The following is a 128,656-nucleotide window of genomic DNA, read 5'->3' as shown; positions in this document are numbered from 1 at the left end:
AGTCCTGTATCTTAGGAGTTGTTAGGACTGCATTTCATTAACCACAAGAAACCAACATGCAGTGTTTACCGGAATAACAACGCATTGTACAGGCGGAGATAAGCTCCTGTCAGGAAGTATCTATAAAGCACAAGCAATTCCAGTGCTTGTTCTTTATGTTTCTGACATTGTTGGTGGAATTTCAATTTCGTACGCTGCAAACGTGAGCAGTGCTTGTGATAGTTTTGTGCTACTGAGATAGCACCTGGGGACGTGTGGGTGGAGCCGCATCCTTCTTTGTGTTCTGTTGTCTGTAAGAGCAGCAGGCAGGGAGGACAGTGCTGTACAAAATAATCCAGTGCCATGCAGAACTCGGAGTTAAAAAAAGCTACAGCAAGGTGTGATGGTGGAATAACCAAAAGGAAAGGAATAGCTTAGAGAAGGGGCTGAAACAGCTAAACTGATGGCAGCAGGTGGTGAACAAATCATGTTCGTAGTGAGAGTAATTAATCTTTTTCAGTAGAGATTCATCCTGCAACGAGCACAAAATCGCTTTTGAGATTTAGAAACAGGAAAAGCGTTCGGCAGCACTTAAATTCAGGGGCAACATACTCTGTACGTGAGTATTGAAAGTGAGTTGTACAAATTGAACGTAGAGTCACACAAGTTACGGCGTGTTTCTGTTTCAGTTTGCTTTGGGTGAAGAGGACTCTAATCCTGCTAGATTATCATCTGGAGTAAGTTTCACTTCAATAGGGGGTTCTCATTACTTAGTGTGCCAGTCGCTGGGCAAAAAGAGAGCGAGAACGTAATTGTTGCCTCAAAGCATTTTTATGTCACTTCTCCTGTAGTCCTCCCTCAAAACATAGATATTTAACTTGGGCCATGGGACCATTTGATAATTTAACACAACTTCTTCAAATCTCAGAAATACCCGTTATCAAATTAACATGTTGCTACTGCTCCCGTGACTCAGAATATGTTACTTTCTCTCATCTTTGAGATTAGCGTATGGGTAGGGAGGATATGAATTAATTCCTTTATTTGCCACAGAAATAATGAAGCAAGTCTTACATTTTCCTTGGAGCCTGGAAGATTTGATGAGGTTTAGGGGATCTTCAGCAGCTGATAGAGACAGATGATGCCTTTTCACCTATTGTTGCGGAACTGGAGTTTTCTGGGTGCTTGTCCACTCCTTCTGGTCTGTCTCAAATGTCACATGAATCACTGGTGGAAAGCACATGGCAGATCAGGACTGGTTGACACTTTGCGTAAGACACTTCTATCAAGGGGATGAAAATATAAAATGTCTCCGAGATTTGCTGTTGCTTTCTCCTGACTCGCTTTTCTTTCTTTCATATTCCAGTTGTGTAATCAGCTGGAGTTCTGCTTCAAAGGAGAAAACTACGCAAGTATCAGCTGGTTTCTTTGCTGCCAGCCCCTTGCTATCAGGATATTTTATGCTGTTTGCCAGCATGGTTTCTGAACACCTGTGTCCTTAGACTTTGAAGGAGTCCAGCTCCTCCTAAAATTGCTCGTGCTTCTTGTGGTATAGTTTGGATAATTTGTGCAGTGGGCGTTTCCTTTGGAGAGACATAAGTGATTCAAATGTAAGGGGACTTCCAGCTTTAACCTCCTCCTTTCTTCGTCAGCATGCCATTTATAGAGGCAAAGCATTTCTCCATCAATCTACCTTACAGCTCCCCCTTGCTTTGCTCTTTGGACCATACCCTTGGGCATAAAATAGCGTGGAGTTACATATTTTGTGTGCTAATAAGCAGAAGGAAAACTGAAAAAATCAGAACCAACCTGTGCAGTGATTTGTTCCAGCGTGTGCTGCAACATTATTAGCTGATTCCTTTGGAAAATTACGACCAGTACAGCTTTGCTGACTTGCACATGTATAATGTATAAATGGAGCCATCAAAGTTTAATGCACCCTTAGCAATGCGCTTCCTTACTCTGCCTGTGACACAGGTTTCATTTTTTGGTCTCAACAGTTTGTCACACTCCGCGTGACACCAGAGCTGTATAATGAAGTGCAACTCAGCTATGCCATTCACAGAGGTAATTTTTCCCCTTTTGTTCACTTTTCCACTATGAAATGCAATACTCATCGATGGGTGTTTTTACAGCCTTCTGTGCTCAGGCGGCCTCTCTGGATTTATCCTTTGTACTCCGGTAGAGCCCACAAGGTCCAGGTTTCTTCTCTCTTAAGCCTTCATAATTACGTACACACACACAATGTGGTCTTGGCCCTAAGGAAATTGTAATTCAAACAGACTGAACTAAGGAGTGCAAAGATGAAGTTATTATACACAGCAGCAATAGATGAACAAAATAAAGCCTGGGTATGATGTTACTGGAGTCTTCTGTGACCACTAGATCACGATTTGTCCGAATTTTTCTTAGTGTAAAAATAAGAGAGAATGAATCTGAATTGATAATATGTGGGGAGGAGGAAGAGATTAACAGCAAAATCTAAAGTCGCCTAGGTGAGGGAAATACAAGGCTGAGCCATCTTCCTGAAACACGATGTATGTGTTAACTCATAGGGTTGGGTCAATATTTTCTTATTTTTAGGCTCACATATCCAATGGGAAACCCAGGCATTGTGATATTTCTATTGAGATTTTGGGCCATGTATTTTTGGACTAAACTAATCACTGACCTCATCCATTTCCTTATTTTCTTCCCCCTTGCAAAGAATTGCATTCTGCTGCAGCTCAAAAGCTTTTTCCGTAATGTCAAGCGCTCTGTTGATCAGGAGACGTTAAGAGAGGAAACGAGGATGAAGTTCTTCCCTTTTGTAAGCAGATCCACCGGGAGGCCTGAATCTGGTTTGGAGGCCACCACCCAAGGGGAGGCAGCTCTGTAGGCTGCAAAAGTGCTAGAGGTGCAAGGAAACAGCAGCACGTCCATGCTGTGTGAGTTCAGAGAAAGGCGAGCTGGAAAAACCTTCCTTTCTCCTCTTCCCCGCTACCCATTATTCATTTTAAACATTAACCTTTTAGGGAAGTAGAAAACAATCACATCCACTGGAAAGAAAAATTGCTTTGGTCTTTTCTGTAATGGCTTTCTCAGCTCCAAGAAAACATAAAAGTTAATTTTTAAAACAAAGCCAGAACAAAGAAAGGCTGAGACTTCAGAGGAGCACACAATGGGTTTTTTTCTTTCCTTTAACACTTACTGGGCTACGGAAGGATCAGAAAGATCAGCTCAAACTCAGAAGCCCAAAGTGCTTGATAACTGTGGGAAGCAGAGTAAACTTTTCCCTGTGGGAAGGAGAGTAAACTAAACCAATAAGGTGACAGAAAACAGTTATTTCATTTTCAGATTCCTTTTTATTGAGGTAAGTAATGGATATACTCTTTCCTCTTGGTGTTGTCTCCACTCATCTCTTGCATATTTAGTAGCAGAAAGGAGAAGAAGAAAGAGGTGAAATTTATAGAACATGCCGTTAATTACTGCTTACCCTTCTGTTTTGATGCCAGCAAGTGATGTATTTCTAATAGGCATCCACCACAGGCACGATAAACAGGCAACAAGCCTGAAACAGTCTCAGTGCCGGCACAGAAATTGTCAGCTAAACGAAACCTCAACAAACCTGTCGGAAGAAGTTTTATCAGAAGTCAAATAAATTCAGTTTATGACCTTTGTTTATGTCTTTGTCCGGTTTCATTGATACAGTCACAGGTTCTACTTTAGTCCGGGGAGGCTGTGGCGTTCATGTCTTGGGAGATGCGGAGCACAAGCTGTAGCTGAGTAATGCCTGGTAAATACCATTAGAGAAGTGATTAAGGAGAGAAAGAAAAATAGAGACAGTCAGAATCTGTACCGTATGTCTTACAAGAGATAGAAACTTAAATTTAAAATGGGTGGCGTGGTTTGAAATGAAATGCTGAGCACCTGGCAATGCTCCTTGAGGTTAGGGAGCAGAAATCAGGGCACTTATTTAGAATTTAACCGCAGTGATTGGTGCTTGGTTTTGAAAGGCTGGGCTTTGAGGTGCTGTCGAGGAGACCCAGTGTCACGGGACAGAGCCAGGTCAGTGCAAAGGAGACCTAGAACAAGTGCATTTTCCTCAAAAAGCTCTTAAATTCCTCAGGTACCTAACACTACCGTTTTTGGAAGCACTTGAGAGTTAGTCACATGTTTTCAGAATGCTATTTGAGTGATTTACACAGCAGACCAGTAAACCTGAAAGAGGTTCCGTATTTGCATTTTGTTTACTTATCCTATGCTGTTATAAATTTGAGCTGACAACATCCAGGTGGAAAAACAGGCCGGTTTCTTCAGGGATTTTCTCTCTCCCAGAAATCCATGAAGAGCAATCCTACTGTGATACACTCAAGCGTTTGGAAGGCTAATAAATGGAATGGGTGGGTATGGGAGGCGAGCTCTGTTTCGCTCATCAAAACTCATTTATTTATAGTGTCACCTGTGAGAAGTACCTCTGTTCGTCATGGATCTTCTTGCTACAAGTCTCTCTACAGTGTAAGTATTAATATTTTGTTATCTTGGGAGTCAGATGCAGGAGATCCCCTACAAAGAGATGCTCATTTGCTGTTTGATACACAGGTAGAAGTTATCCTGGCACTCTCTTGCATCTCCCAGCGTGTTTCACAGGTACACAGATTTCAGGAAGTGGGTAGGAACATTGTTCTACCAGGAAAGCTGAAAGAGTGCAGAAAGGTTTGTACCTTTTCATTTTTCAAACTTCACCAGACGTTTTCTGTTCTGACAAGTAGAGAAAGCTTCCCATTTAGAGTGATGAGCAGCTTTTCCCTTTTAAGGCCAGCTCCAGTTCCAGAATTAGGAAAGGAAGAAAAGAGTTATAAGTCACACATTCAGCCAACAGTATAATTAAGCCAGTAAGACTTAAATGAATAACTAAATTGATGGGTATGACTAAGCGTCAAAAGATTTTTTGTATTGTAGGCACTAGACGTTATTTGCCTCAGCTTTTCAGTGTCCTGTCCCCTGTAAAAGGTATCACTGGTAATTCTTTGTCTTGGCAATACACAGGAGGCTTCTTCACCACCCTCTTTTGAAGGAGGAATTTGTTGTGTGTTCTCACGAGTCAAGGAGAATTGGATGAACTAGAATTGCTTATGCCACAAGTGATGGCAGGAGCTGTGGCTCGATAGCCTGTGTAACACTAAATACACCTGAGAGGGGGATAGTTGGCTGAGGCTCAGCTCTAGGATCTGGGTTAAGCTCCAGCTATGATCTGGGTTAAACTCCAGGTATTACTGCCACAGTAGCAGGTGCTCAGCGGGCCGGCTCCCCACAGATTCGCTAAGTGCTGGAGATAAATACCTTCCTTGCCAAGTGTAGCTGACTGGAGATCATCCTGTCTATTGTGACAGCACAGTCGGCGCCACTTCTCCAAGGCAGCTTGCAGCTATTACAGGCAAGTAATACCAGTACAGCTCCTTTGCAGGGCCTGGTTTCACTGGGATCTTTGGCAGAAGAAGATAAGCGTGTCGGTGCGTTGCTGTTAATTGTGTGCAACTTGTAGTTGACAGCTCCCTCATTGTCTAGATGAGCATTTCCGCTACCACTTGTTCGTGTTCTATGAATGTTGTTAAGTATTTAGTAGAGATACCACATCCTTTTACACACATTCTCTAATTATATTTTTACTTCAGTTACGCACCAGGAGGTGGTGCAGTGTCATACAGGCTGGAGTCACACAGAAATGTAGAGCAAGGCTTCTTTTAGATGAGACACTTGATTAGCTCCTGTTGTTCTTTTCTCCTGAATCCCACAAGCACAAGAAGCTGTTTTGCCAACACCGTCGCAGCAGAGCAAATCTTTGCTTAGGAAGTTTGCCTGTTCTGTTTGCAGTCACGAGTCGCAAGGGCTGCAGTGAGAACTCGATGGTTGTTTTATTGATTAAGAAGCACAACAGAAGCCAAGTCCTGCCAAAAGGATAGTGAGGAACTTAATGACCCCTCTCGTCTGCCTATGTGCTTAATATTAAGGGCCTCACATAACTGCAGAGTTTGTAATTTATCTGTGAGTATTCAGTGTCTGAGGTATTGCTGCAGACACACACAGACCTGGCCAGTTACTGAGCTTCCTCTAGAGTGACTTGTTAATGTTAAACCAGAAGAGCAGGGCAAGCTCCTTTACCAGTAATAGTCAGGTAGGGCCACAGCCTGAAAGCAGAATTTCTCATAAAGGCAAAGGGAATCAATTAAAATTTATGTTTCAGGCATCATAAGAAGATGTTTATTGATGGATGAGTGCCAGAGAGTTTATTCACTGAGCTTGTAGTGCGGAGTTCCAGTTTCTGCACTTCATTCTTAGCTTATTCTCGCATTGTATAAAATCTAGTATTGCTCTTGCACTCTCACAGACCAATTTATAAAGCCTGTGTTGTGCCTGGCTGGCTGAGCCAAAGGTCCCTGATGGACCAGGACCTTGAGCAGAGCCAGGCACAGACTCTAAGCATGAGAAGCTAGGTGAAATAAATGGCCTTTTGTGTTTCCCTGCAGGTTTTCTCCTTGCCAAATTGTAGACCTATGCAGCAAGTTACTTTGTGTAGTTGGCTGGTGTAGCTATGAAAATCTGTTAGAGAATGGAAGCATGTGTTTTGCTTAGTGCTTTAGAAACTCCACATTAGCTGTACTTTGGGATAAGCTTCACTGCTTTTTCATAATATAAAACTGTCTTTTGCCTAGCAGTTAGCTTTTAGGAGACTTATGATGTTAGTTTTCTGTGGAATTCTGGGTTTGAGCAGTGTCCTGTGCCAGATCTTTCTGGCAGTTGGTATCTATGCTCCGGCAAACCAAAATTGCCTGGGCTTTTCCCTCTCGCTTCTTGGCCCATCATTTTTCACATTCTTGGTTCTGTGCCCTCTGCAACGAGCTCACTGTTCTATTATTTCTGTTCAGTGGTGGCTGCTTCAGCCTCTTGCCCTTTAGGTTTCTCAGCAATGCTGATTCCTTTCTTCTTGCAAAGATTTCTTCCCATTTTTTGGTTCTATCAGAAGAAAGCCAGGAAAATCCCACTGCTCATTCTTCCAAGTGCCAGCATATGCCGGCTAATTGAAAGGGAAAAAAAGAAGCACTTTGCAGCGGCACTATAGCAGATCTCAGTTAAACAGATATGTGGTGTTCATAACTATTAGCTTTTTACAGTCACCATCGTGCTGATTTACCGCATTTCTAAAACATTTCTGGTTTAAGCAGGCAGCAGCAGTAATTGGATTTTTTAAGAAGTCTTTTCTCAGAGATTCCGTTCACCAAGCAACAAGATGGTATCTTGTGCTACAAGCTCACGCAGAAGAGAAGTGTCATGCTGGGTCCTCTTTCTGTCAGACCATTTCCATACAGTTAGCAGGTGAATGTTGAAAAGTTTAATATCTTCAGCGGTTAGGCAGGACAAATGCACGCAGGCTGCTAAGGTGGCTCTTGTGCCGTAAATGCAGTTTCTGTATTACTAACAAGTTGAAGGGGTGGTGCCTGTTCGCAGGAATGGGGTCCTGTGGAACAGCTCTTCAGCCTCCAGCAGCTTGGGATTAACATGTATTATGTTTTCTGCAGCTATACAGTGGCCTTGCTTTTCTTCTACTCTGCTAATGCTAAAAATAAAATAAATGCTGATGTGTATTTTGACCCAGATTGTAGCAAAGAGTCTCCTTCAACACAACTGGGTTTTTTTATTGTCCGCATGAAGATGCGGGTGAATGCAAGAGGTTCAAACACATGAAAGAGAGCACTCACATTGTTAGCTTCAGGTCATTTGAGGTGTCAACACACAGAGAACAAATCTATGTGAGGTTATTTGCCCTACACTAAAAGGCTAAAACATTTGCCTCAGACCTACTTGCGGTGCTATGATATTTGCTAGTGAATTGATTAAAGCTTATTTGCTGTGATTTCCCAAGGAAAGAAGTAATAACGTTATCTTTCTATAAGCTGAAACATGTGGCAGATAACAGATTTTAAATTGATTTACCAAGGCCTTAAGTTTTAGGTTTTCACTGGTGTGCTGGAATCAAAGCTTTTCCCTTTTGCCAGGGAGCTAAAACAGAGAGTGCCCCCATTTATAACCCTCCTTTTCCAAATGGATCTCTACAGGAAGCACTAAGCACTGCAGCAAATACCTGTGTTCTAATGCATTGCCTTAAAAGTAAAGAATCAACCTATACTTCAAGAACTGACAAACAAGTAACTACAGGAAATGCCCCTCTCATAAAGGAAGAAGAAGAAAAAGCACAAATGTTTTCGTAACAGCAAAGAGGGAAAGCTGTTTAACACTCCTCAATTCTGCATAAAAGCCTTTGCAACGTCAGGCTGCTCTCAAACAGAGCTTGCGACCCACCCTGAGCAGCTTTGCCACCTCCTCACAGTGAGTTCCACCTAATAATTTTTTCGCTATATGCTGTTTAACGTATCCAGAGCTGCAGCACTGAACTGCTGCCTTGAATTGTGCAGTGAGATTGCTTGTGAAGACTTTCAGTTTAAAGCCACGTTTTCAAAAGTACCCCGGTGCAGGGAAATGTAGCATCCTAGTGAAGCAGAGCAATAATCCTGCCACAGACTGTTCCACTCTGTGTGTAATTTTATATGTGAAATTAATGCATTCTACTACCCGCTGAATTCAGAGCTGCTTACACTGAGCACACCCCATTACTGTGAGCAGGGTAAGGTGTAGATGGGCAGATTATTTAAAAGCTGGGAGGGAAACACAAAAAGGGTTTGACTTGGGCTCACAGTGCAGATCAGTGACAGGAGAACAAACAGGACCGTGTCCCATATCCAGTTCACACCATCACTGGCTGTTGCTACCAAATTGTGATAGTGAAATAGGACATGGCACTTCAGGAAGGTAAAAACCTCTCAAGGTTTTGTCTTAAAATGAAATCCTAGGGTAGTATTAAGGTAACCTGTTAACCGGATTTAAACAGAGTTCCTTACTTGATAATGGGGGCAATCACAGGCTGTTATGTGATCTCCTTTGCTCAGGTATGTGCTGAATATTGAAGCATATTTGCAAATTGAAAACAAGGTTTCCTCCTAATGGATGAACACAGAGGGTTATCAGTTGTGCTCAAGAGTGGCACAAAGAAGTGGGATGAAAGTTGCTCTGCTAGGAGAATCCTCTGCTTGACAGCAGCACGTCCAGCTCAGAAATAACAGCTCAGCGCTTCATCTCTTTCCGCACGCAGAAAGCGTGAGCTGGTTTATTTCCCTAACTCTCAAATTCCTTGTGGTTCAGTGCTCCCTTGGTCGGGGACCAAACAACCAAAAAACCCACACAAAACCAAATTAATCACTATATGGAACCTGCCTTAAAAAAAACGACACCCCTGTGCTGTGTTACAAAGAAAGAGAAAGACACGTCACTGCATTTAAAAATACAAGATACTTAACAATATGTGGAACCTGCTTTAATCAATGTATGTGACTTGTGTTACTGCATTAAAACAAATAGACCTCCATACCTTAATAAAAAATAAAGCCCATCAAAATAAATACATGTAACCTGATTTTAAAAAACAAAATGTCACCTGATCAGCATATGGAAACTGCCTTTAAATATATATTTTTATATATATTTATATATACTTCTGGGCTTTAAGAAGACACCCTCTCTTTGTCTTAAAACAAGAAGCCTGTTCACTATATGGCACATGTATTGAAAGAAGGAAAAAATAAAGAGGGGGGGGAAAAGGACACCTCCCTGAGTTAAAAGAAGAAGACGGAATCAATAACATGTGGCACCCCCCTGTAATAAAAACACACTTGTGCTTTGGAAAATAAAGTAAAAGACATCTCCCTGCCTTAAAAGAAAAAAACAACAACACACAAAGTAATATATGGAACCTGCATTTAAAGAAAAATAAAGCTACCTGTGTGCTGAAATGGGGGGAAATTACTTGGGGGGGTGATTTTGTGATTTCCACCCCCCAGAAACTGTGGTGTCGGGCTGTGGTGTCACCGTGAGCATCGTTCCTGCAAGTGACAGTGACTTCGTGTCCAGGTGTCCCCGTGGGACAGGGATCAGAGCATGTTTGGGGATGTTGGTGTGTCCATCCCAATCCCAGCCCCACCGCCCAGTTCAGCACTCGTCAGGATGCTCGTGACTAATCTGATACCTACAGTAACAAATATGCTCGTGTTTTGGGAGGGGGTGTCTGAGCTTTAAAAACTCCCTGTGATGTTTTTTGGGGGACCTGGAGGTTGAGTTAAGCAAATGTCATCCTCCTAGGCCATCAGCAGCCCAGGGATTCCTTTTGCATGAAGGAGGCAGCGCAGCAGATGGTGCTTCTGAGCACACGCTGGAAACCAGCTGCTCTCCTGCTTATTTATTTCTGCACTTGCACAGCCAACCACTTTTGATTAAGGTAGGGGTGTAGAAAGAGAAATGCTGTAACTCGGTTTTTTCTTGTTTAATTCTATTGCAAGGGAAGCGCTAAGGTGCACCCCAAGCTTGTTGTGTTGGCAGCTTGTTGCTGCCCCAACCACCTTCCACAAGTTGTGGATGCACCATCCAGATAAGAAGCATCAGACAGAATGCTAAACTGGGGCTTCTGTAAGCTGGAGGAGGACAAGACTGGAGAATTTCCTCCGCCCATTCATTATGATCTGGCTGGAAATGGGTGAAATCTCCCCAGCGCCCCAAAGCAGAGCTTTTATCAGCAGCGAGGGGCAGGTTGTGGTTGGGAGCTGCAGAGCTACCATGGGCAGCTCGGAGAAGCCGCCAGCGAGTTTCCCAGCACAGGCTGTTGGCTCATTAGCTTTCCTGGCAGATCTGCTCACCCTCCCAGCTTCTCCAAGCAGGCTGGGATTCTCTAATAAGCTGGGATGCCTCTCAGCCCACACCTCGGCTTTGCCTACAAGTCAGCTCCCCATCTTTTTCAGCTCCCAGATGAGTTTTGGTTCTGGGCTGGTTTCTTTAGTAGGTTCAGCATTCTGAAGCGCCTTTCCCCTTCATTAGCACATGTGCTTAGGTCATTTCCAAGACATCAATAGGAGCCACATAGCTACAGTAATCAAATTAAAGGCCTTTCTACAGCTTCGGTTACTTATCTTTGTACTTCATTTCCCTCTCTCTTCTGCTGGGAGCCCCCCAAGTTCTCAGTAGCTTTCTCTGCAGCTCCAGTAGGTAGTGGCAGCCCATTCCCCTTTCTCCCTTATTCCCCTTGCAGCTGTACTCAATGCTTCATTTGAGGCAATTAAACTAACTTTTATTGACTTACAAATACAAAAATATACACAAAGCAATTAATTTGAATAACAAAACAAGAGCCCCTTGTTTACCAGCCTTCCCACACAACACCCACTATTACCATTATGCATTTATACACATCTAGTGGTTTTATAATGTGTTTATTTAGTTTGATAATAGTAATGCACTTATCTTGGGCCATCAGGCAGAACAAGTTATTAAAAGCAGGGGAAAGGAAGTCAAGTAACAGTAGGAAGCACTAGGAAGAGGCAAATTTCTACACAGCACCTTTGCAGAGTTTCAAAAGGGAAACTATTACAGATGAACCCCCAATGAGCAGCAGAAAAAGACAAACCCAATATACACCTCACAAGTTGCTTGCTAAGGGAACAGAGACATTTAACCTCCCCTTTTCCACCACTTCCAGAGGAAATGCCCTCTGTACTCCACCTGGGACTGTAAGCCAGAACTATATAGTAGGCATACTGTTTAAAGATGACAAAAAATAGTTTTCTTTTACTATACACAAGTCATACTTATCAGTCTCTTTTTTGAGGGTACAGAACAGGGCACTACAGTCCTTTTGCAGTCCACAGGAAGCCTCATTCTTTGCTAGTGTTTGCCTTGGGCTTGACTTGAGCTTTTTCTGCAGGGGACCTGAGTTTCTTCAGCCACCTGCAGACAGGGCTTGGCTTGCACCTGGTTCTCCTGCGTGCCACCGAGGCGATTTCCACTGCCGCCTGCTCAGTCACCGCATCTTCTGCGTCTCCAGCTCCTGTCGGGGTCTGCAGAGGCAAGTCAACTGTTATCAGTCCTGTGGCTCCTTCAGCTTGCTGAGCTGCTGCAGGGCTTTCCTGAGCTGGAGTACAAGTCTGTGTGTCCGGACTCGGTGTAACGGGCTTGTTTTCAGTCTCTGACTGTTCTGCAGAAGGCTGGATCTCACCGAGGTCTTGCAGCTCTGTGATTCTCACCATGATCTGTGCCACAGGCAGAGAGGACGAGGCTATTTCATTTTCTCTTTCTACATCTTCATTCTGCATCCCTGTAGCAGCATCTTGTGATTTCTCCTCTGGGGGGTGATTCTCACTGCTCCACAACGCAGCCCCCGGGGCTGCCTGGGCAACAGGGGGATCAGCCACTGGGGTTCTTTGCTCCGTTGTCAGCCTTTCAAAGTTGCCAGACTCTCCACGGCAATACCTCTGGTGACTGATTTCATTCCCCATGATCAAGATGTACAGCAATAATCCTGCTGGCAGGCTTCTCCAGGGAACCTTGAGGCTTTGGGATAGTGAATGACTCTGGCACAGACAGAGCCTTTGCTTATAAGCAGCCATGGAGCCACGTTTTGTCCTCATTATTGAGCTGATAGACCACACCTGTGCCAGTCACCACACCTGTGAGAAATTCATTAGGACTAACACCCTGGCCCTGTGTAAGAGCAGATGTGCTGCTCTAGCCCTGTTTTAGGCAGAGCATATAGATTTAAAAAAAAATAGTTTAATATTTGATGCGAACATTTCTTTCAATTTTCCCAGACTGTTAGGAAGCTTCAATATGTGGATTCGTTGTTATCTACATCCGGAGCAAGAACGGGAATGTGGCTTTGGGTCCTCCTATGTCTAAGCACTGTTACCATCTTATTTTTATTTTGACCAGAAAAGTGCCCCCATAAAATGAAGATCAGATTCCCATTGCATCTCAGAGGGGGTTGGACATGAGTTGCAGGGTGTATTGGTTTTCAGTCAGTCTTGGTTCAAGGGACAGGCTTTTCCAGTCTTCTGATATCACTAAGAGCACTTAGGACATCAGTTACTCACCATGACTCTCAGCCAATACTGCACTTTGCAGTTATTAGTTTATATTACCAAAGCAAATACGTTTAGGTCTCCTCTTATTTCCTAGACCATTTATTAATTGTAGAAAGAAGTTCACATTTAGCCAGGGTTCACATTTAGCACAGACCTGGTAGGATGTGGGAGGAGGAGAAAGGAAAGGCAAATTGGCTGCTCTTTAGGAGATGAGAAATGTGTGGTTTCAGGCCCTTAGGTCATCATTTTACTTAGTTTTTAGAAACCACAGCAATGCCATCGCTTGAAACTCAAATAACACTAAGATTCAGTATATTTCGAGTGCAGAGAAAGTTTTACCTCATGTTATGTTTATAGAGTGCCATTTTAAAACTGCAGCATTTTAGGAAGCGTTAAGTTCTTTGCAGAGAAAGAGAAGAAAACTGTGTCGAAAAGGGAGAGACCCACATACAGATCTGTTCATTTATTTTGCAATCTATGTCAGGCAGATTAACTGTCATTGCTAGAAAGAGGCAAACATAAGTTAAACTCACGATTAAATAGCAACAGAAGAGCCGTGTGTCTGGCAGAGAAACTCCAAAGTAAGTGTTACTTAAACCATTTCCAGCATCACGACTTCTCAGCCTTTATTTCCTATGCGGGGTGATAAGGCATCACTCTCAAGCAGTGTAGCCAGCGACACCAAACCATTTCCCCGCAAGTCCCAGATCATTAGTTCCCTTAAATTGCTGCTCCTCTACAAATCTTGTGCCACTTTTTATAGCTAAATATTTAAAGTAAAATAGAACTGCCACACAACATGATACGATTATGGATGGCTCTGCAGAAACCTTCGCCAGCATAGCGTAGAATGAGAGGAACGACAGAAAAACAGATCTATAATTTAGGGATTACAGTTTTTAAAGTGAAGCTAATGGATCCAGAGCAGTTTTGCTGCGCTGTTTGAGCTGCTTTTATGGGTAGAATCTGTAAAATGTGTGATTCCATGCTGGTTAGACACTCGCTTACAAGACTGCATGAACTTAATCACTTAAAACTACATAGTTGGATGTAGTTGTAAGGATGGAAAAGCAGGAAAAACTAACCCAGCCACCTCTGCTGTGGGAGAAAAAACACAATATGAAAGGATAAAGAAAGTTGCTCTTTGATACTAAAGCTAGCAAGAAAACAGCTTACAAATAAATGAAGGTTTTGTCAGGTTGACTTCTCAGAGTAAGCAATTGCTGGATCAGCAGCACTGATGTTGTGTAAATGAGTATAGCATGTGGTTGTGGTAGGGCAGCGTAGTGCTAGGAGAGGAAAATAACAGTTTATTCTCTGGTATATTTACATTTGTTCCATGTTGTCATCACTACAGAAGTGGTTCAAAATATGACAATTGACAGAGTCTACTGCTGTTGTCTGAAGAGAGGTTTTATTTCTAGAGCTAGGGATAAATTACCCTAAGTACAACTACACCAGTTATTTTTCATATGTAGGAAAATAGTTTCTCCTTACTCATTTCGTACTGTGAAATACAAACATCTGATGGAGAGAGAATCATGTAAGAAAACAAGGAAAGTATTTTGTTTCTGAAAACTAGGAAGGGATGCATCATCTAAAGTGTATATAGTGTGGTCAGCAGGACAAGGGCAGTGATCCTGCCCCTGTGCTCTGCACTGGGGAGGCCACACCTGGAGTGTTGTGTTCAGTTCTGGACCCCTCAGCTCAGGAAAGAGATTGAAGTGCTGGAGCGGGTCCAGAGAAGAGCAGCAAGACTGGGGAAGGGACTTGAGCACAAGAGCTATGGGGAGAGGCTGAGGGAGCTGGGCTTGTTCAGTCTGGAGCAGAGGAGGCTTAGAGCTGAGCTCAGCACTCTCTAGAACGACCTGAAGGGCAGTTCTAGCCAGGGGGGGATTGGGCTCTTCTCCCAGGCACTCAGCAACAGGACAAGGGGGCAGGGGCTTCAACTCTGCCAGGGGAAATTGAGGCTGGAGATTAGAAAGCAATTCTGTGCAGAGAGAGTGGTCAGCACTGGAATGGCTGCCCAGGGAGGTGCTGGACTCACCGGCCCTGGAGGGTTTTAAACTGAGATTGGCCATGGCACTTAGTGCCATGATCTGGTAATGGACTGGAGTTGGACCAAGGGTTGGACTGGATGATCTCTGAGGGCTTTTCCAACCCAGTCCATTCTGGGATTCTGTGAAATGTTTTGTGTTGAACAAAAATATTGAGCAACAGTTGCAGCCTTGGATAAGGGAAGTGTTTATTTTTTGACCAGATGTTTTCAGAACTTTTTATTAAGTTTAGTAAGCGGTTTAAACAGTTCAGGAGAAACAGACTTAGTGACTAAGATAACAGTGACTTTTTACAAAGGTCCTTCAACAGGAAGAGTAACATAGACCAGACTTGCTTATAGCACAAGCAGATAGCAGATGGATTCTAAAGAATTCCTGGGTTTTTACTTTCTCAAGTGTGGTCAGGTTGTGGTTTCCTGCTGAAAGACAGAAAACCTTATTTACAACAGTTAAATGCAAAGATTCCCAGCATCAGGAGCTAAGATTTTCAGAAAGCCAAAAATTACATTACAATCTACACCATCTGCAAGACAGTTAAGTGAATTGGGAATGTTACTTTATGCTTATTTGCGGTGATTCATAGCCAATTTACTAGTCAAAGACGTTGCTGCTTATCATCTTAAGAGGGCAGCCTAGAGCCTGGGAACAGAGCTGAGTTATATTCACACCGCTGCATTATTAATAAATTCTCCAATTAGAACTTGCCTGAAAAGACAAGACAAACAGCAGTAAAAGGTATTAAAGCATTAAAGTGCTTTCATAACTTAAATCCTGTTCATCTCACAGGAGTCACATTGGAAAGTTTCGCCTTGTATCTTGATTTTCAGCAGAGTTTGAATACAGTGAGCCCAGTTAGTGTGAATAGAGTTGCAAAGAAGTAATCAGGAGACAAGTAGATATCATTCTGAGGCGATATCAATATTCTGCATTTTACCCAAATGCTTTACAAGATGAAAAGGGCAAAAACATTAGTTTTGACATTAGATTCAGTGTGAATATCGGAAATGAGGTAGAGTCTCTTTAACATATGCAATTAAAGCCATTAGAATTGCCAAAGCAAAATCTTCCCTGAGTGTAATTTCGGGTAGGGAAAACCAAATCAATGCAAACCAGGGCATCTGGAGAGTAAAGCTGGGCTTTGCAGTACCTGGGGCACATCTAAAAAAACCAGAAGATTACAATGAAGGAAACAATCAGAACTGGAATTGATACGTTACAAGCAGAACTGCAGCTGTTGTTCTCATTTACCAAGAGGCGTCTTACACTGCAAACACTCAGGGCATGGCAATAACTTCCGTCCCCAATTTCCTGCAGCGTTACAGCTGATAGGAGATTATTCCCTTCTGCCGCGCTTTTTCCCAGATTTGCTAATTGGAGTTAAATACTGAAATTCAAGTAAAACTGAAGTGCGACACCGTGCCACATTTGTTCGTATAACGCACATGATTCTGACCAACGCACTAAGAGCTGCACAGCAGTTGCTCTGAACTGGGCTTGGATTTAGGGATGATGATTGTGAAACTACAGCCTGCAGTGTTATTCTGCATGATACCATTTGGGGTGAAGACTGATCCCTGTGACCCATTTGAGTGACAGCAACAGTGTCACATAATTATACATTTTATTGGGACTTTAGACTGATACCTTTCTCCCTTAGTCTGTCCCTGTTAACTCCTTCCCTTCTGGCATTTCGCACTTCCCCAGCATGAGCACAATGTGTGTCCCTTTCTCTCCCCTTTGGCTGTGATTCTCGAATATTTCATTCTTTCTGCCACCTTGTCAAAGCACCATTGGTTTTCCCAGGAACTGCAAAACAGAGAGCAGATGATAGCACCAACCTTTTGAGCCAATCTGAATGTCTTAGAGAGGGAGAATGATGCACTGAAACTTGTGTTGTTCTTTCCCAGTGATGTTTCTTTTTCTGCTATTTCCTCAGGCCTCTGAGTTCTCCTGGTATTGGTAAGGAGGAGACCACCCACCCAGTAATTGGTACATGGAATTTATGTGTAAGGAGGGCATAGATACTCTACCAGGCTTTGCTAGAGGCAACCAAGCTCAGGACAGCTTGTCAACATCATCAACTCATGGAGGTGCCTTCTGGATTTCGAGTAAGAGCCAAGGGGAAGGAACATCTTCTGTAAGTGATGGGGGACAAGACATTTCTATGATCAGAGTCTCCATTCAGATTTGGTTGTAAGGGAAAAATATATTAAGGAATTGCAGTTTAAGTGGATGGGCTTGCAGTGTGGCAGCCTGGTTCTTTGATTCAAAGGAAATCATTTGGAGGGTACCATCTTCCTGATGTGATTAAGCACATCAAGACAGTAAAACCAATCATCCTTTAAATAGATACATAGCTATCAAAATCCTCATATCCTGACTTGCCTTTAACTATATTTTTGCCTCCTGTGAATGCTGTTATTATAGGAAGCATGCAAAAACACAAGAGCTGGAAATTGTTTCCTTAGGGAGGATCTTACTCTCCTTTGCATTGCAGTTTTCCAGCTGTCTAGTACAAGTCATTATTTCTCTTCTAAATCCCCATGAGCTATAGCAGAATAGTTTGGTGTTAAACCTTTCTTGGGTTGAAACACAGGGAAAGGAATTAGGCTCTGTTATTTTTCCCCGTTCCCTTCAGCATCATGTCACTTACAAATTCAGTGACAGTTGCTCAACAAGTCAGGTTTGACAGGAACACCCCCCCCCTCTAAGCTGTCTAAGTAGAGCCCAGCATTGCACGTGTAGCAGCCTGAAACTTATTTATTACTTGCAGCAAATCAACCACCAGAAGTTTCTCTTGCTGGTTAGAGTCTGGGGACAGCTCTTCCCATAGGCCTCCTGTCTGAGCTGGTTCACCTCTCTTAAAGAAGCACAAACCATAAAGCAGATGGACATTAATAAAACAACATTTCATAGTAACGGGTGTTAAAATGCACAAATTTATTGATTCCAGTTGCAACACAGACTCCACTGTGCACCGAGCATTTCAACACGGTTGGTTTCAAACAGTAGTGACAGTCAGAGTGGGGTGTACAGACAAGTGTAATTAATATATCTGGCTTGTTTGTCAGAGAAAGCTTAACCCTGTACAGTCTCACATAAGGAGATAATTCTGAAGTGCATAGCCCTAGCCAGGGTATATGTGCATGTGGAGGAAAAGAAGATGAGTCATCCACAAAAATACACTTTTTGTACTGAGATAGACTTAGTTCATGTCCATACGCCCTGCCCCAGGACAGAAGGAAGGAAGTTGGTGTCACTTGCAGAAGACAATAGACCAGCTTTACGTTTAGTATCACTTTTTAAAGCAGACTTTACTGACACCGTGCCTTGTGGTCCTTTAGAGTACAGGCACCATTGGCATCTTAGTCCCTTGCAGAATGAAGGCAGCAGATTCATTTTGATTCTTTTGATGTCTGCCCATCATCACAAACCTCAGCCAATGCTTCAGCTTGCTCTGGTTCAAAAGCATTTCCTTCCATATCTTCAGTATTAGGAGCCTCTGTATCTGGTTCCAGCTGGAGATCAGGTGGGGCTTTAGCAGCACAGCATACTTGCTCTTCCCCCAATTTCTGCACACTTGTGGTGTCCTCTCTTGTCTCTGTAGGCTTTAAAGGCAGCTCTGACTCCTCCACGGCACACGAAGGAGCTGGGGAGTCAGCTGACTTCTGCACAGGTGCTTCCTGATGAGTTTTCTCAACACAAGTTTCCTCTGCAGCAGACACAACTCCAGCCTCTTGCTCTGTACCAGCCGGCATCTCAGACTCAACTGTATCAGAATGAACCTTGCCAGGTCCGCCTTGGACGTCTGCAGACACGTGCACTTCAGCCTTTACTGTAGTCTGTGTAAGGAGTGTCACTTGATGATCCTCAGAGCCCAGTTGCTCATTGGGTGCCCAGCTGCCCGATGGATGCAGGACAGCTTCACTCTGCCTGCCCTCCTGGCCTTGCGGTGCCCTCCGCTCCGCGAGCTCCTGGTGCTGTTTCACGTCCACAGTAGGTTTGGCTTCAGGCTCCTCTGACACCTCAACGTTTTGTGCGTCTCCAGCAGTCACAGCGATCGGGGCCTCGGTTTGTTGTGCACGCAGAGATGCAGCCTGCTTTCCTCTCTCCCTTTCAGCCTGGGCAGCAGATTTGCTTTCAGGAGCATCCAACACCAGTTTTGCAGCAGAAAGTTCAGGGCCTTTTGGAGTCCTTCCGATACGTGCTGAATGAACATGGTTCTCCCCAGTCCACGTTGAGGCATCGCAGAACATACGCACAGTCTCTGAAGTCTTCTTTGCCTTAGCCTTATAAAGAGCAACCCTCTTTGGAAACACACTGAGCCGCTTGTTCTTGCCAAAAATACCTCCCATTGCCAGAGATGAAAGGAGCAGCTCAACCAACTGCCTCCTTCTGGAGAAGTTGCCGCCCTGCTAGGAGCTGCACGGTGCTTGAAGAGGAGTAGGGAGCTGTCTCTTAAGAAGTGGCTTCACACCTGCAAGACATGGATATTTATTAGCTCATATCCATTTGGGGGAGTCAGGTGTTCAGTTTTCACATAGTAGTAGCTATAGAGCATTGTCAGAGGTCACAGAAATGAACTAAAACGTAGGTGGAATTGCACATGGGTGCAGAGAGACCTTTTAAGAAATAATAGTCTGAGGCAGAGGGGAAAAAAAGAGACTACCTATCAGTCACACCAGGCCACTCCGGCAAACAACTGCAGCTTTAGGAGCCAAACAGACACTGCCATTCACTGACTTCCAGCAGGATGGCTGCAGTGCCAATAAGATTCATTACACTACAGACTTGGGTAGCAAAGCTGCCAAGTTTGTTCATCTCTAGTCATTCCAGTTAAAGAAGCGTTTAGACTACTGGTAATAGATAAATGCCGGAGGGAGGAGAAGCAAGGCAGGTTGAAAATAGTTACACATGAGTTTAAAACTCATAAGACACAGAATGGTTTATTCCTTGATAAGACCGTTAAGAAAAGACTGAAAGCAAACCAAAAAGAACATCTCCCAGCACACAATAACTCCTCAAAACCGAGTAGCAAGGTCTGCTTTAAACACACAAGTTAACAACAAGAAAATTACTTGTACTCCAAGACAGCCAGGTTCTAAAACCCCACACCATAAAAATCAAACAGTAATACAGCTGATAGACTCACAGACAACACCAGACCACACCGTTATCACCCAGAGACCCGTATCCCACTCTTACCAGCACAGCTCCACAGTCCCCAGTGAACACCAGACACCTGTGGGACAAAGCCCCCAGTCTGGGGTTAAATAGCAGGAGGGGGTCACACACAATCTCTTCCCCCTTTGACTCCCAACCTTAGTTCCAGCAGATTGTGAAGTTCCCTCACACTGTATTTCCTATTTTTCCCAGCCATTTCATAGCCATTGAAAACAGCACATGGCTGTACTTCCTAAAGGCAGTTGATACATGATTAGCTCCATTGTGGTTGTTTGATATTTGGCAGTGACTACTTAAAATAAAGGTAAAGACTAATATGGTGCAGTCATGGACAAGGAAAACTGACCACTATTTATAACTCACAATGGCAAGCAGCAGAATAACAGCCGTACTGCAGGCGATGTATGAGCAGTCCTTTAATTTACAAATGACGTGACTGAAATTATAGTTTATTGTATTATTTTCTGTTGAGCAGTTAGGGGTAAAAAATTATCCCCCTTTTCCACTCGTGTGCTGTCTGGAGCTGGTTGAGTCGTGCAGTTCGCTATTTTACAGTGCTTGCAGATTATTTTAAGGTTCCCAGCCACAGCTGATCACCCTCTGTAGGCATTAACATTCCCTGGTTATGGTTACTGACTGGAAGCGAGTTGTGATGTTAAATAGGTCATATGGGCAAAACACAAAAGCAAATATCCATTAAAAACACACTAATCCCCGAGCCATCAGCGTAAAGGCATATCCAAAATATCCACTGCCAAGAGCAATGGATCTGAACAAGACTGAAAGGATCAAAATAGCTGGATTCCAGCCTTCTCTATTTTCTTGCATAAAACTCCCTCAAACCTACATTTTTTGATGCCAATTGTGGTTCTGAATCCTATACCTTGCCTAGCTGCTATGATTCCCTAATGCAGGCAACGCAGGAGTGTTTGGCGACCAGAACACGACAGCATCCGCATCTTGCCTTTTAATGTGGTCCAACATCTGTTCTGGGTGATAATAAACGGGTCTCTGCATCTCGGTGCCTGCACCCATCGCGTATTTACACTGGCTGGAAGGGCTTCCATTCATGTCTGGGTTTTTTTTTACAAGAGCTTTTCAAAACCTCTCTTGTATACCTCACATTGGGCTTCAGTGGAACTGAAATGCAGAGACAGTTCATGATTTCTCTGACTGTTGGGAACTTCTTTGAAGTTTGTCCATGATCTTGGTGACAATATGTAGAGACTGTCACAGATCAGTGGCTGAAAAACTCCGGTGGCTTTAGGGACATGAGTGCTTTGCAAAACAACATAACTGGAAGGAAATGGTGCATCCGTAGCCCACCGCTCGCTTGTGCGAGATTTTTGAGACCCTACCTGTGTTAAAAGTGCGCAGCTTAGTTTTGAAAATGTTACAAGAACTTCTGAGTTAATCTGTTGATAAGTGGGGACAGAAATCACGATTGTAAACCTGGTGATATTTATTTCAGCGGTCAGTACAATGGGAAGATGCTTTGTCATCAGCTCATCACTAGGTGGTTGGAATATTTCTGAGCTTCAGAGTGTAAAATTTCTTACCCTCATTTAATTGTGAAAAATTGAGACATTCTAATAACAAAGTCCAACTTACGCCCATTTGAAACAATCTGGAAACCTCTTGCACATGAGACACTACAAAAGATGAGAATGTATCACAGAGGAGTGAAGGAAGGAAAATCTTACTGCCAGAGCAATTGCATCTCTCTTGACTGGGTTTAGTATTTGTTACAGAAGCATTTTCTGATCTCTGCTACTGTGATGTATTTAAAAGCACCGTTCTAAAAAACCCATTCACTTTATTTTTTCACAAAAGTAAGAAAACCCCATGGACCTTAGAAAGAGCTCGGCTGAGCTGGCAGCTCAGAGTTGTGTTGCGTGATTGAATGCTGTATAACAGGACCATTACGAAGCCATTTAGATGGCACCATTGCTTGCAAGGAGCACATTGCAGTCACTTCAGAACATCAGTCTGTATTTTTCTTTTATTGCCCAGAGTTCAAGCTGCTCCCTCTTACCAGAACGGTCACTTCCAGTTCACAGGGCAGGGCCCCTCGGAACATGGAATGTGGCACCTGGATACAGGGGATGAGCTGCCCAGGGGCTGCTCTGGGTGACCCTGCAAGCTGCGCTTGAAACATCTCCTCTTCAAAGAATCAGAAGGGCTTTCTGACACCGAGTTCTGCAGCACAACTTGGATGCCAACACTTCGCTTTTCCAGATGGTACGCAACACGAACTTTAAAGTTTTTACCTTCTTCCCCTTGTTTCCAGGCTAAGGAACCACCCGCCCACGACTTCAAATGGTTCAGAAAAATTTTCTGTAGCACTCTTCCTTCTTTCAAGCCTGCTTAATAGAATTACCTTATCAGCACACAGGCAGGCAATGCGATTGAGTCCGATTTCTCTTAGGGCTGCTTGCTGAAGCCTCTCGCCTGCCTGCAGTGACGTTTTGTTACTGGGGAGACCGGGAGAAAGAAAAGCGGTTAACTCACCCAGTTCCCTGCAAGGCAGCCCTTACAGCATTAACAGTGAGGGCCGTGTGGCTTTTGGCAGAACAAATCAAGCCAGATGAGCAAGTTTAATAAGATGAGTCCTCGGTAAGCTTTCAGAAATGTTTTTATTTAACAGCTTCCCCTCTTTAAGGCCCAAGAAGCCCATTGTTTAATATCAGCATTTCTCCTTTGACATGAATAGGCACAGAATAGTTTCAGTCACGTTCTCTGCTCTTGTTAACACTCCACAATTAAAACTATTCAGAACATGGGGTTTGCCATGATTTTAAAATATTTTATTGGTAGTACAAAGTTAGGAACATTAAAAGTCAGTAGATTTAAGCTACAATACACTGACCTATGCATTCTGATCAAGATTACATTTCTTTAACTTCTGCATAAGCAGTACAGATTACATGAATGCTTCCACTGTTACAAGAGCTACAAAGAACAAACCACAATTAGTATTTCATCGCCTTCCTGTGAAAATATTTGTTCAATAGTAATAATAAACCAGGGACTACCACATGTACAAGAGAAGTATGCAGGGAGGTAGTTCAAACACTTGATTGTTTTGAGGTAGCAAGGAAGCGGCTGTAACCTCACAGAAAACACCCGACTGTGGTAGGTTAGAGGAGCATTTGTCTGCTCCATTCCCAGACTCTTAGGACTAAGAGATGAAACTCACATCACCATACCACACCGGGGAAGGCAGAGCCCAACCTTAGTTCAGTGAAATCACAGTTAAAGTCAATCAGTTCTCTTCAAAGCATGATCTCCCAGAAAAAAAACAGGTACTGGAAATAAGAAACACAACTATGACTCAAGTGTAAGTCAGGAGAATATCTGGGAAGTTCTACTGCATATTTCACATCTGTTTGGCAAGACTGCTCTCTGAAATCCAGGACACGCTTTGAAAAATCCCAAGTTAAACAGCTTGAGTTCATCACTTCCTGTAGCTGAAATTCCTAAAAGCAGATACATTGACCTTGCCACTGAAACCAACATTAGTCACCAAGCCATCTGATCCTCAGGTCTCTCAAGCTTCAGCATCTTCAGCCTCTATTTCTCCGCTACTCCAAAGCACTTCAGACAGCAAGGGTGCCAGATCTAGGAACTCAGCTTCTTGCTTTACGGCTACCCCATCACAAGCTGGTGGTTCCTCTGGAGGCTCTGCTGTTTGTTCCATGATCCCAGGCTGCAGCTCTGCCTCACTTGCTGCAGTTTCTGCATCACCTTCCCTGCTCTCCTCCTGCTCCAGTTCACAGGGGCCTCCATCACTTGGCTGGTATAGAACCGCACTGGGTTCCGCAGGCTCTGCACAGCACCCACTCTCCATCTCCTGCACGGCTGGCACACCGGACTGGGTCTCTTGCTCTAAGAAGTCAAGCAGCAGGTTTGCTGGCTCTAGAGATTCCCCTTCTGGATAGAGGGAATTCCAAGGCATTGCACCAGTAGAGTACACCTCAACCATACCATCTGCTGTGACTTCCGAAGGATCCACTGTCTCGCTGGCCTTCTGTGCGGCCTGCACGCTCACTAGAAATGCTGTCTCAGCCAGAGATGTAAGCTCAGTACTCTTAGCAGGTTGAGGGCTCATTTCAGCAAGATCAGCCCTGTTCATCTCCACATGCTCAGCAGAAAGGGAGGTCTCGGTCTCCTCTGGCATCTGCAGAGAACATAGCAGCAAGTTGCTTCCAGCGAGACTCTCTTGGGTCTCTGCAGGAGCCTTGATCTCACAGTCTTGGCCAGCTGCAGTTTCACTCACGATATCTATGAAGCTGAGAGTATGTCTGTCTTGGAGAGCGATTCCAGCACAGGCGCTGCCCTCGCTGCCAGCTGCTGCTTGGTCATCACGCTGCCCTTTGTCTGCACAAAGCGTAGCACCCTGAGCTGCATGTCCAGCAGGCTGGACCTCAGAAACAGCTGTTATTTTCTCTTCCATGTTACCCACGTTCTCTTTCTCTTGCCGGTTGTCTACTTGAGTTAAGGCTTTAACTTCTCCTTTGTTCTCACCATCTGCAGGGGTCACCAAGTCCATGGAGTCCCAGGCTGCCTCCCATCCCTCGGTCGTTCCCATGGGACCTGCAGCAGAGCAAGTCCCTGCGTTCACCTCCTCAGCGTCAGCCAATGGCCATCGGTCCTGGCTCAGCGACTGCACCTCTTCAAAGCCTTGTTTAGAGGCTTCCAGGGCTGGTTTGGAAGGCTGCTTATCGATGCACATCGGTGTTTTCCCCAAGGTCTGCAAAATCGGCTTGGTCTCACTGATCTCTTCGTTTGTTTCCCCCGCCGCCTCTGTATTACATCTCCCGCAAGTCACGCAGCAGATGCCCTTGCTGAAATCGCTCCCCATGTTGCCACTCAACCTGCAAGAAAGAACAATTTATTATAACTTGCACAGTAATGTTTCTTTGTACACCAGAGGTTTGTTGGCTTTGCTCCTACAGAGCTCTGTGCGCTCACAGACAGACTGCAGGGTCCTGCACAAGAGAACAAGCCACCCCTTAAACCAGAAGTTGTGCTGAGTTTCATCCACCAGAGAATACGTTCTTACCACATCTTGGGTGACTGTCGTTAAGGTAGAAGTGACAAAAGAAACACTGTACAATCAAGCAGATTAACAGTAGATTTGCAGCACTAAAGCAGTTCAGTGTTCTGAACTCCACACTTAATCACAGATTCACATGTCACCCAAGTATGTTTATTAATTAGCAAGGTGGCTGTTAACACCAAGGAGTAGCTGGTGTTAATTCTATCGTGTAACACAGGTAGAGGTGCAGCGTGTTTACAAGGGCAGCTCCTTCAACTTGAAGAGGAAATCAAGTTTTCACTTTTAGCTAGAGTCCCTAGAAAATAATGACAAAACCAACCAAGCAAAGAGTCTTTGTTAATTAGGATGAAAGACTTCAACTGCCCACAGTTGTTCTCTACAGAGGAAAAATATTTCCTTTGAGTTGAAGCCACATGGGCTTGTTTTCTTTCCACAAGAAGTTTGTTTCAGACTATGGGCTAATCAAGACAAACCCAGCCACACTATAATCTGTTAATTATACCATGCACCCAGGCCCAAGTGTTTTGGAGCACCATGTTTTCTAGCTTAAAAACAAGCACTCAACCTGTCCACCAGGAGCATTATATTTATGAGAGCTGTTAGAAACACAAAAAGCTCGAGGCATTAAGTTAAGCAAAGTGCCCCGGAGTACTAAAATGTTTCAGAAGTTTAAGCTTATTTTCTGCCTTGCTATTGAACCACAACAGACCACTTTGTAGAAGAACCAGCATTCCCACTACTTAGTTTCTTCCAAGTTTCTATGTTTCCACTTTAAAAGAGGCAAGAGAAAGCAGATCATACAGCTCTCTTAACATGCAACACTTAATAGAAATTTAAACCCATAGGCATACTTTTAGTAGAAGAAACATCACATTTGAATGACACTAGCAGCATTTAGAAAAAAGCCCCACATGCTACAATTTTAGGACCAAAAGAGAGCTAAAAACCACACAAAACGATCCCAACCTCTTCAAATTTATACATGTTCCAAATACACTTATTTTAACAAGAAACACCAGAGTTAACTTACTGAAAAGTAGAGGGCTGGATTGAAGAGCTTAAACCAGAACAGCTACTTACCAGCCTATAGCAAATAAAAACCACCAGAACACAACAGAAACCTCCCAGATAGCTCTTGGACCTCAAGCTCAACTTAAATAGTACTGGGAGCAACAGAAAAACACTTCCCCCAGCTCCTTGAACATCAGTTCCCTGAATCTTTAGTTCCTCCCATTCCCTTCTGGGAGCAGCTGTTATGGGTTACATCCTTTGTTTTACAGGCTTGGGTGTTTTTATTGGCCATTTCATGTTGCTTTTTATCAGAGAGCAAAGTAAAAATAAAATGCAGCTTCTGTTTATTGCAAATGAGTGATCACTAGCAATATAAACACGCTGTTGTAAAGCAAGACAGGCAGAGGCACATGCCAGAGAGTGGTTTTCAAGGCTGTGTTGGGCACTTTGGGATTTTCCTTTGTTTCATCTGCAGAGGGAGCGACTTCTGAGGTGTTGGTGGCTTTGTGGCAGTGGAAACAGGGTGAGCTGCCTGTAGCACCCATCTCACATCGTTAGTAGGCTCTGAAATATTAGGACAAGGCTCATGCATGTATGAAATTGAAGAGCCAACACTTGTGCAGCAGATACAGACACAGGAGCAGTGACAGCCCTCCGGGTACCCAAGGCCCAGCGGCTGATGCAGGAAGAACAAATAAAGTTTTCCTTCTGGACATCTGTATTTTCTAAACAGGTCCCTGCACTTTGTGGTCCTGAGCGCTGTGACTGCAGACAAATATAAATCTTTTGAGGGCTTCTCTTCACCTCAGCGCTCAGGTTGAAATCGAGGTTACGGCTGCATTTCCAGCCCACGTGGAATTTTTCCTCTGTAACATCTCTCGCCTGCCAAGCAAAGACCAGATCTGCGTCCTCAGTGTTAGTCCTGTCCTGGGAGATCCCACCTGAACAACGCATCCTTAAGAGGGCACCCTGGAGGCTCTTATATAACTGTACTTTTGAGCATTTTCATAGTTCTTTTGCGTGGTAAAGAACACAGAAACCCCGAGAGTGACCCGGATTGGGCTTTGCAAAGTGCTGAGTTGATCCTCCCTCCCCTCTTGTTCTTCACACATTTGTCAGACCATGGCTCATAAACTGACAGAGGTGTCCTCCAGGTGGGCAGAAATTCTGCATCTTCTCATAATGCACTATTTTTACCTCCACAGGGTGATACTTTTCTGGAAGAGCAGGTGGTATTTGGTTCAAAGCCAGAGCAGGGTGCACAGCAGCACTGGCAATACACACATTGCTGGTGCCCGTGAAGTCAGGGTGTTGATCCATTAACACTGAACAGATCCATTCCCTTAATGCTAAATAATAGTGCTAAGGTAATAGACAGGGAAAAAATGGCTTGTTAGTCATTGCTCACCCTCAATCATGGTTAATAGGGGAAGGTTTTCAGTGGGGCAACATGCACTTCCAAATAAAACCCCTGCTTACTGCACATCTCCCAACATTGAGCAGCGATGCTGCGTGTTGGGTGTAGGGATAATTCTGCATATCTAAGTAAAGAGAAAACAGACACACCACACTTGTTTTAATATCAGAGTCACAGCTGAAGTGTAACAATGATGTAATTATGTTGTATAAATAAACAGTAAGAAAACTTTATTACAGGATTGGGAAAAAACTTCTCCTTTGGGAACAAGAACTGATCCACAATTAAGAGTTCCTCGCCTTCAAGGAGACAGAGCACACAAACCACCTAGAACCAAGGGCAAATGAACTGTTTGTGAACAGAATCGTCCACAGAACATACACACTGTATATGCAACACAGCCAAGCATATTTAAATACAAAACACAGTTACATATTTATTAACCTGGAAATACTCACATCCTACAACTGCACATCCAAGGAGGCAGAGCTACAATGTCATCCCATGGGAGAATCTAGGTGTAGTTACAGTTTTATTACAACCATTTCATTTTATTGTTGACTGCTGAAATCCATGACATTTTGCACATCTACTAGTACTCCAACCACTTATTTCTACAGTACAAGGGACACATTTTTTATGACAGTCTGCCAAATTTTATGCTGCTATAATGCAGGGTAAGGGTCAAGGCTCTCACTGATCACACTGGAGTCCTTCCCAGCACTCTCTTCACTCCGGCTGCGCACCATCATTCTCTTCCTCAGGCAGGAGGGTCACTGCAAAAGCTCCTGCCATATTTTCACATTTCTCTGTGTCTCCCTGCAGCATCCCAGACTCTTGGAGCCTCCTCTTTGCTCTCCATCTCAAGCTCTGCTTCACATTTTCTAATTCAATGTAGTCTCAGGTTCAGAGGGGGGAACTGTTTATTGCAAGAGAACAATACAGCAGTTTTACAAATGTTTTATTTCTGACAGAACAGTAAAAATCTTCCTTGCGCTATATTTGTTGCCCACAGTTTCGGTATGGGAGCAGCAACACACCTGAATGTTCAATCAACTATAAAAATATCTTAACTGCACTCAACACAGAAGAGAGGACTCTCAGCTGAAGAAAAGCAGCTTCTGGTGACCAGAGCAAGAACTATTGCTCATCCAGACAAGTTGCAAACCCCACACCCCAAGCTCAGCCCGCTAGTTCTCGTGTGTCTGAACACGTGCTCAATGCCCTTTAAAAGTGTTTTTACATTTATGTGTTTGTGACTTGTATTTAAATATTGTAACTGCTTTATGAGTTTTGACATGTTGAAAGACTAAATAAGTGGTCATTTTATGCATTTCCTTAGCCTTTATGCATACTTTTGCATTTGCAGCACTGGAGAAGGGAACACTCTGTCTGGTAAAGGCTAAAGCTCTTGTTTGCATATACTCACATAGAATATAAATGGTTATTTAAAAAACCCTGGTTTTCCCAAATATTTCATTTATGACAATAGAATACACATTAGTTCTAGACATGTATAGAGTGTAAAGATATTGAAAAATACATAATTAAAGCAACTAAAAAAAGAGAAAATATCTTACATAGCATCTAGAGAAGCATAAAAATAAGGCACTACAAAGCATTATTAGCTTATAGCACAGAGCCAGACCACAAATGTAACTACAACGGTGTTAACTTCAGGAAAAGGCACCATTATAACCTCTTTCAGCAAATATAACTTCTGTTGCTGGCCACCGAGACCTACAGCCCCCAAACATTAAAAAAGCGTATTTTTAAGGCCAAAATACAAAACGATCCGGATCACAGTTCCCCCAACGACGCCCACCTTGCCCAGCGGCACTTCCGCCCCGAGAACCCGCGAAACCAAGCCAGCCAATCCCCGGCCGTATTTGCAGGCGCGCGGGGCCCGGGAGGGGAGGGGCCACTTCTGAGAGCCCCCGGAACCGTCTGGGAGGTGGGCGGGGCGGCGCACGCGCGTGGCGGGCGCCTTAAGAGCCGCGCGTGCGGTGGCATTGAGGGGAGCGGCGCGAGCCTTGAGCGAGAAACTATTGAATGTGGCTAGAATCTGCTGCAAAAGCGAGGCTTTTGAGGCTTCGTTTTAAACGCACGAATTTTTGTTAAGTTTTGTTAAGTTTTCCTTTTAATTGTATGTTTTCTGCTCTTTGTTTGAGGGGTTTTAGGTAACGGAAGAGAAGGTAACAAGTTGTTAGGTGGCTGGGAGCACCTAGGAGGGCGGTGGGATCTGTGGTGAAATTTGGTCCAGCTGCGCTCATTTTGCTACAGAGTGGAGCAAAGAGAAGCTCACTTAAATTCCAAAGGTAGTAAGCTATATCTGTTGCGATAAATACCTCTGCACGTTGTGTGAGTGATTCTGTTTCTATTATTTGAACTTTGTTGGTTTTATCTTGCAGTTGTTAGATAGGGTTTTTTTATATATATATATATAAAAGAAATTTTTGGTTTGGAGGCAGCTCAGTGTTGCACGTTAATCACCTGAGCAAGCAGGTGGATAAGGAAATTAGTTGTATATGAAACTGGTACTGTTTATTTAGTCACTGTAAAACTCTAATGGTGGCTTTTTATGTAGCTGAAATTTGCACTCATGGATGGTAGTATGTGTAATAACTGAAGCAGTTCTGATAGGGGAGAAGAAAGCATGTTTAAAGGTCAGCTGAAGCCAGTATAGGGAAGAAGAACATAGGTGTTGATGTTAATAATTATGCACTGGGGTTTACTGATGATATTAAGAATGCCCAGTCAGGCAGAAGACTTAAAGAAATAATATTTATTGTCCAGGAAGTGAAACAAGCGATATGTTACTGGTTTAGCTGCATCAGATAAAAGCTGGGTTCTGTTCGTTGTCCTTACAGGTGGTTTTTCTCCATTTCAGCCCAATGTGGGGAAGAAAAACAATCTTAATTTGACATAAATACAGAGAGAGGATGCAACAGTGAAAAAGAATACTTAATAGTTCTTTTACTTCTAGAACTGCTGGAGATGGATTTAAAACCTGGGAGAGGGGGTTGGAGAGAGTGCAAGTGCACTGAAAAGAAACCTTGGAGTAAGGAAGTTGAGTGACTGTCTCTCTTCTTTAGAAGCTGATAAGTTGGATGGTAGGTGTGAGAGCACTGTTCAAAGACTGGAGGTTGGTTTATAACAAACCTTAGCTGAAACATGAGGTGGGATACTAAAGTTGGCAAATGCCAGGATATGGGTGGTGAAGAAAGTGTCTTCCAAGAATTCATAGGGATGGTAGCTATTCTGAACTTGTTTAATGCACTTCTGTGAGCTTAATAAGCTTGGTTCATGCCTGTTGAAGCCTGGCTTTATCTTCTGCTTCTGTGAAGGAGTAGAATGTGTAAGATGACTTAATTTATTTTGGTTTTTCAAGTCTCAAGGTTATGGAGTCTTTTTGTGGAATAGCTTATGAAGTGGGATTTTTGTGTGTGCTTTTAAGATGTAATTAGGCAGTTAGGCCTGGAACTGAGATCAAAGGTTTTGCCATGACAGTATCTCTCCCTGCACTCTATGTAGGCCGTAATTGAGGCTTAGGTGGTGAAAGTTGAAAGTCTCTTTTGTTCTGATTTTGAAACATGCATTAAAATAAATTATGTATACATGTCAGAAACTTAATGCTTGTATAAGCCCCATGTACTTGTGCAAAGCAACTGGCCTGTGTACAGACTAACAGAGCATTATGCACTGTAAACGGTTCTTCTGTTGGAGAAGAGGCCACTCACATCCTAAAAATGGACCTTGCATTTAATTAACATATGCTAGTCAAGCCATACATCAAGTTGTGAAATCAATACAGCTTGTAGGACAAAAAGCGAGTGCTTTTTGAGCCAGCAAGGAAAATCAAGTTTTATCTTAAAGCGTTGCTTATTGCATGTAATTAACATAATGCAAATAAATCTGCAAAATATTGCTTGCTTTTTTAGCCAGAAACTCCTTTAACTGGAAGATACGCTGTCAGCTGTAGGCCTTGAAAAGCGCACTAAACCAGCAGGCTTGAACAGATAAACCTCTTGTGTTACTGAGAGATCATTTTCTGCTAAATAAATGAGTTCTGTGCTGATTTGTCCCCCGTCTTTTTGCAGCTGTCACTGCAGGGTGTGAGGTTTGTTGGAAATTTTGTCCCCTGGCTTCTTGAGCTGCTCTTCATTTGTCCTGAGATGCTGCTTTTAGAGCTGCAAGAGGAGCAACTGTCAAAGAGAACTTCTGTTCCTTGGAATGAAGTATGATAAATGCTGGGGATGGTGAGGGATGGATAAGAAATGGCGCATGAGGTGCTCTGCAGGTTGTTTTAGTTTACTAGCAGTGAATTCCTGTTAACCAGCTAAATGCTAAGGGTATGCTACAGTGTATGTTTATGTATGTAAATATATACAAGAAACCTTTCAGTCTTGTCAGAAGTTTTATCTCATGTGTAGGGAGTTGATGGAGGTGAAGGAAGCACAACATCCTGAGCTGAGTATTCAATAAAAGTCTAGTCAAAAATAGCGAGGCTGTTCTTGTAGCTTTCCAGAGTACCTGCCTTGTCTTCAGAAGTTATAAATTGGGAAATTTCCAAATGCTTGACTTAACAATGTATACCTGTGTGTGATAAGCTTATGTCCTTGTTCTTCGTTTTGCAGTTTGAATACAGATTAGTCAGTTTTGCAGAGCTTTTAATGGAGCTTTTTAATGAAGTCCTGGTCCTGCAGAGAACTTGAGGCATTCTGCATGTAATTTTCTGCTCCCTGTGTGACTGAAACTGCAACAAATACATCAAGGCCTTTACAGAGATTCAGGAAACAAGCTGGAATTGCCAATAGAATGGCTTTTTCCTTTGGACTGCCTTGATGCAGTGAGGGAATTCAGGTTTTGTCACCAAAAAATGGGTGAAGTGCTTGCTAGATCTATGTTTCTTGCTTGAGAGTTGAGTCCCTTTCTGGGACACAGCTGTTATGTGTTGCTTTTTGTGCTGCAGACTGTGGAGCAATGATTGAATGCTAGAACTTGCTCTTAGTTCAGTGTTTTTAAATGCATGAATGGACAACATTGTGTCTCTAGTACTAAATATTTGGGGACCAGGTAAGGTATTATACAAATGATTTGATGTTTATCTTGCTACACATGATCATTTAATAGGGCAATTACTGGGCAAAGTATACACTGGAGAGCAGCTGCAACTATCTAGAAACCTTTTCATAATATACACTCCTTTTCATTGATGCTTGCGGAGACGAGAACCAGTCTGCTGTGAAACTTTGTAATGTATTGCAAGCCTAAGTGCTAGAGAGGTTGAGCTCTTTGCAGTTCATGACAATGTTTATCTCCATGTTAGGAGCTTTAATTATGAATATCATACAGTGTTGGAAGATAGGCACCAATGAAACATGAGAAATACTGGCTATGATAATAAAAGACCATTAAGTTCAAGTTGATTTATTTTCTCATACAGACTGTGTACTTGGAGTTGTAGGGCTTGCTGCTTTTCCCTTTTTACTGGTTTGAATCAGAGTGGTCTCTCAGGGATTTTCTAGTAAGGTGATGATGTTTCTCTCTTAGTAGATTAAGACGTAGGCTGGAACGGAGGCTTTCAAAAGCAGGATGTAAATGGTACATGGAAGACATACAGTTGATAGCTCAGAATCATCTGTCATACTGAAAGCATTAACATTCTGTGCACATACAGCTGTGGAAGCTCTTGCTGGGAAGGCAAGCCCTCAGAGGATACCTTCAGAAGGCTCCAAACAAGACTTCTGTTTTTTTTGACCTTTCAGGTGCCCCTTAGGAGCCAGAATTTAAGTGCTTGATTTAAGACACCAAAATTTGATTAAAGTACTTTAAACAATGGTAAAGAACAGTGTGTTCATATTACAGAATAGCGGCTATGAATGAAACTACTTCATTGAGGTGAATGTTCCATACAAGTGTGGCATTTATTGACAAACTTTAATTTGCTTTTGAAGGACACGATTATAGGTGTTGACCTACATTTGCTCCTTCAAGGCACTTCATAAGTAAATGCACATAACTGCAAAGGCTCTATACCTCAAGCAGCCATAGTTTCAGTAAATGCACTATATATTTTGTTCATCTGTGAATAGTAATTGAGTCCTGGACTGCATTTATAGTGCTGAGAGAGTAATACAACTACCATGATGTATAATAATGCTCAAGAGCTCCAGGGAGGCTCATTTACATGATAGTGAGGGAAATGGTCTTGCCAGGAATAAGAATTAAGAGGCTGATATTGTGTGAATTACAAAATGATTTTCAGGTGGGCAAAGTCTGAGTGAACTGGAGTTATGGAAAAAAGCAGTATAAAAAGGCATTTAAAATGCTTATGAGAAAGATGGGTTGGCTTCTATTTCTCCTGTGACTTAAAATAAGGAGGTTCTCTTCCTCTGTAGCTGCTTGGAAGAGACATTAAATTAACCATTGGATAACTGGGTGCTGCTTTTATTTCTGAAGATCCTAACTAGCTACTTTTACTCAAGAGAAACCCAGGTGCACGACTCCACTGGGAAATGCGGAGTCTTTTCAAGACTTGATGTGGGAAGGAGGAATTTTTGTGTAATGAGTTTGCATTCTCTAGGCACAACTTGGTTTTTACTTATTCGCTGTCAGCTGTACGTCTGATTTCTTTTGTTTTGCTTTGATCATCTCTGTTTGTCTTGTCCAAGTTCAGACTTGTTGATAAAGGGCTTGAGAGTTCACAGGCTTGGTGAATTGGATTGGTAGTGGCTCCTCCTCAAGCAGGAATGATACCTTGTGGAATGAGGGACAGCATCAAGATGGCTATGTCAGTTTCTCTGGAAATGAGGGTGTTTCTTTCTGGTGATTTCATGGGTATATTACAAAATGAATTTAATGAGTCTGGGCATTAGCCTACTGACCAGACCACGATGTTACTGACACTACCATTGAGATACTTTAAACTTAAAACCTCTTGTCACCTAAAATGTTGAGGTAAGAGTGCAGAGGGTGAGAGCTGTTTTTTTCCAAGTGCTCCCAAGCTTCCTTTAAAATTGGAAGTCTAAGGGTGGGTGTTTACAAATGCCAGTTTTCCAAGGCTCCTTGTGTAGTTGGTGACAAGCTCCTATAGGAAATGATTTGCAGCAGTCCTGGCTTAGCTTCAGTTTCTGACTGCAGAGTTGGCAACAATTGGCTTCCTTAGCTGAAGTTGGCCTCTGTGAATGCTCCCAGGGGGGTGCTGAGCAGCTCTGGGTGTCTGGTCCATCATATTCATAAAGCATACTGAGATTTTGTGTAAAAGATGCTACTGGAAAGCTAAGTATTACTATTGTCATAAAATTGATGTTAGTACATCTGTGTGTCCTTGGGGAATGCACCGTGTGAGCATAAAGTGACTTGGTGGTTTTCCCACCCTTAAAATATTGCAGCTTTTACAGCTGCTCCATCCTTGTTTATAAAATATATTGATCCAGCAACATCATAATCTTGAGATATTACTTGTCTCATTAGCTACAAGTAGAAGTTGCTGTAGCAATCTAGTAAATTAGTGTGGGTACAGAGGAAAGAGTTGCTATTTGGCCTGGCAAGTGGCTGACTCAAAGGTTTATGTGGATGTGTCATGATAGGATACTGGCTGCTTTAGTCAGGGCTGCTTGCCCATGCGTGTTGAAACTTTCATGTGTTTTGAGCATGTTTTATGTGGAAGAACCACTTAATTTTTCATTCTCAGTATGTATTTGTTGCTGAAGGGCATCAGTTTTAGGAAAGAGCTGTTACTTAAAGGTTCTTGCAAATGAAAGACCATTAGGAAAAGGAGGCTTGAGTTGACAAGTTGTGGGGCAAAGCAGTAACTAAGAAATACTAGGTAGATATTTAAAGCCTTCCCAGAATGTTGTTGAGCTTTTTGATGCTTCTTTTATGCTATACTTCCACAGTGAGACCTTGATTGGGTGAGGGCTTCCAATATCATCTGCCATTTACTTCCTTGCTCTCGTCTGGCCCTTGAGACTGTTCCAAGAGATAAATTGTTATTTCATATTGTGCAGTTTGGATGCTTAAAGTGAGGGGTTACTTTCTAATGCATGTTGTCACGAAACTATTTGCTCTTGCTCTCCCCTAATTGCAAGGGGAAAAGAGAGCACGCTTAGGCTCCTGGCTTGCCAAGGTGTTTAGCCTTGCAGCAGCTCTAAGCTTGTTTGGGAGCATCATGTTTTCATGTGCTTTAATATCAGCAAGATCACATGAACTTTGTAGCTGAGTCTTGGGGTTTTCATCTCATCTGCATGTCTACAAGAGCACTATGCCAATCAAAGCAGAAAGGTTTCTGGGTTGAATTAGTTTTGTCATTATAAAAAAAAAAAGGTGTCCTAGCTAGAGCTGTCAACAGTGCCGAAGTCAACGCAGGTCGAAAGCTAACAGGGTTGCAGAGAATACTTCTGCAGTCTGTACTCTGCATGAACAGCATTAATGGCTGCTTGCCAGCTGTGACACCCTGCCAGGCAACTTGCATTTCTGGTCCTGATATGTGCTATGACATACTAATGCTGTTAATGTTGCCTACAAAGGGCAGCAGGCGGGGTAAAGGAGGTGGGAAGGTGGAAGGTCTGCCAGGCAGAACGCACTGCTGACAGCTCTGAACTGGCTGCTGAGGTGAATAAAACAACCCAGGTAATGTAATGCAGAAATGGCTGGCCTTGAGTTCAACTTGGGTTGCTGTGTAGGTAGAGGGACACAGGTTAAAATGGTGCAGTTTCTGCATCAGCTTTGTGCTACTGTGAGTTTGGATACAAATTTTAAGATGGAGTAGAAATGATGCTAGATGCCTTACAGAAAAAGCTCAACTATTGCATCTTAATACTTTTCTGGCAGGGAGACTGCTGGCCTCCTGTAGGTTTCTTCTTGGGATTTATGGCATATTGTAAAGTTGGCTGGGAGACCTAGTGCTGCTGTGGTGGCCGGTGGCTGAAGCAGGGTTCTGGTGTCAGGCTGGCGCAGTGCCTGTGGTAGATGGGGGTGCTAAAATGAAATATCTCCTAGCTGACAAGTGCCTGAATAAGCCAGTCACCTGACCAGTGAACAGCAGAGTCATCAACTTTGCCTTCCTAATGTACTTTCTAATTAGATTGTGCAAACATCCCATAATTTGCAAGGTCTTTTTTTTCTTTTTTTTTTTTTTTGAGTTCTTTGACTTACAACTCCCTTCTGTGTTTTTCTTTTGTGGAGCTGTAATACGCTGTGGTAATAGAGATCTCTTGTTTTGACCTGTTCTCATAATGACTAACTTATGACAGGGATTTGCATAACATAAAACTGAAATTATATCTTTCTATATTAACATGGCCATTTCTCAATTGTAACTAATTCATGGTTAAGGCTACAAGAGAATAACCGTTTTCTGGTAATGTTAAGGGGTAGACAGCTTTGTATGAGCATATCCTGCAATTATTTATGAGCATTATAGGAGGTTTTGCACACTTAACATGGGGTTGAGAAGTAACACCTAACTGTGTAGTCTTTTTTGAATTTTTTTAATTGCACTGGTGCTTATGTGTGTGGAAAAATTGCCTGTTTAAAATAGATGTTTGTGGAGGTATGGTGGAAGTTGGGCAAAATGGTGGTTTCTTCTTAGAGCACTTTGTTCAACACTGAGAATCTACTGTGCGACAATAAACCTGTTGCAAAAACAGTGACAAGACTTACTGGGATCTAAGCAGCCTGTGCCAGATGGTACAGTTTATCTTTGCCTGCTAGCAGCCTGGAGGATTGTTGCATGAGACATAGGTGAGTTTTACAGCTGTGTGAGCGGTGCCTCTACCTTGTCTTGATTGGTTTTGTTAACCAAATCCATTCTTTGTGCAAGTTTTAAGTCTGATTCTGGGTTTTATTGATGTCATGGCGTGGCTTGCTTTACTGCAGCTGCGTGTATCACAGCACAGTCTAGACACTGTTTGGATTATTGTTGCTGATTTAAAGTTTAAGTCCTCTGAAATAGATCGCTAGAGTAAAGTTTTCTGTGCACTGTGTATCATCCCAATATTTGTGTGGTGATTTTTCACTGCCTTTGGAGGATCACAACAGCAAATGGGAGTAAAAAAGGTGAGGGCTTCCCTGGTTTTGAGGAAGTGTTCATTCCCTGCTGTGCTGGAGCAGAACTGACTTAAGCTAAAGGTTCTTTTGGGAACATTGTATCTGCTACTCTTATATGTGTATGAATTCATGAACTACTTGCTGGAGGTAGAGAGTGGTCTTGCAGCAAATAATCAGCATTGCACACTATGTGCTGAAATACTTTCTCTCAATGTTATGAGAAGAAAAAATGCCAATGTCCTTGTTAGCTAGGTCAAGTGATCACAAGTAGTTTCTAGACATAAATGGGAAACTGCAGATGCTACAGCTTGATTATTATTCACAGAAACCTGTCTTTCCTTCTGCTTGACACTTACTGGTCCAGTAAGCAGGACAGTAGCATCCTAGAAAGAAGATAGTGTCATGCCAGCCTTCCATTCTTCATGCTCGGGTGAAGAGTTCCTATTAATAGACAGGCCAAGGGCTCCTGTCCCAGGCGCTGGCTCTCATTAGCATGCTTTTAGTTGTTCAACAGAGCTGACTGACGTGCTCACTGGACCTTGAAGGATTTGTTCCATGTCAGATGCAAGATGCGAGCATAAACGCAGGATGTGCCTTAAACTTAGAGAACTGTTATCACAGGGATGATGGTGAGAAACAGTTAAGAACTGTTGGTGTTGCTGCCTTGCATACTGGAGGGATAGCCAGCTGAGGAACCAAATGCAATATTATCTTAGGTCTATGGAGAGTAGTACTGGTGATATTGCTGGCTTTGAAGTGAGTCTAAGGACTAGCTGGCTATGTAAGAGTAATCTGGTCTTGTGTAATACTTGCCTTGTATTTGCTATTGGTCAAAGCATTTAAGCACTTAAGACAAAAAATTGGCTTCGATAAGGGCTAGCAGGTCTCTTAATATTTGTAAGGTTCTGTTTGGGAACAGCATTTGTTTGTGGTGATTGGTTAAAACAGATGGATAACTGAGATAAAAGGAGTAACTGCAGCAGAGTTAGCTTTTATTTAGACTATAGAAAGGAACATTTCTCAGGTAAGCTAGTGATTTCCTATGTGGACCACGCTTTCAGGTAACAGCAGACCTTAAAAGATCTGTTTCTGGTCCATAGCTGCCAAATGGAGTTGATATGTGGATATGGATATGGATATATCCAGACTTTGCGTAATATTTGATTCTACAAGCAACCTCCTTGAAACTGTTGTGATAAGCCACAGATGAAAGCTCTGCTCTTCAGCAATCCTGCTTCTTTGGGAAGATTTTGTGACAAAGTGTGAGTTCTGGGATGAACAGACAAAATACATACGAAGCTGGTCTATTTTCCCACTGCTTTGTATGTCTTATAATAGCCTTTAGAAAGTTAGAGCCAGTTGAAACATTTCTGCTGGCCTTGTTGCTCATTGTCCAGTTGTTGCACTTAACAAATTAAAAAGACAACTCATTTTATTGCTGGGCCTTTTTGTTTGCACCTGGAAGTGAAACAGCTGGAGGAAGCTCAGTCTAAGCTTTTTTGGCAGTGTTTCCATGGAAACTGCCAGCTCTCCAGCAGGTTCTGCAAAGGGCACAAGCTGTGGGTGCTTCTGAGTAATTGTTATGTTCACATGATTGTGAACCTTATCCCTGGACACCAGCAGATCTCCAAAATGGTTTCCTAGGTGACTGTTTTCCATGCTGGGGACAGTAATAGTCATGTTAGTGAGGCTGCCAAACAGTGCTTTCTGCACCTCTTCTGTTTGTGGAGTATCTGCTGAAATCTTGTAGCCATAGGTCCCTGTCTGGAGTACTTTCCTCCCAAATGAAGTCTGGAAGTTTTGAATGTCTGCAGAATTCTTTTGGAGGATACATTTGTTCAAAAAGTTCTCATTACAAGTGAGGACTTAAATTCAAGAATTAGGTGCTTATTGGCTTTTTACTAAATGTTTTGAGCATGTTTGAAAGTGACACCACTTCTTGCTGCACAACATCCACTATTTTAATGCTGTTATTGTTTGGGTATGGCCTGAGAGGGTACAAAGCATGTCAGCTGCTGAACTGGCAAACAGTTTCTTTAGAGGTTTGCCAACAACATGTACAAAAGCAGCTGAATGTTTTTATTTATAGATATCCCCACATGACAGAGTTCCCATGACTTCCCTAATCGGTTACTGAGTGTTTGGAGGTAGGAGGGAGAGAAACAGAAGCTGCAATGAGGGAGGATGAAGACAGCATGTCTTATTACCTCATGAAAGACTCAGGCTTTTGTCCAGGCAGCCTCAGGAGGTCTGTAGTAACTCATGCAAACCTTGTCTTTTATCTGGTTGAAGGGCCTGAGGGCAGTTTGATCAGGATGATGTTTCCTTCCCTCCAAAGAGCACCAGAGCGTTCCAGTCTGTCATTTCTGTTTGCGAGGGCATGCTGAAATGCTGCATGTGTGTGGTCTGGTGCTGAACAGAGCAGTTTCCTGGCCAGATGAATCTGACAACAAAAATAGAGATGGCTATAACGTATGTTGCAGGATTGCCAAATGACTGTGGGCAGTCTGTATAGACCCTGTATTCAGGAATACTTCTCCCACTGCTGCTGCAGTGAAATGTGCAAACTATGGCACTGTAAGCGAAGTGGTGTACTGCTCCAGTAATTATTTCTACTTTTTGAAATTATTGATCAAATTGGACTTGAGTTAGACTTATGAGATTATAGGGCTTTGGAGTGGGAATTGTAAGAGGTTGGGATGCTTTTAAAAAGGTAGTTATGGAAAAGACTGAGTTCATTTCTGAAAAGTTAGGTACAGAATTACGTAGAAATGCAAGTTTCCTAGATTCAATGGATGAGCTTTAAAATGGATCACAGTTCTATTAACAGATATTGTTTCGTATCAGTCAGTGTGCAATCCTATTGAATTATCTTTTGGCTTCTTGTCTAGGGATCTGTGGGGACCTTTTGATAGAAGGTGTAAGGTGACAAAATTATATGCTCCTTGTAGCTTCTGTATGGAATTGCAGTGAAGAGAGCCTTTGGACAAGTATGTAAATGCTAGGAGTGGAGGTTATTCACCAGCTAGTAGAAAATGCTGTTTGGCCCACCCCCTTAGTAGCTATAAATACTTGTCATATGGGTCACATATGTGGTATTACTAGTGTTAATAAGTAAGGGTGCATACTTCTCAGCTGAGAGGTCATGTAGCTTTACAGCTACTGTGGATTGGACTGGGGTATGGGTTTGTAACTTCTGTGAATTTACAGAGGCTACCTCAGTGCCAAACAGCCTTTTTTTCTACTCTATATTGAGGAAAAAACGAATTATCTGTGGGACCCAAGAGGCAGCTTCTCTATTTTATGCTAACTGGCAGCCTGTAGGAATTGTCTCATCAAATTCTTCCTGATGGCAATATCTCCCTCCTGTTCTCCCCTGCTGAGGGCCAGGTGGCAGAATATGTTTGGGTAGTGGCTGTGAATACCAAGTGCCCAAATCCAAGGGGAGCCTCTTGCTCATGTTGTGCTCGTGCAGGGGAAGAAAGTTAACCTTTTCAAAAGTGAGCATCTTCAAGTTCGAAAATTCCTTTTGAATGCCCTGCTGCTGCTTATGCTATTCTACCCCTAACCAATAATTGCTAGGACAGAACAGTCTGAGGAATATATTTGAGGGTATTGTGAATATGGGCCTTTCTTCAAAACCTCATTGGGGGCCGACTCAAAGTGTGGTTTTAAGATGACTTTCTGATGCTCATTAAGAGCTGCAGGAGATATTGAAAGGGCTCCTGTTCTGCACTGAAGGACTTTGTCAGCAGTGTTAGACAAGGTGCTTAACCTGGTGTCACATCTTACCTCAAAGCCCTCAGAAGTGGTGCCTGTAAAATGGTGCTGTAACTAGACACTTTGCCCTTGGATGCGGTTGTTAATGATGACCCTTACTGACAAATCGGAAAACTCAGTCTCTGATGCTGAGTTTATTCCTATAGAGTTCCACAAGACTTGTATTAATCCAACCATGCTTGCTCCTTGCATCCCTTGATGTCATTGTGCAGTTCGTCCTTTGCACAGGTAAAATGAACATGTGAGTGCACTGCAGCAAGGAGTTGCTGGTTAAACCTAGGACAGGGAAGGGTGTGTTTGTTGGTTTTGTATACGCAGGACACTCATGTGGAGGGTGGACTGTCCTTCTGCTGTTTCCTAGCTCTGAGAAAGCTTAGTACCGGCAGGGCCCATTAATTTTTAATTTGGTCTTCTCTATGCTGCACTGCTATTGTGTTTTATGAGGACATTATACTGAAATGAAGGCCTGTAAAACAGAATTTTAAAGCTTGAGTCACTATACATAATGCGCATACTGAAGTAGAAATGGGTGGGTATTTATAGTGCAGCTGATATAATTGTTATTGTGATGTCATCCTTACAGGTCAACTGAAAAGATACAGTGGAAGCCTGGAATCCCCAGACATTAATGTTATTATGAAATGTTAATACATGCTTAACTTTTACTGCTGGTTTTGGGTTTAAAATTATTTCTTGTATTGCATTGTTGATACAGTTTTATATATTGTTATAAGGAAGGATATCATTCAGTACCACTACCATGGAAGGCCATGTACTTTGTCAAAGTTGGAGCTAGGAGGCTCAGCTCTGTCAAAATGACTAATCTACTAGAAAATAACTTTTTTTGCAGCATGGCTGTTAGTCCATGAAGTTACTCTGGGTTTGTGCAGATACATACAAAAAACTGCTAGTAGTTGGTACCCTTTCCCTGCCCTAGACTGGGCCATAAGCTGGCAGGGCTTTGGGGACGGCAAGGGAGATGAGTGGCAGCCCCTGCGGTTTCAGGACGGAAGTAATTCTGGGCTGTAAATACTGTATTAGATTAGGTAGCTCAGATTCAGGCCTGTGGCTTAAATTGTGCTGTACCACAGGGAGAAGTGAAATGAATTTTGATCTAAAGCATGGCTGGGCTGTGGGAAGCATGGGAGCAAACTGCTTCTTGGAATCTTGCTAGAGATAATACGATGCCTTTGAGCTATTCTGATCCTGTACAGATGGAATTGCAGAAGCTTTTTTGAAGTGTCGGTGAGCCGGGTGAAAGGAAGCAGTGGTGTGGGGAAGAAGCTTTAGTATTTTTACTTGGTGAGAATGTGATGTTTTAACTTGATTGGATTAGGATTGTAGCAGGGTAATTCAGGCTGGAAGGGACCCTCAGGAAGTCTGTAGTCGAAGCTCTTCCTTAAGGCTTTGTAGAGACTTCAGGGTTTACCTTAATTGTTGGAGGCGAAACCTTGAACAGGAATTGACTGAGAAACTGCTTTGCGACTTCCCATCATGCTGCTTATTCTTTTTCAAGGTTCTTGACAATACCACAATCTTCCTGTTGTCTTCTAATCTTCATATAGCACATATTTTTGAAAGGTATATGTGACTTCCCTTGCTTCATTAAAAACTGAGGGGAAACTGAAAGGTGAGTACTTCCTCAGATTCTATGAAGCTTTGGGGAAGAAAGCTTTAAGATCAGGAGAGAGACTCCAGTCCTTGGAGCGGTTTTGTACCTGTCATGAGCCTGCTTCCTGTAGTGTGCATGAGATGGGGACTTGTGCCTTAGCAGACATGTTCCAATGAATTAATATAATAAGACAGACAAATTGATCTAAAATTCTGATATTACTCTACAGTGGACCCCCTCAGATGCCTCTGCTGTGCACAGTGAAACACAATACAGGCCAGGAGTGTTGGCAAGGAACAGACAGTTATTTGCTTGTTGCAACTTTGCCTGCCCTAGATGTTTCGCCTAGAGCTATGTTTGAGCTGTTTGCATGGAAGTAGAGGCTCGACTGTTTCTTAAATGACCAGGTAATAACTATGCTTTGATTTGCTGAGGAGAAGAGCTAATGGATTAATTTTTTTTAATTATCTGCAGTTTGTGAGCCTAGAAACTCACAAGGTGCAATTCTGGTGGATTTGGAGCTGGTGACATTTTTCAGGGCTTCATCTTTTTGTGCAGAATGTGCAGGCTGAGCAACAGTTTGTATTGAAATTTACTACTGAGCAACTCCATTCTCTTAATCTGATACAAACTCAGGATCTCCATACAAAGCACAAGGTTGGGATGTGTTTTCCCTGTTTCAAAATGAGAAAATATTTGTGTGGCAATAAGGAGCATGGGGAACAATGCTTTGGCTTGTGTGTTTGTAGGCAGACTAAAAACAAGTAAATAAACTGTAGCAAGGCTTGGGCTGTCCTGTTCACTACCTGAACAGCTCAGCATTAGAACCAGCTCTAGCTGACTTGCTCTTGTTTTTGAAAATGTTGCAGCCAGAGAGATGGCTGATTTGGAAGGATCCTGCAGCCTGAAAATTGCAGCATCTTAAATCCCTGAAGCTTCTATTCCTCAAAACCACGGAAAGATAATGAAAAGTTGATGAAGCACAGGAGGAAGTTTCTAGTCAGCAGACTGCAGTGGTGGTGAAACGGTTTTTCACAGCTCACTAACCTCTTAAGTGTCTAGTAAATCCAAGAGATCCATTCCAAGGATAAGGTGGCCCTGGTATCTAACCAGACAGGCTCTACCTGCTGTCATCTTTCTTAAAACTGACCCTGAACAACAGGACCAATTACCCAGCTAACAAAGTGGAGACAAGTGTCTGCCTTTGTGCCATCCTGTCAGCTGAGCTAAAGGTATCATGGTTGCCATGGAGATGTTGCTTCAGATGCTGATAGCAGGAGTGGCTGTGATTAAGTGACTGAAGTGGGTAAGTTTTTCTCCTCCTTTTTGTATAGATTTTCTTGGTTAATCATGTGACCTTGCACTGATGGGCTGAGGAACAGGCTTCTCTAAGCAGTCTCAGATGCTGTGATTACTTGCTCTAGTAAATTGGCAAGTTCAAAATGTAGTAGATTCTAAAGACACATTGGAAAATAAATTGCTGTGCTGAATGAGACAGCTGAAGCAAAACCCCCTCTTTTCCAGGCTGCAGTGCAGGGGATAAACATACTGGGTTTTCCTATAAGCTTGCTGTTTAAGCTGTTGTATTATCTCTGTGCAGGTGACACTGTTGTTCTGTGTTCAGTGTAAGGACTTAGGCATTTAGCTTCCCTCAGCTGCTCTGTGTGCAATTGCTACAGGCCATGAGGCCATAGATCTAGGCAAATGAAGAGTTACAAAGCTTGAGATCCTTGCCAGGAAAAGGGTAACTGGGGAGCTGATACAATCAGACAACTCATGTCCTAATCAGCCATCTGGTGGCAGGAGGCCAAGTTGGCACCTCAGAAGTGATCTTGAGGTTGAGCTACTTGTTTTCCAGTGTGGAGACTCCCTGTGGAGCGTGTGAGTCCCTGTGGAGTGTTTGTGTGCTTTGTTTTTGGAGAAGCTGTCTGCTTGGCCCTTTGGCTGGTGCCCAGTGTTTAAAGATCTGAGTCCTGCTTCAGCTTGGTAAGTGAAACATATTGGACTAAAGTTACCCAGCTGTCTATGTGCAACTGTGGAAAGTCTGTAAACTTACTTTCTGTGAAATTGGCTTGTGTATGTGAACAGTTCAGTAGAATTTGAGATGAGTGGAAACAGCTTAGAAGTGAGGCCTTGATGCAGGAGCCGACAGCCAACCAGCTTTATTGATACTAACTTGTTTAGGGATGTTGAGAAGATGGTGTTCCAGCTGTTTGCCTTGGTTTGCTTATTCAGTGTTAAAAATACTGACCTTGAATCACCTAAGTCTTTTTGATATGTTACAAGTTAGGATGAATTAAAAATACTGTGTCTTTTTCTCATTGTCCTGATGTCACACATAATTACTTTGTCCTAAAAAAAGATTGTTTCCTCTCTGCAGAACAGTGTCTTTTCTGTAGTTTTGTTCTTTGCCCTGTCAGAGCAGTGATAAATGCCCATCACTGTTGAAGCCTGTTTCCTGTGGCTCAGCAGTCATGACAGTAGTTATGGATCACAACGAAGTTATCTGAGCTCCCATGTTCTGGCCAAGCTCCAGGTGAATTCTGAAAACAGACTCTAGCCCTGGAAGGCTGGATCCAAAGCGATATATTAAGCTCTGTGGGAAATGGCATTTCTGCCCTTCAGAGGTGTGGAATGTAGCTCAGCATAGCTGTGTGAGGGTGTGCACCTTGAATGACAGCTGCACAATACTGATTTGCACACAGAAGGCAAAAGCTTTTACCAGTGCAGATAATGCACTTTGTAAAACAGTTGCAATAACATTCACTGCAGCCATGAAAACAATTTTACAGCAGATTAAACACGCTTAGAAAAAGTGAAAAGATGAGCAAGAAAGCAATACCAACACTAAATTAGGGTTTAGTCAGCAGCAGAAAGAGAACATAAGCAAAATGTTCCAACTGTCCTACTGCTTAGTTTTTTCCAGGCCAGCTCTATTCTGCTTTAATCTGTTTTGTTGGGCTGCTGTTGGAATTGAGAAGCTTTAGTGCTTTCCAAGATCATGCCTGTTACTGAAAAATGCTAGAACTGAGATGAGCATTAATCTAAATAGTGCTTAGAGGGCAAGTCGGTTGTGTTGTTGTTAGACAAATAGTTGTTCAGTGGATTAGGTATCTGTTCTTCTGTCAAATAACCTGTGAGTACCTGAGAGTCTTGGAATCTGCTGAGCAAATTGCCCTGTTAAGACATATTCCAGTGGATCATTTAGACTATCAGTGGTAGCGGAGCAACTGCTCAGGTGCTGGAGGCCTATGCTTTGCTGAAGGCTTTGAGCTTGGTTATATATCAGTGCTACCAAAAATTCTGGGATATGGGAGATCACCTGTGGGAGTTCCAGTGTTGGAGACTTGCTTGTGTGACTTTGAGTGCCAAAGGACAGAAGGTAGAAGGTTCTGAGATGCAAGAAAGTGCATCCCTTGTATGTGTAGAGGAGATGTGCTCCCTGCTGTAACCACATTGGCTGGTAACTGCAGAGTACGATGTGTCAATATTAATCATTCTTCTGTGGTAAGACTGTTCCTGTCTTTATATTTGTGTGCATTTATTTGAACGTGTCTCTGATGGAGCACTGCAAAAGTTCTAACTCTTGAAGGATGAGAGGAGGTTAAATGAAAGTCAAGAAGTTGATTCTATCAGGATCTACTGGGATTTTCCAGCTTGGCAGATTCATTACTTTCAGAAATGATAACTGATTGTATCTGAAGAGCTGAGGGGAAGAGTGGTTTAGATCATGTCCATTACCTGTCAGCAAATAATGCTGCATACAGCTGTGAGGAGTGACGTGAGTGCATCTGACACTATTGGTAGCTCTACTATATGACTTCTCAATGAGAGCTACTACTTGAGCTTGTTTTTTGCATGTGTGCTTTAGGAAAACTTCAATTATCTTGTCTCTTGGTAGGGAGAGGTGCCTGTGGAAATGCAAACAGTGAGTGCTCATGGATAGGAAGGTAAGTAGAACAATTTGTTACACATAGTGAATGTTAGTGCAAACACCTATTTCTGCAGTCATTGAAAAAACTGACATATTCTGATATATTAATCACATTTCTATATGGCAATCATCTGAATAGCAAATAGATATTTATTTGAAAAGACTCACGTTGGAGCTGGTATATTCTCTTTTGTCTGAAAGTTGCAGCTCCTGTGTATGGAATGCTCCTCCTTACTGTTAAAAGTCAGATTTCTGTGCTGGTGCTGTGAACCTGATTAATAAGTAGGGCTTGAAGTATTTTCAAGACTTTATGGGAGTAGCTCCCAGCAATCAAGAGAAATAGGCTATACTTTGGTTGATTTCCTTATGAAATAAAATGCATACTGTCTTGTGCTCAGTATTTTGAGGGTGTAAAACTTGATTAGAATGTGTGGAGCTTGTTATGCTGCATGTGCAGTTCTACTTTAGCAGTATTTATGGACTGAATATTAATGGAGATATAGATTGGAGTAGTTAGATGGCATAGTACAAAACACTGTCAGGTTTTGGAGGGGTATGCAGGCAATAATTCTCTTCCAGAGGCCAAAAATAAGACATCTTAGAGGGTTCTTGATTTGATCACCCTAGTAAAATATTCAGAACTTAGGGTAGAAGCTACTTCAGTGTAGTTCAGCAGAAGATTTTGTCTTTAGTCTTAGTATACCATGAAATGAACCTCCTAGCAAAATATACCTTCCACTGGATTTTGAAATACCTGAAATCTGTTCATTTAAATGTGGTTGCTGGGAACTTGACACTTGCATAGCAAATTGGAGGTCCAAGCTAAGGGTTGCAGATTTGAATCTGTATTGTAGAACTCTAACGAAGTAAAAATACAGACAGGGCAGTAATGAGTGAGACACTCATGATGGGCTGCCAACTGGATTTGGGTAAAAATAATATTAAGGATGGAATTTTGGGTTCGAGGACACAGAACAAGATGGTCTGTGCTGTTGGCTTGTTCCAGCATGGCAATAAAATCATACTCTGATCATGTATGGCTGCAAAGTAGCTTTCTCTTCTCTTGAATATAGTACAGCTGCTTCATAGTTAGCCTGAGATGTTTGGCAGAGCTGAGGGGGATTTATTTACATGGAATTTTATTTTCAGATGACTTTTTACTGTTTTGACACCTCTTGGCAATTTTCCTAAGTGCTTAAACTGCACATTACTGTGAAGAATGTTTTTAAGCAGCTACATGTTTAAATTGGGTAACGCTTATTTACTGTTTGACTTCTGGCACTGACAGCACTTATTTCTCTAAACGATTTCTGCTAAATGAGTTATTTTTCAGTTAGATTGACCTGGTTCCTACACTTGCATCTTTTGCATTTGTATTTTCTTTCCTTTCTATAGATGTCAGTCATGTCCTCCCTAGGTAAAGGATGCTTGTGGAAGTCAAATGTTGCTTGACACAGGGTATCCAATAGAAGGGGCAAAAACCAAAGGCAGCTGAGGAGAACCTAGCAGCTTTTAGCTATTGACTGACCCAGGCAGCTGAATGAGAACTGGAGTTTGTTTTACCCTTTTTGTTTTGTTTGGGAGTGTATTGATAAAGCAGAGGAGAGAAGCATGGGCCCAAATAATGCTTTAGGCTGCAGTAACAGCTCTAATGTGGTGGGGTTTGACATACCTGATATCCTTACTGCACATCAACAGTGTCCATAGAAAAATGAGCCAAAGGTGCTTAGACTTGATTTGTAGCAGTGTTCTGGGAAGCCGAGCTTTGTTTTGGGCATGCAAATTGCAGCAAAACACTTGAAGAGATGGGTTTGCTTGTAGCCTGGCTTATTTATCAGTATATTTTTTTATTTAAAGAAAAGCTGTTGCATTGGTTTAATGTTATTTCTCTCCAGTGTGCAGTGAGGACTTAATATCTGTGCTGACCTTTCTGTTATTGTAAGATGGTGAACTGAATTCCTCTAGTCCTGATTCAGTAAGATGTGTGTTACTTTCTTCGCTCAGGCAGAAATGTACACTTAGTAAGTCATATTTGCTAAACAGATGAAATTTAAAACGAACTTGAGTTCTTAGTGCTGTGTGAGACTTGGCTAGTAAATTGTTTTTCTGCTTACATACAATTATTTCCAAATAAGTGAAAACCACTACATATTTAACAATGGAGCACTGTCTCAGCGTCAGTAAGAAAGAGGTGTGAGTTAGCTGTTGCTGTTAAAGGCTTTACTGTCTTGCTTTCTAGTTTTTTATATCTGTCTTCTAAAGGCTTAAAATATTTTTTGTAAGCCTATGAATTTCTACCACAGAAGAGCAGTGATGATGCATATAATGGGGATCTTCTTGCTATGCTAATGAAGCTCCAACTGTAGGCTTTGGTTGTCTTTGCCAAAGCTGTCCATCTTGATTTATATTTGTCAGTTGAGATATACTTGTAAAGATAGGGGATTTATGGCCTGTTCTATCCATTTGGGCTGCAATTGTGACTGTATTAAAAGGAGTGCTGCCTCTTTAAGACTTCTTTGCTTAGCAGGAAAATATTCAGAATCAAGTTTTGAGCTTGGAAGACTCTGCTCCTTTGGTAATTGGAAGTTTGCTTCCAAACAATCAATAATAAATGTCATAAAGTACCAATCTATTCAGAGAATTAATTGGAGATACTTAGGAGGAAATTAATAATGAATGTTGAAGTGATAGTTCCTTTTTAACTTCACAAGAATATTAAGACAAAGTACACATCAGAGGAATTATAGTAAAGCAGACAAACTGTGGGGGAAAATTAGGTATGCAAACTAGAGAACTGCATAAATCTGCATGTTATTAATTGGGAAAGAGTTCCTGAAATTATCGTATGGGCTGAATATTAAGTATAATAAACATAGAAATGTAATGAAGAGATGCTATGTGGGGGGAAATGGTAGGGTGTGGGAGGAACTATTGCAGGTGTCCTTCAAAGGATTGCAGTGTTTCAGGGTGGCTGATAATATACCTGATGTATGTAATATTTTAGGTGTATACTGTTTGCTCTTTGTGAGAGAAGAAATGTTCAAAGGCTGTAAGTTAGGTGGGGGTTAAACTTGTCCTGGAAATGCAACAGGAGTGCCCAGAAGCTATTCTTCCCCTGAGATGCTGGGAAATGGCCACCTGAAATAATGGTTTGTACCAAGATCTTTCATGCGTCTGAGGTCAAAAGCTGTGTCCTATGGGTGCTCGTAGTGTTGCAGTGCTGAGCCCTGTTGCGTCTGTCTAGCTCACTGTTACGCTGTTCTGGATGACTGGCATAATCTTCTTTCCCTGATGTGTAATTTATTACTGTGTTGCATGGTTTGCCTGTCTCACTGTTCAGCCTGTAACTGTCACAACGAATGCAGTGCAAGTGAAAAGCTATTGAAGGCACTACAGTGCAGCAAGTACATGACAAATGCCTGGCTTCTGTGGCCATTCAGATCTGGTATTAAATCTTCCCATAGTGTGTGTTTTTTTCCAATTAAGTTTGAAGTATCACTTTCATTCTTCTCAAGCATGTATCTAAAAGCTAAACTAGCCAAATATATGGCTCGACTGAACTGTTTAGGGAAATCTTTTTGGCTTTATGCATTTTCCTGGAAAAATTGCTTTTGTGAGAAGTACTGTAATTGATTAAACAGGAAATTAATGTGTAGATGTGTTATAGTAAGTGTAAAGAGATGAAATTTCTGCTGCCTCACATTTCATTATGAGCTTGAAATGTGATAGTGTTAAGATATTAAGGAGAGAGACATCAGGATTCATGAAGATGTCAGGGAGGGTGGGGAATGGAGATGGGCAAGAATCCAAATGGGATCCATCTTATTAGCATTGTTCAGTTGTGTATTTGCTCTTCTGTTTTCTCTTCCAGCACTATCTGGCTGCGTATATCCATATTCAGTGATGGACAACTTATGCTGCTTTCCTTTGACACAGACCATCACTTTCTCCACTTGCAATGAGTGAAAAGGCGAATAACTCAGTAGTTTATTGGCTGGATTTCAATACTGGTTTTGCATTTGCAAATTGACAATGTTATAACATTGTCAGATTTATTGCTGCCTTGATAGTTCAGAATGGATATCCTGCCTATTGCTCCATCTACTCATGGGAGTCAAACAGCTTTGGAGTGGCATGTTAAAAGCAGTGGCATTTGAAGTTTGGGTTAAAAGGGATGATTATTTTTGCAGGGAGAAGTTTCTAATTGGACACCTTGTTGGACAGTGACTTCTCTTGAAAGAAACTACTGGGGACTACTAGTGGAAAGAAGTTGGAATATGTCTTTTAAAAAAACTCCCACATGAAACAAAGCATCTCTGGTAGTAACAGACTTGTCTCTCCTGGAAAAGCAGCTTTTAATGTACATCCAATAGGAAGAGCAGCACCAGCTGAGGTAAGTCATGTTTCTACAGGCTTGAGAGTACCTGACATCTGAGACCCAGCCTTATTTTGGCTTTATGTGTAGTACCAAATGGCATGGACTGTGTTAATATGCTTTTGTACTGAAGTTTGAGTGCTTCAGTGTCACTCTGTAAAATGCATGCAAAAATGAGGACAGGCGTATCCAGGTGCAGGGAGCAAAGACAATAAGCATGTGGAAGGGCTGAAGGAGTACTGGAACAAAGGTGACCAGCTGACAGTGCTGTCACATCATCTGTGTATCAGATATCTAGTTTCTGGTTGGTTGTAATGGACCAAAATAACATCCCTCTCCAAGGGACTGTGCATCACTAGAGGCACCTGGCAGCTGGTGTTGTATAACCAAGACAAAAATAATGGAAAACTCTAAGTTCAGAATGATCTATAAAATCTAGCTGCTAAGATGACTACTTGTCAGCTCCAGTGATTCATTTTGCTTTCTGAATTCCAGGCATTAAAAATAATGTGGTGGTGTCACAGCAGGAGTTGAGCTATCATCACGCTGGCACCACGGCTTTGAGAAAACAACTCCTGTTCTTCCCTCAAATGCCACAGACCTGGAAGCTGATTGTACATGGTGTCCTGGGTGTGTGAAGGAATACTGCTGCAGCACAGAAACTTCTGGAAGAGTTGAAATAGGAGGTAAAACATGTCATGTAACAACCTGCACTACGGGTTTGTGAATTGAATCACAGAATGTTAGGGATTGGAAGGGACCTCGAAAGCTCATCCAGTGTGATCCCCGGGCTGGAGCAGGAACACCCAGATGAGGTTACACAGGAAGGCGTCCAGGTGGGTTTTGAATGTCTCCAGAGTAGGAAGCTTGAGTATTCTCTGCCCTAGTTTTTGACCAGTGGCAGGAAGAGAAGTTGGGTGGGATTCTTCGGGAGTATGATGCTCTTCTATAGTTCTAAGAACTGGGTAATTACTTAAAAACCAGGAATCGCAATATCTCAGAAATACGACTTTTCTAAAAAGAAGTGAGACTTTGAAATAGTTGCATTTCCTTTAGTCTTTTTTTTTTTTGCTGTTTAGAAGTCTGTTTTGTATTAATGAACACTAAAGCTTCCAGATTTTAAAGAACAGTGCTTTTCCAGAGCGTGTGAGCAGATATTTACTGTAGCCTAGTGTGAGCTTGATATCAGGGCTTCACATGCCAGGTAAACCTGCTGAAGGGAAGTTGTGCTAAGTTGCATTTCTTCATGTCAGTAATTGCAGTTTCAGATGGATATGTGGACTGAGATAAAGGTAAGGACAACACACGTAAGCATCATCTTCAGAAGTGACTGAAATCCACAGCAGTTTAGGTAAAACTGCTCCTAGCTTGACTGTGCCAGTGATCTGTTTGCTCAGCAGTGGAGAGATGCAATATAAAGGAGATAATAATGCTTGTGTGCATCTTTCCTGATGCTCTGCAGTTGGTGGCATTGGATTGCCCCTATAGAGAAAAGGTGACTCAGCAGTAGCAGTCCTGCAAAACTGTTTCAGAGCCTCTTTCCCAATGTCGTTTTCCAAATGTTGTTGCTGAAATGCTGTGTAATCAATGTGTAGTCTGTCTTGCTAGAGTTGGAACAAGGAAACAAAGCTTTTTAACAGTTGAGTGTGCTGCCTCTGTTCCCCTGTGACCCTACTGTAGCACCTAATGTGTTTGTAAAGGGAGAGCAGACCTGGGGCTTGTTAATTAGTGTCCCTGCTTGATCTGAGTGGCTGGCCTTCTGCTTGGCAGGTCAGGCTGTAAAATGAGGCAGAAAGTGCTGCCTTTCTAATAAACTGTTTTAAATAAGTACCAATTAAAGCATTAAACAAGTTCTACTCTTGAACCAGCCAGACATATTTTTGTTGGTGGTTATTAAATGTTGCAACAGAAGAGCCATCAGCAGGGACCATTTGTTAGCATAGTCATGTTGCTATTGGTTTGCATTAACAGAAGTGGGCAGGAGGAGAAATAATGCATTGTAGAACCATGCAGAAATGGCATGATTTCACATATTGTAAGGCTTAATGTTAGCTGGACTTGAGTTTAAAGCAAACTCAGTCACAGGTGGTTTTTTGCTTGGTTTTAGAGTTGAGTTTGGAAAATGCACTTGAAAGGAAACATGTGGCAGTGTCTGCCTACTGGAACCTCTGAATGGAAGCAGATATTTAGCTTGTAAGCTAAATTTACCTCAGATGGTGACCAAAATGCTGTCCATTGATGCTGAAATTGGCTCAGCGGCCCAGGATCAGAGAGTACTCTCCAGTGGTGAAAACTCCCTAGTTTTGAGCCTTTCTGCTGTCTTTATTGATCATGTAGGTAGCTGGAGATGTCCTGTTTGTCTATAGTAAATAGCCACAGAAGCAAGAACAACAGCTAATTGTCCTTCATCCTCAGATAATGCGACCCCCTCATAGGAGCGGTTTTTCTGGCAAGGTTTTACTGAGTTGTTATCCTTGGAGCAAGCTGTAGTAATAGAACATAGATGTATTTCTCTGAGGCCACTTGGCTTAGATACTGGGCTACTTTGGTTATTTCCTGTTGGATTAATAGTTCTGAGGGAGTGATGGGCAGTGAGGAAGGGAAGAGAAGATGCTTGGTTTGTTTTTTTTTTTCACTTAGATTGGACTCAGAATTCTGTGCTATGTAAAATAATGTGAAAAGCTCATGTAAATTATATACTCCCAGCTCTTCTAGACACTGTGCATAAATCTTGGTGCATGGTATGTGTGGTTTATTGCCTCCATGCAGGTGTTAATATGACTCCCCTAAATACTGCCATGTTCCAGTGTCTGAAACAGTACAAAGAACAAGAAATTTTCTGGAATGTGGTTGTACCACCTTGGAAAATTAGGCACTTGAGATGATAATATAGACTGTCATCACAAAATGCTTTGTTTTGTTTCCCTTTCAGCTTGATCATTTGGAATATATTGCTTGTTGTGAGATTATCTCTCTTTTTTTTCCTGTAGCTGCCTCTACCCCAGTGGTTGGAGAAAACCTGACAACTCACAAATATGCGTCTGCACAGAGGAAGTATTTGGAGATAAAAAACAGGACTGAGTTTCCTTTGCTGATGCACTATCCATAAAATAATGGACTGAGGAAATGCTACTGAAGCAGAATGCTTAGCTCAGGCCTTTAGTACTAAAGGAATCAATTACTGTAATGTTTTGTTCTTGGAATTGCTCAGTAATTTGCTAATGCTGCTCCAAATGCAACAGTGTATCTGAGAGCAACAAGGAAATACGATGGCATTCTGCTTCCTTTAGTCTCTCTTCACTGGTTACCAGTTCATTTGCAGTTGATTTTGACAGTTCTTTTAATTTAAATTTTACTCCTGGTGCTTGTATTCTCATTTATCAGTTTTTATATTATTGTTGTACAAACCCATACATTCATCACCAAATGGCTTTGCTGTTCTGTTGTAGCAGTGGTGAGAAGCAAGAGCCTCCTTCAGGACAGGTGCTTTGCTGCCATTTCCTTTGACTTCTGTGAGCTGTCTGGAGACTCTGGAGTCATTCAGACTTGCTCAAACTACCCATTGAGAGCAAGGATTTATTCTGTGTTTTATGTGTGACCTTGGAGATGAGAGACAAGCTGAAGCTCGATAGGAGGGGCATGTAGTTTTAAGGATATTTTCATTCTTTGTCCCTCAGCGTCCTGGGCTTTGGCCTTGGTGTGAGTGCAGTAAGTGAAACTGTGCAGGTGTCCAAGTGCTAGCAGTGTACCCCTGTGCAGAGTTACCTGCTGGGATCTTCCCTGCACTGCACCTTTCATACAGAGGGAGTACAAAAATACATCAATAGCTTTACTGTTCCCCTAAAGAAATGCAATGGTTAGGTTTCCTGAGGTTTCACTGCTACATGATTTTATGTGTTTTATTCTACTATGGGTAGCTTGTTCTCTATTAGCTAGAATGCAGAGCACTTTCCAAAAGTAGCAAAGAGACTTTTTAAATTCTCTTTGGACCCCTAGCTGCTGTTCTTTTCCCAACCACTGTGTTCTTTTGAGTAATTGTCCTTGTTACCTTAAAAAAAGATGGCTTTCCATACCTGCTGTGATGTTCAGAAAATATAGCATCTTTCTTCTGAACTTGTGTTGCTCCTGTTGTGGTGGGAGTTCAGACTATAATTTTCCTGTTCTAATGTATTTGATACTGAAAGGGCTTCTGGGCTGGTGGTGCATATCTTGGTGTTCAAAAGTAGAGACTGAAGAACAAAATAACCCCCTGCTTTGAAAATAATTCTCTGGTACTTACTGTTGAATCCAATTTATTTCCTCAGTGTTTTTTCCTTGTGAACATCTCATGGAGCCAGCTCTCAAACCTATGTTTTCCTGCATCTGCCTCAATGCGGAACTTTCTGAGCCATCAATTATGCTGCAGTTTCATTTCATGAAGGGTCTCAGTTCTTGACCGTGCAATGATTGCAATGTAAAAAGGGAGTTAGAATATGAAAACAGGCAATTGAAAACATGAATCACCATGGCAGCCTAGCCATCCAGAATTAAGGCTTTGGTGCAAACTGGAGAAAAAGAAACACTTGACATTTCTTTAAGCATTGGTCCTCTTAACATATCTACTTAAGATTTTCTGGGAATCTATGGCATAGCTAATACAGCTTCTGAGAAAATAACAAGTACTTGTGAAGTACCTGCCAAAATCAGGTTATTTTTCTGCTTATCTTATACTACCTTGACTCTTTTGGCATCTTTTCCCTCAAATAACAACTGCCTGACAACTTTTCCAAGTTAGTGCCTTTAAAGGAAGGTAGTGATTTTGTATCTGTACAATTTTATACTTCCCTCTGAACTTTGAGTTTGGGGAGGGTGTCTGGACTCCGCAGTGAGCAGAGCAGGCATGTCAAACCATCCTGGGTGTCAGCAAGATCAGTCCCAGGCCTGCATTTCAGGTTTTACTTGCTTGATACCTGGGTGGGAACTCCTATGGAGTAGGCAGAGGAAAGAACCCATGAGCCTTATCTCTCAGCCAGCTGTTCGGCTGGCAAGCTGCAGATGTCCCCTAAGAGGGATGCTCTTGGAAGTTTCATATGCAAACAATAATTAAAGCAATAAATGTTCTGAATACAAATTCTGTTTAGAGCTGGTTTTGGAATTCTTTTTCTTCGTGCTGAAAGGGGGATGGGTAAAGGAGAACAATGAAAATAAAACCCCTACAAAAACCCCTTTGTTTTGACTGGAATTGACACTAGTTTTTCAAATGTAAACCAAATGGGTGAATACCTATTAAAAACAAGGATGTTTCAATTCTTTTTTCCCCTACTAGATGTGTTTTGTGCAGTGAAATTTCCCAGAGTGACTTTTTTCTTACTTGAAGCTCTGGTGAGAGAATCCAGCATATGATTGATATTATTCTTGGCAATTGGTGAGTCTCCCATGGCGAGCTGGGTGACCTGCAGCGAGTCCAGCTGAGTCAGACAACCTCCTGGGATCCTTGCTGATGGTTCAACTTAGCAAAAGGAGAACAAACTGACAGTGGCTGGATGGAGCAAGGATCATGGCCAAAACGGCCTCAGGAGGAAAGTGGTGACACAGGGATGGCAATGCTGTAATGGGAAGGGGCTAAATGAAGATAAATGAGTTCACAGAAGAAGAGAAATCGAGAGTGTGAGGGAAACTTAGGAATTTGAGTCAGACTATAATAGCAAGGCAACTAATCCAACTTGGGGGTTAAACGCTGTCACAACACTGAAAGGTACAAAAATAAACACAACTCCACTCTATTCAGAAAAACATATTTAGCTCACTTTAAGTGAGACAAATTATTCTGAAAAGGTCTGTTTGCTTTGTTTTGAGGAAGATGCAGCTCGAAAGGGAAAAATACAGATAAGAGAGAAGCAGATCCCTTGCATTTTAGAGTAAACATGGAATTATGAAGAATGAAATTAGAACCCCTTTGCAATAAAATATTTACTTTGTAAAAGATTCTCTCATAGTCAAGAGCTGACAAATCATTATTTCAAGTTCAGTGCCTCTCTGTCTCTTACTGCCTCAAAAATCCACAGGAACTGGTGACAGACACTGACAGGAGATGCTGAAGGGTTTGTTTGACACAGCTGTTGTAATGCTGCTCATAACAGGGAAGTTATGGTTTACTGTAGTCTTCTCAAACAGAGCACATTACCCAACAAGTGGGAAAGTTGCAGCAGAATTAATTGCTACCTGGGAAACAATTTCATGCTAGGCTAAGCAGTGATTAAAAAAAATTGCACGGTCTGGTTCACAACCCAATCCTTGGGTTTAGAAAGAAAAGGGGGAGGAAAAAAATACAGTTACCTCAAGGTGTGCCTACAAATCTGTTCTATAAATAAGACAGAGTTTGGGGAGGTGTGAACTTAGTGAAGATCTGTGGGACAGTTGGCTACTGATAATAAATTCAAGTACTTAGCTTCCTGCAGTAGTTTCCTACTATATTAGTGCCTTGCAGATAAGGATGTAACACAAGGTCCAAATGCGTACACAGGTATTTAAAACAAGTGAACTTATCTACTTGTTCTCTGAAAGGCCGTATGGAGTGTTTTAGCCTGTGAATTAATGTTCCTTTATAATATGTGCTCTGGCATTTAAAGGAGCACACAGAGGAAAGACCTTTTAAAATGCAGCATTTCTGTGGATTAAATGGTCGCTGATCGTGTCCACTTTGGGGCTATATTGTTGCTTGCTGAATGGAAGTGGCTTTTTTAAAGGGCTTAATAGGGTAATATGTGCTTGATTCTGTGTCATGCGTTGAATCAGGTAGTGTGGTGGAACAGCAGAGAGGAGTGATGATTTTCAGCAATGTTTTGTTAGCATTGAGCAGGAGGAGGTCCTGAAGCTGCGGAGTTGTGAGACTCGGGTGAGTTCAGTTCCTGCTGTGCTGTGTGCTCTTTGTCATCTTGGGCAAGGCACTAAAAGGCGGATCTGTAGAAGCTGCTAGTGTTGAATCCCACGGAGCTGCCACTTCTGGAGGGTAACTGGTCATCTAATGGAGAGGAAGCTGCTTGACTCCAGGTGGCTTTGGCCTGCAATTGAAAGCAAATCTCTTAAATTTTTTAGTGAAAACCTTGTCAAATTGCAGTAGTATGCTGTAAATGTCTGAAGGGCTGGGTGTGTACCTTGGCTAGCACAGTAGCACCCCAGAAGTTATTCCTTTGTTTACATCAATTGTCTCAGCATCCCAGATGTAAAATACACTTGCTGCCCTGACTCACAAGGACTTTGGTACCTACTGCAGGATGAGGTGTGATTGTATTAAGAATATAGGCAAAACAAAAATGGGAGGGGGCCACTTTGAAGTAAAACGGCAAGTTTATACAAATTAGCAGCTAGTGCTGCGGTTCGGTTTGTAGTAGCAGTATTTTTTCAATAAAATGTGTTGATAGGGTCTCAAAAATGATCTGGTGCTGTTAGGAGCCTTTGAAGTTACCCTTTCTGGACTGCGTTGCCACTTCATGCATGCACAGAAGTGGAATTTTTGAGTTATCTGGATTCCTGGTTTTTGTTCTTGTGTGGTTTGCATGTGCTATTAAATCAAAGCTACATTTTCCTTGTTTACAGGCCTTCAGGTTATCCCATTATGAACCCTCTTGTACTCATGGGTGGAGCAAAGTGAGGGAGAAACACCATCCCCAGCTGGCATGCACAGCTGACAGTGTTTCTGTTTCATCTCCACTTATCTCTTGGATGCTCACATTATGTGACTGCAGTTGCTCTATATTTTGTTCTCCTGTACCAGATTTCTAGTACTATTGTGTAAAAAAGGGAAGTATACATAATACCTACATGGTATTTCCAGATGTACTTCAGGTGCAACACGCTATAACCAGGCTCCACTATTACGGAAGAATCTCTGAGGTAAAATTCCTTCCCAATAACTGAACTATTCTTTCACCAATGCCTAGAAGCTCATGTATTTCCAGGTATCTGATGTATGTGGATGCTACACGTCTATATTTGTAACACCCTAGCTATTATATTACCTAATTTGTTTTACCCATTGTACCCTATCCATGGATTGAATCTACATGTGGAGTGCGTTATTCACATCTCACCTCTCATGGAACTAAAATGAAAAGTGTTTGGGTCTAATTTTGTTCATTCTCCTGGATGGAACTTAGTCCGAAAAACTTATCGAAGGATGGTTCGCTTCCTCTTCTGCTACAGTTTTCCATATCACTCTCCACAGAGTTTTCTGAGCTACTCTTTTTTAAAAACAAAAACCAAGCCAAAATGATTTCTGTATTTCATGCTGCAGTTCTGCAACAGGTTTTGAGGGATTTTTGTCATAGGATTAGGAGTTGTTGTGTTATTCAAAATGAGTGAGCGTTCACTGGTAAGGACTACAGGTGGTGTGGGTTGTCCTTTGTTTTATCACCAGCATCAATAAATGAAGATCCATTGTTGCACTATGAACACAAACTGAGAAGGTTCTCCAAGGACAAACACATAAGCACCACTTGAATAGCATCAAGTGTTCTGTTATTGCAATTTGATACCAGCAGAGATGGAATTAATCCCTGTGCCTGGAATTCACACCTCATACTTGTGCCCTTTTCTGATCATAACCTGTCCCAGCTGCTGATGTGATGGTCAACACTGTTCATTTTGCTTTGCTTCCTGTGATCACGTGTCAACTGCTGCACACCACTGTCCATTTGTCAGAACTATGTGTGTGGGCAAGGAATTTCTGGTTACTGTTCTTGACTTAGACTGGAGACAGCAAAGGATTTGGACTTTTGAAGTTTGTTTGGGGACAAGCCCAACAACTACCCTTGACCACACAGTCTGAGCAAAGTAATTTATGCACTTCATAGTGAAGCTGTAGCCCACCCTCTATATTATTCTGTACACTCAAAAAATGCTTCTCTTGGTTTCTTTGGCCAACCCTCTGCACATTGTCCTGCAACTTGCAGCATTAGCTTGGTTTGTTAGCCAAGCACTGGTCCCATTTCTTTGGGTTCATTTTCTGAGGAGTCAGCTTTGATTTGCTGAGTTTACAATCCAATCTTTCTGCCGAAGCAAGAGCCGGTAGTACAAAGTCAACACATGAGATTGCGTTTTTGTCTATTTATTTACTTCTCAGTGATGCACAAAACCCATTTGTTAAGCCACCTCCCCCTATGCCTTCCAGTGGTGCAAACTTCAGAAGGCAGCGTTAGCTGCTGGGTGTGATTTCCCATGCCATTTCTGACAATGGAGTTCTGTGTGATGTTAATCAGTCTCAGGAGCTGGGAGGTACCAACAGTCATCATTGCTGCTGGGCACAGCTGCGAGGGAAGGGTGGTGGGCAACACGGATCCAAAGGCACTTACCCTTTCCTGTCCCCTTCTCACTAAGGAAAATACAAAGAAATTAGAGGTTTTCAGCAGTGTCTCACCAGAGTATAATTTTCAGTAATTACAGTATAATTATGTAATCACTTTAACAAATGCTGCCTCAATCCTCTCAGGGTGCGGCTCTCAAAGAACACACCAACAGAAATATATCCTGTGATGAAGCGGGCTTTATGAAATTTTGAAAGTGTTGTCCACCTTGTGACGATATCCCACGAGAGCCCTGGGCTGTGTTTCCTAAGTGTGTATTTACCAGAAAAACTCACAAGCTGTAGGAGTGTACACTGAGCCAAGGGTCAGTCCGTTCCTGCCCATTGATTTGGCTCATCTCGTAATATAAGCATTTTCAGTTAACCCTTGTCAAAGGGGCAAAATGCTCTGACATGGCATGTGGCAGTTAGCAAAGTACTTCAAGCTTGATTTGGGGTGTGACAGGAGACTCAGGGTATAGGTATAGAGCAGACCGAGCACACCGTACCCCTTTAAGAAAAATTAACGACTATGTTTTTACTGACGTTTTTCACTTAACTATGACCACCTGTGCTTGAGGCAGCTTTTCCAAGACAAGCCTTTTTGGATGGGTGCCTTTGTCTGTCTTTGCTGCCTCTGACACTCCACATGCGTACTTGAGGTGTGAGGTTTTGTTGAAACAGCGGCTTTTTGTTGTTGCTTGTTAGTCCCACCAGTCTCTTTCAAACTTGAGTTTAATGCAAGTGGGTTTGATACAGGGTGTATGCAGCGTTTCGTGAAGAAACCCGGGGCTGTTTTGCTGTTGATTTCTCTGGACCGAAGCATCCCCCCTTGTTTTCTACCCCCTCGCCTGTCCTTGCAGCTCTGCCCTCCCCTGATCCATTGACAATCTGTGCTGTGCCTCCTGGAGATGTCTGGGAAAGCTGTACTGCAGCTTCGTTTCAGTTTGTCTGAAGATCTTTCTGTTTTTCTCTGTCATACCATTTAATTTTCCTCTTTGTAGTTTTTTGCCTTTATAAATTCAGCATTTAACGTTGTAATGGAAACTGATTTCAGGGGGACTGCGGCTTTCTGCAGGGTTTGAGGTGGTTCCCGTCCCTTCTGGTGCATTCACAAGAGGGCAGTCTTCCTGTGCTAAGGTCGGTGGTGCTGCTGCCCACACACCTGGGGGTCTATTACTGCTGGCAATGAGCTGAGCAGAACTGGGTTTTAGTGTTCAAATAAAGAAAAATGGTGCTTTCCTGTTTTGTGAGGGACTACTCATGTTACAAGGCTGACTGCTTTCTTTAGGACTGGCCAAACAATTCAAGAAAAACAGGAGCTTTTTCAAATACGTTCAGGTCTGCTGGAGCAACAGTCAGATCGGTGGTGGAAAGAAGATGAGTGTGTCAGTTCTGGAAGCTGAGCTATTTTGTATCCCAAAGGAATGAATATGCTGATACTTAGTAGGCCTCCAATGCTTGAAATCGAGAAAAGGACGAGGATTTATTTTCCTTGCTGGAGTTGTCTTTGCATTTCTGTGTGTTGCACCCAACAGCTTAGATTTATAATTCAATCTGTGTCTATTTGTTTCTTGACAGAAGAGAAAGAAATAATAGCAAGGTTCTGTTTTCTTTATAGCTGGGAACAGATACTTATGGCTTAGCATCAGCGTAAACTGTACAGGGCTTTGTGAAGTTTCAGATGAATGGTGCTGCTGCTGCCTGAAAGTAAATCGCAGTGTCCTGGAGCGAGTCCCAGGTTATTCTGCTGCCCTCGCAGCACTTCGTTTCTGTAGCAGCGCACTTGAGGAGAAAAACACCAGGCCAGATTGTTCTTTTTGCTGACACCAGGAGCCAGTGTGGCTGGGGCAGTGGGCTGGTTCAAAATTGGTCCAGACCCAGTGGATGTCAGAACCTGTTTTGAGAGGTTTCGAGTTCAGCACTGGGAAGTCTCGATGGCTTTGTGCTGTAGTGGTGGGGTGTGTGACACACTGCAAGTCACCGACCCCTTCAGAGCCCCAGTTGGGCTGTAGATAAATAGCGGATCCTCCTTTGCCTTGCTCTAGCACGTGCCGCAGGGCTGAATTTGACCTGTGGGTTATCTCTGCATAAATCTGAGATTCTATAGTCAATTAGGGAACTGGAAATGAGACAAAGCGAATCTAACCCCTTGTCGTATCGTTTCTGCCTTGCGTTGTGTTTTCCATCTCTTCTGAACTTTCTGAAGTACCAGGGACAAGCAGGTCAAAGATAGGAAAAAATCAGCAGCAGTTGGCGTGGTGCCTGCCTTTACACTGCTTTGATTAGGTTTTAATTGGTAATTCTTGCTTGTAATATAAGATAATTGCAGAGATTTCCAGGAATTGTTTGTAGAATACGAAGAAGCAGACACATCTGAGTCCTACCGAAGGAGTTTAATTAAAGACTTTATAAAGTGCAACAGATGGTGCTTTGCTAGTTAGGAAGACAGGCGTGAGGCCTCTTTGTAGACGTTGAGCCGTGACGGTTAGAGCTTCTGCTCCCTGCTGGTTAGAGATGCTCTGACATCATTGGAATTTACAGAAAAAAACATCTATATTTTCTTTGCAGTCTTCATTGGAGCAGGTACTGAACCTTGTGGTTTTCGTGTTATTTCTAAAAGTACATTGAAAAAGAAAAAGGTCTGTTCTGACGCTGCATGTTCATGGAATGGCTTTAGGATACGATCTGCTTGTTTACTTTTGCAGTAGAATTGTGATTTGGTTTGCTCCCCAGCACTGCCGTAGCTTTGATGAAATTTAACCGTGTGCATCATCAAAGAGTTACCTTGGGAAGGGAAAAATTAGCTGGTGGGTAGTGGACGTTACAAGGGAGAATCCGGTTGTAGGAAGAGTTCCTCTGGGTTTTTAAATCCCACGAAGAACCTCGAACTGCGGAACAAGTAGCTGGCAAAGAGGGACTATTTCACCAAGATGCTGAGGTAAAACAACAAATTAATGATTCTGTGGTGTCCTTTTCATGGGATCATCTTGTTGGACAGTCGGATATGCAAAGTGTTGACAAACATCCTTTTAAGCTCCCTGCATAGTGGGTGCTTGAAAGGTATGCATTTATTTCATGTTTAAATGAGTTTTCTCACTTTTTAGTGTCGGTAGTGCTGCAAGGGAGCTCCATGGGATTAATGCTTTGGCCGTATTTTCTCTCTGCAGCTCGGTGTTCATTTCACTTCAGGCTGTATTGAAAAGTGATTACTTGGGAGGGATTTGGTTACGCTGGGCTTCAACAAAGGCAACACCAGGTGCTCAAGAAACATTGTAAACATAAGCTTTGAGCTTTTTTGTTGCTGTTTTCCTAGAACTGTTTACTAACTCCTATGGCAAATGCTTTGAGTTGGCTGATTTTGTTCTGTAGCCTTAGGATCCCCCTGAGAGGTGAGTGGGTAACTTTCTTACACAGACCATAGGTCATTTAGCTTAGAATCTTGAATGTTTGTTCATTGTACCTTAAATGTATGTCTTTTGCTTTCTTTTAGGGACCTCTTCACTCTCTCCAGATTGCAGCGTGGACTGCCAGACCCACTGTCTCATAGACTGCACACAGGGACATTACTACACAGCTGGCAACTGCTTGGAATGTCCTACAGGTTTCTAGTAAGTCTGTTCCTTCCTTCCCACTCAGTGCTTAAACTTGCGTAATAAGAAAGTTACACATTTGGAACATCATTTGTACGTTGAGAATATTCCGAGAGCTGACTTGTCATGCAGACAAGCAGGTGGGACACAAAGCCAAGTGACAGTCCCTTATTTATAGATGGATAATCAGCTGACCAGGAAAACCACTGTCTTTGACTTAAAATGCACTCTGGGGCTTTCTGCAGCAAATGGCACTCACAGCTCCCCTTCGGTACAATAGTCTCAGTAAAATGTGTGGCAGTCTCTGCGTTTGCGGGGAATGTACAAAACCAGATTCCCTTTGAGATTGCTTGGGAGAGGTTTTGTGCGTCGTACATTTTGTGTACTGTGTATTTAAGAGAGGCAGGAATGTTATTTGTGTTTGTAGCAGCAGCAAAGTCTAGGCTGATTTTCAACTTAAAAGAATAATATAGGGTATCTTTGGCCCCCAGTGCAGGGAGTTCTCCCTGGAAAATTAATTCTGTGTCCTTGCTACTTACTTACCGACGTGCCATTCAGATAACGGGATGTAAACTGGGTACAGAGCAATAATCTGAGGATGGAGAAGTCTGGGCACAAAGAACAGTGAGTTGCAGGGGGTTGGTGGTTACTACGCAGAGGTGCTGAACCCAACACACAGACTATCAGACAACCTGGGGCTATTTTGCAAGCAAGCCCTCAGTTGGAAAGCTGTCTTAAACTCTGGTGTATCGTCACCAGCACGCTCTCTCTTCCTCAGAAGAAGATAATTGAGACCGCCTTCTCTCCCACACGTGGCCCACTTTAAATGAAAGTAGAAATGGTCGTTGCAGAGTTTTCAGACAAGATCTCAAAATGGATTACAAAAAACAGGTATTGTTCAAACTGTATTGAACTTTAAGGTCAGTGTCCTACTGCAAATTCGGTCCTTGTGTGTGCAATCCAAGTGATGCACCTCAAACTCCTATATATGTGTTAGAATCTTATGAGGTTCTAGAGGAATCTGATCTTCTGTGGCTAAAAGCACATTTGTGAGAGCAGTTAGAGTGAGGATGATTTTCCCGTGTCTGTACAACACCCATACTGCTGATAGGGGATAGAATTCCAAAGAAGTGGAAGAACTTAATTTTATAACTTCATTATTTTTGATCCAGTTGCCCTGGGGGTCAAGCAGCTCCAAGGAAATGTCCGCTGGGAACAGCCAATGGACTGACCGCTCAAGCAGACGTCACAGCCTGCCAGGTGAGCTGAAGGACAGGGGAAGAGAGCAAGCAGGTCAAGTGGGACTTTTTGCTTCTACTTCCATGTATTTTGAATCATCCAGTTTCAGGTTTATTCCCAGATTTTGTAATCTGCTTTGAAATTTTTCATGAAATTCCTGCACTGTACTGGGCTCTGATTTGGCTCAGAGAAAGCAGGTTGCCCTCCAGGTAGGCAGCAGGCAGCACTCCCTCCATTCATTGTTTACACCACTGACAGCAAAAAGCACATGTTTGAAGCTCTCAAGAGGATGTAGGCCAGATTTTGAAGATTATCCAAGATCCTTTCTTTCTGGCACTTGAGCTGAGAATGTCTGAAACTGCTGTTTTACATTATTCATGTAAAGAATATGTTTCTGTGGATCTGATGCCCTTTGTGTCACTGCAGGTTTGTCCTCGTGGCTATCTCAGCCTAGAGAGCGGAGCTGGGTGCCGTGCATGTCCGGATGGCTATTCCTGCGATCCACGTAGTGGTGTGCAGAGGAGCTGCAGTCCTGGTCGGTATTCGCCAGAGGGAGAGTTGGAGTGTCAGGAGTGTCCAGAGGGATACATCTGCCCGGATGGACAGAGCAGACAGGTACGGAATGAGCATGTTATTCTCCCAAGGCAAATTTTCATCTTTCTGGATGGGCAGGGCCTGAACATGAATATATCGTCAAGAGAAGACAGGCTTCCCTGGTTTAATAGTAGAGTGTGGACCTTTCCGCATCAAACAAAAGCATTCAAAACACTTCCGTGGTATAGTAGATCCAAGGTCTTCCACAAGTAGCCTATATTAAGAGAAATAAATATTTCTCATCTAAATTCTGAGCATGTTACTGCTTCATCCGCTACCACTAAAACCTCAGCTGAGGACCCAAAGAAGCTTAGAGTTTGAAGTGCCGGTTTTGCTTCTAGAAATCGTCCCTAGAGAACAGAGCTGAAGCAGTGCTGGGAAGGGAGGAGAGGGCGAAGAAGGAGGAAGCACAGGACAGAATGGAGTACTGGGCTTTGTCCTGACTCAGGCCTCCCTGGGACACAGGTTTGTGCAGCAAAACCTTTCAGCGGTATGAATTTGTATTTCTTCCCCCTAGCACTGTTTGGCCGGTCAGCAGCCAAACCCAAGCCGCACTCATTGTGTAACCTGCACTCCTGGTTCCTTCTCAACTGAGGACACTCTGCTGTGCCAGCCCTGCCCGGCAGGTAAGTACATCTCACGAGCATCTTCTGTACAGTAAAATATAGAACTTCAGGAGACTGAAATGACATTTTGCTCTGGCTGTATTAGAACAGAGATAGGCTCCTTGTGTCACTGTAAAACTGGAGCCTTAAATACGATTCCTGAGATGAAGCAGCTGTGGTTCAGAAGAGTTCATGAAAAGCAGAATATGAAAATGAGAGAACACCAAGAATCACATCAGTTTTTATAGTCATCATGCTTGCTGGGTTTATTGGGGAGGTCTAGCTGATGTTGCCTTGGAACATCAACTGATATGTCTGAATGTGCAAGTGTTGCTGAGCAACAAGGGATGCTTTTGTTTTCTCTTTCCACACAGAAAACAGCTCTCTCACTCTGAATTTAACTGATCATCTGTAAAATTGATGCACACACAGTTACAGGTTCCTCTACTTCAGGACCTTGACTCACTGCCCATCACAAATACCCATTCATAGTGGGTGCTGTATTCCCAGGTGACAAGCGTAGGCATTAGGAATCAGGGACCTGTTGTAGTTTTCTTACCTAATTTCTCTTTCTGCTTGATGCTCTGAAAGAAATCCAAATAAGCTCATGTTTAGGAAACTGCAGTGTGTCGTCGTTGGGTGTCACAAATTCCTCGTTGAGATGCTGATGCAGAGTTAGGCACCAGGGGAACAGACGAGGAGAGACTATGTTTTTGCTGCAAAATGGTTATCTTTTGAAATTGTGATAGGTATAGAATGTCATTTCACGTGATGAATTAGCTGAAACCATCCATCAAAGGAAATGATGGTGTAACTTGGGAAACCACCTTAAGATACATTCTGGGAGCGTTTGCTATTTGGAAATAATCCCGATACAAAAAGCCAAAGCTTTGTTTTGCCCAGACTGGTAGCCTGCCTCTCTTCAGTGAGGGTACAGGTTATTCCCTCCACATACCCTCAGACTTTAATTCGTATTTCCTAGCCCACCTGTACCCTAGATCGCAAAAAGGCGTTACAGGGAGATCATGGTGTAGCTGTGGATTTGCAAAAGAACGCATAAGTCATTACAGGGATGCAGTCTGTGGTCTGCAGTCCTACCAAGCTTTTCTCTCTCCTAGAAGCCCTGTACTGCATGTAAAAATGAAGTATTTAATGAAGAGCTCCAGGTGCCTTCTGCAGAGTCACTAAACCCAGTAACTTGATTCTTAGGTCTGTAATTAGAATCCCTCTTACTAAATAATGAAGAGCTCCTGTACTCTGGGTATCTTACACATTGTCCAGTAGAAGGAGAAATGGAGTAGCTAAAGAGATCCTGCTAGACCAAGATCTCAGTAGTTATATATAATGCATAGGTGAGAGACTAGAACAGAAGATTTCTTATTTCCAGTGCCTGGGGTTAGGTATGAGTAGCAAATAATTCATCTATCACAAGCTCAGTCATACATGGAAAGTGATGGTGGTTTTGTGGATGTCTATCATATTATACTTTACTGTGCTCTATAGAGGGCACCATAAAAAAAATCAGGAAACATTGGCTTCTTTGGACTTAAGGTAGTATTTATAAGTTTCACTCTCCAAACGTTTGAACAAGTGAACAGACACGGGCATGTTAGAGCACAGATTTTAGAGTGACAGGTTTGCTACTATATTGTGATTATTTATAGTGCAAGGTCAGCCAGAGGCTGCAGTCAGGTTTCTCTTCCTGGTTATCAACCACAGAACCTAGAGAGAGCGGGGGAAGATCTCTGAGTAGATGATCAACAGGTTAAGTATATGCAGAAGATCTCATGCTGAAATTCATTGCTTTCAGTGTTAATGCTAGTCCCTCTTGTGTTCTTAAATCTGCATAAGTCATCCAGCCCAGTTGCAAAGCCCGTTGACAGTAAGAAATTTGAATACCGTCACAACCAGGAGAGGCCTGAGGATTCCCGGCGTTCTTTTTCACGGTTTGACTGACTTTAATTATATATAATCTGTGCACTTAGTAGTATTGCGTGTGTGTGAATGAAGTGTCATTGCTGTGCTGATATATAGCAATATATTTCAGCATAGCAGTGGTACTTTGATGCCACAGTTAAATCCTTTTTTTCTTCTTTTTAGCCAGCAAATATTTGTGCTTTCCCATTTGTCCCCCCGCAATGTGCACTCTCTGCTCTGAGTCTGAATTGTCCAGAATGTCATTTCTGAACCACATGTCATGTTCTTCTTCTCTATAGGTCACTTCTGTTCCGATGGCCTTGCGGTCCCTCCATGCCCAGCAGGGAGTTTCAAGCCCAAAGAGACACTTCGCACACCCAGCAGCAGCTCCTCGTGTTTGCCAGGTCTGTGCCATAGCAGATCTTCATTTTAGACAGTGGGTGCAACAATTCTCACTGTAAATCATGCTGTTAAGTACATTCTTATGAAGGGTCTGGCAGTTAGAGTACTTACTTACTAGCCTCTGGCTCAGGCAGTACTAGAGCTGGATGAAAGGAACATCCATGGAATCTCCTTAGAGTCACCGGATTTGTGGCGGTATCTCCTTCAAATCAAACCATACATTTTTCTATTTGATAACTTCTTTTGTAGTGGATGACTGAGCTGCTAAAGCATCTTGACTGCTGAATGATTTTTTCTCACCATCGAAGTCCAGGAAACTGCTGCTTTCTGCCCACTTCTGAAATTAAAACCAGAAGTGCATTTACACGGTGCAGCAAGGAACAAACCTTACATCTCATCAAGACAGCAAAATTCAAGGGACAAGGGCCAGTACCACCTGAAAAAACACTGCAGAAGCTGCAAAGTAAATTAGAGTTTAAAAACTCTTTCGGTTTAATAATGTGAGCTGTTATGCTATGCCTGTACTACTTCATGTAATGATGTTGTCAAATCTCCTAAGGAACACTTGGCAAAGGCAGGACAACGCCTGCTGCAAGATAGGCAGGGGACACATGAGTAAACTGTGACAAGCCCTAGAATATTTCAGGTACCCTACCATAAGGTAAATGATGACTGGTGTGGTAGTAGGCTGCATCCACCATTTGCACCACACTGTGTTGTGCGACATACTTCAGGCAAGAAATGGAAATTTTCTGTCCCTATAGCCAAGTGGCCTGGACTCCGGTTACAAAACGGCAGTACCCTGATTTGCTGGGGGTGCTAATCTATGTCATGAAGCTTTTGTCGGCTTAAGGCGTTTTTTAAGAGCTCCATGAGGTCGCAGCAGGTATCCATGTGCTTGTACTGAGTATATCTCCAGACTGTGAAGCTTGCTCATCTGTCTCTGTATTCAGAATGCAAACACAGAAGCAGCTCAGCTTTTGTCGAAAGCCCAGGCTCTCTTACAACTGAGGACTAAGCATCATGGTTATTAAACATACCTGCAGCAGAGAGTGTGTTTTAAGGCTTATGGTTTTGTTTATTTTTTAATGTATCCCATTTCTTGTATTATCGACTCAGAACACAGCCCAGATGGTTTTATCGCTTCCATCAGCCACTCAACCCACTCAGCTGCAGTAACATTCAGCTAATCCAATACCACCACCTTCTGGCTTTGCAGTAACTTTATTGTTGGTATGAATGAACCTCCCCTATACTTTCTTGCTGTAGGTGAAAGCAAAGGAATCATATTTTCTAGAACCTTCTGTTTTGTCAGCAGTTCATGCTCCCTTTGGGATCTTAAATGTGTTCTCTCTCTTTAGGAATTGGATTGTGTCTGAAGTGCCCAGCTGGGTATTTCTGTCCTGCTGGAGCAAGTTTTCCAGTCCCATGCCAACCAGGTACATTCAATCCTCTGCAAGGACAGGACGAAGCCTCTGACTGCAGAGCCTGCCCGGCGGGGAGAGCTTGTACTCAGGCTGGCTTAGCCCAGCCTGACGCGGAGTGCTTACCGGGGTAAGCCGTGGTTGTTTGCTGTGCTTCTTTTTGTCTGTGCCTGTATTTCACCTGCATTGGTTTTGCTTTGTGCATAGTGAGAGGTAGGTGACATCCATTGCTATGTCAAGATTTTATTACAGTTTCTGGTAAACCAATGTGATGTAGACTGTTCTGGTGGAAGGTCCTTCTGCCTGCTATTGCCACGGAAAAGATGGTAAAAATAGACAAGAATGAAGCCAGGCCACACTTCCCATGGTGATGAACAATGCGACCTGGCTGAATAACCCACTTTTCTTTTGGTGAAAAATGTGTGACAGCACCAGTCTCTTCACAGTGCCTCATTTTAATGATTTTTGCATTATTGGTTGTCACATTGCTGTCAGCCACAGTATCAAGTGCTTCACCTTCTTCCCAGCACTCATCTTAGTATTTTGGTAGGGCACAAGGTTTGTTTCTGTCTTGCATTGAAGCATCTGACCTGCTAGCCTGCTCTGTTTTGTTAGGTACGTGTGCCCAGCGGGGTCATCCAGCTCTCATTCTCCCAGCAACGCCTGTCCTCCAGGAACAGTTGGCAATGACTTCAACCTCTTTGATAAGTCCCAGTGTGAAACATGTCCTGCTGGATTTGTCTGTATGAGAGGTATGTGGCTTTTTGACAAAGTGAACTGAGTATTTTGGTAGCCAGTATCACGGAGCTCACTAGTAAGAACTCGAGCAGGTCAGTGAGGTATCACAGGGATGGTAAATGGGAAAAACTTGTCCTTTAGTGTTAGTGCAGAGATTGCTGTGCCTGCTGGACAAGTTAATTTTAATTTTACTCTGAAGTTTTCTATTTATGCCACCCATGGTTACTATTTTAACTTCGTGACCTCGAAGCAGCCAGTTTTAAGTCTTCAAAGTTTTTAGCTCATTGGTGGCCTCTTCACTTTAATGTCTGTTCCAGCTTTGGTTTGGGGCACTATGTAGGATACTTGAGGTGATAAATAATTGCTTTACTAGCCAGTTCGCTGATAGAGCCTCTCGTCAGCAGAGGAAGTCGTTGTTGTTATCCCATTTCTAATAGAGAAAAGACACAAAATATGAAGACGTAACTCAGGGTTAGCCAGCAGAACTGGACAAACAGAATGAGGGAACTGGATTTTGTGAACCCATTAGGTTACATTGCTTCTCTTAAATTTGTCTTTGTGTTTACAGGAACTGGTGGGAAGCAGAAGCCTCCCACTCCGTGCCCAGTTGGTCACTACTGCCCACCAGGCACAAAGCACCCGATGCAGCACAAGTGTGCCCCGGGCACCTGGAGCAACAGGACAAGCCTGACCTCAGAAGAGGAATGCTTTCCGTGCCCCGCGGGCTGGTTTTGTGTTGGAGGAGCCCGTAGCCCTACTGGGATGTGTAGCTCAGGGCACTACTGCCCTCAAGGTAGGCAGCTTTTTGCAGGAATGAAGGAGACTTGCTTTATTTCTGTCTTTGGAATTTTTGTGGACTCTGATAAAGTCAGGTGCTGGCTTTATCAACATATTTTTTCAATGTAGAGTTGGATAGAAAACTCTGCATTCTCTATAGTCAATGCTGTAAACCCATACTGTTTGAACTGAGCATCTTTGTGTCATTATTTTCTTTCTCTTAATTTGGAAAGAATTAAAATGCACAATCAAGTGTCTGATACAAGCACAACTCTAAATTTGAAACTTCTTGCAAATACATATTTAAATATGAATTTACATCTAACTCATGTAAATATTTAACAGCAATAAAGAACAGGGGGTCCTACTGCCTTCTGTCTTCGAGGCTATATTAAGTATTAGGATGGTTCTGTCCTCTCTTTTTTGGAAAGGTACATGGAGGGGCACGCAGCACCCCTGTCCTGCAGGAACATACAGCCCCAGGCTGGGCAATGGCAGAGTGGGAGATTGCATTGCCTGCCCCGCGGGAGCTTTCTGCACCAGCGGGACCTCCAAGCCAGTTCCGTGCCCACTGTGAGTGAACTACACACACTGCAGTCGTATTTCTGCATGACGTTTCAGAACACTTCTGATTTTAAGTAGTATCTTTTGCAAGTTCCTTTCACATTCCATGTTACTGCATGGTCCGGGCAAGTTTTTCCTGAATCAGACTCTTGGCTCCAGAGATTGTACATTACCTCTATGAAAAGACTTAAGAAAGCAGACCAGAGGTGCACTGTGCTTTTCCTGGTCACTTTGCTGCTATTCGTGGCACTCCCTTCTGTTGTGTTTTCTCCTGCAGAGGAACCTATCGCACGGAATATGGTGCAAAAGTGGCTGCAGATTGCATCCCTTGTCCTGCGGGGTATTACTGCCCTGAGCTTGGCACTGTTACTCCTCGAACATGTGGTGCTGGCAACTTCTCAGTAAGTAACAATAATTTTATCCTGGCATCTTGTTCAACATAAGGGCTGAATTTTGACAGAAAGAGAGCTTCAAGGGGAGGTTGAGCCTTTGAGTACCTCGAAGGAGGCACTCCTTGTGTGATGAGTCTGAGTGTTTGGGGTGGTAGAATGTGCACAGTTCATTTCTTGATGTGGCAAGCAGTAACACCCCTTAACTACCAAGTTCTTTGCATGTTCCCTCTTTAGGGCCATGGTCAGTCTCTTTGTTCGGACTGTCCAGAAGGTACATTCTGCAATGAGACAGGCCTGACTGCACCCCAGGATTGTCCCAAAGGGCATTTTTGCTTGGCTGGAAGTTCTTTGCCTCTCCCATGTCCAGTGGTAAGAATCAGATACAGACTTGTTTTTCAATCAGTGATTTTCAGCAGGCTCCCGGTCCCTTGGCAGGGCGCACTTACCAGGTCTCTTGTTGTGCAGGGCACTTATACGGATGTGGTCGGAGCAGGTTCATGCAAGCCCTGCCCAGCAGGCATGTACTGCAGTGTGGCTGCTCTGACTGAGCCAGAGGGACGTTGCCAGGCTGGATACTACTGCATTCAGGGTTCCAGCAGCTCCTCACCTGTGAGTACTGAATATCTCACATTGCTTCAGACCTTTTGGCACTACAGAAGTTTTCATAAACCATATTAATTTTATTCTCCTTGCTTCAGGTAGGGCTTCCATTTGGAGATCTTTGCCCACAAGGGCATTATTGCCCTGCTGGCACGAGACACCCAAAAGAGCTGCCATGCCCTGCTGGCACCTGGAATGGACAGCGAGGAGCCCAGGATGCCACATGGTGCCTGCCTTGTACCCCTGGGTTTTTCTGCAATATGTCTGGCCAAGATGCTCCGGTAGGACTTTGTGCACAAGGTGAGACAAAGCCAGAACTTCTCTAGCTGCTTAGAAATTTATTTGGTTTTGAATGGGAGACGAGACTCAAACACTTTCTGCTTTAAGGCTATTACTGCACAGGAAGGACAAAGACTGCAAAGCCAGAAGATGGTATCACTGGAGATCTCTGTCCTCGAGGACATTTCTGCCCTGCAGGCTCAGCAGCACCTTCTCCCTGTCCCAGTGGAGAATACAGTAATGCAACAGGTTAGAAACTGGATCTTTGCAAATTCAGTGTGATTTGGGGGTGATAGAAACACAGATGGTATCTTTTGTCTGTGTTCTAGAATGCCTTGATAGCCTCTGGCCATTATGAGCAGTCAGTATTTGGTTTTTCTGGAAGAGGGTAGACTGCTGGTTTTTTCCTGGTGTCACATGGGGAAAATATTTCACCTCTGTGCAGCCCACGTATTAGGATTGTAACAGTGAAACTCAGTGTGCAGAAAGCTAGTAGGCAATTAACCAGATTTCCTTGCTGTTCTGCCTGCCACCTGATGGTGGGATGTGGAGGTTAATTCCCGTATTTCCTTTACAGGTCAAGACAAATGCTTTCCTTGTCCTGCTGGGTTTCACTGTTCAAAAGGACTAAGACGTCGCTGTCCTCCCGGATTCTATTGCCCTCAGAAAACTGGAAGCAGTTTTTATCCTTGTCCCCCTGGGACTTACAACCCTTCCTATGGACTCACCCACGCAGAAAGGTGTCAGCAGTGCCCTGCAGGTGAGGAAATGACCGAGTATTCCGACTGTCTGAGTAGGACAGTGTTTAAGAGGGTGATCTCTCTTGTGTATCTCTTTTCCTAATCCTCTGGTGTGTGTTTCACTGTTAGGAAACGCAAACATAAAAATACACAGTCCAAGGAGGTGCCTTGTCCCTCTGATTGTGTCCCTCAATGAGCCATGGGGTTTTTTGAGGCTCTGCAGAAGAGTTTAATTTACACTTGGCATTTCCCAAAGGAGCATGATCTGAGTTGGAATGTGGTTTTGTCCCAGTAGTGCTGATGCTGAGGGATTTGCTTTCTCAAAGTCTTCCCCTTTGCCTTCCAATGAGTGCATGCAGCACAGTGGCCCTTCTGTTTTCTCTTCCAGTTTACTGATAAATCTTTTCCCTCTGTGGTGTTCCAGGAATGTTCTGTGGAGAATGGGGATTATCCTCTCCAAGTGGTCCCTGTTGGCCAGGATTCTTCTGCACAGCAGGTATTGAATTTAGTGTTCACATGGCAAAAAGAGAAATGAAGAAGTAGGAAGCTGCACCCCTTCAGAAATTGTTTTTTGTCCATTCTCTGTGCAACCTCTCCCAGGGTTTTACTGCAGGGAGTGCCAGTATAGTCCTGAGTGAAGCTATGTGACAGGCTTACACTCGGTCACATCAGAAGTTTCTCAAGTACTTGTGGTACTTGCTGTTTATTATTCCATTCTGGTGTAAATTTTTTAGCTTTATTGTAATACGTAATAATCAGCTGTTCTCTTCTTCCAGCTATGGGAATGTTTCTTTAGGCATGGAGGACAGACTTGCCTGTGAATAGCAACCCATATCATTCAGGATACCTTTTTTATGTTTTCCTCATGTAGGAGCAAGCGTCCCAAACCCTAATGGATTCACAAACACGAGCACTGGTGGCCCATGCCCACCAGGACACTTCTGCCCCGCTGGCACAAGTATCCCACAGCAGTGCCCCGTGGGTACTTACTCAGACAGGTAGGCTTCCTCCTTCTGCTGATGCTCATTTTTATTTTCTTTTTCTTCTTGGTTTCTTCCTGAGTCTTTTAAGCAAGAAAGCGCAGTTCAGGAGAGCTCGTTGGAAGACACACCTTTGCATTGATCATAAAAGCGTAATGGCTGTTTTCGTTTGTCCAGAGGTGTAGGCATCTGCCTACATCTGCCTGCTGAACTTGCACACTTGCTAACCGAAAGCCTGCTCTGCCCTCACCAGGCTCTACAACCAGCACAACTCCAGCTGCACAGTGTGTCCCTCTGGCTATTACTGCAGCTCTGCTGGCCTCACGGCACCCTCAGGACCCTGCTTAGCGGGGTTCTACTGCCTCTCTGGAGCTTCCTCACCATCGCCACTTGGTAAGCTTGGTGTTTTCATCTACCTGTGTCCAATAAGTAGGGGTTTTGGCAACTTTAAAAAAAAATGTGGTTAGGTCCCTTTGTTAGCATTGTCTCTCCCTTTATTGACCATGTCTTCTGCTTTCTGTGTCCTAGGTATATGGGAGAAAGGAGGCCCTTGTCCTGTGAGCCACTTCTGCCCAGAAGGAACCAGCTTGCCCTTACCCTGCCTTGCAGGGACTTACAACAATCTCACAAGACAAGCTGCGTGCTTCCCTTGTGCTGCAGGCTACTACTGCCCAGAAAATACCACCAGCTACAGTACGAATCCTTGCCCGGCTGGCTTTTACTGCCCCAAAGGTGAGATGGGTCCAGGGGACAAGGCAATCCATTGGCCAGGCTGAAACATCCTTTTTCTTAAAGTCAAGAAGTGATGTCTGTGAACAAAATGTTTGTTAGGCTGGTTCTTCACAGAAAAAAAAACCCAATATTTTGAACAATAGATATGGCTATGGCTTAACCCCTTCACATACAAGCTAAACAGTGTCCAGAGACTGTCTCAGCCATGAAACTGTGGAGATCAGCAATGAGATAAACTGCAAAAGATGATATTAAGTGATACAGCAGGATCAATAGCCAAGATAGTATTTGTAGTCCATGAAAGATTCTTCCTCTCTTTATTCCAAAGGAACCAGGTTTGCTACTGAGTTTCCCTGTCCCCGGGGCTACTATAACCCCGATCCCATGACACAGAGCTTGGATAGCTGCTTGCCCTGTCCACCCGGGCGCTACTGCGGGAGGGAGAGCTTGACAGCCACCTCGGGCAAGTGCGATGCAGGTGAGTCTGGGTCTGTTTGGCTGTCGTCTTGGACTGCACTTGGGGGCAGTATGTTTGGGAGGCGATGCTTGTATCTCGCAGCTTTTACCGCAACCTTTCCAGTCTGAATTGGATGCTGTGTCCGTAAAGCAAAAATACTGAATTTAAGGTTTTAAGATCTCTCATTTTCTTTGCTGATGTGGTATTAAATAAAATCATCATTGCGTGTTCTGTTACGTGGACAAATATGCCATGATGGTGTTTAACTTTGGTGATATTAGCCTGTCTCATATTCTGTGTTTTTATGGTTGTGCCATGCAGATGTTACATGCAAACCATCCCAGCTGGTTTATTTATGATAATTTCTGGGGCTCTGTTATTCCTAGAGCTTCTCAATCATGTTTTCTGTTCTCAGGTTGGTTTTGCATCTCAGCTGCTTGGACCTCACAGCCTTTTGATCTGGATAACTACACGAGTGCCAACTGCCTCTGTCCAGCCACTGCCACCGGAGGGAAGTGCGTAGCTGGTTTCTACTGCCCCGAAGGAAGCCCAGAGCCTCTTCCTTGCCCTCCAGGCTTTTACTGCAATTCTTCAGGTTAGTGTGTTTGGACAACAGAAGTTTTGAGGGCAGTTAAAATAAAGGGATGGTGTGGACAAGGAAATGTTTGCTATTGAAGAACTCATTAGAGGACTGTAAAGCTATGTTCTGCTCCTGGCTGATAAACCTGACTTTGCCCAGAGTTCACTGTGTGACCTAAAGTGAGTCACTTTGCCTCTGTAGCCTTTAGAGATTCTTTGTGTTCATTTTAAAGATTTTTACAAACTATCTTCGGTAAGTTTAATGAAAGAGTCAGATCACGGTGTTTTATTCAGCAAAGATTCAAGCAGCTTGTGTTCTAGGACTTCTTCTTTTCTTGTTTACCTCTTAGTGGAAAGACACAAACCCTTCAGCGCCTTGTGTAAAGGTGATCCTAAAACACTGTTTAGGCCTTTAGCTGTCTGGTAATCAGTTGTGTAAGTAAATATTGGAGACTGTAGATCGAACTTTTAAATAAGAGAGCTAGTCACAGGCTAGGAGACTCTGAAATCATTGTGATAACAAGGCTGGTCTGGTTTGTTTAGTCCAGAAACTGTGATTTCTCTAATGCCGTTGCCTTATTTGACGTGACGTTTCCTTTCTTTAGGACTCTCTTCCCCAAGCGGTCATTGTTTGCCTGGATATTACTGCACTTCAAAGGCACGGATGCCCAGTCCTGTTAATGATGAGACAGGCGGCCTCTGCCCAGCAGGCCACTACTGCCCAGCAGGCAGCAGCAAGCCAGAGCCATGTCCCACGGGCACCTTTCTACCTCAGTCTGGGATGGTTTACCGCAACGCCTGTCTGCCCTGCCCTGGGGGCAAGTTCTGCCAAGGAGAAGGCCTGGCCAGCGTTTCTGGTGCGTATTGCGTGTGTCTAACATCTTTTTTTCTCTTCTAGTTTGGATTTTTTATGTCTTTTTTTTTTTTTTTCTTAAACCTAATGCTGAAACTTTTCTTTCTTGTAGGAACATGTTACGCTGGGTATTTCTGTGATCTTGAATCCACACAGCCAGATCATAAGCATTGTCCCCCTGGCTTTTACTGTCCTGAAGGCTCTGAATTGCCAGTCCCATGCAGCCCAGGAAGCTTCAACTCTGACAGTGGAAAATGGCAGTCAGCAGACTGTCAGCGCTGCCCGGCTGGATTCTTCTGCAGTGGTGAGTCTCTGCTGGTGTGTTCGGGAACTGGAGGGTTACACAATGCGAGTCAAGATGGACATGCACTACAGCTTTATTTCTTGCAAGCTTGTCTGTAGCAGATATAGGAAGAACAAGCCCAGTAGGTGCCACACATCATCTTTGGTTAGTGACGGTTTCTGCAGGATGTACACTAAGTGCTCTGAATCATTTGTCTTCCAAAACCTCACAGAATCACAGAATATTAGGGGTTGGAAGGGACCTCAAAAGATCATCTAGTCCACCTCTATTGGTTTCTCTCAGTAGCACTCTCAGGTCACCCATAACAATTCTTGCTATTACACCTTCTTTCTTCCTTGGCTCAGCCACTTCTTTTAGATGTCTTCTATGTCTTTGGCCTCTTGGGGAAACAAAATATCCTGGCAAACAAGCACTTGGTACTGGCCAGCAGCCAGTGTCTCTGCTCTGAGCAGCTGCTCCTTCTCGGTGGTTCTCACCATCTGTCTGTACAAGATGTTTATTTGCTCACCCCAACACTGAAATATTTGCGGTCACACTGACAGTAGCAGGCTCACCCATCACCTTCCATGAGACAAAGAGGCTTTTCCTTTCTCTGAGTCTTCCTGTAAGACTTAGTGGAACAACAGAAAAAAAGAGATTCTGAATGCTGTAACTTCCTTTCTTCTGATAAGGTTCTGCAAAGTCAGTATTACATGGATTGGACTGGACAGGCAAATGCATCAGTTTCTGCAAGAATGGAAGCCAAAACATTTTTCAAGGAAGATGAGATTGCAGGTGGACAAGTAGGCTGAAGACAAACCTTTCTCCTATCTTGGGAAAGAAACTCCATGCCCGGGAAAATATAAGCAATGCAGATATCCCTGTGTGGCAGGTCGTGTAAGCAACAAAAGAAAACAGACCTCTGTATCTGAGCTAGTTTTCTGTACTCCTTCTGTAGGAAGGAAGAGAAAGAGGCACTCCTGTCATGCAATTTATCTTTCTCATTGCACATGTCTGCCTTAGGATTAAATGAATTGCACTTGAAGTGCAGTTCCTCTGGAAGTGCTATTTCTCTCCAATTACTGCAACGGGAATCTGAACAACTAAATCAGAAGTCTGCACAATGAGTCCCATGTCCTGGGTCTGGCTGAGCTAATAGGGGAGGAAGGCTGACAGTAGTGATAGAGAATGACATTGCCTGTCACCTCTTGTAATATGTGCTGAGGAAGATGCTGTTCTTTGTATCCTAGGTTCTGGAGCGCGTGCTCCTGAGCTGTGCCCTGCTGGGTACTTCTGTCTGCCAGGTACCAACTTCAGTACAGAGCATCCCTGCCCCAAGGGGACCTTTGGCCCCAGGACTGGTGCTGCTAGCGAGTCAGACTGTGAGCCCTGCCCAGCAGGTAAGTACAGACTTGGCACAGGAAATCCAGGGATGTACGTAGGAAAACTGAGGGAAATATGACTTCTTCCTTCATGTTTTTGACTCCTCCACTGATCTTCTGTGCCGACCCTCACACTGAGATTGCTTTTCTGTTCATTTTAGGCATGTATTGTGCAGCACCAGGTCTATCACAGCCTTCTGGATTTTGCTATTCAGGTTATCATTGTGCTGAAGGAGCTATCAGCCCAGCCCCCTTCCAGCACAGGGTGAGTGAGTGCCAGACAGCACAGTAAACCTAGTGACCTGGGGACAAGCACTGATCTGTCACAATCCCATAGCTGCTGATGTGACATTTTCCAAGCATTACTGCTCTGGTGGAGTTGCTCATGCCTTTTACTGCTGCCCTCGAGAACTCCTCAGATGGAGTGACATGCTGCTCTTAATGCCTGCTGGAGTATGTTGCTGCCTGCTAATACATTCTGGCCAGAGCTCTGTTTCTGGGGATTGCACTGGAGTGTGCTGTCTAATATCTCCTCCAAAAGATGGCATCAGGGACAGGATAACCACACCTCAACAGCCAGTGCCCTTTTTATGCCACCCGAGGTGTAAATCTTCTTTTGGTAACACTTTTTCTTTCCTTCTCTGTATTCTTCTGTTACAGGTGGAATCTTCCAACCTTGATCTGCCTGGCAATGACATCTGTCCTGCAGGGCACTTCTGCCCCAGTGGTACTGGGTATCCTGTGCCCTGTCCTCCTGGAACCCTCTCCACCCTCGTGGGGCTGCAGGCAGAGGAGCAGTGCCAGCCCTGCCCAGCCGGACGGTATTGCAGCGGGGCAGGATTGGCTGATCTGGCCCAGACGTCGCCGTGTAACGCAGGGTGCGGTGAGACAGTCGCTTGTTAATGGGAAAATACAGCCGGCAAGTTGGCTCTAGGTTATAGTAGAGGGACATCCAAACTGAAAGATACTGGGCCTGAATATCTCTTGTCAAATATCTTTCATGCAAATATTTGTATTCAAGATGAATTAAACTGCAAAGACTTTGTTCTTAGCTCATAGTGTCAGTTATACAGCATCTGCTTGGTGATCTCAGTAAAGTTTTAGAGCCATTCCTTTTCCATTTATGTTTGCCTGACATTCTGTCCCAACCTTCTAACGTTTTTTCACTGTTTTCACCCTAAGTTTAGTGTTACAAATCCCTTATTTAGCCTCATAATCACCCTTCTTGAGCATTTGACCTTGGCATCCTTTTTCCCTTTCAGTATTTTATCTCTTCTCTCACAGGGTGATGCAATAACCAGTGACAAAGGAGCGTTTCTAGCCAGCAAAATACAAGCAAATGATGCCGTTAGCAATGTTTGTCCATCTTGTCAATATGCCTCATAGCAAGAGGTTACAAAAGCAAAACCTTCCTTTTATTTTATCTGTGAAAGAGCATCTTAGAAGTTATTTCACTATAGCACTACGAGATTTCACGGGGAAAGATTTCTGATAGCAGATGGCTCTTGAATCTAGTGGAGAAAAGTCACAAATTTGGCTAGAAGTCGAAGCTGAGCTTAGAATACAAGTAAGACCTACATTTGGAATGACTAAAAATAATGAGCCACAAAAACAGTCTTCCTGGCAATAAGAGGAATTTACCACTTCCTATTTGAATTTTAAGCCCTCCTAAAAATTCATTTGACCCTAGAAAGCTGTTACAGCCTGGCTGTAAGAGTATCAAGGTTTTCTGGGCTGGGTGTTAATGGATATTACAGGATTATAAATGTCCCTCAGCTTCCAAAATCTGTGGAGTTCTTGCCCTCCAACAGGGTACAATTTGTGCTATGCCCAGCTTGCTTTTCAACATCTCTGCCATGTAGCATCCATCACTTCTCATAGCCTGCTCTTCAGTCTGAATAGGTCTTGCTTCCAGGCAAAAAACCCCGCAGCTTTGCTGTTCTTTTGCTCAGGGATGTTGCTTTTGCACTCAAGTCATTTGCTTTAAGGATTAGGGATTGTTTCTTCTTCACAAACTACATCCTTTGAATGCTTGTTTGCAGCATGAGATGGGATCATGGCTCTCATTTCCTTGTTGCTTAGCTCTTATGAACCATAGCAGGTTTTGTATTTCCTCATCTTTATTTGTTGTGAGGGTGTAGGAGGGAAGTGGTAGAGAGAAGAGTCGATGATGGCATTAAAACAAAGGCTTACAAAAAGACTGGGGATAAAAGGAGGCTAAGCAAAGTCAGCAGGAACTGAACACTTGGGCTTTGTGCTTTGAAGTAAAAAAAACCCCAACTTTTCATTTTCAAAGGCTTTTCCTTCTAGAATGAGAACACTTTCCAGTCAGCTTGGTGCAGAAAAGCCTCTTACCAGGCTTTTCAAGTGGGCACTAAATTACTGATGCAGGAGGGAAAGTTGTAAGCAAAACTGAAGTAAAGACTGTTTTTTCAAGGGATGTGTTTTAAAGTGCTCATCCCTGGTTCTCGCTAAGTGACTCCTCCATCTATTACCTCTGAATAGGGTTGTTTAAGGTCTGAATTCTCTCTCTACAGGTATGTTTGCCTGGAAGGAAACTCTGCTCCCTGCCCTGCTGATGGGATTCATGGATACAGATGTCCCAGTGGCTTCTACTGTCCTGCGGGCGCTGGGCTGGAGCTGCCGTGTGAGCCTGGCACGTTCAGCCCTGTGCCTGGGGCAAGTGTCTGCCTCCCTTGCCCTGCTGGCATGGCCTGCAGCAGCACGGCCACTGTGCAGCCCTTCAGCTGCCCCAGAGGTGAGCAGTGCGTGCGTGCAGCAAAAACCCAAAGCACAAATGGGAAAGGGGCACAGTGGATGCCTGCACAGCTCTTTCTGGCTGAGCCACAGCAGTGGTTCAGTCTAAGGGGTGGGTATTTGCCATTAGTTTAGCAAGCTCAGCATCCCCACCTCTTTCTCCTTGTTTTTATTGAGCCTGTCTCATTCATTTCTCTCATTGTACAGGCTACTATTGTCCGGTTCGCACTGCGGTCCCTCTGCCGTGCCCCGAGGGGACGCTGAACGCCTTGGAGGGGGCATTGGCCCCCACTGCCTGCAAGCTGTGCCCAGTGGGGAGGTACTGCAGAGGAGATGCCAACTGGGAACCTGACGGTGAGTTTGGTTAGTGCCACAGCACCCGCAACAGAGAGGTTGGTGATTCAGGGGTGAGGGATGCAGGGAAGTAGAAAACATAGCTCAGTGAACAGAGGTAGTAACGGATATTGGAGGGCACCCTTCTAACCTTTGTCTGTGCCTGTCAGTCATTTCTATGTTTCGTTCTTTTAACTGAGCATTTGGCTTGGATATTACTTTTAGGTTACTTCATTACTTTCCTTGTTTCCCTTAGTTTCTTTTGCTTTCTCTTTCTTTGCTTTTCACCCTTTTATTGCTCTTCTTTCTGTCCTAAATCCTTCCCCTCACTTTTAAGCACATAGTAATTGTCACTGGGCCAAAATGCAAAGGTTAGGCACATGAAGAGGGGCAGAACTCTTTCCATAGAAAACAAAATATGTAGAACCAGTTAGAGAAGTGAGAAGGTAAGCAAATGCCAGATGACATCAACACAAGTAAAGAAAGTTATAGAGACCAAAGCTTCATGGGAAGGCAAACCAAACGTGAACGGCCCAGGATATCAGCAATGATAAAACAGGACAAGGATGGGCTTTGGCTTCTCTGAGTTATCTGCCTCCTTCTACGGGTTTGAGAAGGTGTCTCTACACTGCCCATGGTGCCATGGGCTGGTGATTGTGACCCCGTCTGTTCTCCCGTGGCAGGTCTGTGTTCCGCTGGATATTACTGTGAAGGAGGAGCCACCGATGCTGTTCCGCAGGGCACACCTGCATTCCCACTCAGTGGGCCCTGCCCTCGTGGGCATTATTGTCCAGAGGGTACTCATTTTCCAGTTGCCTGCCCAGTTGGGACCCTGAACAATGGCACAGGTGAGTGTGACTTCTCCCACAGGTTTCTCCTGTGGTCCCCAGGAATGGGAGACTTCATTGCCGGTAGCCATGGTGAGGTGTTGGTATGCTCAGCCAGGCCTGATGGTGGCAATGTTATATATTGATACAAGTGCTGATGATGTGCACTTTTGTCTCCCATGCTCATTGGCGTTGACTTTTGGTTTCCTCCTCAGGTGGTACCTCCCCAGAGAGCTGCGTACCATGCTATCCTGGGTCTTTCTGCGCTAGCGTTGGTTTGAGTTACCCAACAGGACCTTGTGCTGAGGGATTTTACTGCCCAGCAAACTTCAGCTCCGTCAGCCCCACAGCATTCCTCTGCCCTAAGGTATTGCTTAGTGACAGCAACGCATTGAAAGAGATGGCTCTCAGCTCTGGGCAGAACGTGTTTGTTTTCTGCAGTGGCAAAGGGTTACATGTGCCTGATTGAAATGTGGATTACATCCACACAGAATGTTGCCCTAGGCTTTGGTACTTCTGGGATTCACCCTTTACACAGACCCTGAGTTTGCCACCATCACCATGCAATCCTCTTCCTTCTCTGTCACTGCCAGGGTCACTTCTGCCGGTCAGGGGCAGCCCACCCAACGCCATGCCCTGCCGGGGAGTACCAGCCCGCCAGGGGCTCTGCGTCCTGTGTTCTGTGCCAGAGAGGATTCTACTGCCAGGAGCTGGTGACAGGAGACCCGAAGCGCTGCCCACCGCATTCTTATTGTCCTACAGGTACACTGAGACTTGTGCACCAAGGATTCTGCTGTTGTGTGCCTCACTGTGATCCCACAGTTGTGCAAACCTAATGTGTGTCTTCCTGTAGGCCAAGTGCTGAGGATGTGGCAAAGTTGCTCCCTTGCTTTCTGGGAGTCATTTGTTACGCTGTGATATGGTTCTAGAGTCTTGTCAGATCACAACAGTCTTCCTGGGGTTTTTTATTGTCTCTGTCATCTCCCTTTCAGGCACACGGGTTCCTCTCACATGTCCTGAAGGCACCTTCACTCCTGCAAACATGTCCGGCCTCTGGAATGAGAAGGAATGCCTGCCTTGCTTACCTGGGCACTACTGCAGGTGATGATTCATTTCAGTCTGGCATTTTTTCACTTTGTCTTAAGCAGTTTGGCATCCTTGTTTTGTGCTGATAAGCCAGTGCTGAGTTCCTCCCAGTTTCTCTACCACGTAAAAAGAAAAGAAATGTGAATATAAGCTTAGATACGGCTATTGGGTACAGAGATGTTGGATCTGTGGATTTTGGGAGGCATCTCAAAGCGGTGTGACATCATTGTGATGGTACAAAGAAGCATCTGAGAGAGACAGTAGGTAGCATTTGTGAAAACATGGAAATAATCCAGAAAGTCCAGCCTGGTGCAAAGTGATTCACAATTTCAAAGCAATTTGCCCATATTCATGGAATTTGAGCTCAAAAGTGCCTGGCTTGGTCCAGCAATTTGCATGTTTTTCTAAGTGAAAAAAAGGGTCTGTTTTCTTTATTTTCTTTTTCATATCAGTGTAAGAACTTTGTTTTTGTTGCAGACTTCACAGAGTTTGTAGCATCAGTACTCACTCTGCCTCTGCACCGGGTCATTAGCAGTAAGTCGTTTATAAATCCTTCCTGTGCTCTCTGCTGCAGGCATGGGCGGCTGCAGGGCCGGTGTGCTGCTGGGTACTTCTGCCTTGCTGGGAGCTCTCAGTCTACTCCGCAGGGCCACAGCTTCTCCTGGCGCTTCCTCTCTGGGTGCCGCTGGGGTCAGATGTGCGCAGGGCTGTGTCCTGCAGGTAAGTGAGAACCTCAGTAGTATTTCAAGTATAGGATCTGTTATCTTGCAAGATATATTGTGATTCTTTCTTTGAAGTTGTCATTGCTCATTGGGTTCCTCTGTTTTTACATCTTTTTTACATCTCTTTCCTGTCCATTTCTATAGGCTTTTACTGCCCAGAGGGATCTGAGGTGCCTACACCATGTCCTGCCAATACTATTAGAGATGTGCCAGGGGCTGTGACAAGAGAAGAGTGCTTGCCCTGTCCACCAGGCAATTGGTGCAAAGCAGGTTGGAACCTGGGGGTAAAGAGTGAGTGGAGGGAATGGGAGTTGCTTTTCAGAGGAGTTGTATGTACCCCTGAGTGTGGTGAGGCTGGTTTTGATACCAGATGCTGCATTGTGGAACAGCCCTGGCAGTAGGACACGCTGTCTCTAGTGATGAGTTCTAGTGTAGACAGAGAAAAGAGACATTTAATACTATTGAGAATGTAGGAGAGCCTGAGATCAGAACCAGTCTCCAAATATCCCTGTGTGCCATCTGGATTGTGGAGGTGCATTGTGCACCTATGTGCAGTACTTTAGGAGGGACCCAGGGAGAATGCAGAAGAAAGATTTCCCAATTGCAATGAGAAGATGACTCCTGAAAGCCCTGCTCTCTGCTTGTTAGGGGATCCAGAGGTGTATCCATGTCCACCAGGACATTATTGCTTCGGAGGCAGTGGCAGTGACAACAGCAGTCTCTTGGCACCTCAGAAATGCCCTCCACAAACGTATCGCAAGCACCCAGGAGCTCAGAGTCTGACAGATTGCCAGCCATGTCCTCCGGGCTACCGCTGCCCTTTATCAGGTAAGTGCCAGGTGAAAGACAACACCTTTCCACCTCTAGAGCTGATTACAAAGCTCCCTAAGATGAGGTAGGGAAAAGGAGAGGTAACTCTAGTTCACAGCAAAATAAGAGCCCTTCTCTAAAATGCCTCCTGGTTCCCTTTCTTTATTCGTTTCTCTTCCTAACAGGTCTGACCAGGTTTGAGGATTATCCATGTCCCCCTGGATACTGGTGTCCTGGTAAAGGAGACGCCTTCCTTTGTCCAGCTGGCACTTCCAGGATCCAACCTGGTGCAAAAGCACTGCAAGAGTGTGATCCCTGTTCACCTGGATACTATTGTCCGGACCCAGCACAGACAGGACTGCCTAACACCCAAGGAGTACCTTGTAAACCCGGCTATGAATGCCCAGCAGGTGACATGATCATACTCCTTTGTTTTCTTTATTTCCAGCCATTTCTGAGTCTAGATGGCTGAACAGTGCGCAGCACGCACAGCCAGTGCATTTAGCAGTGACTATAATCCCATTCTTGCAGCAGCCCTCCTGGGAAGTGGTCACCAATAGAGTGGCTTTAGAAGTGGATCTATTCCATTACTCTGAAGCCTTTTCATGGCCTTTGAATTCCCATCTCGTGTTTCTCCACCCTCCTTTCCTGTTCTTACTTAGCTGGGGTTCCCAAAGGAAATGGTCTGTTCCTGGGAAAGGAACACATATCTTTCATCATCCAAGGCTAGCATGCTAAATCACAAACTGGTTCCCAACAGATCTGTGCCCTTTTATGAGCAATAAGAAAAGTGTAGTTTTTATGGACAGTCACACTTAATAAAGCGCCCCAGCACATGCTCTCCTGTTCTTGGAATGTCATATAATCAATCGCTGTTTCCCATTTTTTCCACCAGGTTCAGTAAATCCAAAGCCTTGCAGGCCTGGCTTATACTGTGATGCTCACACAGCCGTGCCTTCCCTGTGCCCTGCTGGGTATTACTGTCCTGAAGGATCGGCAACATACAACAGTCCTGAGCAGCTGTGAGTACCCAGCATTTTGGTGCAGCCAGCTTTAAGTTTCTGAAAACTCCAAATATTGTGAAATGTGCCTGGGATAAAACCTGAGTTAATGCTTCAACCATGGTCTTTGTGCATTGCGCAGAAGCAAAGGTATCTTTGTGATTATGATTGTGGGTTTGGTGACTGCTAAGACTGAAGAGGGTGATTTGTGTTTTCTACTAGTTAGCTTGAGCCTGGAACCAGATGAGAACCGTTTTTCATTTTGCCCTCAGTCTATACTGATTGTTGAATCCAAAAATCAAAACACTTTCAGAGACTTTTCTTCTCTTTTACGGCCTTGTTTCACCTTCCAGGTGCGTGTTTCCCTACTTCTGTCCCCCGGGCAGTGCCCATCCGCTGCCTTGTGAAGGGGGGTACATGGCCCTCAGCTTGCCTGGTCCAAGGGATTCATTTGAGAAATTCTGCAGGATCTGCGGTGCAGGCACCTATCGCAGTGACTCTCTCATCATGGCACCCTGCCAGCCCTGCCCAGCCGGCTTCATCTGCCCACAAGGTAAATGGAACTGCCGTGGAGGAGTGGGGCAAGAAATAGCAGCCTAAATTGTAACCAGAAAGTTTTAAGTTCTATGTGGACAAAGCTCTCAGTCCTCTACAGTTAAAAATCTCCAGTGTGGGCTGTCACATCAGTTTGTGGAACATGTATTGTGGTAGGTTCTTATGAGAGTTTAGAGGGTCAAGAGTGGTTTGGATGTTGGTGTCCTGTCTCTTAGGGGGTGACCTCTCAGGCCCTTGCAAGCCTTGTTTTCTCTAATTCTTTGACTTAGCTGAGAGGCCTAGAGTTAATGTGTCACCAGAAGTAGAAGAGTGAACCTGGGGGTTCCAGGTTTGCTGTGTGACAGCCAGCACTGCTTGGATCCTGCTGGGCTAGGATGCAGGAGTAGTTTTACAAGCATTTGAAAGTCTCTCTTGGCTGAGATGCAACGTTAAGTTCTCTGATGTGTTCACTCCTGCTGGAGAACGTGGATGAGATCATGCCTAGCCACTCTTGCCACTGGATTTGTCCAGTGAAGTAGATGGGACAAAGAAATAAAGATTTACTTTGAAATATAAATACATTAAATTGAAAAATGTTGAATGTTGATTAACTTTATATATACCTACATATGTATTTATTTATTAGTTTATGTATATTGATGTGTGTATATGCATAACTGGAAAAAGTAAGTGATCTCTGCCTGTCTCTTAGCACTTGCTTGATTCCTTAAGCAGTGTCCGCTTTCTCCAGGCAGTGAGAGTTACCACAAGAAGCCTTGTCCCAGTGGCCATTACTGCCCTCCCCTGACACCTGCCCCTCTGCCCTGTCCCCCGGGCACCCACGGGAGCCGCAGCTTCGCAAAGCACATAGAGGATTGCCAGGCCTGTCCTGCCGGCTCCTTCAATCACCTTCCTGCTCAGACTGCTTGTTTCCCCTGTGGCAGCTCTTCTTCCTCTCAGCCCGGTGAGTTGCGGTTTATGAGTGAAACTCTCACCTCTGTTAAGAGAATAAAAAGAAATGCAGTTCCAGCATGTGTTTTCACAATGGACCACAATCAGGGTATTCCCTACCCTGATTACCACTCTAAATCCAGCCTCTTCTCTAAGGCGCTACCAGCTGTACCTGCCATGGGCTGAACCGGGCATTCCAGCAGTCAGACGCCTCCTGCATCTGCCGGGCAGGTTATGTGTACTACGACGAGAGAGGCAAGAAGGATCCTGACAGCAACAGCGATCAGGACTGCCGACCTCAGGTGAGATTTGGCTTCCAAACACATTTGTTGCACGACATGCAGGAGAGAGAGTGTGAATTTAGTGCTTTAGACCCTGTCTCGGGCTGTGAGCTCAGTTCTCTGGGCTGCTGCAGACACAAGCAAGGCCTTTAACTGTTTTGCTTGAGATCCTTGACCCTTCCTTGTAGGACAGTGGCACTTGTCTTTACCAGAATCTTGTGAGGCTAAGTTCATAAGGGCTGGAGGCAAAGGATGCTTACATGTAAATTCCAGATGCTGGAATTCAAACCTCCGTATTGTTACTATGGAGTTTCTCATCAGACCTGCTTGAGGCATTTAGATGAGACATGAAATTGTTGTGATCTTTCTTCCATGCTTTCCAAGTTGTCATGTATCAGCCACGGTTGGATTACCTTTGTGTTGAGCGTCAGTAGTGCGGGTGGGGGAGGAAGAGGATTTCAGAGATGCTGCATCTCAGTCCAAGTGCTAGAGCTTGTCTTGTTTCACACACTGGATGGGTGTTGTTCTTCCAGGTGGATGAGCTCTGTGCTCCTGGAGAGGTCCGGCTGGCATCTACGCGCCAGTGCATTTTTCCTGAGCGATATGACTGTTTTCCTTCTTGTGGGCCTGCGGGTGGAGAGATCCATGCAGAGCTGGGCATGTAAGTGTTGGCCTAGCCTCTCATTTAGAAGCACTTCACAAGTAGTTCTGACCGCCTGCGTTACCGATCCCATGAGGTCATTCCAAGGTAGGGCTGTGGGAAGTGTTTTTGAGAAACTTTCCATGACTGAAGTTTCTTTCTGTGGAGATACCAGCCCTCAGTCCTCATTCATTTGCCTTATTCTTCTGCCTGGAGACTATGCCTGAGTTTTCAGCATTACCTAGAGCTTTTGCATGCTTGGGTGGAGACACGAGAACCAACTCTGAACGACAAGGTGAGGCTAGGCAGAGCTCCCATTTTCTGAGGCGGACCTTTTCCGCTTACCTCAAGTTGAGCACCTAAAGTGGATCTGTTAGATTTAGACCAGAACTGAGAAAATGAATCCTCATTTCCTCACCCTACCCATGCCTTTAATGCTGATTAAAATGTTTAAACTAGTTCTTGTCACATAATGCTACTTTTTTCTCTTTGTGAATGAACTTCTGCATTGCAAAATCTTCTCATGGCATGGATTGCACAGAAATCTAGTGTGTTAAAATTATGCTTTGTTCCTTTCAGACAATTTCTTAAAGCAGAACTTTAGGGAGGGATGCACAATGCTCTGTTACAGGACTGAGGCTGATCTCTATTAACAGAGACCAACAGAGGCCTGTTGGATAGTGGGGTACCACAGTTTGGCCTTTCCCATGCACTGAATAGCAGACACAGTACTGGATGAGATGGACTGTGAGTTTCCTTTACCCTCTTTTCCATGGATATAGAGTAGGCCCACTTCATTGTGTAGATTGTAGGATACTGGAGCTAGCCTGACCATCAGTATGTTGTAGCTGTTTGCTTGGAGATCATGAGTAACCAACACCTTGTGTCCGCTTTACAGATGTCACTGCAAGCAATATGTCTCTGCCGAGGAGCTCTGCGACCAGCTGTGTTTGCTGAGAGCCCCACACATCTCCTTGGGATTCGGCATCAACAGAGAGCTGCTTCTGCGGATGAACGAAGGAGAAGTGAGGGTAAGTCTGGCATGGGGGGCTGCGTTCTCAGTGTGCAGGTCTGAGTCCGGGCTTGATTGTGTCAGTGACCAGTGCTCCCCTCTGCTTTTTAATAGGAGGTGGCAAACGTTCTGGGCCCAGATGAACATGTGCAGAAAAGCCAGCGGGTGCATTTGGTTCTGTTTAGTCCCAGCGGAGTGCTAGGCTTCATTGTCTCCAGCACAGATGTTCTGGATGCATTTCTCACAGGTAAGGCTTGAGAGCCCCTGAGAGTGAACCTCAGTTCCAGTCAGACTAAGCTGTCCATTTCCTTTCAAGTTGGCAAAGCAAGCGGACAGCAAGTCGACACAGAGGGAATTTATTGTTAGACACTCCAAACCATTTACAAAGCAGGGAGAAATCCCATTATATCCTGTGGAATTTATTCTGGTCTGTTCTGTTGCCTGTGGCAGGAGATTTTTCATCAAACCAGCTGCTGCAGAAAGGCCGTCGGGTCCAGAGGACTTCTTCCAAAGATAGCCATGCCTTGCCCCTCGTTCCTAACCCAGTAGTATGTTTGGAAGCAGGAGACACAATCCTTTTCCAACTTAGCATCAATTCTCATGGTGAGTGTTGTTTGGGTCTTTGTGTTCTTTACAAATATATGTGTCTAGACCCGTTCAGAGCAATGACTCCGCGTTTGGTAGTACTGCATGTGTGAGCACATTCCTTCACCTCCCTGTCTCTCTTGCCTTCAGGGGATTCCAGAAGTTTGGTCAAGGCTCTGCCAGTGACTTACCTGGTGTTTTTTGCTTTTTTGACTATATATCTGTAGATAGCAATAAAATTTTTCCTTTGTTAGAAAGTTTAAGTCTTAGTTGAGCAGTAATGCATACCTCAATTAGATGAGTTGACACTGCATCACTCTATAAAAGAAATGCAGTTACATAGTTCTTTGCCAGGCTGGTGTCAGCTGTCCTAACTGAAGCGGGTCAGAGTTGCTGATGCTCTGCTGAACTGTTCCCAGATCGTGCATCCAGCCATTACCCTGTTTATCAGAAGCAGCATCTGTATAACAGCAATCCCAGCTGGGATTTTGGACCCTTCCGAAGGCTAGACCACCTCATCCAGGAGACTCACCTCAACATCTCCTGGTAATACCTGGTGTGATTAATAGTGCATGTGTTATGGGTAGGACTCGAGAGTGAGTCTTTCACAGAATCAGTGGGTCCTTGGCAGTGAGCAGTACATGAAAATGCCAGAGGTGGATGTGTTCAAGTCCGTGCATTTAACTATCATCACAGCTGGAAGCTAAAGGAAGCTCAGATCACCCATTGCCCGCCTTATTTCTCCCTTTTAGGTTTGCCCATGTTTTCCTGGAGTCTGGAACGTATGTTTTCAGTGATAGGACCATTCAGGAACACTTTCTGATTGTGACTGTGAATGAAGCCCATGTGGGCTGTGACCCCAGAAATGTGTCCTTCCAGCCCTCTTCCCTGTTCCAGCTGGCCAAACATGGGGTTTTGAAGCAACAGGATCTGAACTTGGCTCCTAACTGGGCTGCTATCACAGGTACAGCCAAAACACTCTGATACCTACCTTGAATTTTGATGCTTAACCACCACCTTTTTGTAACTCTTTGCGTGTGTTTCTCACTTCTTGCCATCACTCTTGGCTTCACCAGTGGTGCTCTTTGTTCTGGGCTTCCTAATTGTGGTGCTGACAACCCTGGCGATAGTGCTCCAGCCCGCTGTCCCCATCATCAGCCCCCTGAAGAACTGGAAGCCACGATGGAGGAGCTTGGGCGAGCCACATATCCCACCAGAGTACATCCTCCTTAAAGACAGGTAAAGCACCTTTGCGTGGGCAGGTGTCAGGAGCTCAGACCTTGGCAGCACAAAGCACGTCCTACTGCAGTTACTGACTCCCTGGGTCACCAATGCTGGACTTCTTGCCAGCTTTACAGTTTCTTGGTATTGCCCAGGAGTTCCCCAACAGTATTCTAGCTTTCTTCCAGTGTAGTGTATAGCAACTATCTCTTGTCTTCTGCACAGAGCACTATTGCCTGAATTACCTGCTCTAGGCTTCCCCTGCATGTTTTGACTTCACAATCTAGATAGAAACCTATCCTTCTGTTTGAACTTAGGCTGGTGATACTGCAGTATCTGATTTTACTGGGAAGAGTGACATGCTCTTCACTATCTTCTGTCATTTCCCCTAGCCTTCAGTTCTATCAGATGGTTGGTCCTCGTGGTTCTGGACAAGATGCTGACTCTGGAGAGAAAGGAGCTGCGCATAATGAAGGTGAAGTGCTGTGCCAACCCCAGGTGTTCTCCCATTGACTTCTTACCACCTACTCCACATTCTGTTGTCTCCTGTTAACTCTCTAGTTCGATACCTGCTCACCGAGAAGTTTGTACACACAAGGCCACATGAGCAGTTTAGCTGCTAGGTACTCGCATGTTTATGCACGTTTACTCACACGCACCTCACACGCTTCCATTCTAGATTTCTCAGATCTCTTCAGCTGGGGAGAGTAACTGCCCATCACTGGAATAGGTTAGTGTTTTCTTCCTTAGGAGTTAGGAGGGCAAGTGGCCAGCCCTGACAAGTTCTTTAAAGCAACAGCAGGTTCAAGTGACTATTGAGGAAAACAAAGATCTTTAAAAATATTTCCTGGGGCTCTCCAGTTGGCTGTTCTGTTCTCTGAAGGCACATGACTCATGGGCCTTGATTACCTTCTGGGGATGACCTCATCTTGGGAATATCAGGATGTTCACAGGGTACAGCAAGTCCAGAGCCCAGCAGATGGCACCATCTAGTGATGCTGAGAACAGCTCACCGAGAAGTAGCACCCTGACAGTTTACTGGACAAGTTAGGATTTGATAGTAACAGTCTGTCATCCTCCCCCTCGCTAAGGAACAAGACCTTCTCTTACATCTCTTGCCTTGTCCATTTTCCTTCTTCACAGTACACAAAGTGCTGTTGCCTCCTGTGGACAGGCAGGGCCCCTTCTGGGAAATAAATTAGAATAGACTTGTGGCCAGTGGTTAAGTGTGAGAATTACCTTGTATTTCAGAAGAGCGTTTTGCACTGAGGGTTCTGGAGGATTTCAGTGTTCGCACCCTGTATGATAAGCTGGAAGATCAGAATTTGCACCTGGCATCTCAACTGGCAAAGCACAGGATGGATGTGTTGGTGTTTTACAATGGAATCAGGCAGCAGATTCAAAGTCTCACGGTCAGTGCAAAGAAACAGTTGGGGGAAGGGAGTCTTGGAAATGTGACGTTTGTGAGATAAATGGTTCCTTTGAAGTGACTGTTTACTGAGGGATCGGTCTTGCTCCTTTCGGTGCCTTATTTTGGAATAAAATGGTTATGCTAATATCTGTTTTGATATGAGCAGCAGAATGTGGAATGGGTGGATTGTGTGGCTTGCAGGGTGTAATGGTGCTGTTTTCTGTGAACAGGACATGGTGCAAGCCCTGGACTCTGAAAACCTGAAAGTCTTCGCCAGGCAACGGATTCGTGGCCATAAACCTACAGACAGCAGCCAGGCAGCAGCGCACGTTGAACAACGTGATGAACGCTGTGTGAACAGCAACAACTTCCAAGCAGGTGAGAGAACCGGAGTGCAGAGCAAGGGAAAAGCAGAGTGTAAGGGTAGCATCAGTGGAACAGTTAGAAACCAAGTGTGGATCATACGCATGAGAAGACATCCCAGTGTCTTCCAGTGTTGTTGTAGTTCTGTAAGAGCTGACAGCCTGTCTTCATGTGAGTTCAATGAGAAGACAGGTCTGGCAGCTTAGGAACAGGTAAGCACTGAGCTATTTAGAAATGTTACAGCATGAGGCATCCTGGAGCCATCTTGTGGAATTTCCAAAGAAAGGTTCCTGCTCTTGCTTGTGCTCTGGAGATAATTACAGTTCTTTGTGTGGTTCTGTACAAGTCCGTTTAAATTGCTTGTCGGGTTCATTAGGTGCTTCGTGGCAAGAGGCAGCAGAGTTAATGAAAGCTCTGGAAATGCTGCTTGAGAACGCACTGAACAAGAACGTAGCTGTGAAACGAGCGGTGGAGCAGAAGCTTCAAGGACAAGATGCAGTGGCAGTTGTACCCTCACTGGACAGTGAAAATAAACCAAAAGTGGAAGGGCAGGTGAGTTGCAGATGTCTGTTGTTGGACCATCGCTTACCTTTCTGCTGGTTTTTCCACTTGTCCTTTATTTAACTCTTGGGCCCTTTTTATCACACAGGATCATGAGCTGCCTCAGCAATGTGAGCTCTTCAGTGAGAAAGGTGCTTTTTTCAGCTTCCCTGGACATGAAGAACACGGTAAGGACAGTGACTTTGTTGTGGGTGCCGTGGGTGCTTTTCAGAGATCACAGTAGAAGACTGATTTAGTGAAGTCTAGGTTGGGAGAGGGTACGCATGTTTGCTAACAGAGCAAATGTATAATTACTTTTTCCCATTTGTGCTGTTTCTTGCTTTCACATAAATTTCTTTGCTGAGGTGTACAAATGAAATTTCCCCGGTTCAGGAAAGCCATTCCTACCTCCTCTATTCCTCTGTAAGAGGAAAGTCAAGGAACTTGGTCCCCTCAGACCCTTTACGCCTATATATTAAGCAACTAGAAGACATTTGGTTTCATTATACTAATTAAATGCTAATATGGAGAGGTCAGGAAGATTCTGTACCATCAGTTCTGTGATCCTCGGAGCCTCTGGGCAGGCATTCTCTCTGCTCAGTGCAGTATTTCCTTTTGGCATAATGTATGTTGCGGTCATTCAGCCATGAAGAACCTCTTCTTCCTTTAGGATTAAGTGTGCCCTCCTGTTTTCTTCACATTTAGATCTCCACTTGGCTTATCTGACTGAGTTGGAAGGCCTGATCGCAGCTTCCCCCCTTGCCAAGATGCTATGTGAGGTCAAGCAAGCTTTGCTGAATCTGCAACAACCTTCAGACTGTGTTAACGCAGGTAACAAATCTGTTTCCCCGTGGTGGGTGGGATATAAGATGGGGCGAGAGGAGCTGTCTCTCTTCCTTGGTGCCTTGGTGCAGACAAATTCCTGATATCGAGCTGCAGGTCGATAAGAAGATTTCACCAGAAGGTGAATAAGCAGAGCAAAGTGCTTGACTAATTTACATTTGTTAGACTTGTTTCCTTCTTTCTCTCAGCAGGTACTTACACAGAGGATTTTTGTTTCCTATGAATTAATTTATTAGAGCTTTTCTGTTAATCATAAGAGATTCCTGGGGAAAATGTTGTTATCCAGCCAAGATCTTTGACCTTAGGAAGCAATTTACCAGAATAAGGTGACTGGGTCTCTTCATGTGTACAGACTTAGAGCAATAAATAAAGCAAGGGTTAAGATAAGCAGGTTTTCTTCTGAGCTGAACATTGTCCTCAAGCACTTGCTGAATTTTTAGACTGCAGTGCTTAGAGTTTGGAATTATTAATGGTGTGGTTTTGGTGTAATTATGGGTGGATCATTTGGATCATTATTTTGGAATTCAGATGCAGTGAGCCTTGCAAGGCCTGTCTGTGGTATCGGTGAGCACTCTGCTGCTTGCTCTGCAGTCACTGAGTCGGGGTGCAGTGCGAGCAGTAGATCCCATCCTGGCGTTTCACCCACTGGACTGGGCTGCCTTAGCGGTGACATTAGCAGTCCCTCGGTGCTGTCCGCTGAAATTGCGCTCTGCTTTTGTTTTGAATTTCTGTAACAGACAGCAAACACGAACCAAGTGTGGGGAGCTCAGCCCTCTTCTGAGCTGCTGGAATCTTGGGCCACAAAGAGGGATGAAGCTCTGCTGCTGGAAATAAAGAGGAGCTGCATAGCCTAGAGGATTGAAGATACAGAAGCAGAACTATGTCATCTTCTGCAAACTAAAACCTGCTCATTTCCTTGAAGAACTTAGCTTATCCTTGGCAATGGCCGAAAGTGGATTGCGGGAGAGCGTATGTGTCTGCAGACAGAGCTGCAGTGTGTCGGAATAGATCTGCATTTAGTTACAGATGTACTTGGTCAAATATGTAGTGAATAATCCATACCGCGTTTGCTTAATCTGGTTGAAATACTTTCACACTTGTTTGGATTATCAATAATTGGTGTGCTTGAGAAGGAAGCTGTGGTTCTTGACATTGTTTACTAATTTTATAGTTTCTGTGGTTAAGTCAGTAAAGCAGAAAACATGGAAGACCACGGGTGGCTTAACAGCACCTACTTATCCATACGTTCTGTGTGGCCTTCATGATCTCTGATAGGAAGGATATTTCTGAGGGTTTTTGAGTATAGTTTAGAGCCATACTTCTAAGCCTTGCCTACCATCTCTACATTGCATTTGCATGTTTTCAATACACTTATGTTGATCTTGTAAGGTCTACTGGCAGAGGCCTTCAGAACTCCTGGAGATGTGATTTTTGAGCAAAGAGTACACTTCAAGAATTGTCTGTGGTGCTAACTGCAGGAATCAGTGTAGCTGCTGGTGTCCAGTGCTCTGGGAGCCTCATCTTTAAACTGAAGATATCCTTTCCACCATTCTTATTCTTTCGGCCTGTCTGTACGATGCCAAGAGAGCCTGGCTGTGAAGTGTGCTTTGCCTCTGTGGAACGAGAGTGGAATCGGAACACCTGCTCCATCTTTCTGTACAATGTTCCTTCTCTCCAGGAGAAGTGCAGCAATGTAAAATTTCTTGCCCGTGAGCCAGCACGGTACCTCAGCAACCCCCACAGGTAGGCTTCAGCCAACTGTTTCCAACAGCAAAGCATATTTATTCTCTTCTCATCGCAATATTTACTGAATTGCTTATGTGTGAAGAGGTTTGTGAACCCACTCCTTCCTGGTTCCTATACACTAATCTGTGTTTACTTCTGTCTTTGTGTAACCATAGTGGGTACTGAGAGGGAGAGAATTCAGTGCCCAGGAGACAAGACAGAAGCTCTTAGTTTCGATTCCACTAGCTGGTGCATCCAGAGGAACTGCAAGATCTTTTGCCCTTGTGTACTCATTTCAGTGGTTCCAAAACCAAAAGGTTTGGTTTGGTTCCTCTGCACCTTCACCTTGTCTCCCCAGGTACGTACTGACACTTTGAAGGGACTTCCAGGAGCATTTTAGGAAGCGAAATGTACGTACAGCCAAACACTACCAAACACCTGTGGGTGACTCTCTGTGATTGCATGTTCTAGAATATAGTAGTGAAAAAACTGTCATTGCTCTCCTCATTGCTTGCTTTTTTAGGTTCTCAGCAGGGATGTTTATAACAATACTACACATTGGTAAACATCTCCAGTGATTGCTGACTCTGGAACTTCCACATGTACCCAGGCAGGTGATAAAGTTATCTCTGTGACTAGTGGTTGCAGGTTATATTTGTAGAAGGCAGAGTGGAATGCAGTAGTAAATAAAATGTATCAAATTTTTCATTGTAATGGTTTTCCAATAAAAAATGTTTTTGTTTTAGATCGAAACAAAGATATGTATATGCAATTTTGCTAGACGCTTTCTTATTTCCCCACTGTGGGTTTCTTAACAAGCACGCTGCAGTTTTAAGTAAACATTTTTGAGTTTCAAAATGTTTTGGGTCTTTTTTTTCATCACAAAACCAAAGAATATCAATGAAAGACGGGAGTTTCACACAGTGTTTCTTTTCATACTCTGTTAGTAGGTCCTTGGAAAGGAAAGAACAAATAAAAAGAGGAGTGGTGCAACCATTGATTTTGTTCTGGTTCTCAAGTATTTACTGTTTGATAGCTCTTTTTCCAGTGCTCTGTGGAATCTTCTGGAAGTCCAGCACTGTCTGGAGTAGCTGTAAAGTCCCCTGACATTGGGAAGGGTGCCATTTCCCCGAGACTGCTGAGAAGTGATCGAGTGCAGGGTCACTTAATTTGGAATTTGGAGAAGGGTCACAGGGCTGTTGGTTTTTCTTCGGTTACTTCAACTTACGCCTCTCCTAACAGAAGATGAAAAGGCCCTTTTCAACATTCAGTGTAAAGTTCAGCTTCCCCTGGAGAGCATCGAATACTGCTGTGGCTGGGAGAAGGAAGGTATGGTTGAGTTCTCAGTTGAGCTGAGTGGTTTCTGCTCATTCTGCTTCCAGTGTGACATTGTTGTCAAGCCTCCCAGTGCGTTAACAAAGCCAGGAAACGTTCCTGATGGTGTTTGTTGCAGTTGCCGAGACCGCCCTTGGCTGTGCTCGTAAGGTTAATCCTTGCCTCTTGTACATACGGTACTTCTAACCTGTTGATGGAAGAAAAAGTCCAATGAAAATGTATAATGAAAATGGCCATCTGAAGAAAGTTAAGCCTAGCAAGTTGCTACTGATGAACATACCCATCATGGCTATCAGTTGAATTCTCCTAGACCATAGTAAGCGAAGTGTAGTGTGGGCCAGCTTATCCCACAGTTGAAAGTTAAAGAGTTATTTTTTATTCTGGATTCCAGCTTGAGCCTCTGAGCATCCAGTCAGAGAAAATAGGACCTAATGATGTTGAACATTTACTGAAGACAGAGCTAAGATACCAGAAACTGGACTCTGAAATAAAGGCTGCTTTTGAAAATGGTGTAGGAAAGTCAGGATTGCCTCCGCATAGGACAGAGATAGTCCCAGTTCTACCTCCAGGTAATGTTATTTCAAAAGTTTCTGGTTTTAATACTCTGCTTTTATCCCTTTCAGGATGTGAAGGTTCTCAAGAAGCTGTTCTTACTCCACTGCTGAAAGATGATGGCATTGTCATTCCAAAGTTCCTGGGTAGGTAGCCTGAAGTAGATGTTTCTATAACATAAGAGAGAATATCATATCAGTTTTGTTCCTAGTGGAGGAATAAAGACCTGAAGTGAAGATGAAGGTTTTTAATCTATAGTCAAAATAGAAAGTCTTTCTTTCCAGAACTGACAAAAAAATTAACTAAAGAAGAAAATGCTTGTTAATATCTTTCCATTGTGTGTGAAGGGCTGGAGTCATAGATGACGTGGCATGTACCACAGAAGTACAAGAACTACATTTTATTGTCTCTTATCAGGTTGTTTTTCTTGTCTCTGCAGCTGAATTGGGGAAGCAGGAAGATTCAAAAGTGTCACCTACCAGAGCAAAACCCAGAAAATATGGCAAACAAGCAGTCTTGCTTTTGGAGGTTCCATCCACAGAAGGTGAGCCCCTGGCCTGCATGAAATTAATACTTAACTTTCTTTAGCTTCCCACCACAATCCGTAAGTGTATTGTGTTTCTACAGAGGTAAAAAGAGTCATTCACCACAGGGCAACAAGCATAAAACTACGTCTTCCCCTTCCAAAAAAACTGAGAAGCTTTAATAATGGCAGATCAAAGGAGTCGCTGTTGAATTTTGGAGGCCATCTTCATGCTTACTGCTTTGCTACTCAATGAAAAAATTTGTTGGGATGCTTCCAGACACCTGAAATAGTAAATTCCTCATTGCTGAGAGAAAAGAATAGTCTCACTTGAACCAGTTCATCAGTGAAATCAGTTTGAAGCCAGATACATGCTTAATAACTTTGCCAAATGAATCCTTGATCCTTGCAGACTCTGGACTCATTTCGTGAATCACAGAAATGGGCAGAAGGACAAGCTGACCAGTCTCTGTAAATATCTTTATAACTCCTCGGGTGGCTCCTGTCTTCATGGGATGGACCCTGTCCCATCTTCCACACACTTCCTGAGTCAGCGATCCTGCTGACCTCCTGTGCTAAGTACTTGTATATATGCACCACCATGAGAAACACACTAAAACTGCATATAAACATTTAGGTAATCTTGTAAAAGCTATAGGTGAACCTTTCTTCTTCACGGTTCCTCTTAAAAAAAAAAAAAGGTTGTAAAACCAAATCAGAATGTAACTTTTCTCTGTACAACACCCAGTGGTACATTGATCTCGGATAAATTCACAAGCGAGTCTAAAGTTGCAACACTTGCAACTCGAGTTGCTGAATGTATTTCAAATTAAACACAAAGATCTTCAATATGTATTTTTTTTAACAGTGGCCCCCAAATAAGAAATGGGCTGTTGGGGTTTTCCAGAAAGATTCCCTGCATACTGATGATCATGGAGACCTGGAAAATCCACTTACATGTACCAAAAGCAACAGGCATTGATTCCCAATCTCCCCCTCACCCATCAGTGTAAGTTCTGACAAATCAAAGCCCAAAATAGCAGAAAATATGCAGTGTTCTCTGTGGGAAATCTGTTGCAACCCTTCACTCCTGCACCTTTGAGCAACAAAGCAAATAATTCTGTATTTTATAGTTCCAAAGCCATACCAAATGCACACCTGTGGTGTTCTGCTTGGGAGGAAAGTCACTAATAAGCCTATTTCTTGGAGCAAATTTGCCAAGCCGAACATAGGTAAAGTGATGAAGGTGGCATTAAAACAAGCTGGTGGTTTCCAGGTGCCCAGCTCTTGCGAAGTTGTGCGTAGGTCTGCCAGGCTGGTCTCTCTAAGCGCTGCCAGGGCAGGTACGAGCTGATAACTGGCTTGTGGTCAACGAGAAAATGAACGTGTTGTATAGGTCGAAGGCCTCTCGTTACACTGGATGTTGATCCCAGTGGCTTTTTGGCAGGTGTAAGAAACAACGTTTTCAAAAGCAGTTTGCCTGGAGCACCAGGCTCTTGGAACACATAGACTGAGCCATACTGCAATGTTAGAAGGCAGGAAGGGTGAATTACCAGAGTCCTACATGTAGATCCCTCTGGAAAAGGGCCAGATAATGAATATACTCCAAGTGATACCAGGGGGGAGATCAGAGGAAAAAGGGCATACTTGTGGTTTGGATTTGCATTACAACACTGCTGCAGAACTTAGAAATATGAGCTATAGAAAGACATAGTCTTCTCCTATTACATGCCACTGTGAGGGTGGATATACTCCGCTTACATGAAATTTCTATATATTTTGCTATGGAGTGGTTTTGGTTGTGTCAGAGAAGCCAGAGTGATTTTTTTCTCTTCTAGCAAAAGAAGTGTTGTGCATGAGGTAAACAGCCCTTTTATTTTAAAATTTTAAAATTATTTCTCCTGGAGAAATAATTTTAAATTTAAGATGTAAATGTTATTTGATCCACAGTAAGTCCGTCAACAAAGGTCCCCATCAATGATTTATACCACCCCAAGGAGTTTTCTTGCAGTGTGTTTACCTGCGCTTTGTAGGTCAGCAGTAACTAAGAACGAGGAAGACTTTGTCATGTTATAAATTCTTTGCTTACCTTGGCTTCTCCACCCTCTCTTAGCAAACTGCATTTCCAAAACTCTTTGCTAAGCTCATAAAGGAAGCATTCACGCAGCAGAATTTCTCCCCACGGGTTTTATTCTTTTGTGAGGTTTTTTTTTCTTCCCACCGCATTCACCCTCTGGACTTGGGAGGAAATCTGAGCCTGGGTTGTGTAGATCCTGGACTCAAGGAGAAACTCACCTTGTGGCAGAGTTTAATCTCAGCAGCAAGCAAGCTGGATCCAGCTGCGAGCTGCACAGGAGGCTGTGCAGCCAAGCGGCTACTTCCCCATCCAGTTACTGGTCACGCTTCACTGGGTGGATGCCGTTCTCCTGCATCCCACTTGACTTGCCGTGTAAAAAAAAACGCTCATTTACAGCTGGTCAGCTGGGAACTGGGAGGAGGTTTGTTTTGGGTACATTCTGTCTGTTCAGGATGTCAAGAACTTTCCTCATAGCTGGCTACTCCAGGCAGAAACATAGAGTAATTGAAGCCTAATCTAGCAGAGCTGATTTGAACCCTTGGGAATTCAAAACGAAATTCATTTCCCCCACAATGAAGAGAAGAGACTGGTGCTGTCCCATCATGGCAGAGGAGTGGAGAGAGTTAAGGCAGAGCAAACCCTACACGCTTCCCAGAATGGCTGACCCAAACGCCCCAAATTAAATAGCAATACACCAAGATTGTGCTTCTGACCTCCCGTGAGGACATACATATGTAAATAGGGAAGTTGCTACAAGTAGCTGCTTTCTCCGGTTCTGCTGGTAAATGATTTGTGGTAGATATGTTAATGTTTGTGCTTCGGGAGTTATTTGAACGTTGGTGGAAAATTGGAGCTGAGGTTCTTTGGACGATTAGCAGAATTTATGCTCGCCTTTCTCCACAACTGGGGTTTTTTTTTGGGTAAATGGAGCCAGCTACCAGCATTACATCAGCTTGCTTCTCCAAATTGTGGAGGAATTCAGGTCTCTGATTCTCAAAAGCACCTGGACCTCCGTAGCTGGAAGGCCTAGTGCAGACCAGCACTGTAATCAGCAGTCTCTGCACCAGCACAGCGGTGAAGAATGGTGCGGGGGCCTTACAGCGCTTCAGAGCTGGCAAACTGACAGCATAGGAATTTCTGCTTGTACAGAGCAATGTGGTTTTTCTTGTAGTCTCTCGGTTACGTAGCCCAAAACGTTGTCTGTTTTCCAGTTTTACCAGAGTGGTGGCTGGAGAAATATGGAGACTATGTAGGGCTGGAACAGTGGGCCAGAAGTGCCGAATGACTGAAGAATTTATAGTTTGGAAAAATAAGTAATGCAATCACTTCCAATATTTTTATTGTCGAGATAGTTTCAGGTTAGGGCATTTCTCAATAAAGTACCCTGTGCTTTTCCCATTGAGATTGGAATGAGATTGGGCCAATGGTTAGTAATCCAACAGTGGGGTCCCACTACAGTGAATAAAAGGACCAGTTACAGGCTCTTTCTTAGGGTGAAATTTGGAGGAACAGAGGCTTGGCAGTCATTACGTTGTGTGGGAAGCTTCAAGGCCATGCTATTTGCATCATAGTTATTATATAAAAATCACTACTTGTGTTAATAAAAGATTGGTTAAGTAGAACAGATCTCAGGTACCATGACAGCCCATGGGTTTGCTGACTTGCAGGGGAGAGATTTCATAGTTGTTAAACCCACTTCCTTTGGCAGAGAAATCTGTTACCATTTACTGGTTTTTATCGTTTTGCCTATTTTACACCTAAGCGCATGCTTTTACTTCTGGAGAATATTTATCACCTTCATCTGAGAAGCTCTTGTGGACAGAGAAAAGCTTCTGTTTCATGGCTGTAAGTCTTGCAGGTGCATATACTTTGGTTTTGTGCTGTCTGCCTGCAAGGAGCTGAACACATCCCCCGCAGAACTGGAGGCTGTGTTTGCTTATTGCCCATATTTGTGGCATCTGCACATCTTGCGGCTGCCTCACTGCTGATGGGGAGGGGGCTTGGGTGTGCTGCTCCCTCCTGCTGGAAAGTTCTTTGTTCATACTGGGCATTAAAGCCTGTTTTCTTTGGTTAATAACCTGGACATTTTAGGAGTGTAAATACTGAAGTGTATCTGTTCCCAAGTGTATTTATTTAGCTTTCATTTGCTTTAGATTTTTGCTTGAATTTTTTATGAAACACAGGATGGAGAGAATTGGTCTTGTAGTCTTTTCAGAGCAAATCTTTGACGCTTGCAATTCATTTTCCAATTAAAGTGACATTAGTTGAAAAACAGTGGTGTTTCAGAGTCAGTGTTTAAATAAAAGACGTAGTTCTAAACTGTTTGGGGTTTTCACTGCTTGCCGTATGGGTCTGCTAAAAACATGAAGTTTATCCTTAAATCCAACGTACTGTGTTGCTTTGATTGGACTGGTGGGCTCTCTGCTTGAAATTCCTAGCAGAGCTCTCCAAGGGTTAGCAGCACCAAACCAGCTAAAGTTGATTCCAGTTAAGCTTTGTTTCCTAAATAGCAGACTTTGTAAGGTGAGCATTTAAATGATGCCAAATGAGCTTTGAAGATAGCATCTCACGAGTAACAAATGTAGCTTGTATTGCTGTGGTGATTGTGATTACTCCAGAGAATCTGCCTGGTGGACAAGTGCTGGGGGTAAGTGCCTTTGTATCCAGCATTTCTGTGTTTAGTTGCTTTGCATTTATGGCCTCAAGTTTTGCACCTTTAAATTAAAACTCTTCTTTCAGCCTAAAAATACACTTCACAATGTGGAGCTGAAGGAAACTCAGTTACAGTGTGAGCAAGAAATTGAGTGTGATTATGAATGCAAACTGCATCGTGCTTTCTGGTGCTGTTAGCTGGAATTAGATGGATGCAGTGATTATGGGGTGAGCGGTGCTGCCAGAAAATATCTGCTCCCCGGGCATCTTTCACACTGGTGGGTCTGGACTAGTTTTTCAGTCATTACAAAATAATGTTTTGGAAAAAGTTCCTGAAGAAACCTGGTTAAAGCAGGTGTAATAAGGCATGACTTAGGAGAAGGTGGTTTTTCCTCTGTGGAAATCTCTAGCATCAGAAGAAATTAATGCAGCCAGCTTAACAATGCCTGAGAGTTTCTGTCAGAGGATGGGGCTGTAACAAATAATTGGGGTCTGTGAGACTATGTCAAGGCCCAAGAGTGGCACCATGACCCTGCTCTGTAACTGCAATATTTACATGAAGATCTATGTAAACTTATAACTTAGATCTGCAGTAAGGCCCTTGAGAATGTGTTACCCTCATGAGTAGCCAGCCCAGAGTTCTTTGTGCAGTGGTGCACCAGCAGTAATCTCTTGAATTACAAGAATAAATGGTCTGTGACCTAGGTGTGTCTTTCTAACACTGTTGCGATAAGTTCTATTTTCAGTAAGTGTTGACACTGTAGTGATAACAGCAGTTGACTGCAAATGTTTGCAGGAGAAGATTAATTTGTGTGTTTTTCTTCCTTTGCCAGTGAAGACACGCGTGGGCCAGCAATGTCATGGTGTCTGCTGAAGAGGCTGCGCTAGAGCTGGTTCTGCCAGAAAAGGTAATAAGAACAATTTTCACGGTAAAATTTGGATACAGGTTTTATTTCAGAATGTCAACTCTGCCTATGAATTAATGACAGGGAAGGTATCTCCACCTCACAGGAGTCCAAGTCTTCACTGTATCCCTCCAGTCTTCACTGAAGTCTCAACGTCACAAGTTCTCTCAAACAGTTCTTCAGCTCTTGCATCATATTATGTGGTTAAAAATCTAACACTGACAATTCCTAGTTGTCATTTTCAGAGGGGCTGAGTATCCTCCATGAGGTCTAGAAAACTGATTTATAGGAAAGGGAATGTGCTGTATGTATAATTGTCACTGAAAAGTCTACATACTACACTTAGATATTACACGTCTCTACTGCTACTGGCAAAATCAGTTTTGTATTTGAGCATAAGGGGAAATTCAGACCTGCCACACGTAAGAACTTCGGCTCTTACACAGTTATGTTAGAAGGTAGGTATTGTTATTTTGAAGCTTGACTAACCCCAAGATAAATTTCTCATAGCGCTGACTTGTTCAAAACCTCTATGTTAGGGAGTATAATATAAAATCACGTTGTCTAAATCCAGTGTGAAATCTTGCTATGAATACATTTTTGAGCGACATATTTACAGGGCCATGAGACAGACCTCACGACACAGAAACGAATACAGTTTGCTTGACTGCATAACCTTATACATTCTGCATTGCACAGCAGTTTTTGCCATCCTTAAATTCTCCCTTTCTCCTTTGCTGCAGAGTAGCGCTTTGCCTTAAGCCAGCTCTCCCTTTTCATCTTAGTTGCCTCTTGAGCAGAATGCAGGAATTGTCTGGTAACGTAGGTGAAAGGGGAAAGGTGTTTGGGTTTTTGGGGGTTGGGAGGGTGAGATGGCGAGAGCTAGTTTAAACTAGAGAAAAAGGAGGTAAAGGAAGGCTGTGAGGTTCAGTGTAATCAGTAGGGACATCAGACCTGTCTGGTCTGGCTGAGGCTGGAGCAAGAAAGCACGGTTTTCTTTTAAAGGAAGAATTCTCCTTTATGAGCTAGTAAATTAACTCTTGGCATACATGCAACATAGTCCTAGGCAGGAAGAAAATCAGCCTGCTTGAAGGTATATTAACTTACAGTTCAAAATCTGCTTTGCTTGTTGCATATCTTTGAGTTATTGCTACTCACTGGGCTGAGGGAGAGCGGTGTTTATTCCTGTTGAGGCTGCAGAACTGACCAAAGGAATTTACAAGTGAGAACTGACCGGAGGAATTGCATTTCCTTCTGGGTTTAGTATTTAGCACAGAAATAGTTCTCATCATCCGTGGTTATGGTTTCTACATGTTTTCTCACCCCTCAAATAGTATGATAATAATAATAATAACAATAATAATAATAATAATAATGGTATGCATGTAGTAGTAAGAAACATACGCAAGGTTGAAATCTGTTGGGGGTAAAGTCTGTGGAAGGCTAAATGAAAAAGCAGTACATAGATCTGACCAGGAAAGTAAATTATGTTCCTTCCCAGCTATCATATAAAGAGCTTGCCAGCTCAGGTTTTCAGATTCTGGATTATTGTGTGTGTTCTGCCCAGATTTGGAATTTAACATTACATTTTTGATTTGGAAGCCACTAGAACATGAAGATCCCATGCCATGGTGAATATCTCTAACCTGCTTGCATATGAGATACAAAACAGATTAAATGAAGTAAACGATGCAGCACTAAGTGTAAGAATTGATATGTGATGCTGCCACTTACACACCCATTATGAGATTGGAGGGAAGATGCTTGTATGTGTGAGTTGCTTCAGTTTACAATTGGACTGTAACACCTTTGCACTTTTCCTTGTGAATAGTCTTGACATTGTTCGATGGGTACAGCAATGTTCTCTGAGCTTATTGGGTTAAATGAGGCCTATGTTTGAGCTCAGTTTTCCATTTGCTTGCATCAGATACCGTAAGCTCACGCCGCAGATGTCGAGGGAGGATGGTTGACCTGACCAGGAGGTCCTACCCGCTGTTTCCCACATGTGCTGTTATGCAATGACCTGTCTTGTCCTGTGCAGTAATTCCCAGCCTTACCAGTTCTAACAAACATCATGCATGCCAGTGAGCAAATGCAGGATTCACTCTTTCCACACCTGTGACCTGTTTGTCTGTCTTGCCTTAATGGGTTTTCAGATCTTTTGAAATACTGGAAAGTTTCTTAGATTTAGAAACAGTGAATCTGTCTTTCGGTGTTCATCAGCTTTGCCCTTCTTGAAAATCATGTTTGTCTTCTGATTTCTTCACTTTGCAGTTGCTTTGCAAACCTCTGTTTGGACTGTCTGCTCAGGCACTGATACCGTAAACGGATTGCAAAGTACATCTTGTTTTCTCATGGAAAATGTCGGTGTGATGGAGTCCCAGGCGGCCAAACTCTAGGTCTGTTAGCTTGCCTGCTACTCTCAGTCTCTGAGGAGAGCTTTGAGCTAAGGCAACATTTGAAATGCCAAGGCATTCTTGTTGGCAACTCTTGCTAAAAGCAAAACTTGACCCTACAGGTACTAGAGCACATTATTTCACAACCATTTGCTGGCTTTAAGGTTTTTGCTTCAGACCATCAGCTGCCTTTTTTTTAATCTCTTGTTACTGATTTTCTAGGTGGCTTTTTCTCCCTAAAATGATTATACATGTGGCAAATGTGATGCTGCAGTTCCTCACCACTCACTTTTGCACGGGGGGGGACATGGAGACATATGTTTGCTGGTTTTCCAGGTATTACTATGATAGAATTATTTTGCTCTTCTCTCAGGAGCATATGTTGGTGCTAAATTGGATGCATCACATCCATCTTTTAAGTTTTCCTCTCAAAACTACTAGGTGATAACCACCAGGAGTTAGACCACAGCAAGAGAGATTTCTTTTTGTAAGAATTTGTTGTAGATTTGTTCTTCGAGCAGCAGGAGAAAACAGTCTTTGCTTTTTAGATCATTTTGCAGAGCAACCACTGCATTTCTCAGTGCATCTGGAGTCTTCTGTATTCTGCGAGTGAACAGCCTATCCAGCTATCTTCCCACAGGTTTTTTAAAGCAAGTGTATTTTGGTTTTGAAGTAAAACAAATGTAGCTATATTATTTCCTGGGGTTTTTTTTGCAATAACTGCCCCCACGTTGTGCAAAAGCTGCTCCCTCTTTTTCTTTCCTCTTCCCGTCTATATTTGAACATGTCAAATCTATAGGTGGTGTCAAGTGTTTCTCGCCCATGTAGCTTCTCTTCATATTTTCCCTGTCTTTGAGGCAGTCCTGAGTGCTGACAAATGACAAGGTGTTGAAATGAGTCAGCTTGGCACCTCGCATCCTTGTTGCTGATGTGTTACAGGGCTGCATTGCCAAGCGGTAGGTAGCACATATATCTGGACCTTGGACTCACCCATTGTTTACATGCTTATTTTTTTGCTGCCCTTCCTCCTTCCTCCATCATTCCTCTTCTTCATGTCTATATGTGGAAAGCACTGATACCCAGTATAATTGATACCCAGGCAGGTATTAAGGAGGGAGGATCACAAAATGCCAAGTAGCTTCTAGCACATAAGGAAGTGGACCTCTGGGAATAGGCAGATTTTAGGCTGGAAAACATGCTTTTTTTGCCTTCCTCTGTTCTTCTCTTGGTTTCTTTCTCATTGCTGACCCCTCTTGCTGTTTGCTCTAACAGCATTTCTCTTTCTGCCCCTGTTTCTTCCCTAAAGCTCGTGTGGGCTCATATTTAAATGCGAAATACCAACATACATTATTAAATTGGGTAAAGCCTTTGTCTGAACAAGATGTGGTACCTACTGATTCTTGCTAAAACGACCATATTACAGACCGGTTTCAAATAGAACTTTAACACTACCTATCTAATGTGTACTAAGGTCTATTTTGCGATGGAGATTGTGGCTTTTGGAAAGTAAGTATTGAAATTGTGTGTGCAAATGGACTGGTTGTGTGTTTGTCAAAACTGAGCAGGTATTTGAAGTATATTAGTCTGGTAATGGGGACAGAAAAAGCAGATGCGCGCTTCTTTCCACTCCTTTCCTCTTCCCTCGGTTTCTCTGGTCTTTTTAAGAAAATAAGATGGATAACTGTTTTCTGGAAAAAGTTTTATTATCAAATTATTCCTATACAGCATTTTTACCCTTGGTAAGTTAATACAGATCTATGTATATTCACTCAGAATTCAGTTCCACCAAAAAGGAAAATCAGCAGACACCACCTTTAGTGCAAATTCATGCCTTAGATTATATGGATTTTCTGTCTCTCCTTTTTTTCCTCTCTGCGTGTTTTCATCTCAGAGTGCTCTCCAGGTTTGTCTTTGAATGAGGGAAAATTGTGCTTGTTACAAAAATAGGTAGCATTTCAATTTCGAGACAAGTGTCAGCTTTACAGTACAGTGGGAGGTAATTCATCAACCTCTAAAGTCCTTATTTCTTCATGAAATTCATGAAATCTCGTCACCCCTTCCTGGGGCAAACCCAAGCTTGATATTGCACAGACAGGACATGAAAGCAGCAGAGGTTGTGTCAGGTGGGGAAGAAGCTCTTCACGAAGAGGAGGGACACCAGTGGAAGGACTGTTTCAGTAGTACATGTTCTTGTCCCACCAGCCTGCAGTACAAGGGAAGAGGGGAAAGAAGTTATTAGTGAGAACAAACAGCCCATTTTTAAGCTGTCTACCTGTCAGCAGCAGCTATGATAGATGTGCATAAAGGCAGGAAATGACATCTTATATTAAAATACTAAATGCAGAAAAATCTACTTACTTCCTGGGTATCTCCTGATAAGCAGCTTGCGGACTTCATCGTAGACCCATATCAAGATAGCGAACGGTACGGCCACAAACCAGTACTGAAACCTGGGAGTGGGAGAAAAGGGTCTTGTTCAGACGCACCTACCGCTCAGCGGGGCTCTGTCTGTGCTGTCTGATGGCACTGAAAGAGAATCTGGCCTTTTTGTCTTGTTATTTCCTTATTTAAGCACTCAGATAAGATGATGTCCATGTAAGCCTCTCAGCCTTAAGTAGTGACTGCATTAATTTATTCCAGTAACTGTTCGTAAGGATGGCATTACAGGGCAGAAAAATGGAACAGTTCTGACAGTGATATATATAAAATAGAAGTTGTTCGCCTAAAATGAAGCAAAATGCTATCTGATCTCACCAGAATATTTGGAATCCTAGAAAAAGATATTAAAAAGATATTAAAATGTTTATTCTACACAAGTAGATTTTTGAATCCTTGGTAGTAAATCTAGTACAAAAAATGCTGCGTTTCCTCCCTGTTCTTCATCATGAATACTCTTAAGTGTTTATCCTTGACTTGTGCTGCATGGACATCCTGCTCCCATTTGTCTGCTGCTGCAGAATGGTAAATCTGTATCTGCTTATACATGGAGGACAAGGACAATACGTGAACATCAAACCTCACCTCAACGGGGTGAAGTTCAGGGCCGTAACGTGTCCAAGACCGTAGGTGAGAATCAGAGCGATTCCTATCTGGGAAAATATACCCACCCAGATGACTTTGTTCCTACAAGAAAAGCACAGAGGAAGGGTTATGGTGCAGACGACGCACACTGCAGACTCCGTAGCGCTGGCTGGCATTGCGTTCACCCGTGTCTTTCCTGGTATCATTCCTGACCTACCTAGATTAAAATAAGCTTTATGTAAAGCTAGAAATGCAGCGTGCATTACTCACGTCTGGTAGTTGCCGTGAATGTGCGCATTGTGGCTCAAATGTAAATGTAAGGGGGAAATATAAATAGGTGTAGGCTCTGGATCTGCAGATAAAGAAAGCAGTTTGCTTTCCTATCAGAAACACTCTGACTAAATGCCAGCTTTGATGCGTGGCCTCCATCCCATTTTAACCATTTGAGATTTGCGATTGCTGAAAGCCAGATTTAGTATTTGTTCAGACTGAAGGTGAGTGAGCTAAATCACTGAGCTAACCTTCTTCTAAAATTAGCAGTAGGCTGACTTATCCTCTCGCGCGGCAGGTAAAGAATCCGCACACCTTACCTGAAAAGGCCTTGCTGGAAAATGGAATTTCTTCTTGTTTTCCTGATGATCAAATCAGCAACTTGCTGAATTGTGATGCTGACAAAAAAGGCGGTATAGCCGGTCCACTGTAGGTACAGCCTCTGGTATTTAGTCTGCAAATTGAAGGGCAAATCAAATAGCATTATATCAGACACTCCTGTCTTGTGCAGGTGATTGCAAACCTTGATAGTAGGGTTTTAGTAACTAAGGTGTAAATGCAGAGTTATTCCAGATTTTGACACGTAATGATAGGATTTTGGCTGGTGATTCTAGTTTGCTAGTTACTGTGGATGAGTCATGAGGCTGAAGCGCAAGCTTGGTGTAAGGAGGTATTTATATTATGTCAATATATATAATCAATATATAAATATTGATTTATTAATGGCTTCTGTGTCCTATGATTTCTACAGCATGAGTGAGGGGGAGTGAAGAGTGAAAGGGGCAGGGAGAGCCTGCAGAGTGCTTTACAGGAGTGCTGTTGAGAAGCAGGGCTGAGAGATAATGAGTCCAAAGGAGAAGGTGCATCTCCAGAGGCTTTGAATCAGGAGGGAAATTGCAGAAGAACGAATGAAAGAATTTGAGTCTTAATGAAAGAGCTGGGTGGCAGGAACTCTGAAGTGTCTATCCTAAGGACCATTACATGAAAATGAGTTATTGTTGCATTTAGATCTGTTTTTTCCTGCTCCTTTATTTTGGAACAGAGTATGGAATTTTTAAGAAACTGTTGGGTTAGAGACAGTGCAGGGATGTTTCAGTGCTTTACCCATTCTTGTCCATACGAATCCTCAAAGTCATTAATATAACTGTCTTCCCATTTGACTCGCACGCCAAGGAGTGTGGAAGGGAGGAAACCTTGTTCAGCATACACGGTGAAGTAGGTCACAAAGGCTCCTATTGACTGCATGATGCCTGCAAAATCACGGGGGTAGAAATGAGGAAGAAGCAGAATTTAGGAGCACCGTGGAATGTGCTGGATGTTGGTGTTAGTCTGTCTCCTATGGCGTGAAACTTGCCACGAGTCTAAAGGCAATTTTAGAGCTCCTAAAGCTCTAAGGTTCTTGATCTCTGTACATAAAAACCTGCAGTATTGTTGAATAATGAGCAATAGAATGGAGTTAGTAAGTTTGCTGAGGAAGGCAGGGGACGGAGTTGAGTTCCAGCTCTCGCTTTTCTAAAAAAAATGAATCACCTCGAGTGTGTCTTGGTTTGCTGATAGAAGAACGTGTTTCAGAGAACAGACCAACCTACCGATGTGCAGATAGGAGTACACAGCGAGCTGCTCGTTCACCAGCCTGTCTTTTCTCTTGTTACGTGGTCTCCTGTTCATAATATCACTTTCAGCTTTCTCGTAGGCTAATGCAACAGAAGGGATCTACAACAGAAACAAACCAGTTCTCAGGGGGTTCTCTTGGCATCCCCTGCAGATACAGATACAGATAGCAAATGGAAAAAGGATCCACATAGCATTCCCTTGACAGAAATCAACCCTCTGATTTGTCGTGATATTACAGCAGAAAATAACTTAAAAGAGACCAACTTACAATGTCTGTGCCCAGGTCAATGAATAGGATGGTGATAGTGCCAATGGGCAGTGGAATGCTGGCAATAATGTAGATGAGAAAGGGACAGAGCTCAGCAATATTCTTAGTCAGGGTGTAGGCAATTGTTTTCTTTAGGTTGTCAAAGATCAGGCGACCTGGAGGAAAGGGAGACGCTTCTGTAAAAACCTTATTGTCAACAGCATTTTCCAGAAAAATGTTCAGTTTTTAACTAAATGAAGTGAAAAGACATACTGCTTATACTGCTTGGACAAGCAGCAATGGCAGAGCGATGCTGAGAGGGGGATTATTTCCTTAGGGTCTATTTGCCATGTGTCTATAAGCCGAATTAAGTCCCAGTCTTCCCAAATATTAAAACCACATTTCTAAGTCCAGAAAGAAGAAAGAGGAGGTGAGTGCAGGAGGGAAGAATCAGGACCCGCCAGTGCTGCGCGGCTCTCAGCAGCTTTCAGCTAAGAAAGTGGATAGCAATGTTATTTTTACCTTCCTCCACTCCTGTGACAATAGAAGCAAAGTTATCATCCAGCAGTACCATATCAGCTGCGTTTTTAGCTGCATCAGAACCAGCAATACCCATAGCAATTCCAATATCTGCTTTTTTAAGAGCGGGGGAGTCGTTCACTCCGTCTCCAGTCACGGCAACAACTGCTCCCTGGAACACAGAAAAGGATCCCGATGTGTCATCCCCTAAGGCCACTTTGCTCTGGGCACACTCCCCGTCTTTATATCTCTAGAGGAAAGATGCTGATACGAAGTTCTGAATCCTCTTTGTACCCACATAGAACGTAGCCAGTGATCACAAAGACACTGGGTAGGATTAATTCAGCAACTTCAGACTTGTGTGTGATGGATGTCTGTGTCAGTTTGCCATCTAGGCTCCCTTCCTAGTAAAGAGAAATGGGAAATTCAGGGATATAATTTGCTGCGTCTAAATTAGGTGCACTTAAAATGCAATTAATCTGATAATTTCTTTCTGTGGAATAATAAGGGAGCTTAAAAATTATAGACCTCTGTCTATATATATATATATATATATGGTCTGTCACAGTCAGAGCAGAGCCAGGCTCATCTCTGGCATCTGTGAGAGATTCAATTCACAAAACGTGTTCTGTCCTTGTCTTTTCTTGTTTCGTGAAGTGCTTACAGAATGAGTCAGCTTTCCTCTTAATTATAAATTATGTAAGTGTTCAGTTAAACCATTCTCTTCCTGTCCCAACAACTTCTAGTCATTGCCAGCCTATGCTAGAATTGCGCTAGTAATCCAAAAGATGGCAAACTCTCATTATTCAACTCAATTTCTTTGTTATCTTCCAATTAAACCATCGACTGCAGCAAAAGGTCCTGTTGTAGCTGATGCAGAAGTTCATGGCTTGATATCAATTCCGAGTGGTGAAAAAGCCTGACAAACTGATTAATACAAATACTGAATGTCCTGTCCCTGCGGGGATTTAGCTCAGTGTCACTACCTATAAATAATGCCGTGTACAGAAGGGCTTATAAGCTCCAAGTACTAAACATAGCATGTAGACTGGCTGGCTTGAGTTGAGGGGGGAGGATGTTCCTCTTCATCCTTTAAAGAGCCAAATCTCCCAGGAGCGTGGGTGTCTAAGCAGTGCAGAGCACGTTTACCCCATCTACCAAAGGCCATTCAGAAATCAAACAAATAAGAGATGCAATGGAAATATTTTATCCCTTTTTTTTAAAAAAAAAAAAAAAACAATCCTTCTGAAAGCAGTTCAGGCTTAAACCCAAAGTGCTGATCGTGCTGATTGGAAAGCTTAGCTCTGGTGTAATTACAAAAAGAAAATAATGTCTTCTGCTACTTCTCCTTCTCTGCGAAGTTCAGGGACAGCAGTGATGTGATGTTCAGTTTGCAGCGTTTACTTGGTAGATGTCGTATCTGAGGGGATCTTTTGATGACAGTTTTTCAGAGCTCTATGCATGTCATTTCCTTTCCTTCCGCCTGCTTTGCTGGCTGCACTCCCTGCCCCTTTACACAGTATTGCCTGTGGATGGGACAAGCTCTCTTTAAATCCTGCTTTCTGGTGGTTGTTTTACAGGCTTTGAAAGTACCATAGATAAGGCTCGGTCCTACATAAATCACGCTATGACATTTTGCGGGATTCATACCTTATTTTGCTTCTAAATGTTCCGTGGGCAGGAAGGACACAGGTCTAAATGGCCACGAGAGATAAGATGAGAAGATGTGGTAACACGTTGCTTTTCTCTGGGTTTAAAGAATTCCCGAGGGAAGGCTCCTTCCCAAACAGTGTCCATTCTCTGTCCACGAGACCTCACGTGCAGCACAGCAGCAGAATTATGTGCAAAAGCCAGACCCTCGGTACCGCTCCAAGCCAGTCAAACTCAGGAAAAGCTCCTTAGAGTTTGTAACAGGAACTTGAGCGGCCTGGATTCGGTCCAGACAGCGTTTGTGTTTGATGATGTTCTTGCACAGTGAAAAGAGTATAAACAGAGCTCAGGGAGCCCTGGAAGTTGGCTTCCACCTATAGCCATACCGGTATATAACCTTTTATACCTCTTACTCACCTGCCTTTGGCAGCCTTCGACTATAATCAGTTTCTGTTGGGGCGATGTCCGAGCAAAGACGATCTCAGAGTGGTTACACAGGATTTCATCCAGCTGCTGCAAGCTCATGTCCTTCAGCTCCATCCCATTAACTACTGCTGCTGTCGCTTCCCTGGAAGAGCCATCGGAAAGCCGGCTGAATTTTCAAATCAAAAGGCTCAGATGAAAATAGTGCACTTGTAGAATGTGTGCGGCTCAGTAGTAAGGAAAGCAGCAGATTGAGTTAATTTCAGAAGCGTTAGTCGGTAATCAGCAGGTGTTGAATGAAAGCCACTGTAGAAATTCAGAGTGAATTAGAGTTATCCAAGTACAGAGAGGAGTAATTAACGCTTCCTTCTGAGCAGCCATAACAGCAGAAAATGCATTTTAAAGAGGACTCTGAGTGGGAGCGTGGGACACTGGATGAGGAACACATTTCTCTGTAAAGAGCTTTTCTCTTTCTCTTGGGATGTTACTGGTTTTCACATTTAATGGGTAAAAGAGGAATTTGGACTAATGGTCCTTAGGTCATTTGATTCTGAATGTTGCTTTTCGTATGTGTGTCTTTTGTCAAGCGGGCAGTGACAGCAAAGTCCAACATGACCTGCAAAGAGTAATTTGCCAGGTTTTTTCAAGGACCGGTGAAGATGAGAGCCACTGACCTAGACACGTGGTTCTTCAGGCAGGGATGACGTGTTGGAGGGACGCAGTGACTGAGAACACATCAAGGAACAGAGAAGCAAAAAGCAGCCGCAGTGTAGGGATGGGCTATAAAAGCATTGCAGAGGGAGAAGGCTGAGCTTTCAGCACATTAACACACAGATAGCCCCTGTTTGCTCGTACCGTCTATTGACTTGCTCCACGGGAATGTTGAGGCGCTTGGCGATATCTTCCACGGTCTCACTGGTGGCTGAAATGATGCCGACGCTCTTGGCAATGGCCTTGGCCGTGATGGGGTGATCACCCGTGACCATGATAACCTGAGGAAGGGACAGGCACTCCACGTGAGCAGCAAATGTATAAGCAGTGGCTGCAGTGAGATAAGGTGAAATGTCTATTGTTGTCGACCAGGAAGCGGTCTGAACTTGGAAAGCCGCGCTATGTACATAACCCTGACACATTATGACTATTACTTAATTAGCTCTATATTGACATCAGGTCTCTACCTTGTGTTATTTGCGCTATTTTATCAGGGCTGTAAAGAAAGAACCTGTCAGAGGCAGCAAGGTTAGAATAATGCAGAATAAAGAAGGCTTTATGTAAGAATTTGCATAGGATATAATCAAAGGTGAGAGTTCGTTAGAATGTTGTATCTTAAAATGGATCCGTGTGACTAAGGTGTCTGGACAAATAAGACTAATCTTTTTCTTGAGAAGCTGCCGGTTGCCTGATCTGTCTTCAGAATCCAGAATGCCTCCCAAGCACGCACTTTAATTTACAGTCCTAGGATGATATTAGCAAACATGTAGCTTCTTGGTAGATGTTGCTACAACGATACTAACGACAGCGTGGTGGAAGATGTTAAAAGTTACATTATGCCGAGTCTTTCTGTAGAATCACTGTGTGTTTCATTGTAAAATCCCTACCTTGATCCCAGCACTGCGACATTTTGAGACAGCATCCGGCACAGTGGAACGAGGTGGGTCAATCATAGATAAGAGCCCCACAAAGCACAGGTTGGAGGTTGGGAAGTTCATGGAATCCGTGTCAAAAGGGTAGGTGTCTGGAAACTCATTCTCAGGCAGGTATAAATGACAGAAACCTGAAAAGAAACTGAAGTTGGTGTAGCGTACAGGCGATAGTGGGAGACAGAGGAGAGCTTGCTGTCTGGTACCAGGCTTCACTCTGGTTAGTGGAACTTCAGTGCATTTAACCACTAACTTTTCATGGAGGATTTTTTTAACCACCGCAGGACGAATGAAGTCCAGACACACTGGCTTGCACCAAGATTTAAAAGCCCATTTTACACCGCAGTTCTCTGGTTAGTCCCTCTAGTTGGACTCACCCAGCACTCTCTCTCCCATGCCTCCCAGCTCCATGTACGCTGTCTGGAAAGCTTCTGCCTTCTCACTGTCCAGTGGTTCTTCTTTGCCGTTGATCATGATGGTGCTACACCTCTCCAAAATCCTCTCCGGGGCACCTTTCATCACCAGCAGAAAGCGTTTGTCGTTGGGATCCTCAGTCTCATGGATGGAAAGCTGTGTGCCACAAATAGGAAATGGTTTGAAAGAGCGTATATGATCCTCATTTGTTTCTAGTTTTCATCACTTTGCCTAGGAGTAGTGTTTCTTTTTTTCCGTGAGGATAACATACATTCCATTGTATTTACTATAGATTAGATTTCCTCTGTTACTGAATTACCACATTAAGACTTTGAGGTCACGAATAGTTGCTTTACACCCAGCGATAGAAACGGTTTAAGTTGGAAACAGTCTGGCATAATTTCTACAAATGAAACACACCTGGAATTTGTTGGTAGAGTTGAAAGGAATCTCAGCCACTTTCTTGTTCCGTGCCCTGATATTCATGACGTCACCCAAAATGACTTCTGCAAATTTCAGCAGGGCTGTTTCAGAGGCGTCACCGACCACAACTCTCTGTGTGCACAAAGGAACAGTTAATAGCACATACACCTTTGCATTTCAATCAGGAGAGCCTGCATGTTTCTGTAACATGATCTATGCTTAAGCAGCAATGAATCTACGCTGCTACATCCAGGTTGTCCTGGAAAATTATTATGGTAAAAATTTGAGGCATGTGTTGTGCATTTGATGCTAGAACTAAGCTACAAAGAGATGAAGTTAGAGCTTGAATTCTGCAAAAGCAGAAGATCTGTGATGCAGGTTTGTGTGGAAGCTTTGTAATGTGGTCCTAGGGGAGCAGCAGGCGGGTACGGGTGAGCTGATTGAGGCACGAAATCAAGCGACTTTGAGGAAGAAATTGATGGAGTAAACAGTAGAAATCAGGGATTTTTTCTGGTCGTCTGGTCACCAGAATTCAGTACCTTCAGCAGTCATGTGTAAAGACATTAATTAAGGTGTGTTTACCTTTGTCTATCTTGCTAGATTAAATTATTAGTGTAGAAATTCTTGCTACCTAAATTGTCTTGTTCCTTATAGGGACGGTTGCTCTTGGCTTTGTGGTTTTATTACCCCATATTAAACCTTTTTGTGAGTGTATAGCAATAATGCTACCATAAATAGTAACTCAGAAGATTGCCACGCTAAAATGAAGGAGATTACTAAAGTCAAACAGAACAGCTTACATGTATCATTCTTTCAGAGGAAGAGAAATAAGCTGATATGAAGTAGGCAGTACCTTCATTATTGGGTGATTCTCCTGTCCTGGTGCAAATTCTGCCCGGTTGCAGAGGGTTACAATTTTTGATAATGCTGTCCATGATGGAGAACTTTGATCGAAAGGCTGGCCTGAGAGGAAGCAAAATAAATATTGTATCCGTTAGTGTATTACCTGATGGAATTAGAAGCTTAAGTTCAAAACAACAGGCTTGAATTATTTGCAGAAGAAAATTGCCCTTTTGAAAGGTTGTGTTACAGAGAAACAACTTGCCAGTGCCTCACCACCCTCATGGGGAAGAATTTCTTCCTTATATCTAATCTAAACCTATCCTCTTTCAGTTTGAAGCTGTTACCCATTGTCCTGTCACTACATGCCCTTGTAAAAAGTCCCTCTCCAGCTTCCTTGTAGGTCCACGTTAGCTACTGGAAGGCTGCAATAAGGTCTTCCCGGAGCCTTCTCCTTCTGAACACCCCCAGCTCTCTCAGTCTGTCCTCACAGCAGAGCTGCTCCCACCCTCTGAGCATCTTCATTGCCCTTCTCTGGACCCCAACAGGTCCATGTCCTCCTTACGCTGGAGGCAACAGAGCTGAACGCAGCTACTCAGTTTGCTGAGGCAAAAGGATCTGAATTAGAACTTACTCCAGACTGAATTTACATGAGTAAAGTTCAAATATGAATTATTCTTTTCACATCTCTGCATGGCTAAAAAGGGACTTTCCTGGTGCACACTACACTTCTATGTGGAAGGAAAACATGTCTATTTTAGCTCTCAAAAGATTCCCATGGACATCAGTTTGACAGACAGTAGATGTGAAACACCACAGGTTTGATCACCTTCCCCGATCCCCCATTGCCATATTTACTTATTTGATCTTCACTGGTGTCAGCAGAGTAGATCTGATTATCAAACCAGAGGTGAGCAACAGTCATCCTGTTCTGTGTGAGAGTCCCTGTCTTGTCGGAGCAGATGATGGAGGTGGAACCGAGTGTTTCTACAGCTTCCAAGTTCTTCACCAAACAGTTCTTCTTCGCCATCCGCTTGGCTGTCAGAGACAGGCTCACCTGGCAGAGGTAAAGAAGTTCAGCTCACAGTTAGTGAGGTTCAGTTACAGAATGATGCAATGGGGTTACATACTTCTGCTAAGCTTTTTATGATCTTTTCTTTTATCTTTTTGGTTGATTGCTGTGCATTTTGTTGGTGTGGTTTTTTTCTCTTTTAATAGCATTATTAAGGTTTGACTGTAACTAGAAAAAAGTACATGTGCTGCTGAGAGGAAGCTGCTTGCCTGCTGATAGAAATAAGAATGTCATGTCAGTTCAGAGGCTGTTTCGCATGGAAGGATCTACAGTGGCAGGGGGAGCTCCTAATCACCAACTTAATGAGTCCTGAAATGAGTCTCTTCATTTCTGCAGTGCTGCTGGTTGTTCTTGGTGTAACTTTAGGGCCAGCAGTGCTTGGCAGGTGTGCTGGTTCTCAGCCAGGGATTTTAGGGATGCTTTCTACATGTTAGTAAGTGGAATTTTCATGCGACTTTCAGAGTACAATATCCTCATTTCCATATTGGAACAGGTTGTGGGGAAATGAGTCACAGCATTCTACTGGTTAGCAATTGAGGGAGAACGTGCTTGAAGAACCTTATTTCAAATTGAGTTGTGCTGAAGCTTTTAAGATTATTGGCTCAGCTATGCCAGAATTTCCGAATGAAATGTTTGCCCTTTCAGTTTAATGGGAAAAACTACCCTATTTCAAACTTCACTCATCCGAGTCATTTAGTTGACAATCTGTTCTTTGCTAGTTAGTGTTGTGCTGTAATGAACTTAGGAGTGATTAATGATGGTAATGACTGAGGAACTACAGTGGCAATGGGTGAACTCAAGCGCAGACTTACCGTTACTGTGGCTAGCAGTCCCTCTGGCACGTTTGCCACAATGATGCCAATGAGAAAGATGATGGAGTCCAGAATCTTGTATCGCAGCGAGATAGATATAATGAAGAAGAGAACGCCGATGGAAATGGCCACTCCTGCCACCAGGTAGACAAAATGTTCTATCTCAATAGCAATGGGTGTTTTCTCATTTCCCACTCTCGATGCGAGAGAGGCAATCCGCCCGATGATGGTGCGGTCCCCGGTGTTGATCACAATGCCAGTAGCAGTGCCTGCGAAGAAATCAAAGACTGTCAGCTCCAGGAGAGACTGATCCTCTCTTCTGTACTCTGTACTGATGGACAAAAACCCTTCCCAGCTTTAACGTGACTGAGACTTCACCCCAGAATTACAGTCTTCCGCTTAGAAATCACTGAAGAGAAAGACGTAAGCTATTTTCATTAATTAGAGTCTTTTTGATTGCATTGCAGTAGGAATGAGGTGCTGTCCTGGGCACTGCACAGTCCCACAGCAGACAGTCCTCTGTACGCACCTTCCACGCAGGTGGTGGAATAGAACACAATGTTCTTGGTCTCCAAGGGGTTCTCATGGGTGAAGTCACAGGATCGAGACTGTGGTTCTGATTCCCCTGTGAGTGAAGAATTGTCCACCTTTAATGAAATAGAGACGTGTGTATTAAAGTTAGTAATGTGCAGTTATGTCTAGCCTAGAAAGCAAGGTGGCAGCACTTTTAATAATCGGTGACGGGGCCATAATCTCTCAGTGCCTTTGCTCTGAGAGATTTGCCCCTGTCATTGAAAGAATCTCCTTTCCTTTGAGAATTGAATGTTGTGTGTCTGTCAGTGGGATTTTCAGTAAAAAAAGAAAACGTGGTTTGAAGATCTGCCTCCAGGTCTGTGGAAACTATTAATACCGTATTGGTGTTTCTGCCTCTGCCCTGGCAGAGCTTTGCTAGGAGATGGTATGGATGTAATTGCTTCTTTTGATGTTCAGGGAGCGGAGATGTTAGTCCTGGATGAGCCTGAGCATCACAGTATAACTTCTGCACTCTATGATTTAATTAGATGATGTCTGATCATATTGGGTGTGAAGAAATTCTTTATATGTAATAAAAGTCTCCAAACCATGTTCCTCCTCTTTTCCCATGCTCTACAAAGTACTGTTTACCTTACAACCCTGAGCAGAGATGAGGCGAATATCTGCTGGGATCCTGTCTCCACCCTTGATTTCCACGATGTCTCCAACCACCAGCTTGTCTGCTGGCAGTTCCTTCTTCTGTGCATCTCTGATGACAAGAGCTTGCTGCAAGACAGAGGTGTGACAAAGATTAGCACCGTGCCATCCTGTACACCTCCTACCAAGAGGTAAAATCAAGTTGGGCTTTTGTCATTTCGAGATGCATTATTAGAATGAACTTTTATCTCAAATGAAATGCATTGGTTGTTCTCACCTGTGGAATCATTTTGCTGAAGCTGGCCATGATGTTTGTGCTTTTAGCTTCTTGATAGTAAGCGAAGATACCAGTGAGGATGACAACCAGTGCCAGGACTACACCAAGGTAGAGCTAATCAGCAGAAGACATAATCCAGTTAATTTAAGACAAGTGTTCAGCAATTCCTCTGCTATAATAAATCATAGTTCTGTTTTGTTTCAGGAGACTCTTAGAATGAGACCTTGATCAGGTTAAAAGACAGCTTAAGAGAAGAACTTTAAAGTTTTGCCCTGCTAATGATCAGGTAAGGCTTTTTGAGTATGAAAAGGGCTTTTAGTAGCAAGTTTCCCATCTCTCTAAAAGTTTTTTCTAAACTAAACCTGATGTGAACCCGAACAAACTGTGTTCATAGCAGAGTGTGACTCAAGGGAATCGGAGTCAAAGACTCCGGAGTCCTTCGTGGACTTCAGTATTGCTCTTATGAGTACTCAAGGATTATGATTATGGGCAGTGGTTATAAAACCTTTGGACAGGCGCTCTTAGACAGAAGCGGTATGTCAGCTATTTGAACCTTTATCAGAAATGTTCCATAGTAGAGGGAAAGTCTTGAAAGAATAAAAGGCCTCCTTGTAGTTACTGAATAACTGTGAAGTAGTATTTAAATTACTTAGATTGTCAAAGGGTCAAATACCATGTGGTTATGCAAATACTCACATTGTCAAAGGGTGATTCAGCTCCCTGGGCAAGCTGAATGCCGAATGAAATCCAGGAGCAGACAGCTCCGATCCATAAGAGGATGGAAAACCCTCCCACCATCTGCTTGAGGAACTTAACGATTTCAGGCGTGGATTTGGGAGGAGTGAGCGCATTAGGACCATCGCGAGCCAGAATCTCTGCTGCTCTTGCACTAGAGAGACCCTGCGAAAGTAAATGACACGTTTAAAATGAGGTCTCGGGAAACAGATTTTTGTCTCAACTCAGAACAAAATTTGCGTGCTGCTTTTTTCCTTGAACGTTTGTGTCACAGATCGGCTGCAGTAAGCTACGTCTTTGATTTCCAATCTTTCTGCTTTCTGGGTAGCTACTATTGGTTATCTGCTGTGAAGAAACAGGTATTTCTCTACTGGGGCATTGAATTTGGGGCCGTGTCCATTAGGAGTTCTCATTCTGTCGATTGTCTGTCAAGTATATCTGCTCTAAGTGTTTGGGAAGCTGGGGAAAACCAGATAGCAGTTCTTGTGCTGCTATTTCTGCATTTCCACCAAGACATGTGTAGCTCATGGGCTCCTTGAAATTCTTGTCTGTGCTCTGGCCACGTGTCAGCGCTTTGATATTCGAATGTTAGGTGTCTAAGGGAGTCAAGGGTATAGTTTCTCAAATCTAGTGTTTCCTTCAAGATAAAATCATTTCCAGCGCTCTCTCTTGCTACAGATTGTTGCAGACACTGCAAGTGAAGAATGAATTGTAGCAAAATGGAAATACCAGATAAAAACTTGAGAAAAAAGCTGAGGTCCTGGTGCAAACTTTGAGGTCATGTTTTGTGCAGGGATTTTGATTTCGGAGCAGTAGATTAGAATTGAGGGAAACTCTAAATCCAGGTTGGTGCTGCACGTTGATTTACAGGTTTAGGCTTTATTGGGAGTTAGTGCATCATGCTTCTTCATGCATGCGTACACACATCCGTGTATGGATGAGTCTGTTGATTTGGATGTTTTCCCCCTGCTTCTAGGGAGCTTTGGCTAAACCAGAAAAAAGTCAGGCACCCTATTTGGGCAGTTTCTTAATGATACCCTATGGACTCACTTTGCTGATGTTTGTACCGTACTTCTCCTCCAGGTCTGAAGGGCTGAGTTGATGGTCATCCTAGATTCCAAAAGAAAGAGAAAATGATAGTGAGCAGGATTTCAGACTGTTGGAATTTTTATTTCAGGATCTGGAGAATATTTAAGCTGCCTGGATCTGGGAGCAGTTGCTCGTATGACATCCCACTTTCATGAATAGACAAAATGCAATTTGCATATTGGTAAGCAAAATACCTTCCACTGGAAGATGATGTTTTCTTTTGATTTTTAGAGTGCTTTTGTAAATAGCTCCCTCCTCCAGCAAATCTGTCACAAGAACAGAATGGTGTTCTCATGTTAATACTGTTTGCCACAAATGTCCGTGCTTCTTTTAGATAAATAGTTCTTTCCATGCTATGGACTCAAGCATTCAGTACCATAGGCGAGATGTAGACAGAAGAAAGGGTGTGGTGTCAGAATACGTGTGACAACAACCTGCACTTGAATGACAAGGTAGGGTATGTGAAATTATCCACCACAGTCTTGTAGAAAGAAGCAGCAGGTTCAAACCACAGTTTAAAAGGGTGTGGGAGAGGAAATCTCTTCTCCTTTCTTTCCCTGCAGTGACACCTCTGTGGTATCATTGACCTAATTATGTCTTGTGCCAAACTGAGATTTAGAAGCCAAGAATTTGAGAGACCTCACAGTTGTTTTCACAGAATGATTCATTCGTACTTGGATGAGCCAATTAACTTGTCTCTGCTTTGGTTTCTCTTTAGAAACATGAGAGTAAAGTTACATCCCCTGGTGGCAAAGGTGAGATATATCAAGAATTATTTAGCTGTTACTGAGAACATCTTGGAAACACGATGGGTAAACTGATGGCTGATTTGGGGGGTTCCTTACCTTTGAAATACCATCTAGCCCATAAGTAACCCCTCCTTTGAGTTGCTCTCAAAGCAATTCAGAAAAGAGGTCAGTATAATTACCTTCAGTTTTCAGATTGGGAAACTGAAACGTATAGAGAGGAAGGAACTTGTCCAAGATCAACCAGCAGGTCAGGAGCAAACCAGAAATAAAATACAGGTTTCTTGAGCTTAGTGCACTGTCCTTGAAGTACAGTGCAGTTTAGGGAAAAACCCTGTGCTTAAAGCTGAGGCATGCCTTTAGATCTACCAGAAACCTCTGGAGCAAGATGTTGTGCTTCTACCTTTCCCTCTGTTTCCTGGCTCACTACACAAGTGGCACTTCACAGGAAATACTGATGACAGTTATTCCATCTGGGGAGTAACTCTTCTTTGGGGAGACAAGCTTCTGTACTGTAAGTGGCTTATTTAGACCAAAATCATTCTTCCCTTATAGACAGTAATCCTGCACAACTCTTTCGTGGCACACTCGAGGAACATGAGGAAGCAAATGGTTCCCTGTGTCAGGATTTGCAGTGCAGCGTGTGTGTGAAACTGGTGCTGCGTTGGCTTTTCAGCCCCGGTCCTGCCAGGTGGAATGGGAGCTTAGTTAGCAACACTCACCAGGTCCAGCTCTTTCTTAAGTTCTTCTGTCTTCTTTTTTTTCTTGTTGCCTTTCAAGTCTTTGTACTTCTTGTCTGTATCTCCCGTCTCTGTTTTTTCTATATCTTTGGTCCCATAGATCTCAACCGAGTAAACATCAGATTTTTTCTGTAAAAGAAACAAGTTTTTGGCATTGGTTTGAAGATCTGCTGGGACTTGAAGGAAACAGTAAAAATTACCACAAACAGGTTAAACTCTGACAAATCTACTTGTTTAAAACAAGCTACTGTGTCTTTCTCCTGGCAACTTAAAGTGCCGGCTCCTGTCTTACCCTGAGACCTCTCCAGCATGAGTTACAGCAGTCATGGTCAGGTCTTCAAAAGATGCACATTATAGTCATTCTTGTAAAGATGTGCAATACCTTTAGTAGTTTATGGTCTAACACAAAGTGTAGGAATCCTGCCCCAGGAGCTCAGCGTTGCTAGTGAAAACCATTAATTCACTTATCAGCTCCAAGGAATAGATTGGTGTAAAAGCAAAAGGTGTTTTAAAGGGGAGGGAGAAAGTATTCATTGAGAACTTGCCTGTCCGTAGAGCTTTTTAGATACGTGACTTAAATATTTACTTTTCTTTTTTAATGAAAATTAACATTTACATGTGAAATGGAGGCCAGCACCATACTGGTAGCCAAGGAGAACAAGTCTGTTTCTTTTCAGCTGGAGCTCAGAGCTGACGGGGAGTTAGAAAACTCCTCATTCATTTTTGCCCATCTAGTACCAAGTACAGGAAACTGTTAACCTGGAGAAACTCCCAAACCTCTGACAACGTGGGGTTTTTACTGATAACTTGGGGGGAAGCTGTTTCCTAACTTTAAGCTAATACTGTAGTCTGAAGGGCAAACTTCCTGTGTTGTTAATTTACCAGCTTCTATAATCACAACGTTCCAGATCCTAATTATCTTGTAAACTACATGCCATGCCTTGGTAGGACTATTGGTTGACCCCATTTCAGAGGCTTCCTGACAGATTAACTGTCAGAGTTTCAGGAGAGTCACACTGGATCTTATCTGATGGTGAGCTTTGCTAGCGGGACAGAGCAGCTTGCAGGCTGCTTGTCTGTCTGTCTGTCTGTCTTAATAAGCCCACATATACTCTGCAGGACACTTGTCAGTGTTTGGACTCCTGCAGAGATAATATTTCAGATGAGATGAGAGTAGACAGCTTAATTGCATACAGACTAAACCAGAGAGCTCAAGGAATGGAAACAACAAGGAGAAAAAAAGAAAGATTGGGACATCTTAGTACTTGATACTAATCTGAACTCAAAAGTGGCGTCTTATCCTCAGATGCCCTTTAATTAGGTGTATATTGACGTCCTGACATTGCATATTGAGGAAGGGAAAAGCTAAGAGGTGGGGAGTTAAAAGCCTGAAATCATTTTCCTAAAGCACTTGAGTTTGCTTGGCGATAGATATCCCGAATGAAGGGCATGTCTTTTACAAGACGTTCTGGGTTTTTTCTGCCTTGCCAAAGATTCACTGTTTGATTTATCTGTTGGGATTTTTCCTTCATCTTCCTTCTCCTCCTCCTCCTCTCTTGATCCCACCCGAAAATCTGTTTAGTTTTTCAAATCACCATAAAGTAGAAGGAGCAGGACAGAAAGAAAACAGCAACTATTGTGAGAATTTAGCAGATGGAGGAGAATAATGAAGAAAACTAATGGAGTTAGTGGAATCTATTGATGATTTCTATGCATGCAGATTTTCATATAATCTCAGATTTTGGCATTTGCAAAAGGGATGGTGTTCATGAAACTGTGAAATTAGCCACTCCCAGAATTCTTCCCTTTCCAATCTGATCTCTTTACTTTTTAGAACTAGAGACACATGCCCATCTAGAGTGAAAATTGCAGTTGTTACACTGGATCCCCAGCAGTGTCTAGCATTAGTTCTGTTTCACACTTAGCTCATATTCATAACATATTAAAACTTAAATTAATGCTTGTTCTTAAGAAGCAACACCTATGCAGTAGCAGCAATTCCGTGCACAGTGTACTCACCTTTACCATCTTGGTGAGTTTATTCCTTTCCCGATGGAGTGAAACAGCCAAGCTAAAGTCTCTGGATGAAAAGCACAAGCCCAAAGGGAGAATGGAGTGGCTCAGAGCAGTTGTGGCTGTTGGAGTGCAAAAGCTCGCAGAGGTTGTGGTTCCCTCTGAGCCGGCAAGCAGGCGTTAGCTGGAATCGCACTTGCTCCTTGGCATCCTTCGGGCAGAAAGGCTTCGAGAAAGAGCACTGTTTGCTAGTGCTTTATAAATCAGCATCTTGTGCTGCCACTCCACCCCTCCCCTTCCAGGTCCAGCCCATCTTCTGTTTCACCTGTAGTAGGTGGAAAAATACCACAGTAATGGGCATGTGGGTTTCAGGTCAGATAGTTTCTAATTATTCCTTTGTAGGGTTTGCTCACAACCAGGGAACAGGTGTATTATTCATCTTGCTAGAAGCAAAGAGTTTCCTTCAGACACTTTCCAGCACCGGACTCCCCTTATGATTTCGAGCTCTACAGTGGGGTGAAGGAGGTCTGTGCACATTTTGTCTTCCCTGTTCACATGATGTTGTGTCTGACTGCCTGGGGTCCCTAGAAGTCAGATCCCTGCCCTGTTAGGTACGACGAGGGGTTCTGTGGAGTGGTGCTTCTTCAAGCCTCTTAGCTTGGACTTCACTTCTAATTCTTGCTTTGCATTTGTTGTGTTTTTAACCTTCATGCATAGGTGAAAAAAGCACTTCTCAGTGCATTTTCAGCAAGAGCACTTACTTGAATGGCTTATTTAAACTGTTTGTCTTGTACTAATTACAAGCTTCCATAAAGGATTTATAATGAGATTTATGACACTTGTGATACCTGGCATATCTCATCCCTTAAAAGTAAAGTTAACTTCTTTACCTCTGATATTTAACTAATGGAAAACTAAGCCAAATATGGCAAATTATTTTCTATAACGTTG

The 128,656-nt window shown here is 43.4% G+C and overlaps 2 protein-coding genes and 2 long non-coding RNA genes across 5 annotated transcripts; 2 read left to right on the top strand and 2 right to left on the bottom strand.

The window, feature by feature from the left end:
- Window positions 1-27,849: 27,849 nt before the first annotated feature.
- Window positions 27,850-29,587, bottom strand: LOC139825558 (uncharacterized). The gene is made up of 2 exons (XR_011735667.1): window positions 29,531-29,587; window positions 27,850-28,624 (listed from the first exon to the last, which is right to left on the bottom strand). It is a non-coding gene; the product is annotated as an uncharacterized lncRNA (long non-coding RNA).
- A 294-nt stretch (window positions 29,588-29,881) lies between these two features.
- Window positions 29,882-66,218, top strand: LOC139825552 (uncharacterized). Its single transcript, XR_011735651.1, has 6 exons — window positions 29,882-30,023; window positions 51,275-51,477; window positions 51,955-52,145; window positions 64,272-64,389; window positions 65,544-65,631; window positions 66,037-66,218. It is a non-coding gene; the product is annotated as an uncharacterized lncRNA (long non-coding RNA).
- A 7,075-nt stretch (window positions 66,219-73,293) lies between these two features.
- On the top strand, window positions 73,294-98,307 carry LOC136111387 (uncharacterized). 2 transcript variants are annotated; one of them, XM_071798785.1, is made up of 44 exons: window positions 73,294-73,392; window positions 73,489-73,632; window positions 73,722-73,923; window positions 74,011-74,151; window positions 74,480-74,662; window positions 75,067-75,138; window positions 75,514-75,640; window positions 75,876-76,015; window positions 76,151-76,354; window positions 76,683-76,832; window positions 77,227-77,406; window positions 77,996-78,247; window positions 78,356-78,547; window positions 79,777-79,926; window positions 80,070-80,173; window positions 80,569-80,786; window positions 82,446-82,666; window positions 82,873-83,019; window positions 83,682-83,846; window positions 84,041-84,192; window positions 84,419-84,587; window positions 84,818-84,926; window positions 85,486-85,631; window positions 85,778-85,903; window positions 86,282-86,461; window positions 86,629-86,853; window positions 87,339-87,465; window positions 87,798-87,997; window positions 88,730-88,942; window positions 89,086-89,231; window positions 89,744-89,871; window positions 90,749-90,881; window positions 90,977-91,109; window positions 91,313-91,465; window positions 91,867-91,993; window positions 92,200-92,411; window positions 92,524-92,686; window positions 93,061-93,143; window positions 93,920-94,080; window positions 94,310-94,457; window positions 94,819-94,994; window positions 95,092-95,170; window positions 95,688-95,813; window positions 96,563-98,307. In XM_071798785.1, exons 2-44 carry the CDS (start codon window positions 73,543-73,545, stop codon window positions 96,604-96,606), a joined length of 6,597 nt encoding a protein of 2,198 aa, XP_071654886.1. In that variant the 5' UTR covers window positions 73,294-73,392; window positions 73,489-73,542; the 3' UTR covers window positions 96,607-98,307. The 2 variants fall into 2 exon arrangements, with proteins under 2 accessions (XP_071654886.1, XP_071654887.1); XM_071798786.1 differs by lacking the exons at window positions 91,867-91,993; window positions 92,524-92,686; window positions 93,061-93,143; ... (4 more) ...; window positions 95,688-95,813; window positions 96,563-98,307 and having other exon boundaries at window positions 92,200-92,396.
- Window positions 98,308-109,685: 11,378 nt separating this feature from the next.
- ATP12A (ATPase H+/K+ transporting non-gastric alpha2 subunit) lies at window positions 109,686-127,951 on the bottom strand. Its single transcript, XM_065855793.2, has 23 exons — window positions 127,712-127,951; window positions 125,675-125,821; window positions 124,168-124,227; window positions 123,079-123,282; window positions 122,383-122,496; window positions 122,100-122,234; window positions 121,465-121,582; window positions 120,936-121,204; window positions 119,910-120,108; window positions 119,065-119,174; window positions 118,209-118,343; window positions 117,752-117,944; window positions 117,333-117,508; window positions 116,590-116,726; window positions 115,729-115,879; window positions 113,665-113,833; window positions 113,164-113,318; window positions 112,871-112,994; window positions 112,386-112,531; window positions 111,602-111,735; window positions 111,012-111,113; window positions 110,349-110,440; window positions 109,686-110,193 (listed from the first exon to the last, which is right to left on the bottom strand). Exons 1-23 carry the CDS (start codon window positions 127,718-127,720, stop codon window positions 110,165-110,167), a joined length of 3,108 nt encoding a protein of 1,035 aa, XP_065711865.1. The 5' UTR covers window positions 127,721-127,951; the 3' UTR covers window positions 109,686-110,164.
- Between the last annotated feature and the right edge of the window lie 705 nt (window positions 127,952-128,656).

The sequence above is a fragment of the Patagioenas fasciata genome, chromosome 24 (genome assembly GCF_037038585.1).
Source record: "Patagioenas fasciata isolate bPatFas1 chromosome 24, bPatFas1.hap1, whole genome shotgun sequence".
Lineage (NCBI taxonomy): Eukaryota > Metazoa > Chordata > Aves > Columbiformes > Columbidae > Patagioenas > Patagioenas fasciata.
This window is presented reverse-complemented; position numbering and strand designations above follow the sequence as displayed.

Excerpts from the sequence above, each read along its gene's own strand:
- ATP12A (XM_065855793.2), bottom strand. Across the intron at positions 123,283-124,167 it reads ACGGTACAAACATCAGCAAA|GGTCTCTCTAGTGCAAGAGC; the intron begins GTGAGTCCATAG and ends TTACTTTCGCAG. Across the intron at positions 111,114-111,601 it reads TTCCAGCAAGGCCTTTTCAG|GAACAAAGTCATCTGGGTGG; the intron begins GTAAGGTGTGCG and ends CTTTTCTTGTAG.
- LOC136111387 (XM_071798785.1), top strand. The coding sequence starts at position 73,543 with ATGTACTGCAGTGTGGCTGCTCTGACTGAGCCAGAGGGACGTTGCCAG. Across the intron at positions 75,139-75,513 it reads AGGATTCTTCTGCACAGCAG|GAGCAAGCGTCCCAAACCCT; the intron begins GTATTGAATTTA and ends TTCCTCATGTAG. Across the intron at positions 78,248-78,355 it reads AGGCCTGGCCAGCGTTTCTG|GAACATGTTACGCTGGGTAT; the intron begins GTGCGTATTGCG and ends TCTTTCTTGTAG.